The sequence below is a fragment of the Talpa europaea genome (assembly GCF_964194135.1).
Source record: "Talpa europaea genome assembly, chromosome: 12".
Classification (NCBI taxonomy): Eukaryota; Metazoa; Chordata; class Mammalia; order Eulipotyphla; family Talpidae; genus Talpa; species Talpa europaea.
In genome coordinates this window covers 28,528,996-28,646,022 of record NC_140079.1, presented here as the reverse complement: position 1 = coordinate 28,646,022, position 117,027 = coordinate 28,528,996, and the positions used below count along the sequence as shown (strand labels likewise).

General features: G+C 42.1%; 1 protein-coding gene across 26 annotated transcripts; it reads right to left on the bottom strand.

Moving 5' to 3' along the window:
• Nucleotides 1-14,240: 14,240 nt before the first annotated feature.
• On the bottom strand, nucleotides 14,241-82,431 carry APLP2 (amyloid beta precursor like protein 2; the record flags this gene model as incomplete). 26 transcript variants are annotated; one of them, XM_084249277.1, is made up of 18 exons in its annotated part: nucleotides 14,241-14,342; nucleotides 15,649-15,804; nucleotides 16,157-16,231; nucleotides 16,916-17,001; nucleotides 19,991-20,026; nucleotides 21,386-21,538; nucleotides 22,939-23,038; nucleotides 25,404-25,532; nucleotides 27,291-27,449; nucleotides 28,481-28,555; nucleotides 29,433-29,563; nucleotides 32,489-32,656; nucleotides 33,807-34,024; nucleotides 34,392-34,597; nucleotides 35,772-35,884; nucleotides 43,345-43,468; nucleotides 44,272-44,445; nucleotides 82,327-82,431. In XM_084249277.1, 18 exons carry the CDS (start codon nucleotides 82,429-82,431, stop codon nucleotides 14,241-14,243), a joined length of 2,310 nt encoding a protein of 769 aa, XP_084105403.1. The 26 variants fall into 26 exon arrangements, with proteins under 26 accessions (XP_084105403.1, XP_084105414.1, XP_084105422.1 ...); XM_084249288.1 differs by having other exon boundaries at nucleotides 15,655-15,804; XM_084249296.1 differs by having other exon boundaries at nucleotides 28,481-28,549.
• Nucleotides 82,432-117,027: the final 34,596 nt, after the last annotated feature.

Here is a 117,027-nt window from a genome sequence, read left to right as displayed (position 1 = left end):
TCTCCTGCACATGCAATTGTGTGAATCTCTCCTAAGCATAATTTCTTTTTTTTAAAGATTTATTTATTTATGCATAAAAGAGCTGGGGTGCAGGCTGGTGGGGGGAGGTGAGTGTATCCACCAGAGACAGAGTGGGGAGCAGAACAAGCGGATCTACTGAAATACACTGCTGAGGGAAGCAGTGTGTGAGACAGGAGAGGTCTGCTGCGCCATGTGAGTCAGCTCCCTGGCTGGGGATCGAACTCATGCTGCAGTGGCTGCAGATAGCTTCATAGTGCTGTGACTTAACCCCTAAAGCACAGTTTCTTTAAAGCCTCTCCTGGCTCAAATCCAACCTCCTTAGCCAGGTTTTCACAATGGGATCTGTCTTCCTTTGCCATTATTCCTCCAGCATCCCTATCTGGTCCTCTTCAGCCAGACCTACTGATCTTTGCACTTTTCCTGATGCTTCTATGCACTGGGAAGCCCTTCTTCACACTTATCTCTGCTTATTGGAACAGACTGGGTCTACAGTGTTTGGTTGGCAACTCCACTGAGTGCTGCTAGCTTGCTGCCTTATGGGGGCAGGCTGAGATTGTGTTCCCTTTGAAGGTAGGTGTGGCCACATGGCTAGCTGAGGCCACGGAAATGTCACATGAGGGGGATGTATGGCACTTCCAGTAGGAGCACAAGGAGGTAGTGCATAACTCCTGCACCTTGCCTTCTTCCCCAGCAAGGTGATTCTGGAATCACCTTGGGACTTGTTAGGATAAAACCTCTGTCACACTGTGACCCAAGAGGTTACAGTGAGGGGAGACCTGCTGCTGTGTGTTGGAGGTAAAGTATGACTGAAAAGGAAACTTTGGGTGTCAAGCTGCTGAAAGAGGAATGTTGATTACTGCAGCAGACCTATCTCATCCTAATTGATGTATTCCCTTGTTCATAACATTTTCCCTTCCCCCCAAACCAGAACTAGGTATGTTTGTACCTCTCCCATGGAATTTATCACCTTTTCTTTGCATTTGTCTTACTCATTTGGAGTCTTCAGTCTGGCACAACAAATTGTGTCAATTTAATAAATGGAAAAGAAACCAGACTAAAGCATTCCAAAATTCAAAAGAAGGTACTGAAAATAATTTTCTGCATATTAGGACAAAGTGGCCTCTGGCAGTTGGTAGGTACCACATTGGTTTACAATTACCAGTGGCATGATACACTTTGATTAGGGTAGAGGATTAAGAGTAACATACATGGGATGGTGCCAAAGGCATTGGAGCCCGCTGTTCTATTATAAAGAGTGTCATAGTGTCACCCAGGTTCCTAGAGCATCATCTTTGTCTCATGGAGCTAATAGAAGCTCATAGAAGCTATGCAGTTCCATCATTTGAATGCAATACATATTCGGTGCATTTATTGCAAATCCAGATTAAGAGAAAGAGATGTAGCTATAGCCCTTCCACCCAGGATCTTTGTGTCATGTCAACTTACCAAGTGCATCTATGTGCACAGCAGAAAAATATACAATCTTAGAGCATTCCATTAAATCCAGTTGGTTTAGTCCTCATAAAATTATGATATGTGAGGCTAGTGCTTTATTCCTAAATTGTAAATGAAACCCAAGAAGCCCCAGAAGCCCCAGGCTCAAGATTCAGATATGCTGGTCATCTTACTCATTTTTGCAACAACATTTAGAGCACTCTTATGTAATCCAGGAAAACTGAAATATCCTTAACATAATCTCTAGTTTCTGGGAGATTGAGGAAGAAGAGATTAAACCTTGAGAAAGTTCCATAGCTGTGATATTTTAACTGAATTTGGATTTCACTGGGAGAAGGAGACAGAGGGTGGAATAAAGTGGAAAGGGCTGAGGCTGATGGAGCAGCACCTGAGGCCAGGCCAGGCATGGAGGGCACTGTGCTGTGTAAGGGTGGGCACTGGTGGTGGGGGTGGGGGGTGCTGCCTTTCCATGTGGCTGCTGAACAACTGGTCTTTAGAAAGTGTATTTTTACCTGCCAAAGGAAGTAAGTGCTAGAGCTGCACCAGCATCAGAGCAGATGTGGCACTAGGTGCCAATATGTGAACTTTGTTCTAGAATTAGCTACATTCTCAGATGACGGCTCCATAACTGGCTCACTGGGCTTTATGCTGTTCCTCCAAACCTCTCCCTCTCTTGTTTGCAGACTTGTCTTCCCGGAATAGGATTTGCCTGCAGCCTGGCACCATCTGTTCTGACTGGGTTTGTCCCCTGCTCTCATGTCTTGGGCAGTAGCAGAGCTCTGTGATTCCCAATCTAGTCTGAGTCTACCTGTCATGGCCCAAGTTCAGAACTCTCCCAAGTTCTCTAGTGTCTAAGTCTTTGGGCAGGTCACACTTGTATACTCTCCAGGTAGCTCTGGCCATGTAAGGTAGAGAGGCCTCCTGTGACCTCCCCAGCAGCCAGAGGCCTGAGGTCAGGAAGAGGAAGACTAGAGACCAGAGAAGAGACAAATGGGACCGGGAGTGTTTGGGGGTAGGAAGGGCCTGGTAACCGGGCTGTGCTGCAGGTAAATGACATGGACCTCAGGCTGAATCTGGTCTGGAACCTGGATTTATCCCTCTATGTCTGAGAACCTGGCTCCAGCCTTTAGGCTTCTGTTCTTGGGTCTCTTTATTTAGGATTTAGGATTAAAAGCACTTTCCTCCCATAACTTTATGAGGATGAAGCCAAACAAGTTTACTATAATTACCTTCGGCTCTCCTTCTCCCACTGTCTCAGTACGCTGACATAGCTCAGTGATGTCAGTGATGCTGGGGGTCTTTTTTTTTTTTTTTTTTTTTTTTTGTGGGATCCTTGCCGGTGGCCTGGGATTGAACTGGCGCTGCAGAGGCTGCGGGCAGCCTCACAACCCAGCGCTCAACAGCTGCACCACCAGGGGAGGCCCGATGCTGGGGGTCTTAATCTAGATTCGCAGTAAGGGGCCTCTCTGGTGTCACAGAGGGTGTAGTGTCAACACTATGAAGGTAGCTGCAGCCACTACAGTAAGAGTTCGATCCCGGCAGGCCAGGGAGCAACCCACATGGCACAGCAGACCTCTCCTGACTCGCCCGCTGCTCCCCCAGCAGTGTATTTCAGTCAATCGTCTGTTCTGTTCCTCACTCTGTCTCTGGTGAATCCTCTCAACACCACCCCCACACCTCTGGCCTGTACCCCAGTTACTATATGCATAAATAAATCTTTAAAACAAATCATTTCACAGTAAATCTATATGACATACTAACATCTTCCTAGGGACCAGTGGTATTTGTTTGCTTGTTTATGTATTATATATCTTGACTTTGTATTAATTTTGTATTAATACAAAATTATTTGATACAAAATTGTTAATTCCCTGGCCTGGATCGAACTCATGCTGCAGTGGTTGCAGATTGCTTCACAGTGCTGCGCTTAACCCCTTGCACCGCCAGGGAGGCCCCTATTGCTTTATTTTTTTTAAAAGATTTATTTATTTATGCTTACAAGAACTGGGGTACGGTCAGAGGCACAGGAGGGTGAAAAGATTCACCAGAGACAGAGTGGGGAACAGAACAGGCAGATCGACGGAAATACACTGCTGAGGGGAGCAGCAGGCGAGTCAGGAGAGGTCTGCTGCACCATGTGGGTTGCTCCCTGGCCGGGGATTGAACTTGTGCTGCAGAGGCTGCCGATAGCTTCATAGATTGAGTCTTAACCCCTTGCGCCACCAGGGAGGCCCTCCTATTCCTTTATTTTTAATTAATATTTTGTATTATTATTATGAGCTCTTGGATTTAAGCAGATTTGATATGTTTTGATTCATTGCCATTTTCACTCTTATTGACGTTCCTGTTGTCCTCTCTTGGACCAGTAAGAACCTCTTCAAGTTGACTCCTTTCGGTCCTGTCTAACTCATCTTCGATCTTTCCCTTACTCCCTGGTAAGATGTTCCCAGTTCCTCCTGTCCAGTTCCTACACAGACATGCAATTCACCATTGCTCCTAGATAGCCTAGTGTTTTTTTTTTTTTTTTTCAAAAGATTTATTTATTTATTTATTTGTTTGTTTGTTTATTTATTTATTTATTTATACAAGCACTGGGTACAGTCAGAAGCGCGGGAGGGTGAGAGAATTCACCAGAGCCAGAGCAGGGAGCAGAGCAGGCAGAAGGACCGAAGTACACTGCTGAGGGGAGCAGCGGGCGGCAGGAGAGGTCTGCGCACCATGTGGGACCCTCCTCTGGTGGCCGGGGAGCAGCCGGGGATTGAACCGGCGCCGCAGAGGCCGCCGGCAGCTTCGCAACCCAGCACTCAAACGCTGCGCCACCAGGGAGGCCCTAGCCTAGTGTTTTTTTAGTGAGAAATTATATTTTAAGATAATCATTTGGGTACAAAGGATGTTTATGACAATGATTTTTAGACATTGGTTCTGGGACTTTGGGTGAATAAAGCTAAGTCTTTTTTTTTAAAGAGAGAAAAATACCCAACAAGCTCATAGTAATTCTTCTAGCTTAAGTGTAGGACCACAGGGTATAGGCTGAACTGATTCTGTCTGTGTCTGCATTTCCTTTCCCCCACACTGAGTCCATGTTCTCCTGTCACTTTTTTTTAGTCCAATCTCCTTTATTAAATGGAGGGAACTGGTACAATTTTTTCATTAGAGTTCAGTGAATTTGCTCTTTATGGGGCCTTTGTCAACTTGCCAGCTCACAAACAACAGAATACTCTGACTAGTTTAAGTAAAAAAAAGAGAAAGAAAAATAAGAAATTATTAAAAGATTCTAAGGAAGCACACAGAATCATTACGAGGAGCAGAGAGGAAAGAAGAGAAGACACACAGCCTGGAAGAAGACTCCTTGCAGCACAAGGCCCCTGGGGAAGCCGCGGCCACCCCTGCCCCAGGGAGGGACCACTGCAGGCATCTCAGCAAGACCCACCCTGGGGGCCTCCCTGGGTGTGCAAGGGGTTACGAGGCAGCACTATGAAGCTATTCTTGGCCTCTGCAGCACGAGTTCAATCCCGGGCCAGAGAGCTACCCACATGGCACAGCAGACCTCTCCTGACTCGCCCGCTGCTCCCCTCAGCAGTGTATTTCAGTCAGTCTGCCTGTTCTGCTCCCCACTGTCTCTGGTGAACCCTCTCACCCCCCACACCTCTGGCCTGTACCCCAGTTCTTTCCAGTTCTTTCTTGTATATATAAATAAATAAATCTTTTAAAAAAAAAAAAAAGACCTACCCTGGATGTCAGTAATGCCACCTGGAGCTGCTGCTCCAGGCTGTGTCCCTCCAGTGGCTCCCCAGCCTTTCTTTGTTCCTCTCTTTTTTTTTTTTTTTAATTTTTAACAGATTTATTGAAATGTCTCTGTTCCCTTTTTTTAAGATTTATTTTTATTTATGTATACATACAAGAACTGGGGTGTAGGCCATAGAGGTGGGGTGTGGGCGAAAGGATTCACCAGAGACAGAGTGGGGGACAGAACAGGCAGACTGATGAAATACACTGCTGAGGGGAGCAGCAGGCGAGACAGAAGAGGTCTGCTGCACCATATGTGGGTCAACTCCCTGTCTGGGGATTGAACTCATGCCACAATGGCTGGCGATAGGTTGATAGAGCTGAGACTTTAACCCCTGCGCCACCAGGGAGGCCCACATTGAAAGCTTCTTGAGTGCATGTCAATGATTGCTGTTCCATCTGCACCTACCTACAAGGCAGCTGAGAAGAGGCGTTCTGGCTCCCATCTTGGGAGACAGGCCTCAGAATGTGCAGATCCTTAAATATAGGGGGGCTGACTGCTCAGGATATGCCGGGATCTGTAAGTTGGGCAAATGCAAGTAGGCTGAGCTGGCAGTTTGGGAGTATGTCCTTAGAATCTTTCTGGAAATACATTCAATTATCCTGGGCTATTTACTTGACGCTGCCATTACTGAGAGTTTCCCTCTCTCTGACTTCCCCTGCTGTGTGCACATCATCAGCACATCTGAGTTCATCCCTTCTTCCATCTGACATGGGGGGGCTATGCCTCAATCTCATAGAGGGGCAGCATTGCATGGGCTCTACATGGGCTTTTTTTTTTTTTAAAGATTTATTTTTATTTATTTATACAAGCACTGGGTACAGTCAGAAGCGCGGGAGGGTGACAGAATTCACCAGAGCCAGAGCGGGGAGCAGAGCAGGCAGAAGGACCGAAGTACACTGCTGAGGGGAGCAGCGGGCGGCAGGAGAGGTCTGCGCGCCATGTGGGACCCTCCTCTGGTGGCCGGGGAGCAGCCAGGGATCGAACCGGCGCTGCAGAGGCTGTGGGCAGCTTCGCAACCCATAGCTCAACCTCTGCGCCACCGGGGAGGCCCTACATGGGCTTTTTAAAAGTCAAAGTAGGGGGCCTCCCTGGTGGCGCAGCGGTTGAGCGCTGGGTTGTTCGATCCCCGGCTGCTCTCCGGCCACCGGAGGAGAATCCCACATGGCGCGCAGACCTCTCCTGCCGCCCGCTGCTCCCCTCAGCAGTGTACTTCGGTCCTTCTGCCTGCTCTGCTCCCCGCTCTGGCTCTGGTGAATTCTCTCACCCTCCCGCGCTTCTGACTGTACCCAGTGCATGTATAAACAAAAACAAACAAATTAATTAATTAATTAAAAAAAAAAACATGCCTCTAGGGGGGAAAAAAATAAATAAATAAAAGTCAAAGTAGGGCCTTCCTGGTGGTGCAGGGGTAAAAAACAGCGATATCAAGCTATTGGCAGCCACTGCAGCAAGAGTTTGATTCCCCAGCCAGCCACGGAGGTCACCCACATGGCGCAGCAGACCTCTCCTATCTCTCCGCTGCTCCCCTCAGCAGTGTATTTTGGTAGATCTGCCTGTTCTGCTACCCACTCTCTCTGGTGAATCCTCTTACCCTCCACACCTCTGGCCTGTACCCAAGTTCTTATATGCATAAATAAAAAAAAAAATCTTTAAAAAAAATAAATAAGTCAAAATACCCTGACTCATTTGCTTATATTCTGAGTTCAGTGCTCATCTGCCTAGCTAACTAATGAAAGGAACTTAAGTTTTGATCAAATAATGTAAAGATGTGTGTGTGTGTGGCTTTAAAAGATTCTTGCAGGCCTCCCCTGGTGGCGCAGCGGTTGAGCACTGGGCTGCGAGGCTGCCCGCAGCCTCTGCAGCGCCAGTTCAATACCCGGCCACCGGCAAGGGTCCCACAAAAAATAAAAAAATAAAAAAAAGATTCTTGCCAATTATTATTTTCATTATAATCGAACATAATATGAACACTGCAGGCACAGAATGAGAAGATGGCACATCTGACTCTTCCACTCCTAGTACAAGCTCTCCTGCAGGCACCTTATCAGGTTAAAACAATTATCATCTGATAAGAAGCTGGCAAAAGAACTTTAAGCTAACAAGACATTTATTATTAATAATGATGTTCCTTCTAAATGTATGTTGGGTCCTGAGCTATTAACAAATAAGACCAACATGATTAATGGGACTTAAAAATGAATGGTCTGGTACATGAAGAACAGCCACTACAACATTTTCAGTGCTCAAAATCGTGCAATACTCAATTTAGTAATTTGCAAAATTTCATTAAGGAATGATAAATGTACAGCCTGAGGATCTTAATTAAATGCCAAAGACGAGAAGCCATAAACCATTACAGAATCCCTTTCCTGCCACGGTAGAAATGACTGAGGTAATACACAGAAAGCCAGGCAACTCTATTATCTGTTCTTCCATCAGCAAATGCTTCTGGAAGACAAACATTTGAAGAGGCAAGCACAAAGCAATGTTAGACTAGGGAAGTTTTGGATAAAGGTATAGACATTTATTAAAGTCCAATTTATGGTAGAATATTTGCCAGTTGTTTTAATCACTAAATACTTTTTTTTTTAGTGAGATTTATGTACTGAAGAAGATATTTCCAACAGCTAAAAGGTAAGTGCAATCAGCACCCCCATTTTTCCAGATGGAGAAACAAAGGTAGAGTGCAGTTAGAGAACTTATTCAAGGTCTTACAACCTAGGTTGTAAGGAGCCAAATTAAGAACCAACCAATTTAGCTTCAGAATCCCCACAGATCACAAGATCTTAAATTTTATTTTCATTTCTTGAGGAATCTTCAGTTTTCTGGCCAAGTTAACCCAGGACTAGCTGAATTTAAAATAGGAGGTGGCCAAGTTAACCCAGGACTAGCTGAATTTAAAAAAGAGCTTCCCCAGGGACCTTGTGCTGCAAGGAGTCTTCTTCTGGGCTGTGTGTCTTCTCTTCTTTCCTCTCTGCTCCTCAAGATTTATGAACATCTGGGGAAAGGGAAGACTGACAGGTAGGTTGCTCTGATTAAAGAACTATCCTGAGAAACTTTGGGGCTAGCCCACTTAGAACACTAAGTGCACAATGTACTACAGCATGTCTTCAATGTGGTTATTTTGATCAGAAGCAAGAACTTTTAAAATATGGTAGAAACTTTGTGATTTTTTTAATCAAATTGGTGTTTGACAGATGCATACCCCCCTGAAATCATCGCCACATTAAGAACTGTTTTGATGGCCATTAAATACCACGGTGGATCAAACAGACCTTAGAACCAGTCTATTTGCTCTATTTCAGTGTGAAAGCACTATTGGAAAATAATAAATGGATGGGCACAGCTCTCCAGTCCTATGTGTTAGTGACACATAATGACATCCTTCCTCAATGAGACACCGCCCGGCTAGAGGATCAAGTCAGCATCGACAGTGACAAGTCACGGTGACACTCTGTCCCCTTAGTGTGGAGTGGTGAGTGAGTATGACACATCATCTCTGTGGTCTCCCCCCAAAGCACATCTTCCCAGATCTCACCAGCAAACATCAGGCAAGTTCAAATAGAGCAGCGTCCTTCAAAATACCTGACCATTACTTTTCAAAACTGCCCAAATCATCAAAACAAGTATGAGAAACGTCCAGAGTCAAGAGGCCAAAGCTTAAAGATACACTAAGAACATGGTACCCTGCAACAGAATAAGGACATCTGAGAAAAGATTTGGGAAACATGAATGAACTGTAGCCTTTCATTGAAAGAGAGAAAGAATGAAAACAGTTTCTCTGCTTGAACTAAAACTAGTTTTATTTTACTGGACCCAAAAGGCTCTGGGCTGCTATTTTTAAAAATTTAGAAAAAGTGTTCATTTTTTTAATGCTTTCCAAGTTTCTGTTCATGATGGAACATGTATGTCATTGTAAATAACTATATGGACAGGGCACACACCGAAAATGTTTATTTTATTTTATTTCATTTATTTTATTTTTTAATTTATACAAGAGCCAGGGTACAGGCCAGATGCACGGGAGGGTGAGCGGATTCACCAGAGACAGAGTGGGGAACAGAACAGGCAAACTGACGAAATACACTGCTGAGGGGAGCAGCGGGAGAGACAGGAGAGGTCTGCTGCGCCAAGTGGGTTTCTCCCCAGCCAGCTGTGATCAAACCTGTGTTGCAGAGACTGTGGACAGCTTCGCAGCGCTGAGCTTAAACTCCTGCGCCACCAGGTGCACCCCGAAAATGTTTTTTGTTTTTGTTTTTTGATGGCAGCTGCTACTCTAACCAGAAAGGACTATTGGCCAATTATTTTAAATTCAGCTAGTACTGGGTTAACTTGGCCAGAAAACTGAAGATACCTGAGGAAATTATGCCCCATCCATATCAAGGAGTCTAGAAAAAGTTTTTAATTGTGTCTCCTGTGTATTTCTCTGGATACCTGGGTTACTCCACAGCGTCACGCACTAACAGTCTACAATTGTTAACATCTGCTGGACATTAAGCACCCCCAGGACAGAACAGAGGTGATTTCCCCTTCTCCTTTTTTGCCTAAAGCCCACTTTATCCTTTGTCTGAGAAAAAAAGAACCGGTTGCACATCACACAGACTTTGGCTCTGTTCAGAAGAGCATGTGACCTTGTGGCCATGTCAGCAGTGAAATGAGGGGAAGCCATTAGGCCCCTTATAGTTCCTCCTTTCTCCTCTGTCCACGTTCCCCACTTCTGATGAGTAATGTGACATACTATGTCCCTTTAGAGCAGACTTCTGGGCTTCCCCAAATCTTAGGGACTCACCACATTCCAATCTGGTCTCCTAAGAGCATTAATGTTACAGCAATGCAAACCAGAGATTGCCAGGGCACCTGGGCTGTTCAGCCTCAGCCACTGGGCTCCAGCTGGTAACTGACAGCAGTCAGGGAGGTAGGAGGCCCTCAGTCAGCTGGGAGTTGTGGACACCTGAGGCTGAGAGCAAGGTGGGCAGGGCCACATTCCTCAGAGGGCAAAGCTGAGTCACCAAAGCAGAAACCAGGCAGTAAGTTTCTCTACCTCACATGAGGGGATGGTGCCATCAGGGAGCACAGCAGAGCTGACCTAGGGTGAGGCCTGCGGGGCAGTCCCTGCCTTAGACATTCCCAAGGGTGTTTCCTCTCGAAAGAAAAAGCTTTATATAGATACCATATCTACAGATCTGTCATTCCAGGGGGAGGGAGAGATGTGAGCCTAGTGGCCAGGGCAGTCGAATCAAACTCCAGTCACCTCTGAACTGACCCGATTTGGGTAATGACTGTAAATAGAAACTACTGTCATTCTCCAGTCCTGAGCTTTCCAAGGCCCACCTACCATCCACAGGAGTGTTGCTAATGGATGAAAGTCCCATAGCTGACCAGATGGACAGGTCCTGGTTGACAGGCAGGAGCTCGTGGTGTGACCCCCCCCAGGGCTGCCTTCTGGAAATAACTGTGCCAGAGCTGGGTTTGGGTGTTTGCTCCACCCTTTACCAGTCAAAAGACCTCAGCTTTCGGTAAGGGGGTAATACCCATGCGATAAGGCTTAAGACAATTAAATGAGACACTACATGGAAAGCAGTTACACTACATGGAAAGCAGGTCCTAAAATAAATGAAGTCGGTCTGCCAGATTTGGAGCCCGCTAGTGAAGGCTTACAGCCACTTTCCAGTGGATTCTGCAGAGGGTCAGGTGATAGTAGCTTCAGAGCACACTGGTAGAAACTGGCTTCAAGAAATGAAAACGTTCATCTTTTTCATAACCTTCCTGGCAGCAAGGTGATTGGCCAGAAAGGGCGTGGCAAGACAGAGAAGTGCTGATGTTACAAAGGTCCAGCGAGTTCAACTGGTTTTTATCCCAAGGCATTTCCTGGCCAGAGGCTCATAAAACACACTCTCCCTCCCTTTCCAGTACCTTCCCAGGGAAGATACTGCCTTTGTGGACACATGGCCATTACACAGTTACAGGCAGTGTTACCTTAGCTGCAGAGCTGTGTCAACAACATCATGCTGTTGACATCAAGTATGAGGACTGAGAAGTTAGCTCTGAATTTATGGTAGTACCTGTAGCCAAAAACGTGGATGGTTGGTGTTGTAAATGCAGTTACCAGGTAAACAAACCTCCCTCAATGACAAATACCGCCTACTAGTGGCAGATTATTGAAGAAATTCAAGAAAAGAGGCTGCAAGCATTGCTCTGAAAATTTAGCTCAAATTCCACACTCACTGCTTCTAGTATCAAGAAGAAACATCTCAATACTAAAAATAATTGGTAGCTTAGAGTAAATTTTGCTGGATAAAACTCTTGTCTAATATTTTTCCCTCTTTTTTTAAAGCAAACTGGTACTTTATTCTTAAATTTGATCAAACAGTATATTTACAGGAAATCAGTAGTTCAAAAGAAACAAGTTAGAGAATGGAAGCTCTAAAAGTTCTCCCTTGTAAATTTCCATGGTTTTATTATCATGAAAAGCAGGCATGCTAAAAACTACAGTATGACAAAGGAGCAGCTCTTACGAAATTTAAAAGCATAATCACAAAACTCACTAGGAAGGCTGGAAGGTAAAGACAAAGCAATCATTCGGGAATATGGAATGAAACTTCATAAAAATAGAAAACTTTTTAAAGAAAAAGAAGCAATCCGAGCAGTCCAGGGTTCAGAATTTTAGAAACAAAGTACAATAATGCTGAATATCATTGAAGGAAATAATGAAAGAATATTTTTCTGAGTTCAAGACACTGTATTCAAGGGGAAGGTAATTTCTCTCTTTTTTTTTTTAACTTATATTTTTAAAATTTATTTTCTTACATTGTAAATTTTTGGACAGTATTTGCCAGCTCTCCTCAAGCGTAGTCACCACAGTCCTCCCACCGCCACAGCACCTGTGACTCATCACCATAGTCCCTTGTGCTCTCCCCTCCTCTGCTTTATGTCTAAGATCTATGGTCAGCTCAAAAGTTTTTTTTTTTTTAAGATTTATTTTTGTTTCATTTATGCATACAAGAAATGAGGTGTAGGCCAGAGGTGTGGGGGGCGAGACGACTCACTGGAGACAGAGTGGGGAACAGAACAGGAGCTACTGAAATACACTGATGGAAGCAGTGAGTGAGACAGGAGAGGCCTGCTGCGCCCTGTGGGTCAGCTCCCTGTCTGGGGATTGATCTTATGCTGCAGTGGCTGCAGATAGCTTGATAGTGCTGAGACTTTAACCCCTGAGCCACCAGGTAGGCCCAAGTTTTGTCTTTTTCCTGATCCTTTGTTGGGTTTGTCTATATTCCACATGTATGTGAACCCACCCAATACTTACCTTTTTTTCCTTCTGACTTACTTCAGCATAATCCCATCCAGCTCCATTTACGTTGCCACAAATGACAAGTTTATCTTTGATTGCTGAGTATTGTGCATATAGACCATACAGAAAGGACCCAAAAACACTAATCTGAAAGGAACCCTGCACTCCAATGTTTATCGCAGCACTATTTACAATATCTTCTTATTTTTTATATGAGAAATGAAATTCAGGCCCAAGAGTCCAGCTTGCACAATTAGACCATCCCTGCCTCTACCACTCAGCTCTCCACGGAAGGTACCAGAAGAGTCTCATGGTAGGAGGGTTAAAGTCACCCCACCCTCCTCCCAATTCCCGCCAGGGCAATAAAACACAGATTCTTGGTGGAAGTTAAAGTATTTATTGATGTGTTTAAACTGTACATTCTCCACAGATCAAGTTAAGAAGTTTGTAGGTGAAGTTTATCTGTGCATAGTAGGAAGAGACATGGGTAAGGGTTTGGGGAGGAAGGGAAAAAAAAAAAAACAGTCACAGGGAAATAGAAAAAAAATACACCACAGTTACGGGAACCTTCAGAGTAAAAAAAAAAAAAAGAATAGGCTGTGAGCATCAACATCAACTATACAGGCATTACAAAGACGTGTGTAGGAAACAATCTTCACAGCTTTCCACATGTTCACAGACACACAGTGTGGAACAGCCTCTTCCACAAGAAAGCAAACCCCACCTGCCACTGTTGTCTTTCTGAGGGACACCAAGGAGGGTGGTGGCAGGAGGGGACAGCAGAGAGGTCAGGGTGCGGTGGGGCAAGGTGGGGTCAGTGCCTTCAGAGGGAAGTGTCCACGGAGGAAAAAGCAAGTCAGGACATTCCTGGGGAAGGAGTGAGTGGTAAATGGCGGGCGGTGGAAGAACATCATATACAAACTACCAGCTAATTTCTGTGGAAGAACTGGATTTAAAAGGAAAGCAGTACTGGCGGCCCTAGTCTCTATACATTAGGCTCACTAAGAGGTGCTGGGACTCAAATGCTGTGAACCTCCTTGTTGATGGGGCTCGTGTGGACACCGAGCAGTGGGAACACCAGCCTTCCAAGGAACTGGTCCTCGACAACGATGATTCGGAGAGGCTATCACGACGTGCTTCCCCGGACATCACAGTTCCGTTTCATTCCATTCCTCAGCAACTTCCTGAAAGCGCATTAAAAAGGGAATACTGCCTTCTTCTCTTTTCTTTTTTTATAAAAACCAGGACAGTGAAATAGCCTTATAGAGTTGATTTATACAACGCAACTGGAACAAACAGCCTGCATATATATAGTCTATCACTGAAAATCAACATTTTCCATTTGTATAGATAGCATGTATGAGACAATACGATAGAAGTGGGATTTCTGATTAATTTTAAAAAAAGTAAACTACATCAGTCAAATATCTGCAATAGATCATTTTTTCATTTCATTTAAGGTTTATATATCATATATTGTTATATTAACATTTTTTCACCCATTTAAAAGAATGGAAATTGTGATTCTACAGTAGTACTTTATAGTCTTAATGATCCAGGAGGTCTGAATGTAAGATGAAATCCTCTGGAAGTAGCTGGTCAGTAGTCGATCCAAGATGCTGGACCTCTCCTGCCCACCTGCACCGCCCCACTCCAACTGGGGGTGCTTGAGCTTCTTCTCCCTTAAATCTGCATCTGCTCCAGGTATTTATAGGTTGGGTTTTCGTAACCATGGTTCTGCATCTTGTTCAGGTGACGCTCTTCTGGGGTGAGCATTGGGTCAACCTGGAGAAAGAGACTGCACATTATTGGGGAGCACTGTGAGACAGCCACATGGTCACAGCTGTAAGCTGCGAGGGTCCCCAGAAACCAAAGTCAGTCCAGTGTCCTGCTCCACCAGGCAGACAGACAAGAGCTAGAGGCCAGGGTGTAGAAGAGAGAAAAGCTGAGGTCCTAAAAGCATCATCCAAATTGGAGAAAACAGCAACTTAAACTTCTCTGCCCAATCAGTCTCCGTTCTGCCACTTTCTACTTGGGACAAGCTGAACAAGCTCTTTTTATTTTATTTAATTTATTTTTTAAAGATTTATTTATTTACTTATACAAGAACCGGGGTACAGGCCAGATGCGCAGCAGGGTGAGAGGATTCACCAGAGACAGAGCAGGGAACAGAATAGCCAGACCGACGAAGTACACTGCTGAGTAGAGCAGCGGGCGAGACAGGAGAGGTCTGCCATGGCATGTGTGACCCTCGCCGGCTGGCCGGCTGGGATAGAACCAACGCTGCAGAGGCTGCGGACAGCTTCGCAGCGCTGTGTTCAACTGCCTGTGCCACCAGGGGAGACCCAGCTCTTTTCACAAGTTGCAGCACCAGCTGATTTCTAGGGGCTTCTCCAACCCTGAAATTCTACAATTACATCAGTGTCCAGCAGGAAAGGAAGCCGAGTAACTAAGACATGCAACTGAACTTATCTTCCAGAACATATTGTGGCATTTTTGTTTTTTAAAGATTTAACCCCTGCGCCACCGGGGAGATCAGCACATTGTATTCTTTACTGTAGTTATTTTCTAGAATCAGGAGTTTGGACATTGCCACTACCCAAAAAACAAGTGGCAAGAAGTTCCAATTACAAATCAGTAGATGGAACAGAAACTGCCCATTCTGGCTCTTTTTAAATTTCTTGTTGTTTTTTCTCCCTTAAGAGAGAAAAGCAAAAATAAAATAAAAAAATGCAGAATGTTTAAAAAAAAAAACAAAAAACCATTTGCCATCCTTTATTCTCAAATCTCTAACATATCTGGAAAAAGGAAATACGAAGGAAATAATCTGAGAAAACCATTTCACCCTCTGCAGCCTGACATGCACTTACGACTCCCTCACATTCACAAAACCCAAACGAATGTTAACAGTGGGCAGTAGCCCTTCGTGACAAGGCCAGCATGGTTCGGCTGGGGCCGACTTCCAAACCATGACCTAATAATCCAGTGGGAGACTGAATGGTACCCAAGTCTGGTTTCCATAAATCTCCCCACAGTGCAGAGCAATGTTCTTCAGCTCAGGGCCAATTCAGAAGGAAGCTCAGCCACTCACCTCCACGATCCCGTGGCTGATGGTTCCATACTGTCTCTTCCTCAGCATCACCAGGCTGATGACAATGACTGTGGCGATGGCCACAGCAATGACCAGCAGACCAATGAGGGCACTGCTGCTCAGACTGAAGTCCTCCCGAAGTGGCCTCGCTGATTCCTAAAATAACCAAGCAGATGTGCAACTAAGCCCCATGGAACATGTGTCCAGAACGAAGTCTGCAGCCCCAACAAAAGCAGCCCTGTGGGCGCAGCCGCCTCAGTGTTGTCTCTAAACCCAAGGAGCACCCAGGTCCTGCTTCCCAGGAAGCCATGCATATGGGAGAACTTCCACTTTTTTCCAATCTCCAATGAGAGTCTAAGTTCAGTTGTTATCCTAAACTATGGGCAAATGGGGATGAGGGACCTTTGACAACTTAAGACTCTGGGCACCTCTTCCATTTGAAATGAGAAGACGGGAAAGCGAAAGAGCTGACACACGTGCAACCCGGGACAGGTTCGCAGCCACTCACCGGCTCCTCCTCAAGGCCTCCCACTCTCTCAGCATTGAAGATCATTTCTTTAACATCCAGAGTCTCATCAATGACCTGAAAGAGCATGAAAATGTCAGCAAGGGGGCGGAAGGAAAACTTACTATAAACAGAGTTGGTGCTTCCCTATTGCGTTTACTGTGTGGTGAAGGAAGCAGGAGCCTGACGGACACCCAGTTGCCAGCCAGCTACCTCCGCTCACCAAACCCCGACACCCAAGGGAGCAAATGTTGAGTCAACATGACTCAAGAACAGCTGGTCCTTTAAGGGCTTCCACCTGCATTTTCCTTTCGCTAACTACTGCAAGAGCCATCCCAGGACAGACTACGAGGGAGCCATGCTTAAGTATCAAAAGCAGTCAAGGACAACCCAGAAATACAAACAATAGAAAATCCTAGCAGGATAATTAACAGGAGGTATAAGCCTAAGACAATATAAAAATCAAAATGAATTCTATTCCATTTTCAAGTTTTTCTCTACTCACTATAAATGGCCCCTCGGGTCTTATTCATATCTCTAGTTGCAAATACTTTTCCTACTAGTTAACGAGAGTTATTGCTGAAAATAGCTCTTCATTCCATCGCACCCCCAGAAAGTAAACAATACAGCAAAACCTCCAGAGGACCTGGGCCCACCCAGCTGCTCCCACATGGGAAACGAACGCATGAAGTTCGCATCTGAAACGAGGCCACTCGCTCAATTACTCTCTCTAAATTAAAATGGAAGAGAAAAATGGCTCACCATATTTTCATCCACTTTATTCTTACTGTTAATCACTTTCTCCTCGGCACCTATCAGTTCTCCATCCTGTTCTCCCGCTCCAGAGCCTGTGTGGAGAGAGCACAGCTGAGTGTCCCAGGTTGGGCTGGCCTCACAATCTCACAGAAGCTGCAAACTCCCTCCTGAGAGCCAGGGAGCTTTTAGCAAACACTGTCCACTATCCACCACCCCTGGGCCCCTTCCCCCCCACACACACATTCGATGTGCTACTTTATTTGCATTTTTGAGTATGCACCTTGTTCTACAAGGATGAATGACACAGGCATTTCTCAGAGACCAATGGGTATAATGGAGGACAACAGAGGGCTTAACTTGTATCCAACTGAGAAAAGTGGAATGTAAGCCTTCAGAAGACAATGCTTATTGTTAAGGTAAGTAGAGCTGTGCCCAAAGGTGTTTGAACATGGAAGCACAGGGCGCACCTTTTGGGACATCACCCAGCACCTATTACCCCACTACTTGCCCCTCCCACACCGTGGGCTCCCTCTGAATGAAAGAGCTGTCACAGGCAGTTCTGCACACGCAGTGAATCTGCTTGTCTACCTAGAGCACCATCCACCAGGTGCTTCTTATGCCTGAGCTACCTTCCCTGACCTCGAGCCCTTGCTATTTGTCCTTCAAGTTGCAGCTCAGCTTGGGAGACACCCCAGGTTATAATCACTGCTTTATAATTACATCTTCTGTCTCCTGGACTGTAATCCTCTCAGGACCTGCATCAGATGATCACAACCTTAATGTTTATTAGAGAATGAACAGGAAAGAAGCATTCCATAAACAGGGAGACTTATAATAACAGCAGGCTGGAAGGAAACTTTCTATCAAGTGAGCAAGAAAAAAATAGCAATATACCTCTAATCAAGGTCAGGTATCACCTGAGCCAACGTCACTTGTGCGTGGAACTCCAGTGTGTTCAAGACAGTGTAACTGAACTCAGCACAAACCCAAGAAGAGGAAGGAAAATGCAATCCTCCTTATTTTTAGCTCCAAAGCATGTGATATCTAACAGTCCTAAGAATTCCTCATGGATAATATTATATACCACTCTATATAAACACCCATGATCTGGACCTCCTGGTGTGCTGAGGTGACTACCTGAAATGGAGTTTGGCTCCCACAAGAGTCTCTGCATAGCACTGCTGTCACTGGGCTTGCCAAAGGCAAGCAGACAGTAGGCCCAGTCACAGCAAGGCCTCCCAGCTAGACTTGCTCTTGACACCGAGCAATTACTAACAGCCAATGCAGCTGTGGATGCACTAGCTCATTAGCATGCAGCCCCAAATGGCACTTTTTCTCCCAAAGCTTTCACTATAAAGAATTTCACAATTTCACAACTTGTTTCTAGGGTAAGTCAGGGCTGGCTTTTGTAGTTTCAAAATGCCAAACAGCAAATCTTGCACATCAACTCTTTGAGAGAGAAGAATCTGGAGAACAGCTGCTCGGCGATGCTCAGGTTCATGCCTAATAAACCCTAGCTCCTATCTCTCTCCTCAGAACTTTTAATCCTAGAGGCAAGACCCTATTTGAAAAATAATGTGGCGGGCTTCCCTGGTGGCGCAAGGGGTTAATTACCGCACTATGAAGTGATCCCCAGCTGGCCAGCGAGCAACCCACATGGGGTAGCAGACCTCTCCTGACTTGCCCACTGCTCCCCTAAGCAGTGTACTTTCGTCAACCTGCCTGTTCTGTTCCCCACTCTGTCTCTGGTGAATCCTCTCACCCCCCACACCTCTGGCCTGTACCCCAGCTCTTCTAGGCATAAATAAATCTTTTTTAAAAAAGAAAAGGAATGTGGCATCAACTAATTTAAAGTCTTACTAGTACATGGCAGAATATTTATTAACATTGACTAAAACCACTTTGGTTTTATGGAAAGCATAAACAAGTGACATGGTGAGACCAAAATTAATGTTCAAATTATCTCTATTAATTATAGGTGAAGTAGGAAGGCACAAATCAGTTAAGCTTCTAAAAAAATTCATCGTTCTGCATAAATATGTGTGCTGTTCAGAGGAATGCTCACAGATCTCTCCAAGAAGAGGCCTATGCAAATAAAACAAAATAAAGCATTTATGTGTAAGTGGTGTCTGGGAGATGCAAATGACACACATATATCCTGAGAGAAAGCTGTGGCATAAAACAGACACGAAACTCTTAGCCAGGGAACACCACTTGATCCATCCACATTCAGTCTGGCAAAATCAAGAGAGCAGGCTCACAAAACACGCTGAGGACACGGCACCTCTGAATTGAGGATGACACTAGGGGTTGTGACCTACCAACAAGCCAGGAACACTCAGTAGCCAACACTGGCATTTTATCTAACAGAAATCACTTGGGCTTTGAACACAGAGGAAGCTGGGGTCAATTTCTGGTTCCTCCACTTCTTAAATTCATGACTTTGAGCAAACCCTAATCCAGGAAAGAGAACTAAAAATCCCCCAACAAGTATGGATTCAGTGAGAACAAGCACGCAATGCACCAGGCACAGTGCTTACGTAATGGTACCTTCTTCTGAAACCTAGAGACTCACTACAGCAAGAGTTCACTTGCCCCAACCTGGTTCACCCATCAGCAGAGGAATGCTAAAATTTGGGGAGACAGACAGTTGAACACAGAAGAAGGACAGCTGAAAAGGAAAAAGATATAAGTGGGAGCAGCAGAAAAAAGAAAAGGACTCTCCACCTGACTCCTGCAACTGCATATACACTGAATAGTCTACTTAGATTTAAAAGGCTTTATGAAAAGATCTATTTTAGAAGGCAGCTATGCTCACCACTATACCACCAACGCAACAGACCTATTTTGGTTACTCTGTATTCTCTGGCCATCCAGAAGGAAAGTTTAGATGGTCACCTTATCACCAATACCACTGACACTGGGTTCTAGGTGCTGGAGACGCTGGCTCTGCTCGCAGCCACGTCTGAAGAAATGAGGTGGAAAAAGCCAGGTGATGTGAGACAGAAAATGTGACAGCTGACACACTGGGGAGGTGAAAAGGAATGAAGGTCTTAAGGGGAACATCTTTGACAAACCAACCTTTTTTCATTGGGTGGTACAACTCCGGCTGAGTGTCTAGCAGAAAGGAAAACAATAAAAACAAAATAGCACAGAAGGAGATTAAGAAAGAAAACAGCTTCTTTCAAAATTCCTGTCTTAGAATTTCTCTGTAATGTGAATAAAAGGCATTCTTCCTTAAAAACCATGGCTGAAACATCTCATAAACAAACCAGCAAATGACTAGAATGTTGGAAAGAAGGGGCTTTTATCCTGGGTCTTTAAGGGGAAATTGTGGGAGATTCCCAAATTACTTAGCTTAATGTGCAAAGCTATTTTCCTTCAAAAATAGAAGTCAGCATTGATTGTGGTTTTCTGATGAGACCAGGTCGCAGTTCAGATGTATCCGAGATGCCCCTCCCCAACAAACTATGTAAGCATGGCAACCCTGCAGGCCCATGGAGGTTTGGGATTTGTCTGAGTAGGTTTTAGGAATGCAGTGGTACCTCTATTTACCCAACTCCTTCAGATTTGGTCTTGTGACTGGAGGGTCAGCTGTACTGAGTTGGTAGGCCTGACATAACTAGTTTAGAAGACATTTCTGTTAAGGTCTGTCCTTCCCATTTGGTGCGCTTGGGTTCAAATCCTGACTTTCCACCTACAAGTTGCGTGACCCAGGGCACTTAACCTCTTTAAATCTTGGAATCCCCACATGGGGACAGCCCCAGTACCTACCCCTTAGAGAGAGCTTTTGAGATGAAACAAGTGTCCGCGTTTAGTGCTTAGCTGAAGCTGCCATCTAATAATGACTCTAGCTCTGACCACTATTTTTATCATCACCACCATCAGCAGTGGACAAATAAATAGAATCTGATTCCACACCCTGGTCTCAGGGCACCAGTCTCAGGAGCTGTTTATTTCTGGTGCAGAGTCACAGCTTTCAGAGATTCTTTTAGACATCAAGAACCAGCAAGGGAATAGAAGCAGCATGCCCCATTGGGAGTCAGGGGCACAACATCTCAGCACCACCTAATACCACCAGGGCGGTCACCCTGACAGGTTCCGCCCCCAAAGCCTCTTCATCGCCCACCTCCCAAGATTATTATGGAAAGAAAACGGCAACAGATAACATGAAAGTGCAATTTAAACTGCCAAGTGATTTCCATATGTAAGCATCACAAACACAGCTGATGGGACCAGGGAAACAGTGGGCTTTAAACAAGTTGCCTATAAAATGGGAGAAGCATCACTAACCTCTGGAGACACTGACTCTGTAAGTGCCTGCATGGAGCAGGTGCCCAGTAAATCCAGACTTCCTTTGTGTGCCCGATGGTCATCCGGAGCACAGCCTTCCCAACACAAGTCAGGCTCACAAATCTGACTTCTACCTTAATTGTGCCCCCACCCCCAAGAAACTGTGTGGTCCATCATACACACCTTCGTTTTCAGGTAAGGATGGGAAGGGATGGAAGGGGTGGAATGGTGGGATCTCATCACTCTCCTCCGAGCTCACCCGGACGTCCACGGGGGTCTCTGAGATGGAGGCAGTGAATTGGTCCACGTCGGCACGCTGTTCTTGGAGCAGTTCATCTGACAAAGAGATACAGGAGGGATCAGGTTTTCAGATAGACCAAGTTTCCAAGCTCAGGACCAACAGCCTCTTCCACACACTCCTTCCTACCCAAAATACCTGCTCCCCAATTCTAAGGAATCTGTAGAACCCAAGACTGGGAACCCCAAGGTGCCTTCCTGGCTACCCCTCTCTTCTCAGCAACACCCTCTAGGTTAAGTGACTTCATCCAATGAAGGCACAGTTTTAAATACCACCCATATGTCATGCCTCCCAAAGCTGTATCTCACACCTACTGCTCTGGCTCATCTAATAGCCTACCTTACACTTCTACTTCAAGTCCAACAACTTCCACTTTAACAAGGACAGAGAGAATTCTTTATCAGTTAACTTTATCAGTTAACTTACGCAGCACCGTCCACTGAGGTCTCACAATGACCCCTGCATGCTGGATATCCTTGATGCTTTTCTTTCCCTCACCTCCCTTACCCAGCCGTCAGCATATACTGTGCCCCCTTCCTAAGGACCACCCACGTCTCCTGTATCACCATCTCAGTGCCCATGACCATCAATCCGATCTCTTCTGGTTTTTTACAATCACTTCTGGTTTTTCACAATCACTTGATTTAAATTTTAATTATTTCTCTACACAGTGGTCAAGTAATTTTTTAATTCACATCTTTTTTAAGGCATAATCTAGAGGCAGTGACTCCCCAGTTTTAAACCTTCTAATGGCTTTCCACTCTCCTGGAATAAAATCCAGACCTTGAAAAATTGGTTAACATTGGCTTCTGCCTATTTCTTGGGCCTATTCCACCCTCACTATGGTCTAGCCATACTGATCTACTCAAATGTGCCCATTTGATATAAACTTTGGGCCTCTGCCATAGTCACTCGCCCTGCTAACAATGTCTTTCCCCATGTGCTCTGTGCAAGGACAGCTTCTTCTTACTAATCGGACCCCAGGTTATAGCCCCCAAGACAGCCTCCCCTTACCCAAGTCATCTCTCCACACAGCACTCTTCACTATCGTGACTTGTTTGCTTGTTTTATTGCCTTTCTCCTACTACGATGTGCTTCAGGAGATATTACTGCCTACCATTTTAGTTGCTGACACACACGGCAGACAGAAGATCACAGGAAATTCCCCCAAGTCCCTTGCAATTTCACACCCTAGATTTTATTTCCGGTAACAGAGTGAAGGTCAATGAAACTCAAGGCTCAGTGGCTCAGAGCCAGTACATCTGTCCTCAGTTACTCCTTGACACTGCCAAGCAAACACCAGTGAATTCCGGACTTCTGAACCATGGCAGACTAGTGCCAGCTTTATGGCCTTGCTTGCCCCCAATTCTCACTCCCATCCCTCCTGGGCCTCAGGGAGAAGTCCCACATGACCTCCACACAAACAGTCAGCACCCACCAATTTCCTCCTGGATTTCTTGGGCTACGTAAGGTACTTTGTAGAGCAGAGAGAGGCTCTGGTTCCTCCTTTCCTCAATCACAAGGAGGTGAGTCATCACCTGAAAGTACAGTATGGTGGAAAGGTTGTCATCAAAGGCAGATTACTACAGGCGGAGACACTCACACACTCTTCAACAAAGACCACTGAGTCTTTGTCTGTAGTCCAGTGAAGCAGCGGGTCAGAGGGCACAGATTAATCCCCGCACCGTTTTTACAGGCATTGAAGTATAAGCATGTGTTTAGGTGAAGTGTAATACCCCGCAGTGACCTGAATATTTATCCACAAGGAAAGCTCCAAGTGAAAAGCAAGTTTAAAAACCTTCACTAGCCAATTTTACCACATATTAGATGGGATAAAAAAAGGAGAATGAAATCACTGGCTAAAACGTTGATTCAGAGGAAAAGGGATTCATGGATTTTGTTCGGTGAAGTAACTGCTGAAGATGATAATCATGGCGAGTAACAGAACTAGTTTATTCCTATTTAAATTAGCTACTCTTTGAAAGATTTACACTGAGATATAAAGAAACTTGATACTAAGGGATGATAAAGAAAGATTTATCTGTAGTTTTCAGTAACTCACTACTTAATGTAAAAGTTCCAAGGTTGTTTGTAAAAGAAAGAAGGAACAGGTAGCCATTAAAATTGATCATTTACTCTTAAAGCTTTCTGGGGAGGAAATGAAAGGTGATTTGGGCTACCACTCATCCCAGTGGAGTATTGTGCTGTGTACTTCATCCACACAAGCAACTTGGATGGTAAGCCTAGCTATTTACACCTGCAGTTACCGAGCTCTTCCTAAAGAGGGCTCTCTAAGGCAACAGATTAATTATGTGGGCTTGAAGCCATTAACATGAAGGGTCAAAATGGAGAAATAAGTTCAAGATGATTTGATTATAGACTGATGTCTCTTGACCTTTTATTTAAAAGCAAAGATGAAAGCCATTTAATTTTATATTTGCCATTCTTTCAATCAAGTAAGTTGATGGGAAAGCACAAAACCAAGCTGCCTTAGAGGAAAAAATACAAATGGAATATTGAAGTGTAGCATCTGCAATCTTGGCAGGGGTTGGTCACTATTCTACTTCTTAGGACAAATTAAGGAGGCATTTGAGAGAGGACAGCTCATCTACCCAGAGGGTGAAATACTGGTACTGGTGTCCTTGTAGTAAATCCTTGTGCTTCCATACGAGTGAGGGAATGCACCATATGAGTGAGGAAATGCACCAGTTCACTCATACCCAAAATCAAGTATGCACATACTATGATAGGCTCAACACATTCAAGCTTTGCTAGAGTTTAGTAACAGAAAAAGACCAGGCAAAAGGTTTGTGTATTTCAACAGCAAAGGTTCATGAGAATGGAAGGCTTAGAACAGACAACTGGTACCACACAGGAGACCTAGTCCTGAGATTTTTAAGATTCGAAGTTTCTACTTCCCGTGTTAGATGGGGTGACACTTTGATCTTGCTTACAGGTGACATTTCTGAGTTGTTAACTTAATATACTGATCAAGGTTTTTCCGTTCCTTATAGTCTCACCACACACACACAAAAGGCTAATTTTCTGTGTCCATTTGATATAAACTTTGGGCCTCTGCCATAGTCATAGGCTAATTTTCTTCACAATGTCAGTCCTTCCTTACAGGGGAGGAAAAAAACCCAAAAAACTGAAAAAAGATTAAAAAAAAAAAAAATCACGTTGACTGGAAAAATCGCCAGCCACTGCAACATGAGCTCGATCTCTGGCCAGGGAGCTAACCCATACAGCGCAGCAGACCAATCCTGGCTCACCTGCTGCTTCCCTCAGCAGTGCATTTCAGTAGATCCACCTATTCTGCTCCCCACTATCTGGTGAATCCTCTCACTCCCCGCATCTCTGGCCTACATCCCAGTTCTTCTATGCACAAATAAATAAAAATAAACCTTTACTCAAATTAAAAACAGCACCCAAAACAAACCTCTACCGGTAAAGGTGGAACCAGCCTGGGGCAAAACCCCAGAATGTGAAGTGTCTGCCTAAACAGAGGTCATAATACATGAAATGAGATTTTTAAGATCTGCTTGATGCACCTACCTGAAAAAGCTTTCACCATGCCTCTGCCTGGTGGTACCCTCAATTAGAAATAAACTGATATAAAAAAATGATTTTAAAATTGACCTTTCAATATAATCATGCAGTTCTAAACTTTCAAAAACTATGTAAAAAGTACTTAATAAGAAAAAAACCTGGAAAGATATTTTAAAAATAGTACCTTTGCAAAAACTAACTCTTGTACCTAATGTCTCTAAAAACCAAAAAGCATTTCTTCTGGTTAAGAACAAGCACAACCGTCAGTGCTGTGCAATCGTGGGCCTGAGCAGCCTCTCCCGGCTAGAATCTAGAAACATTGTGCCAGAGCCACCTCTGCTCTGTCTTGTGTACCTGAGGTTTCATCTGGGCCGCCTTTTCTGGGTCAACAGCTAACACGTGCTGGTAGTGACGAATGGTATGCAGGCGGTCTTTGTTCTCAGCACGGACATAACGCCGAAAGGCCTGGAGGATGCGATGAGGCTGCAAGAGAGAACAGTTGTTTCACCATCCAGAGACAAGAGAATGGAAATAAAAATGCAAAATTCAGTGAGGCAGAAGAATGAAAGCTGTACTTTTAAAAGCTTTTCGCTTACTGCATAGCTTAGAAGTTACCTAAGTACCAAAAGCCAAGTCCAAAGTTATAATGGCTCCTTCACAAACAGTATTTTCCAGAATCTCTAAGCCACTGTCCTCCTCTGAACTATTCTTCCCAAATTCAGCCTGACAACTTAATTACATGCTGGCTAGTCAGTGTCAATCGGAAAAGACTACTTAAGAAGGGTATACCCTCCCTCCCAACACTTTCCATGTTCCCACAGCAAGGTGGGTTAAGAGTTAAGGGATAATTCACAGCAACATGAATGGCGCTAGAAGGAATTATGCACAGTGAAATAAGCCAGAAGGAAAAAGTAAAATAATGCATGGTTTCACTTATAGCAGGAATACAGGGGAACCAAATTAGACATCAGTGTAAAAAAATAATAACGGGGGGTCTCCCCGGTGGCGCAGTGGGTTGAGCACAGCACTGCAAAGCTGTCCGCAGCCTCCGCAGCACAGGTTCGATTTCCGGCTGGCCAGGGAGATTCCCACATGGTGTGGCAGACCTCTCCTGTCTCGCCCGCTGCTCCCCTCAGCAGTGTCTTCGGTCCGTCTGCCTGTTCTGCTCCCTGCTCTGTCTCTGGTGAATTCTCTCACCCTACCCTGCCTCTGACCTGTACTCCAGTTCTTGTATAAAAATAAATTTTAAAAAAACCTAAAAAAAAAAAAATAACAGTACAAAACACAGCAAAGCAGAAACAGACAATTATAAAACAGAGACATAACTGCAGGGGAGGAGGAGGGAGAGCGATTAGAGGGAGGGAGGGAGGAGCACAGGGGACTGAAGTGATGCTGCACAGGTGCAATGGGGAAGGAAACTCCATGGGGACTACACCTGAGGAGGTGGGGGGAAGCAAATATTGTTTACAAATGAACAATGATGTAAAAAATAAAACAAAATTATTAAAATAAATAAATGCTGGAAAAAAAAAAGAGCTAAGGGATAAAAAAAGTTTGGGATCATTAGCACAAATGAATCTCAGTGTAAATTTCCCAACCTTTTCTAACAATCTTATTTAGACTAGAGCTGGTTCAAAAGACTTTGACCATGGAAGGCCTATCTTTTTCTTTGACAGTAAGGCTACTATAGAAAATTCGATAATTGGTTAATCGCCAACCAACAAGCCAAGGTTATGCTATGTTTTTGTTTTTTTTTTTTTAAGATTTATTTATTTATACAAGCACTGAGTACAGTCAGAAGCGCAGGAGGATGAGAGAATTCACCAGACCCAGAGCGGGGAACAGAACAGGCAGACTGATGAAACACACTGCTGAGGGGAGCAGTGGGCGCAGCAGGAGAGGTCTGTGCGCCATGTGGGACCCTCACCAGCGGCGGGGATCGAACCGGCGCTGCAGAGGCTGCAGGCAGCTTCGCAGCCCAGCGCTCAACCGCTGCGCCACGGGGGAGGCCCAAGGTCATGTTTTTCTAGTGTAAAATACTTTGGCTTCACAAGTGGCACCAGCAGGCTTGCAGTGCAAGGCTAAGCTTACTAAAGCAGATACCAGACAGAACACCTGTTTCTACCTAATCTTGTTTCCTTCTTTTCTTGTCATAAAAAGGTAAGTTATACTGACCTGTGTGTCATACGTCAGTCCTGTACACAACTAAGGATACAGCCCCTGTAGACTCTGCACACTCACCCGTGGAGGGTCAGACTGCAAAGCAGCCAGGTAGTTCTCCAGGGCCACACGGCGACGGTCACTCAGCATTGTTTCAACTCGAACCAGGTGGGTTTCTACCAGCTGCTGCTTCTCGCTGGCTGCCTCCTTCTCTAAAGCTTTAACCATAGCCTGGAAGTGCTATACCAAGGAGGAGGAAAGACATGTAACTCACAGCACCTGGAGGAGGTCTAAGCTAACAGCTTAAGACCCCAATGTTGCATTTCTCCTTGCCTGGTGCAAACCCAGAGGCGATTCAGAGTGGAGCATCTAGATAAACTTTTTTGCTTCCTTATCTAGAGAACACAGTGAATCCAAGTGTCAGGAGTTCTTGACAATACTTCCCTAACTGAAATAACTAACGTCGCAAGCCCAATATCTGCTTTCTTAATATGTACTGCAAGAAAAGGATCACTGTCCTTTATGCATCATAGCAAGGTGCAGACTACCAAATACTGGAACTGCAGACCAAGAGGAGAGATATATTTTGAAAGATATTCTAGTGATGAGGTGGGTTGTGCTGAGGCATTCAGAGTAAAGCACTATGTTGGAATTCATACTCTAGATTTTTAGGTAATTGATTTTTAAAAAAAAAAAAAAGTGCTCCAAGGAGAGATTTCAGCTAAACATGAGCACAAAGTAATTTAAAATGTATATAAAACCCAAATCAGTCTTGTAAAACTTGCTATCACTATTCCCATCAATACTCTTCTATTCCAAGGGAAAAACAGTGACAGCTAGGATTCCAAGGTTACATTCTTACAAGGTTAGAGATGAACTGGCTTCAGAGAGGTTTATTTTCTGTCTTTTGATGTTTATTAAGTCTGCCCAAAAAAAAAAAAAAAATTCTACTATTGCTGAAAAACAAGTCACAGCCTAAGAATGAAGAGGACCAAGGACTTTTGCCAATAGAACAGAATTAACAAATGTGGCTGAGCTAAGGTTACTTCTTGGCATGAATTACAAGCACTCTGGTTGGGGGTCTGTTTTTTTTCTTCTACTGCATGTGACCAATTCTATGGGGGTGGGGAATAAAAGCAGTCCAGTTACAATGTCTTTGTAACAAGCTCTCAACTAAAAAAGAGGTGTCAAACTCTAATTTCCTGGGAGCTTGGCACGGACCACATTTTGGACAGTCAGGCTCAGAGCTCTGTCCCTGAAGCATGCCATACCTGAATGAGTGTCTGCCTCTCCGCTTTGGGGAGGTTTTTTGCTTGAAGCTCAGCCTCTTCCCATTCCTTCTTTACCTACAACAAAGGTCAAAACCACTCTAGTTGGAATAATCTCTGAAACAACTTCCCCATTTTCTAACAATACTGCCAGGCCCTGAATTGATGTAGGAAACTGCAAAGGATATAGCACCACAACCCCTCAGGAATTCAGGGCAGTTTTGTCTTAGCAAAACTATTGCTGCAGAAGGTTGTAGGCCTCAACCATCCCCAGAGAGAGTCTCCACTCCTCAAGTGTCACAGTCTCCTCACACCCCTCCTTCTCAGAACCGATAAATACAACCATGAGCTTTTCCCCAAAGTGGAAGCCCAATAAAGGTAATGTGTGGGAATTAGGTGGCTCTCAGATGAGCAAGAGATTCCCTTTTCCATTTTCTTTTGCTCCTCTGAGTAAGTCTAGGAGGAAGGTGCATCCTGGTGCTCACACTGTTCTAACACTTATGATCCTTTTAAGAAGAAGAAAACATCCCTGGGAATCTGACCCTTCATGATTTCATACAGGTTTTTTTTAATCTACTTTATTTTACCTTGTTCCAATGGCCAATGACACCAGCTTTCTACTCATAACAGTGATATGTAGTTTCCTTCCTTAAATAAAATTAAAAGCTAATGGTAAAAAAAAAAAAAAAAAAAACAAACCCAAAAACCATGATTACAAGAAGTACTCAGTATCTGGAATTTGATAAGCACTCAGAGGGTATTACAAGATCATGGAGATGGAGGGCAAAGGAGGAAGGCCTATTTACACCCAGAAGGCCTCTCTTGCCCACACTCTCTCAGCTCACCCATCCTAACGGCATGGCAGTCTAGGGAGATGATGTTCCTTTTCTTCAACTATGAAGGCAGGCTACCCAGGGCCAAACGTCATGGAGTGAAAGTGAGCCCCGAGGCTTACCCTGTCCATCCGGTTGCGGTGCCGAATCTCCAGCTGCTCCTTAGCCTTCTGAAAGCGAGCATGCTCGTTATCATCTGCAGAGGTCTCGAAGTATACATCCACATCATTGGTTGGCAGAGGAGTCGGGGGAACTGAAAGAAAGTGACAGAGGGCGTTCCTTGTAGGTCAGGCCCAATGCTGAGGCTGCACTGTGCTCTAGGAAGAGACCTGGGCTCAGGACCTGCAGAATGGACCAGATTGCTTATTCCATGCTAACAGTACTGGGTGTCCCTGTCTGCCAACACTGCGCTCCGTAAGCTCCCACTGTCCACACAACATTCACCCACCAGCCCAGTCCAGGCCCTTGGTATCTGCGGCGGAGAAGCATCTACGTAGGACTGAAGGGAAGAAAAGGAAGTCACTTCTGCTAGACCTTCCCTCTCATCTTAAAACCTAAAAAACAAAACAAAAAAAAAAAACCACAACCACTGGATGCTGTCACTGATGACATATGAGCAGAGATGAGGGGTTAAGTCAGACCGCAGAGGCAATTGCAGAGTCTCCATTTTGAAAGAAATTTTAGTGTTCAGGTCTCCTTCCCGGTTATTTATAGGTTCTACCAAATGCTCTTTTCACATAGACTGGGCGAGAAAGCCCAAACCACTCCAGCTACATTATTCTAGTTTTCAGTACCATCGATGGACTCTCACCCTCAACAACAATGGTGAGACTAAGTCGCTGTGTGTGACAAGGACAAAGCTGCTGTATTCAACAAGGACTAAGTACTGAGTGTGAAGATACTCTGGGCTTTTCAATCCATGACATTCATTGGCCTCACAGGTCATCACCCAGAGAATCACCCATTGGAATAGACACGCCTCACTGCCAGCTGAGCAGATGTCTTTACTGGCCTGAGGAAAGAGAATTTCATCTGTTCCATGGAGTGTAACTTTGCACAGCAAAGGATGGAGGTGACAAGTTTACTTAGTCAGCTTCTCAAGGAACACTTACGGAAACTTTAATTCAGCCAATTCCCTTGAGATTTCCTGGGATCAGGTAAAATGATACTGTGACTCACTTGTACAACTTGCTATCTCAAGATGTAACGCTAGCACTGTGTGGACAACAAATGCCGAAATTCACCAACTTTAATTCATAGGCAAATTCACCCAATTTCCAGAATTGTATAAATTTAATACAATACTAGAACAACTGTGTAATTGAGAATATAAATTAGTGAGCTACAAAGTTTTTTGGGCAGGGCATCTTTTACTTATTCCCTTTTATTTAATAAACCCCTAAGCTACATCTAAACTCTTGTGAAGAGTATCTGGCTCCGACATAAGTTTAAACAGGACAGCAACAGCAAATTTTCAAACACAAACCACATTCAGAAGTTCAGTTAGGGAGAATTTCAAAGCATTGCCAGCTATGCCAAATAGCATGTCGCCACCAGCAACACACGTCTGCAGCTTAAAGGCTTATGTGCTGGAGACGGTCTTTGGTTCATAGCACTGTGCTGGATAAAGATAACACAAAGCACTAGCTGTCTCCAGGAGTGGCAGGCCTGGAAGATTGGGGCTAAAGACCCTTTGGGCTCAGACCAACTCCTTCTGTCCTATGTGAAAATCACAGGTTCACAAAGCCAACACATTCAGCCACTTCAGTCCCCTTCAAAGAGAGCCACACACTTGGCTGTGAAGCAGTGATACCTCTAGGCTTTCATAGCCCTCCGGCCCGGGATATACAGCACACGACATGGTGCTGCTCCTTGGCCCATCTTCCCTGCCACAAGGAAAGGAAACAACGATCCTGTAGCCTTTGCTAATGCTCTGAAGAACCGCTACTCCAGAGTCTCACTGAACTACCTTCTGACCCTAAGGGTGGAGATCACTACCTGAAGAGTCAGAGAGGCTGTCGAGGACCCCTGATTCTTCAGGTCTCACCCTGAAATAGGATTTTGTTGCTCTTTAAGTAGTTTTCCAAGCAGGAAATGCCACAATAATTCCCAGCTCTACCACCTTTCCTGAAGAAGAAGAAAAAAAAAAAAAGTTTCTACCACCAAAGTTCCCCAAGGGCTCATTTTTCACCCTTTCAATCCTATCAAATAAAAATAGCCTTTCCATAGAGCAGTGGGACAGGGGAAGCACTGAAGGTACACCACATTGTGTTAAGATTTCACAAATCTGTTGGTCATAGGAGGAAAGAGGGAAGTGGAAGGTAGATGAATGAAAAAACATCAGAAACTACAACCAAATATCAGGAACGTGTGCAGCAATTCATTATTCTAACGAATTCCAGAATCAAAACCTAGGAAGATGCCTGGCCTGAGGATTTTCCAAACATGGGTGAGAACTGCCAAGAGAAGAGAAGCAGGGACAGGGGTAACCATGGAGAATAGCAAAACCTTTCCTAACTAAGTACAACTGTCCAACTCAACTGAACCACTGATTTCCTTTGTGACCAAAGAACACACAAACTAAAATTCCTTCACTTCCTTAAGTCCTATCCAGTCCAGGGTTGCCAGAATATTGGAGAAACAGAGTGGCTGCCAAGCCCTCTCCCTAGAGTGCGGAGAGCAAGATACTGCAATATTCTAGTGTCCAGGAAGCATCCTTCCTGTCACTTCTCTGGAGAGTGGGTTGTCCCCATTAGTTGGCATGCATCATGGGGGTAGTGGGGGTCCAGGGTACGTCAAGGACAAGGTAGTTCAGAGACAAGAACAAGGACAGACCCTGGAAACAAACACGTGCAGAACGCATGTCTAATCTGATCACCTTTGCACATGAAACATAGCCAAGGGCAGAGCTGCAGTCCTGACCACACTTGGGCCCAGGAGGGGACACACCACCACCAGACACCCACAGCGAATGCGGGAGAGAAAACTGAGCTCACTACTGCCAACAGGAAAGCACAGCCTGAATCTAGAAAGCACAAAGATGGGGGAGGAGAATGACCAACAGCAAACAGCTGAGGCGGCGGGGAGCACTACACAGACGCGGTCACGAGGACAGCTGGGAAAGACAGGACGCCGGACAGAACGGTGCTCCGCACAGAGCCAGTATGGCGGGACTTACTCATCGTTTTACACACAGCCATACAATAATCCTCAGACTCAAAATTGTTCCTGTTGCCTCCGCAGCCGCCATATACAAAGCGCATGCACTTTCCCTTGGAGAGGTCGAAGTACCAACGAGGCATCACAGCCCGGCAGGGCCCCGTCATCGCCTCCTGGGAGCAGACAGCTGTGTGAAAATGGTCAGAATGTCAGCAGGACAGAGTCAGCAGCTTCCAACGCTTCCTGATGTGACACTCCGGCAGGGGTGGGTGGGGTGAGGAGGAAGGACCAGGTGATGCTGGATGTGAGTGAAGGCCGACACTGAAAATACCCGACTGACCTGGCACTAACTCACCCATGTAAGCCAGCCATCTCTCAGGATGTAGCCATTTTCCTGGCTGATGTAATGAAGACATTTAGAAGCTAAAAATGTTTTCTGCACTATCTTGAGTTTGGATTGATGTACGAGTTGGAGAAATTCCATATCCCATAGCTCAGAGAGCCCCACTCACTTTCTATTTGTCAAGTGGAGCTCAATGCCTGATTGGTCCCCCTTAATGGTGTGGCAGGGACCGAGGGCAGTAAGGCAGGTGAAAGGGCTGATTCAGTGGTGATTCTGCAGTAGGTCAGTAAGGAACACCTGTGACCTTACTACACGAAGGTACATATTGATGTTTCCCAAGGTGAGTCATAAATTTCTAGACGCACTAAGTAATTTTCACTGGTTCCTAAATTATTCTTTGGATCTTAATTGGCCTCAAATATATAATCAGCTGGAGGCTGTTTTTAAATGGCTCCAGAACTGTCACAACCTGTTTTAAAAAATGACAAGATGAAAAAACTGCTGTCCCTGATCCCTTACCAGCAAGCCATTAAATTCCACCCTCTCAGCTACAAGCATCTTCCTAATGGACAAACTGGGCAGCCCAGAGATTAGAACACACTCAGGAAAAGAAGGAAGTTATTTCCATTCTAGAAGATCAGCGCTTTCACAATATTGAGCAGGGGGCTTTCCTTGGGGAGAGAACATTTTAGGGCGAATGTGGAATAATCCTGCCCAAGGGCAGAACGTATTGTTTCTTTCTAATGCCTGTTCATCAATTAAGTCCTTGCTTACAATGCAAAGGGGAGCTTTCTCATTCAATCTGGCATCCCTGCCCTCAGTGACCAGCTGCCTGCCGCTGGGAAGCCACCAGGGGTGCCCCGCGGGCCCAACTTCTGCAGCGCACAGCACAGCACCTCTTCCTTTGGTGACTGACCTGTGCTGAATGTAGTCCAACAATCTAAGTAAATAACCACCAAATGGAGTTCAACACCATGGCTTTACACAGAGTTACCTTTAACATCGTGAGTGATCTCCTTCTCTGCATCAGTCCCATCACTGCTGGGTTCGGTTGGGTTCTCTTCGTTGTAGTCGTCTCCTTTAAAGCTGTCGTAGTAGTAATCACGATCTTCCACCACTTCCTCCCCATCTTCCCCATCTTCCCCATCTTCCTCATCCTCATCTACAGCTGCTTCTGTGAAGTCTTCCAAATCTGCTTCAGTAGGAAACTCACTAAACGTTACAGGGAAAAAGGAAGGTTAGTACCAATGCCTGTGCACGGAGCACAACACTCACTTCCCTAGTCTGAAACACAAAAACACAGATGGGAAAGAAGTGCACTCAGTTAACTCTAAAGCCTCTAAAGCCCTGAGTCCAGCTACATCAGCGAGAGGGAAGAGTTAGGGGCCAGGGAGGATGCTGACCGGCAGAAACCAATGTGGCCCAGAACAAGACAGAGCTGAGCGCCAGGCACTCCTGCGACCAGCTACTGCCAGAACAGAAACACAGGCTGCCTCGACTCCAGCATGGCCCCCAATTTAGCCAGAAGTCAGAGGCAGGCAGGCCACAGGACTTTCACAAGTTCAGGGCAAGTGCACACCTTTTATAAATATCATAGTCTTCCTCCTCCTCCTCCTCTTCCTCCTCTTCATCGTCCTCCTCTTCCTCCTCCTCTTCTTTTGACACAGCAGATTCAATGATCTTTGTCTGAGGGCAGCACACATACTCAGTGCCGTGGAACTGGTCGACCCCGCAGGGCAGCAGCATGCCATAGCTGTACAAGGTCATCCCCTGAGTCAGACAGGCCTAGAAGAGACAGACCAGCATCAGAACACGGCCCGTCAGAAGCATGTTCACATACTCCCTGGCTCCTAAATGAAATCCGTATGAAATCACCATGGAATGCCTTCTCTTGTAGACACATATCTTCTGTCCAAAGTTCTGACGATATTAAATTTTAAGAAAATTTACAGGTTCTGCTGAACTTGCAATGGCAATCATCACCTGAGTCAAAAACAATGAAAGGCAAAAACTGGAAAAAATTAAGGAAAAGGGTATGTCTTCTAGTAACTATCAACATGGTTAAATGTGTTCTGTGATACAATGGAATACTATTCAGCAATAAAAAAGATTAACTCATGCCATTCGCAGCAACATGGATGGAGCTCAAAGGGATCATGCTCAGTGAAATAAGTCAGAGGGAAAAAGAAAAATATGAGATGGTTTCACTTATAGGAGGAATACAGGGGAACCAAATAAGACATCAGGGGAAAATAATAACAACAATACAAAACACAACACAACAAAACAAAGCAAACAGACAATTATAAACCAGAAACATCTGCAGGCAAGGATGAGGGAGAGGGTTCACAGGGAGGGAGGGAGGTGCACAGGGGACTGAGGTGGTGCACAAGTGCATTGGTGAAGGAAATTCTGTGGGGACTACACCTGAGGGAGGTGAGAGGGAAAGCAAACATTGTTTAAAAATGAACAATGATATAAAATACATATAAATTTAAAAAATAAATAAAAATAATTGTGGAAAAAAATAAAAGGTGTCCTGTGATAATTTACATTCCTCAATGGTGAGGGCACTGCTTCAGACTCTGACCAAAGAAAGACAAGTGACTAAAGAACCAACTTAATTACCTACAGGTAACAAGATTATGAAATAAAGCGTGTTTCTAGTAGAAGAATGAATGACACCTAATTCTGTCAGTATCTGTCCAGACACAGCTTTTTGTGGCTGTTTTGTGGCTGTTTCCACACAGCTTCAGGGGTTAGGATGACCTTCTTGGGAGCCCCGCTGACAGCAGCCTTCAGCAACAGTCTAATGTCCTAAACTTTAGGGGATGGACTGCCAAAATTGCAAGTCCCACAAAAATATTATTTCTCTCCTAGACATTTTTAATTTAGAAGATACAAGTAACTGCAAACGGAAGAAAAGACAACACTAGACTTTTCCCACCCATTCCCATACCTCTTTGACCACAGTGTGCCAATGCTGGTGATTCTCACACACATCCATCCGCTCTTTGTGGAAAAACTGGCACTTTTCCGGAACTAGCAGAACATCGCTTACAAATTCACCCACTGGAAAAGAAAAGCTTGGTCAGAAGTCTGATCATGGATCAGGTAAGAATGACCCTCAGTGCAGATTATTATGATAGTGACACAGTCAGGTGTAGACAGGGCAGTCTCTAATGTATACAAGCTGAGGCCCATCTTTCATCTTCGAAGGTCACGGGACATACCGCCCAAGACACGCAGCCACTAGAGCCCATCGTCCCATCAGAGCTGCAATGCTTGGATTTCCCTTCCTCTTCCCTGACTCAATGCCTTAAGGTCCAGCTGCAGGGCTACAGCAACACAGCACAGGGGCAGAGGTATAGGATCCCTTCTCCACCATCAAACACACACCATCAAACACACATCTCTGATTTAAAATAATGTTCCTAGGGCCTCCCTGGTGGCGGCAAGGGGTTAAGCACGGCACTATGAAGCAATCTGCAGCCTCTGCAGCACAAGTTCAATCCCCAGCCAGCCAGGGGGAAACCCACATGGCACAGCAGACCTCTCCTATCTTGCCCTCTGCTCCCCTCAGCAGTGTATTTCAGTAGATCTACTTGTTCTGCTCCCCACTCTGCCTCTAGTGAACCTCTCTCCACCACCACCTCCCACCCCCGCACCTCTGGTCTACATCCCAGTTCTTTTATGCATTAATAAAAATAAATCTTAAAAAAAAATACAATCAAAACTTTTAAAAACAACTCCAGGTTAAACTATAAAATGAAATGTCACCAATATTCAGCTACTCCATGATTGATCCAACTGTCTAAACATCTGCAAACCAGAAAAGACTTAAAACCATGAATCTGAAAGTAAACTAAAAAATAAAATTTTTTTAAAATCCCAAAAGCTTAACTCTTTGATTTGACAATTCTGATTGGAATACACTCTAAGAAAATCATTGAACAAGTAGATAAAGATATTCACTACAGTACTAAAAATAAAAGCAATGAACTGGAGAGTACATGTAGTATGAGCCCAGTTGGGGGGGTGGGGAACACATTTAAAAGCATATACATTGCCATGTGTAGTCAAAGAAAAAGGCTTACATCTATCTATACACCAAAATGCTCAAGCACAAAAACTCGAAGTGAATTCTGATCACTTGTCCCAACTAAATTTTTTTTAAAAGTGAACTAAAAGAGGAACACATTTCAATCTCAGTTCTGTCATTTCCTTCACTACATTTTGCTTTTGCTACAATTATTTTCCAGCAACTTCCAGGAAAAAACTGACATGGACAGGCAGATCACCATTACTCTGTTTTATAGAAGAACACTGGAAATGATTTGGTCTCACTTTAGAAATTGATCCCAGCTATAATGGTCCTCAGTTTAATCAGTTGGAGTACAACAGATGATGGTGATGGTTTCCCAACTCAATGGACAAATAGAAACGGATACTTTTTTGCTATTTGATTTAATAAACTGATCAATGAATATGGCAATTTAGCAAAACCTAACCTTCAGGAATTCATTTAGCTGAATTTATGATTTATCTGCATTGCCCACCCATTCTTTATGGCTGTTTTTCTTTCATACTAGCTTTACCCTAAACAAGGCCATGTTCACCATCACATTTTTAGAGATTTTTCATTCAGAGTAACTAAAATTCCTTACAAATAACAAAATCTATTTACCTACTTGGAGAAGTCCCAATACTACATTCATGTATAAAGAGACCTAGTGCAGAAGTACTTCTCTAGGAAGACTGTACCATTTATGGGCTTTTGGAAGCCAAGCTCAGGTTTGTCTAGTTTCTTCTGGCACGAGAAAGCATTCCGTAAAAACAGTAAAACGAGAAGCACCCTGACCACCCAATGTAAATTTTTGTAAGGTCTAGGGCCTCCCCGTGGCACAGCGGTTGAGCGCTGGGTTGCGAAGCTGCCCGCAGCCTCTGCAGCGCCGGTTCGATCCCCAGCTGATCCCCGGCTGCTCCCCGGCCACCAGAGGAGGGTCCCACATGGCGCGCAGACCTCTCCTGCCGCCCGCTGCTCCCCTCAGCAGTGTACTTCGGTCCTTCCGCCTGCTCTGCTCCCCACTCTGGCTCTGGTGAATTCTCTCACCCTCCCATGCTCTGACTGTACCCAGTGCTTATATAAATAAATAAATCTTAAAAAAAAAAAATTTTGTAAGGTCTAATAGCCACCCCTAGCAGACGTCTTTATCAACAGGGCTCTGAGAAATTAAAGATGCAGAATAAATATCAGGAGCATAAACAGGCACTGCCCAAGGGTTCATACTGGGATTACGGTGCTCAATAACTGCTGATAGGCTATCAAGAATTGAAAGGTAGAAGGCACATATGCAAATGGACACTTGTATGGATGAATGAGTTGCTCCAAGATACCAGCTGACTTTGGTGTGGTAGCCGAAGACCATGCCTCAGAGCTTCTAAGGACCAACAACTTTCTCTGCTAGTTCCACACCACAGTAACATCTCTGTCCAAATCTTCATCCCAAAATAGCCAAAACCGGCCATGGGCTTACAACGCTCTCTTCTTTTAGTGCAGGAGCTCGTCTATATATAAATGTCAGAGATGACTAATTCTTTCCCTCAAAATACCAACGGTTTTGCTGCTTCACACAGCACCAACTCTGTCCTACTAGGATCATCCTACCAACCTAAAGTTTTATAAACAGGGGGGCAATCAGTGTTAAGTTAAAATATAAGGTTCATTTTGAGGGGGATGAAAGATTGAACTGTACCTTTTCACCAAATTGCAAAATACCAGGTAAGAGTCATATAGCTAGTTAAGCCTGGTCTGAGGACACGGCAGAGCTGAGTGAACACAGACAACAAACAATTCAAGAGCAGGCTTGATGCAAACCCCACTAGCAACCTAAACTCATTCTCAAACTGCTGTCAAGTATGCTCATCGAGCGAGACATACCATGCCCTCAACCTCAACAAAAATAGTGGCTAAAGTTAAAGTCTTAGCACTACCGAGCTATTGGCAGCCATGTGGTCTGAGTTCGATCCCTGGCCGGGGAGCTAACCCATATGGCACAGCAGACTTTCCTGTCTTGCCTGCTGTTCCCTTTAGCAGTGTTTTTCAGTAGCTCTGCCTGTTCTGCTTCCCACTCTGTCTCTGGTGAATCCTCTCACCCCCCACATCTCTGGCCTACACCCCAGTTTTGGTATGCATAAATAAATAAAAATAAATCTTTAAAAAACAGTGGCCAAAGGACACATCCAAACAAATGAGTAGCAGCACCAACCTGTTCTCCCCAGTTCCGATCTCCTCACCCTTCTGACCATGCTTTGGGCTTGGTGGGCAGTGACAGCTTAAAGGCAGATCAGGGTGGAAGCTAACCATATCACCACCATCTCTTTCCTGCAACATGTGGTGATAAACATAACAATAACAACAAAAAAACACAGCCACCCAGAGTATGGTTAACAACCAAAGAGAGCCAGGAGGCTATTGAGGGTGAGGTCCCAGTCATGGCCAAATGTCTATGCATGCTGGGGCAGGCAGAGCCACCTCTACAGCCAAGAAATGAAACCACACTGGCAAGCTATGGATTAAAATTCAACCAAATCACTACTTGACACAGCTACAACCAAAAAGAAATGCACTCACTAAAAACCTCTTTTGCTTAGAGTACACCTAGTCCTGCCTGTTTTGCCTGCATAAGCCCACTCTCCACAGGCTCCTTAGGTATTCACAGCCAAGGCATTCCAGTAACACTGGTTGCTGTAACTCGACCAGTTGGTATCACAGATGATAAAGTATATAGGACTCACACTTCTAAACTATCCATTTTTAGTACAATTTGTATATTAAAAGAATTGTATATGGTCACATAACTCCATGAATATATACTATAATCCATTAAACTGTATATTTTTAAATGGGTAAATTATGTGAATTAAAAAAAATAAGCCTTTTAAGAACCAGAGAAACGGATCATTTACAGGGAATACTGTGCAAATATACTAAGGATTATGGAATTGGAGAGTGTCAATATGAGTTCACTGTTTTTTATATACAAGAATGTTTATATGTATATCTATATCCATCTGCTGGGTGGGTTTAGAAGGCCTAACACTGTAATAGAAGTAAGTAAAACTTAATGCCCAGGATCTTGGCTTCTAAATACCATTCCCCACTAAAATCTGGGCTTCTTGGAGAAATGCCTGACTCCATAAAGGAGTCTGAGGAGATGAGAAAGCTGGCCGATATCTTTCAGAGTGCAAAGTGATTCTGGAATGTAAACAATTTCTTCCGTGGAAGTTTGTCACTGACCTGTGTGTTCTGGAACTACAAAACATGAGTATTTGGGCTAAAGAAGAGTTTTTTCTTGGGAAATAAACAATCAACTCCGTGTGTGTGTGTGTGTTTTCATCATATATATATGACATCTTTGTTGTACCAAAAAAGCAGTTTTCAAAAAATTATAGGGTCATGAACCAGCATGAAGGAGTTCCCACTGGACAAGCCTAGTTCATTAATGTGTCCTTAATGAAATAGGTGGAGGCAGATACCATCTTAGCCAGGAGGTAACAGTTATCATTGGTAATGAAACAAAGTGATATCCTTTAACTTCTAATATGATGCAGCAAGAACACTTTGGTGATGGCCCCCTCAAAAATGCAGAAATCAAAAGGATCATAAGACAAACCCAAACTGCAAGACACCCTACAAAGTACCCAGTCTATACTCTTTAGAAAGATTAAGGTCATAAAAGATAGGAAAAGGCTATAGAGAGAACCAAATGCAAATAAGATCTTGAATTAGATCCTGATGTAATGGGAACAGGCTAACCTAAAAATAGATCTGTAGCTGAGATAGTAGATTAGTAATAATTTTCTGATTTTGATGATACTACAGTTATATAGGAGAATGTCCTTATTCTTTGAAAATATTCACTGAAAAATTAATAGATAAAAGGACACCATGCCTGCAACTTAAATAACTCTCAAAAGCAGGTAGTGGAGATTAGGACACTTGGGGGGGAGGGGGTCACAGACAGATGATGGGTTTATTTTATGATCTTAATCAAATATATTAATGGGAAATCTGAGGAAAGGGTGTATAGAAGTCCTTTGAACTATTTTTTGCAACCATTTATAAACCTCATATTAATTTTAAAAGGCAAGAGTAATTCTAAAAGATTATAACCAAAGAATTTTCTAAGGATCCTATGAAAGTACAGGTGGTGCTGTCCTGCAAAGACATTAAAGTCTTGTTTCTGAAAATATGACAAGGAAGAATTGCCAGTTTTTCTTTCCTACAATCTCCCTTAACTTCAATCACCAGGAACGTTATCAGCTTAGACTCAAGCAACTGTATTTATTTTAAAATACCAATGGATTGCTCTACTCACTGTCAAGAAGCTGTTGAAGTGGTTATTAGTGTAAACACAAATAACTGTCTGAATTATGTAACACCGAAGACTGAATAGTGTTTTATTCAGTAACCAAAACGCAAAGAAGATACTGAAGAGCTTATGGTCAAATTGTCTTGTAGCCATTTAATTAATGACAGTAGTATTTTGCTGTTATGTTCCATAACACACTGAAACACTCCAACTACAGTATTTGGGGGAAGGGGAAAGCAGTACAATGAAGTGTTTATTGTGTACCAGCTATGGTAGCAGTCTTGATTTGTAGTTATCATTAAGCCTGTACCCTCCACCTAGGCACAGCGCATGTGCTGAGGAGATAAAAGAGTGAAACAGGGTGCCTGCTGTCAAGATGTTTACAACTGGAGAAAAGATACATAAACAGACCATCACCGTGCACTGTGAAAGCTGCAATGGAAACAACATAGCACCCTGAGTGTCTCTTAATTTTTTCACAATATCCCCATGCCAAAAGAAACTTAAGAAGTTAGTCACGTGCAACAACTTAACGAGGACTGTCTCCTAACACCTCACTGCATAACTCCTTCAACTTTCAATCCACTGAACACATCTCCCTTGTTTCCTCTGCTACAGCAATTTTGGTGTGATGCTGGCCTTATATCACAGGAAATGTGAAAGCACAGCTCCACAAAGATATGAGGTCACTAAAAGGAAAGGAATGATCTAATGTTGAAACTGAGTACCTCCAGCTAGTAGTTCACAGGATGTCTGACAGATGTTTCCCTTGAAAATCAAAAATATCCTGCAATGTCCCTATGAGTTTGTTGAAACACCCTCAGTGCAGTTTGGGAATTATGAATATAAACATATTTAAGAAAGAAAAATTAGGCTGGCTTGTAAACTGAGCACATGTGGGAAGATAAGGGTCTCTAAGATCTCATGCTCCGAGTTTTGGGAGGGTAACAGCAAGTGACATAGAAGATAGGGCAGGAGGACCAGGCTGCAATCTTCAGAGGTAAAGATTCTGCAAAAGGAAACTATTGCCAAGTATTATTTCTCTATTGTCTACAAATATTCAAGAACATTCTTGTCCACACGCACACTACTGCATGATGCTCAGTTTTAAAGTAAATGGTATTAAGCCCAGGCAATGTCCCTCCTTTCACCTTCTGAATACTTGAAAACAAAGTAATTGCTATGTATTTTAAATATTGTCAGGTGCTTACTCTTCCTGTTATTTTGCTACATGTATTCCATTTTAGAAAGATTTTAATGAAGGCAGGGAGGGGAATAAATTACTTCAACAGCAAAAATTAAATACATCTTCAGAACTACCATGCATATCCATGTTACTGCTGTATCCGTGCTAATCCTACATGGATCATCTAAAATCAATTGTTTTAAGCTTCTGTGATCAGATCTGTTTCTGAATCACCCAGAAACATGAGTATGATTCAGATTATCAGTGATGAATAGTTAAGATGAATACATTAAGCAAATAAAATATGCATCTGAAGCGACAACTGTTTCTGGGCAACAAGATGTTACAATTTTACTGAAGGCAGCTCTGACTGCTAACACCAACCACACAGAGATAAAAGCATCCTTACCAGACCTGAGCCCTTCATGATGGCTGGTGGCACGGGACCTGGCCCCAGTATCCCTGACTCTCCCCTTGGCAGCTAGGAGTCAGTCACTTTTCCTGAAAAATACTACAGTGTCTGACTAACAACAGAAAGTCAGGACCCTGCCATGTGTGGGATGAAGTAGGGGGAATAGAAGACTGTGCTGTGGCTGTGGTTTTTTTTTTTTTTTTTTTTGGGGGGGGTGGCTGTTTTAATACCACTTACTATTCTGACTGTAAGCCAGTCACTCTGGTGGCCTGCTCTGCTAGCAGCATTCTTATTCAGTGCCGGAGGAAAAGACTCCTCCTTAAAAGACAGAAGGATGCTCACAATGACAAGGAGAGCTAGTGACCCTCAAGACAAAGTCAACTCCTGACACCAGAAAAAGGTAATTATTCAATTCAGAAAGTCCCCCGATAAATTCCTAGAGCTTTCAGATTCTTAACAGATGTAGCTACTTCACATGAGCCAAGGGAAGAGTAAATTTGAAAACGAGGGACACCTGCACTTCCCTAGCAGTAACCAAGAACTCCTAAAGGGCACTCACCAAGACACTTGAAAGGTATCACAATATGGCTCTTGCACTCTTTTTTGTCCCTCCGGCACCAATTGTCAACATTAACTGCCTGGTTTGCTTCCATCACGTTTGTGATCTGTAGTTCTGGATACATCTGCAAGGGAAAAGAACACACCAAATATATTGACTCTGTACCTAATAAGTAACAACCACTTACACATAAAGAGGAGTGTCTGTGTTTACTCAGCTTCACCATTACCCTCTAGAAATCCAAGGTTCTGTTCTGCTGCCCTGAAGTCAACTGAACTCACCCTATAAACAGACATGGGGACTGTCTTTCGACAGGTAGATTTCAGACCTCTTCTAATGTGTTCTCTTCTTAAATAGGAGTCTGTATTTAAGGACATGCAAAAGGATGTTTGCAGCCCCAAACAAATGTTATCAAGCCCGGTTGGGGGTGCTGGTAAATAGTTGAGTCTGGAACTATAACATTTCAGAGGCAAGTCTATGGAAATTTTATTAATAAAAGTACAGAATACATCAACCCTGGCCATATATACTAGTTTTGATAAGAAGTTAAAATATCTCATATCCTTTTCAAAGCTAGGTTTTGACACCAAGTTGAATCAGTTCTGAGACGATCATTTACAATATTGGTGGCTTTCCATGAGCAGATAGAAAGCACAAGCATACACATGGCCTGTTTTGCTTCACATCTTCCCATAGTAAACCAGGCAGTACTTCTCTGGTCCTTGCCAATCTTCTGCAGCACTCCTCCCTGAGAGAACAGTGGCGCCTCAGTCACTTCATACACTTACAAAGAAGGCCGGTGCACCAGTCACTAGCCACTTGGTCTCAGGCCAAAAGAGACAACTGAGAGTATCTATTTCTAAGGTAAGTAGGTTCAAACTTGACACAGAAAAAAACACGGTTTTAACTTTCTGGCAACACTCTTACCTCCTGACAGTACTGAAGAACTTCTTCTTTTGTTCCAAAGCAGCTCTTAGTGCCTGTTGGGTCAGGTTCCCACTTCCCAGTCTGAATGTTCACATGCATATTTAACTTCCCACAAAGCATTGCAATTTGAGGCTCGGCAACAGCAAATCCTGTTCCAGCATTGGCTGCAAGAGCCTACACCAAAGGGGGAAAAGAAGAGCAGGTCAAAGGCACAGGTCAAAGGCACAGTCATTCACTCTTTTGTGACAGTGAGAATCTTTATTACTTACCATAGCTTAACAAATCCTATTCCCAGGAGCTATTAAATCAAAAATGAACAAAAACCAAACAAACAAACAAAATGTCTGAAAGTATGAGATCAAAAGAAAGGTCGATGGAAAATCTAACCCTGGATTCCCAACTGGATACTCTGACTATAAACCTATAAACCGGGTACCGTCCATTTTAATACAAGCCAATCGGTCTACTATCCATTCCTTAATTCACCAAATGACAAAAGTGCAGAACAGTAATTTTACTGGATTCACTCACACAACAAAATTTCACTGAGCAAGTACTACATTGCAAAGCAATGTGCTCAATGCTTAGGACAAAGCGTCAGCCCAACCCGCTCTCATAGGGCTTCCAGTCTAGTGCAAGAGTCACCCCTCATACAGAAAGCATGCATGCTCACCTCCCAGATGTGTGAAGAAGGGAAAACCCACGGTGCTGAAGCAATATATCAAAAGGGACTCCTGGGCCTCCCCGGCAGCACAGCGGTTGAGCGCCGGGTTGCAAAGCTGCCTGCAGCCTCTGCAGCACCAGTTCGATCCCCAGCTACTGGAGAAGGGTCCCACATGGCGCGCAGACCTCTCCTGCCGCTCGCTGCTCCCCTCAGCAGTGTGCTTCGGTCCTTCTGCCTGCTCTGCTCCCCGCTCTGGCTCTGGTGAATTCTCTTACCCTCCGGCGCTTCTGACTGTACCCAGTGCTTGCATAAAGCAAACAATCAATCAATCTCAAAAGGGACTCCAACTTACGACTGGGTAGGGAGGTGGCTAGGGAAGCTTCCTAAAGAGAGTGACTCTTGCACAGAGCTTTGACATCAGAAGTAGTCTGTGAGGTAGATGTGGTTCGAGAAGGGTGAAGAGGCTGCCAGGGACAGGACTAGACAGTCCAGAAAATCAGAAAGGATTTTGTCCTTGTCCCTGGAAGTGCTGAGAGATTTTATGCACAAAGTTAATGTTTCAAAAGGCAGCACTGATGCGTCCTCTGGCTGCAGGGTGAGAAACAGACCGAAAGGAAACAAGAGTGTAGAGTGTACGAAGTGGGAGGGCTTGGGAAGATGAAGCTGCAGAGGCCAAGAATGAGGTAATGGCGGCTTGGGCCAAGGCAGTGTGGTTGGGAGACAGTCAAGAGAGCACAGAGCAAAATGGGCAAGACTTGGAGATGGATTACACAGAGGGATGAGGAAGAGGAAGGTGTCAAATCTGGCTGCATTACTCAATGAGCGTCATTCTTGGTAACAATTCTAAAAGGGATTTCATCCTGTTAGGTAAAAAGAATCAACTACCCCATAAAATTCTTTGGTTAGTGTCCTTTTCTTTAGGAAAAGATTAGGTAGCGGTTAACAGTTCACAAATCACAGGTGAAAAACAAGAGAGGTATTATGACAGGAAGGGTCCTGCAAAGCATTGTGACCTAGAAAACACAGCCATCTCTGCATCTAGAAATACGGCAATGTGGAAAGTTATTGCCACTGTGGAATTCTGTAGTGTAAAAATGCTTCAAGATAAAAATTAAAGTTTTTTTAACTGTTAAAACTTAGGGAGTAGTATTAAATTGCATGTTCTTTATAAGAAGAGCATTAATTGTGAAAGCCTTTTCCTATTAAGAAAGGGCAGGGCCTCCCTGGTGGCGCAGGGGTTAAAGTCTCGGCCCTATCAAGCTATTGCCTGCCACTTCGGCATGAGTTAGATCCCCAGCCAGGGAGTTAACCCACATGGTGCAGCAGACCTCTCCTGTCTTGCCCACTGCTCCCTTCAGCAGTATTTCTCAGTGGATCCGCCTGTTCTATTCCCCACTCTGTGAATCACCAGAGGATTCTGGTGAATCCTCTCACACACACACACCCGCACCTCCAGCTTACACCCCAGTTCTCGTAGGCTTAAATAATTAAATCTTTTAAAAGGGGGGAGGTGATCTGAGTTTTAAAATAATGGGAAAATATGTACTTTCTAGCATCTCTCACTTCTGTATGATGGACTACACAGATGGGAACAGTCCTCCAATCATGAGACTACATTTGATTTTAAATGCATTATCTTTTCTCAGCACAAATTTACCATCCTACACATGTTTTGCTTAGGAGCTTATTCCAACTAGTCTGCCTTTTACTAGTGGAAGAGAAGAAAGTTCAAACACTTGTTGGATAACTGGGGGAAAGCTAATTTGGGATTTAAATGTTGCCAAGATCAATCAGGGTTGAAGAACACAATTAAATCCAATGAGAACAATTAGCACCTTTATTAACAGGTGTTGATTGTAGACCTACTGTGATAATTATTTATTAACATCGAAGGCAGATCCTATGCCTTCAGTATAACTGCAGATAAGCTACAGACTGATACAAAGTCCTTTCTCCCCCAAAGAAAGAAAAAATATTTAAGGGAATCTGCTGCAAGGAACACACACCTATTACATATACTCTGATGTTGTTTGATTCAAACAAGTCATTAAAAGGTAAAGGATGCACAAGACAAATGTGTTTAATTCTTACACTGAGTTCAAGATGTAAAAACAAAATGCCACTCACTGGCCATTCTTCTGTTGTGAGCCATATCTAAAGAATATGGCTAGAGGGCCTCTCTGGTGGCTCAAGGGGTTAAGCACAGCACTGTGAAGCTAGTAGCCACAGCCTCTGCAGCACAAGTTCCATGGTTCAATCCCCGGCTGGCCAGGGAGCTACCCACATGGCGCAGCAGACCTCTCCTGTGTCACCCGCTGCCCTCTCAGCAGTGTTTTTCAGTCAATCTGCCTGTTCTGTTCCCCACTCTGTCCCTGGTGAATCCTCTCAAACCACCCCCCCTCCCAGCTCCTCTGGCCGATACCCTAGTTCTTGTATGCATAAATAAATATTTAAAAAAAAAAGTAAAGAATATGGCTAGAAAGGAAAATGGGTACATGTAAATGAGTCCAGACAAAGGCAAGGGCAAAGGAACCTCAGGGACACGTTTGTGAGCTGAAACCAGTGTTCTCTCCTTGCACAATATCGTTCCTACTTCCAAAGTCCAGACAGGAATGAAGAAAATCCAGGAAGACATAATATGTGAGAAAGCCAAATCAACAGGTCACAAGGAAAGCATTTCCTAAGCCTGTAATAAAGAACGACCACCGATTACAGCTGAAAATTGTTGAGCACTATTTCCTCAATTCTCTCTAGGGCCGTGTATATATGTATTTTTTTTGTGGGACCCTCGCCAGCGGCCGGGGAACAAACCAGCGCTGAGGAAGCTGCGTGCAGCCTCGCAGCCCAGCGCTCAACCGCTGCGCCACCAGGGGAGGCCCTATGGCCGTGTATATTTTAACATGAAAGGCAGCTAATAAGCAAACAGGATTTTGGGCGTGATATCTAGTTTTTCACAGGGGGAGGGGAGGAGAAGAAAACCATTTACCTGCTAAATTCCAAAAGTGAATATAGGTAAGAAACAGTATCAATTACTTGTATAAGCTTCCCTGAGCCACAGCCATGGAGTGGTCAAAATCGTGCAGGAGGCCATTTATCAGCACCAAAGATTATCTTCCACATGTTACTCATTATGGTTGTTGGCTAAAAGACCACAAGAGTTCCAACTGGATAAATGTTCAGTTTATGGGTCAACCACGGAGGGCAATACATCAGTGGTAAGTGCATTTGATCTTTGTGCTGAGATGGTCAGCGTTACCTTCCCTGAAGAGAATCTGAAATACCAGAGGTTAAAGCAACAGGAAGAGGCAGCTCGGCAGCAACAGCTCCTCACATCAGTTACCACCAAGAGAAAGGAAAGTAACTGGAATCATTCCAGACAGCTAATATGCTGTAGTGATTCACTTTTGAGTTCAGAAAGATTAATCCTTGTGGTCATAAGAGACTCTCAAGAAGGTATCATCTGAAATATAAAAAGCCTCAGTGGGCCATGACTAGGAATCAACTAATCAAACATACCCCAACCTTACCTAGAATATAACAGGATCATTTCTTCTGTAATGTTTGTACTTCTTTACTTTGAAAACGCTCTTATTTAATGTGCTCTCCATTTTCTTAAGCACACACCATGCTTTGATCCATTACATCAACATATAAATCAATCTGTTTCCTAATCTAACATGTTACAAATGGGATTTCACTGCCAAGTCAGCACTTTTGATATCCTGTGAACCTAGAATCCTCTATGAAAGAAAATTAATGCCCCATGCTTTGGCACTTAAGCCAGTTCTTGTGATCTATGCACATTGCAGCACTTTTAAGGCTTTGAAAACAAATTGCATCAATTGCTTTCCTAGTCTAGTGCTTCCATTTTACTTAATAATTCATTCTTAATAAGAAATTCCATTTTATTAATTTGGCTTGGGGAAAGAGTTTAGCTATCCAAGCACAGAAAATTCAACTTGGTAAAAAAGTGCTTTTAGTAACTTAGTTGAAAACCTGAAATGGCTATAAGCAATAAATAAATAAAATCTGAACGGAACTTAAATCAGGGCCTTTCATTAGCATCTCCAGAGAGGCAACTCCTGGGCCCACCCAAGTGTCACACAGCCACTCAGGACCAGCACAGTGCTCCTAACCCAAGCACAGATGTAGCTTGGATATTTCCTTCCTCCTTAAAGCCCCAGGATATAATGTGGCTCCTAGGTGTGAAAGTGACTGCATTTGGAGGGAGCATCTCCTAAAGAGGGTTTTTAATCTTGTAACTGAGTGAACCATGTTTTCTTGGATAAGAAGTTGCTGCATTTTAGCCACTCAAGTGTTCAAGCATTATCCTGGGAAGACAAGTTAACCCAGTTCCAGGTCTAATAAATACTGAAGGCAGCAAGCTTTGGCAGCATCTAGTTACCACCTGCATGCTAGCGATAGCAAAATACAGCACTTGTACTCTAAGACCTTCGTTTATTTTAAAGAGTCAGTAAAATGGCCATTTACTAATAGACAAGAAGATCCTATACTCATTCCTCTTTGTTCAAGTGGTATTTCATGATTCATAACTTACAAATACTTAAACCTATGCCCATAAACATTCGCCAGAGACTTATTGAACAATTATTAAAATCCTGTTCTTCGCTTAAGTTTTACGATATCTCCCCAATATGTTTATGAACTACAAAGGGGAAAAATACCTTCACAGTAGAGGCCATGAAGTCAACCTCACCAGCAATAGGTGAAATTTAAGAGAACCAATGAAGAAGAGGAAAACAATGACTGACTGTTACAGATTAGGAAAATCTAAGGAGTAAGGACAAGCGCAAAGTGGGAGAGTCTGGTGAGGATCCTGGGCCAGGAGGAGGGCAGTGGCCTGGATGGGAGCAATTATCTGAGTCAGGCTGGTGAGTCAGCTCATAGCTCTGGACCAGTTAATCTTCCAAATTTGATAAAGGGGCTGATTATGGCAGGTGTAACATTAACTGAGGGAAACGAATAGGGGAAATTTCTGTAGCATTTTTGCAACTTTTTTTTAAACTGAAAAACTACTTCAGAGTCAAGCGGTTTTGGCTTTTTAAAATCCTGTTCATTAGCTGCCTGATTCTAATCACAAGTGCATCGTTTCAATCTGTCTAAAAGAGAAGATACATTCTGGGAGGATACTAGAAAGTATAATCAGGAAATCCAATACTTGAAAATCTTACCATTTATTCAGAACACTTGGGCACATGTCTGTCCTACACACACACATATAACCTCAGCATTCATACATTAATTCTGCCCCTGAACGTACCAAAGTCCACTGTTACTGTCAAATGGCTGACTAGTTCGGAGGTTCTAAAGTATCTTCATCAGCAGTACAGAAATGAAGTCCCCCCCAAAAAAATAAACCACAACCAAACTTCAAAAGTTTCAACCTACTATTCAATAAAATTAGAGAAGTCTTGCTAAGCATTTTCCAGTTTTAGCAGCAATGTGACAAAACCTGTTCTTAAAAAGTGACAGTTTACATTACACCAACTGAAAATCCTTGGCCTTTTTACATTTGAACTTAATTGTAATTAGAAACTGTTAAATGAGGGTTAGAGGAAAACCTCCCACCATAAAACGTCTTTCTTCCAGTTGTTAAGTATTATTTTCATAGGCAGTATAATTTATAGAAATCCCTGCTTTCATTAGACCTCTAAACATTAAAAAATAAGTGAGGCATCATTCTCAAGATTGAAAACGGTTTAGATTGTCTCGAAAACTTATTATAGGAACATGATAATTGGTCCATCTGGATTACACAGATAAGGATCCAAGCAGCAAGATTTCAGAGGTCTTTTTATATGTCTCTGAGATGAAAGCTAAGCGTATAATACAAAGGAAGTGATTGAAAATACAAATGTAAAATGCATTTATGTTAAAAAAAATTATACTAAAATTCTCAAGCGGACAGGTTCTTTATTGGTTCTTGTGTTTCCTTCCAATTGCCCATAGTAAAATAGAAATTTTTTTTTTTTTTTTTGGTGGGACCCTTGCCGGTGGCCGAGGGTCAAACTGGCGCCGCAGAGGTTGACGGGCAGCCTCGCAACCCAGCGCTCAACCGCTGTGCCACCAGGGGAGGCCCAGTAAAATAGAAATTTTAAGAAATTGGATTCCAGGGCGGTGGAGACACCAGGAACACGCTCATTCTGCTCCTCTACTCAGAGGAAATGCAGGATGATGGCTAAGAGCCTGGGCTTCAAGAGACAAACCCCCACCACTGACTACCTGTGCCACCTCTGGCAGGCCCAAAGCCAGGCCAGGCCTGTCTGGGCCGGTTCCTAATGTAGAAAATGATAATACAACTATATACCACAGTATTATTCTGAGGTCTAAATAAGTTAATACATGAAACATGCTTCAAATGCTGCTTGTTACATAAGACGTCTTTCAGTGTGGGTGGCCATTATTATCAGGTTTTAGATTTCTTTATCTCTGTAAATGACTGACAAATTAATTTAAAAAAAAATTCTTTACCTGTAAAGCATGGCTACTAACATACCTCTTCCTCCCAGGCCTGCTGTGGGAATTCAATTAAGATAAGGCACCTAAGCACTAAGCCCAGTGACTGCTGCAGGGCCCACTCAATATTAGCACAATTATCATGGGCCGGCTCCTGTAGGTCTCATTCTCTGCCTACGATCACACAGACCGGGGCTCAAATCATGGGTGCAGAGGGAGGAGCGCATGGAGTCCCAAAGTAACTAATGACCCTCATCAAATCCAGGATGGAATGAGATAGGCTGAGAAATGGCACAGTCCTTTACCTACTAGATGTGGACATGTCTAAAGTAGGCACACAAACACTCCACATCTTATTTTGTGGGAAATTCAATTCCAAGAGTTTACATGAACAATTTAATACGGCCCTACTATACAGAAGAAAATCACCGGGATTTTGTGGCTTCCTGGCTCTGCTTCAGTTTCCGGCAGGCACGGAAGTGAGGTCAAGATGAATCTGCAGTTACTGTTGAGACACTGCTACAATCAAAAGAGCGCTATGCAAGTTATTTCTCCGAATTGGTTGTCTTGAGGGATTACTCCCACTCCTTACTATGTAACCTTCTAGAAGTTATTTCATCTCTCTCAGCCTCAGTTTTTACTTTTGTGCAACATATATATGACATTACCCTAACCTGGGTATAACAGTAAGTGACAACTCCAATATTAACTTTGGTTTGTCTAGCATATATAGAATTTCTATTTTCCTAAAACTCCTGATGCATTAAAAAACACAGCTTAGAATCAAAAACAGCTCTAAGTGAGAAGCAGAGGCATGATTCCAAAGCAAAGCATTAATCTGGCATATTTTGAAGCCATGCTAAGTGTAGAGCTCAGAAAACCAAGAGGCTTGTGTAATTAAGATGATCTAAATGGTATGAACTTGGACTTGCCCTTTGACTCACTGGTCAGTGTTACCAAGGCAACCAGTTATTCATCAAGAGCATGAGTATTTGACATTGATGGCATATGCAGGTTTAGGGGAATGTATAAAGATGTCTTTTGAACCTTAAAAGGGTGAAATGAATTCAAGTAACAAACACCCAAAAGCATTACTGATTAGTATTAATAATTAAATATTTTCATTCTAAATCGCTTGATTCACAGACAGATATAAAACAAAGGATGGGGGAGGCAGGGTGGAATTTCTATGGCATATCTAAGCACAAATCCACCAATAGTCTCAGAAATTATAAGCATCCTTCTGCGTAATCTGATGCTCTGTTATTTTGTTTAAATGCAGTAAGTCAGTCATTAAAAATTAGTTTTCAGCATATTTTAAGTATTTCATATACTTGAAAAATATAATTATATACCTCTTAAAAATACCCCATTTTTCAGGTTGACCTAGCTCACTAAAATAAAGACCCAACTTAGTACTTTTAATAAAGTTAAGTTGGCAGACTAACCTAGCAATGTCCACTTTGGCTAAACCAAACTACAAACACGAAATTGTCATTGCCAAAGATTTGAAATTGATTTACTGACTCTTTTCCTTTAATATATGTGGGAAAAGTTAAGAAAACAAATCCATGCAGCTGAAAACACTCAGGTTTTTAGTATCCAGGATGGCCTTTTAGAAGCAGTTCCTTAATACTCATTAGGTCAACAGGTTTGCAGGGGCATCCTGAAAAAATGAGAAAAAATAAGCAAGATCTGGAGTGCATGTGAGTACATGACTGCACAAAGGCACAGAAGTGCTAACTAGTCTATCTTCTTCCTACCTTTTGTTTTAAAATGTTTTTCATAAAATTATGGCAGCAGGAGAGAGGTAGATTTTTAAAGAAATACTCTTTCTGTAAAACTAAGAACTGACAACCTTACAAATCTAAATTTTTCCCTTAGTTTTACTATTACATGAAAATCAAAGGCTCAACTATTTCCTAACATTCTGATAGACATGAAAATGTAGCCATTCTTGGGTGAATAACCTGTATCTATATTTATAACTGGAAAATAAAACACTATGCTCCAATCCTTTCATAGGGCAGGAAGAGAAGAAATTCACATTTTTAAATACAAAGAGCAATTTCCATAAGCTAGTGTGCTAAAACATTTTACTATGTTTACTAAGTGCAAGCAATAACCAGATACCAATCCTGATGTAACAAACCACTTTAATGTCTAATGTCCATTAAAACAACTGTGAAAATAAGAAAAATATAAAAGAACCCCACCCTTTCCAAGTTCAAAGCAAGTCAAAAAAAGGCATCTTTCTGATGATTTATGTACCATTTAAATTTCAAAGTAAATACACACTGTATTATCAGCTCACACCAGATTAGCTTGCAGACAATAATTCTTCCTGTCTGGGACCCATGCCCGTGTGCATTATTGTAATTATCAGCAATTTAAAAAAATAAAGTAAAAAGGCTAGCATGAGCCGCTAGTCAGTATGTTTACTGCTGGCTGCCTCAGCCATTAATTCCTGGGTTCAAGCCACCTAACTACAAAATAAATGCATAAAGGGGAGCAGGAAAGGCTATACTCCAGTAAAAAGAATTAATAGGAAGGATGTAAACGTGTGTGTGAACACACATGAACACCCTGCAGTGGAAGGTTCAACAGCACTTCCCTTCTACTTGTCAGCGGGACCTCCAGGGCGCTGGGTCCACTCTTGATCCCCACAATGCATTCTGAACCATGTCAAGTCAGATCACTTCTGTTCCAAAGGCCACCACCCCCATGCAGTCTGTTCACAAGGCGGGATCTTTCCTGCCTCAAATTTCCATCGAAAACTCCTCCCTTTACTCTTCCTTGAGCAGTCACAGCTTTACCTTTCAAGATTCAGCTCAAGTGTGTGTCCTCTGAGGGCTCTTGCAGAAGATGGTATCCGCCCTCATCCCCTCACAGTGGTATTTATTTCTCTCCATTTGAAACTACATCACTCTTTGCTCTGTCCACTTCCCTTCATTAGAATGTAAGATCTTGTTTTTCTAACCACTGGATCTGGAAACAGCACTTAGAATATGGTTGACAATCACTGACACCCAAGTAATTGACAGTGTGACTCCTAAAGCTGGTGCTCTTGCTTTCTTCCCCACCACATTGAAACTAGTACTAATTAGCAGATACTACTCAGCAGAAATTTCTTAATTAATATTGTATTAGTCTTCACATAAGTAGATCCATAACCAATGACAAGTTAAAAAAAAACATATGGAACATGGTGTATTTCAAATTTTCTCATTTTTACTTTTGTCAAGTGAATTTATGTATGGTCTGAAAAGCCCCCATCAGATAAGCTCAGACCAGTGAGTTCTCCATGCCAACGCTAGCACGTGACACTAAGCAGTCCACACTAAGCAAGACTTCCATTGATTTACTTCTACATTTCTAGACAACATGCTGTATGGAGATGTCTAAACACTTCCTATCTTTTTCAGTGTAGACATTACCTATCAACTTCCTGTTTATTTATTTGTTTATTTTTAAAGATTTATTTATTTATACAAGCACTGGGTACAGTCAGAAGGGAGGGTGAGAGAATTCACCAGAGCCAAAGCGGGGAGCAGAGCAGGCAGAAGGATGGAAGTACACTGCTGAGGGGAGCAGTGGGCGCCATGTGGGACCCTCCTCCAGTGGCCGGGGAGCAGCCGGTGATCGAACCGGCGCTGCAGAGGCTGCAGGCAGCTTTGCAACCCAGTGCTCAACCGCTGCGCCACAGGGGAGGCCCTCACTTCCTTTTTAAAAGGATAGTTTTTATACCACCCTATGTTCATCTACACACCCCCCCTTGGTCGAATCAGTATTTCTATTTACATTATTGTAACATAAAAAGTGAGTTGTAACAATCACCACCTATTTCTCCCTTAAGAGAGCAACTTGGGCTTTCACCCGCTTGGTTTCACAGGTGCTGATCTCCAACATGTTGAGGCTGCAAAGCTTCCTTTGGGATCGGCAGAAGCTCTGGGTTATCTAAGGTTTCTAGTCCTTTGTTCGTGAAGACTACCCTCCATTTTCCTGCTTCATCTGCACTAACATTATCCAGGCCAGAGCATGGCCACCACCCTGAGATTTTAATCATCCTCATCCTGAACATCCCTTCCACCTTTCTCCTTTTTCCTGACCCAGTTCTGTCTTCTCTGACTTACTGCCTGTTACAGTGGCTCACATTTTCCCACAGCTCTGAGGGAGGGTTTGAGAAAGGGTGGATGGTAAGTTTCAAACATGACAGGTCTCAAAAACAGTTTTTACTTTATGCATATACTTTATCAGTAATTTGGACAGGCACTTAAGTTGTAAGCTGGACACAATTTTCCCTGTGAATTTAAAGTACAGAGCTAACGTTTTCTAGTGTCCAGCACTGCTGCTTATAAATCTAAGGCCAATCTGATTCCTAACCCTTTGTGCAGGTCTATTTTTCTCCATATAGAAGCAAATTCTGGAATCTTTCCAATAGCCAAATTCTGAAATTTTAACAGAACAAGGCTTGGGTCTGGGTTGTCATTTGCTGGCCTGAGCTTTCACTGGGCCATGTAAACCTGGACACAGTTCTGTTGCCTCTGTGCTTTTTGAACTTCTTTTTAGTTGGATCCTGGACCTCCTATATTGACCCTCTACTTATCTTTTTCTCTCTAGTCTCTTTTAAGTTGCCTCTTTCTGAAAGATTTCTACTAGATTGTCAAATTTCTGTTATCTGGTTTTGAAATTCCAAAAACTCATCCTTGTCCTCTGAATGCTGATTCTTACTGCAAATTATTATTTCATAAGTGTAACATCCTCTCCTCTTTGAGGTATCAAAAACTTACCTAAAATTACTGTCTATTCCCTGCACCGTCTTCAGTCACCCCCGCCCCATTTGTTTTGGTTCACACAGGAGGAATTCCTGAAAGGTGTGGCCATCCCAAGTCACTAAAAAGCTCCTCAAGAGCTGTGTGTACATCGACAGGGCTAGTCAACAACTGACCTTCCTTCACCTCTCCAGAGAGTAACCCTACAGCTCCCGGCCTGGGGCCCACAAGTGTGTGGGTCTAGGTAGGGAGACTCAATTCTCAGCCCCATCCCAGTCTTCAGCGGGGTCTGCTGCATAAGTCTTGTCTTTTGCCGGAGTGTAGAGTATTCAGGGGCTAATTACCTATATTTAGTTTCAACCCCTAGCTGTTGGCCTCAACCTGAGGCTTCCAGTTCGGCTCTGCAAAGCAGTCTGCTTTTAGTTGGCTTCTGCCCCTGCATTCAGGTTTCAGTTTTCTGCTAGTTCAGTGGGGCCCATCTGTTTTCCATCCATGAGATTTGGTGGCATCTCCCTCCTGCTGTCTTTGTTGCCTATTCCTACATTCAGTGTGTTGAAAATTCGGCAGCATTCTCTCATGAGGACAGAGCTAGACAACTGGACTCCTCCATGTGCATCACTGAATTCAAAAGATATATTTTTGAAGACCAGAGATGGGAAAGTATTGACAAGACCACAAACTTGTATTTTTGATTATTTAAAACATAATGCCTGCTAAGAAAATAAAATTCTGACCCTTTACTCGGATTATTTCATTTGATCACTTTGCAATTTGTTATAGTAGATGTTAGGGGCTTACTTGTGTCTCCCCACCCTCCCAAATTAATATGGTGATGTCCTAATCCCTACTACCTCCAAATATGACCTTAACTGGAAATAAAGATCACTACAGATGTAATTAACTGAGATGAGGCCATACTGGAACAGAGTGAGCCCCAAACCAATATGAGAGCTCTCGTATAAAAAGTCTCTCTCTCTCTCTCTCTCTCTCTCTCTCTCTCTCACACACACACACACACACACACACACACACGAACGCCATGTGACAACTGAAGTTATGCTGCAAACAGAAGCTAAAAGGGATACCTGGAACAGATCTTTCTTGAGCAATGTCAGAGGAAGGATCTGGAATTTTTGCCTCCAGAAAATTAATTTCTGTTATTTAAGTCACTTGATTTGTGGTACTTTGTAACAGCAGCCCAAACAAACGAATACACTGAGTGTACTAGAGTAAGACTCAAGATATGTATGTGGGGAGTACACAGCCTCAGAAAGAGAACCAGACAGAGACTCCAGGGCAAAGCCTACATTATGAATGAGAGGTGAGCAGTGGAGACAGCAGAGAGTGGACAGAAGAACAGCTATGGTAGTGAGCAAGACAATGTGTTCGAGGAAACTGCTTTGGCTCCCTGACATTGCTAGGCATGTTTCAGGTGGGAGGATGTGATCTGGAAAGATCAGCTGGAGGAGGCAAGCCATCAGGAAGTCAGCAAATTCATCCAGGGGAAAGGTGATGAACAAAGGCTGCAGCCCCGTCAGCAGGAAAGGAACAGACTGGAGAAACACTAAGAGGACCTGGTCAGGGACATGAAATAAGAGTCAAAAATGATTCCTACTTTCAAATTCTAACTACTAGAGGAACAAAGGGGCCAATAACCGAAGAAGCTGAGCAGGCCTGGGAGGGAGGGGACTGGGGATTGGAAATGGACAGACTCCAGGTGTAGACATTATATACTGTGCTTGAAGTCCTCAAAAGGAAAGTGGCAACCCGTGGACATTTCCCAGCCCAAAAACACAGACCAGGAACTCCAGAGAATAATCTGGCCTGAAATTAGGAATTTGTAAACTCAGTTTAACAGGCTGAAATACTCTAAGCCCAGAGAACAGGTGGAATCATCCCGGGCGACTGTGCAGGGGGAGAAGCAGGACAGGACTGTAATACCAACAGAAGGAAAGCTCATGCCTGACGTGGTGAACCAGGAGGGCAGGCCAAAGAAACCACACACACAGAAATTAAAGTATGGTACTGGATTTCAGGGGCTATGAAACCACTAGTCTCCTCAATGTGGTGGAAGTGACAAGACACAAACCACAATGAACTCAGGTGACAAACAAGAAGTGGGGAAATAATCTGAGCACAGATTAGTCATCTCCAAAGGGGGAGTATGCTAGGTGACTCCAAACACTACAGCTTGAGTGGCTACGACACAGTCCTCACTTGCCAGCCAGGTCACTCATACTGGCAAACAAGTGCTGCTTATATGATGAAGAATCTTACTGTGATGTGGTTAATTTTATGACAACTCCTCAAGAAGGTAAAATCTACAATGCTTTACAATGAGAGGAGGCCTAACCTTAGTAACTATTACAGCACACAGAAGTTTTCTCATGGTGAAGTACTTATGAGTCATCGCACTGAAAAATAAGGTAATAAAATCTACTAAAAAAAAAAGTTCTGAACTTTTTTAGGTGGCAAATCTATGCCAGTATCAGACACTTAGGAGGCATTTTTGAAGAATTATTGTAGTCTTTCTCTTGTCCAAAGTAAAACTGACATTTTAAAACTAGAGATAAAGAACTGCTTTTTAAAAAGAAAATCATGGCCATGGAGAGGGCATTTTGAAAATCAGTATTTGGAAGAAATTCCCTTGCTATTTTATGGTCAAAATAGTAAATATGTCACTATAGACCTACAGTACACCTGAATTTAAAGCAATTTTATAAAATGATTTAAAACCCTCTAACAAAGAATTTTTTCAAAGATTTATTTTTATTTACTTATGCATACAAGAACTGGGGTACAGGCCAGAGGTGCAGGGGGTGAGAGGATTCACCAGAGACAGAGACAGTGGGGAGCAGAACAGGTGGATCTTCTGTAATATACTGCTGAGGGGAGCAGCAGGTGAGACAGGGGAGGTCTGCTATGGCATGTGGGTTAGCTCCCTGGCTGGGGATCGAACTCATGATGCAGTTGTGACAGCTTGATAGTGCTGCGACTTTAACCCCTGTGCCACCAGAGAGGGCCTAATATAGAGAATTTTACTACATTTGTTAAACTTAGTACCCACTTGTTAAAAATAAAAAAGCGCAACATTTTTGCCTGAACTATCAGGACAACAGATAAACAATGAGCAGGCAGTTAACTAGTTAAAATTCAACAAAATGTTTCCATAATTAATGGTAAAATTGAAATGAATATGGTGACTCATAAGTACAACAAAGTACATCCTTTAATCTCAGATGTGTCTGTGCCTAGGGACTGTTTTTCAACTTGGACAATCACTAACACTAAGCAAAACAAACTTAAAGTGGACTTTAAATAGCTATTTCATACAATTTAAGGTTCAGGTCTTCCAAAAATAATGAATGATGTGTTTCATGACTGCTGGGGACCACATTATCAATATCACCATGACTCCCAATGCCTATGTTGAAGCACCCAAATGAAGCACCCCACCCCCCCAGTGCAACTGTACTTGAAGACAGGGCCTTCAGAAAGTGATCCAGGTTAAATAAATGAGGTCACAAGGGTGGGGCCCTAAGTCAACAGGACTGGTATCCTTTTAAGGGGAGGGAGAACAAGAGATGAATCTCTCCACAGTGAGCACACACAGGGAGACCACGTGATGGACAAGGAGGAGGCCATCTCCAAGAACTTGCCAGAAACCAACCTACTAGCACCTCAATCTTGGAATTTCCAGGCTCTTGAAATGTAAGGAAATAAATTTCTGATGTTGCAGCCTCCCCATCTGCACTGCTTTTTGATGGTAGCCCTGGCCAACTACTAAAATCATGTGAACAGCAAAATGCAAAATTTCAAGGAATGTAGGGTTTGCCTCTAACTTGGCTATCCAGATAGTAATTTTTTTGTGTTTTGAAGCTTGTAATGATACAAATGAATAATTTACACATTTTCTAACATATCAAAATTTTTAATTAAAAGCACAAACCTATAAATTGTCTCTAAAATCCTCAAGAAAATTTTAAAAAATGCTTTGTTAATATTGATAAATTTAGGCTTGCTTTTCAATTTATGCAATGTTCCTTTGACTTTAATGTTAATACTGAGTTGATAGTAAGAATGGGCTTACTTAATGAGTTTTGAATATGCTTTGCTTCAAGATGAAATTGATTCTAAAGAACATGAAGCAATTTTGTCAATGTAGATGCTAATAAAACAGCACTTCAACTCTTCAGTTATTGAAATACTATTGTTTGTTTGAAACAATTTGAGAATTTTTTTTTTTTATAGAGGCATGCTTTTTTTATTTATTTATTTGTTTGCTGGTTTGTTTTGTTTTTTGTTTTTTGTTTATACATGCACTGGGTACAGTCAGAAGCGCGGGAGGGTGAGAGAATTCACCAGAGCCAGAGCGGGGAGCAGAGCAGGCAGAAGGACCGAAGTACACTGCTGAGGGGAGCAGCGGGCGGCAGGAGAGGTCTGCGCGCCATGTGGGACCCTCCTCCGGTGGCCGGGGAGCAGCCGGGGATCGAACCGGCGCCACAGAGGCCGCGGGCAGCTTCGCAACCCAGCGCTCAACCACTGCGCCACCCGGGAGGCCCAATTTGAGAATTTAAGTCTGCTTTTCTAGCTGTAAGCTTTATGAACTCTAAAGATCAACTGAACATTAGCATACAAATTGAAATGCGTAAATGTAAAATACCTGCAGAACTTCAAAGACTTAGTAGATAAATTTGTAAATGTATGTCAATTATACTTTAATAAAAATGTAAAAATCTCTTATTTTTATTACATGATGGTTTATTACATGATGACCTGGTTATACATGTTAAAGTGATATCTCAGATATACTGATTACATAAAAATAGTGTTCAAACTAATGTGACCTGCTTGGTTTTTTTTTTTAAAGTCAACTAGAACAACTTGAATTATGTATGTGGTTTGCATTTACTTTTATTAGTGTTGTATTGAGTATTTACTTAACACTGTACTAAGGACTTGAATAATTTTTATTTATTCACCAGTAAATTTCATTTAAATACATTTTCCTTTCTCCCATTATAACGGGTAGCAAGAGTTTCTAGTGATGGGAAGAATGGGGTACTCAGGTGTTTCCCTGTGAAATCCTTAAGTTGCCAAGAGTAAAATAGGTAAGAACTATAAAGCTTTTCTGAAGAGGCCAAGCTAATACAAGAGGTTACAAGTAAAATAAGGAATAGGACGTGGGCAGGGGAAAAAGCACTGATATATTTCTTCTTAAAGGGATTCATCATGGGCTATTAAAGTGGGGTAAGTACCAAGAACCAAAGTTCTCGTTTTATTCATTTGTTGGAGGGGGAAGATAGAGACATTCATCCCCAACTTTTTAGGTCCACAGATATTGAAGGAACTCTGACTGAGATGGCAAATGAAAAAACCCTCTCCCAGACTTCTGACAATCACAGAACAAAATCCAAAGGTCTTCCAAATACAATAAAAATAACCAGAAAAGATAGAGCATATATGATATGATAGTCTTGTCACACAGAACTGCTGATTCCACTATTTTTGCTTTGTATCAGTAAGCACTCATAAGGCCCTAAAAGAAGAGGCTGCAGAGACAACGTAACGAATGAGTCACAAGTCCTCACCCAAGCTGAGGTTTGCCCTAGTAGGGAAGACATCATATAAACAAATTTAAAAAAAGGACAGATTCTCAAACGCTGTCATACAGAGATCCCCAACTCACTGCCCGACTGGTTCCTACGTGACAGCACACAGGCCACAACAAAAGGTACAGTGATGATACCCTTATTTTCTACAGATATAACAACTTGGGAGTCCATTCCTAAACAAATATGAAAACAGAGAAAAAAGAACAGACACATAAGTTATCTGGAGTGTTTCCTTCATAGGCTAGAGTGGCTGAAGCTTCTTAAAATATTTAAACCTAGTGAAGTACAAAGACAAGATGGAGGACACCTTTTCCTTCTCCTTGTTGCTCTAAGAACCTTATTATTTCCTTCAAGTTAATACACCTGGATGATTCTCACTGCCAATTCACTGTGAAATGAATGCCTTAATCATGTCAAGGAGAGTCAGGCATTTTTCCAAAGATGCATCTTCATTGATTTCTTATTCCCAATTTCAGACAATTTTTCTCGAAAACTGCAATATCGCCATACCAATGTTTATACCCTTTCCCTGAACACTTTTCCCCCCTTTTAAAAAGATTTATTTATTTATATAAGAACTGGGGTACAGGTCAGAGGCGCAGGAAGGTAAGAGAATTCACCAGAGACAGAGTGGGGAGCAGAACAGGCAGGCAAACTAAAAACACTGCTGAGGGGAGCAGCAGGCGAGGCAAGAGAGGTCGGGAATCGAACTCGCGCTGCAGAGGCTGAGAACAGCTTCACCGTGCGGCGCTTAACCCACTGTGCCACCAGGGAGTCCCTGAACACTAGTATTCTTAAAACTCCATCTGCTCACTTTTTTCTTTCCTGCAGCAATCAAACCATCCATCCTATTCTTGTGCTAAAACTGCCTCCCTTTGATGACTTACACAGACATTGCCCAGATCAAGTTTATGCAATTACTCTGTGTAATAACAAGTTATTTCAATTTGAATCCAGACATTCCATAAGCAAATCAATAAAAGGCAGAGGAGAGATGGCAACCATCAATAAATTGCAAACTATTACATTTTGGATGAAAAAATGACATCTTATTAAATTGATTTCATATAGTCCAAAAAATAATAGTAACAGTTAAAAAGTCCCAGAGAGTATTTCTTTACTTTAATATAGCATTATAACCCACAACTACACACACACATATCTACACAGTTGTAGATTTTAATGACATATTAAAATATTTTCTATACATACATATTTTCTGTACATACCTACAGTAATTTTATCATTCTTAAAAATTCACCAATGTGAACCAAATGTAGTTTGAGAACTCCAACAATCAAATCAGGTTATAAAAAACTAAGTGTTTATATCCTTAATATTTAGATCAAGCTCTAAATATGTCAATCCAAACATTTCAAGGAAAGAATTATTTCTGCCAATATACACAGTCAGCTCTTCACCTCCAAAAAAGTCACTTTTTTTTTTAAAGATTTACTTATTCATACATACAAGAACCGGGATACAGGTCAGACGTGCAGGAGGGTGAGAGGATTCACCAGAGACATAGCGGGGAACAGAACAGGCAGAATGACGAAATACACTACTGAGGGGAGCAGCAGGTGAGACAGGAAAGGTATGCCACAGCATGTGGGATTCTCGCCAGCCGGCCAGGATCGAACCTGTGCTGCAGAAGCTGCAGACAGCCTCACAGCGCTGCGCTCAACCACCTGCACCACCAGGGGAGACCCAAAAGTCACTATTTAAGCATAAACACTGAGGTAATTTTCAGCAGATATGATAAACTGTGTAGCATACATATTTTGTCTACAAAAGTCCCTCATTTTTCTTCTAAACAGTCTTACAAAGTCATCAAAACTATTCACCTTGAACCCTTCAGAGACTGGCAGGTCAGTAGCTGTTTAGGTATAATAACATTGGGTAATTTAGTATCCAAGCCAAATTAGGCAATCCAGGTTGACTGGTATTAGGACGATTCTCTATTACCTTCTTGTACCTCTTGGGAACAACCATGAGGTGACTCATTTCTAATACTTAAAGCCAGAATGAAAACAAGAGTTCACATTAGGTTAAAGTGACTTCTTTGGCCCTATGAAAAGACTGGTTTCAAACATTTCCAAATGCATGTTAAGATCAACTTAGCCTCAGTAATATGTAACATGAGAATATTTTACTTAACCAACAATGAATCTACCTATGCTGGTATAGGATTATATCAACTTAAATTTGTATGGGACATTCTTTGTATTTCTGACAACTTGTCTCTTTCTGCCAAATATTTTCTCCCATAAAAATCCAAAATGTTCCAAATATTGATGATGCACTGATGACATCCAAAAGAAATTAATCTTTGCAAATTACCAAGTAGAGAGAATGCTAAAAGTGGTGAACCTATACTAACTATTATCTTAATTTTTACTGAAGCAACAATTACTTGAAACACAATTCACAGTTAGTTCTAGTCTGTCTTATTTTTGACAGCTTAATAAGGCAACCACTCATCTACTACAGGCTGGCACTACATCTATAACAAGTTTAGTTTCGCCAGTCACCACATAACGCACACATAAAACCATGTGTAACAGCTCAGCTTGACTGGGAGCATATGAGGTTTGAGTGCATGTTTTGTACTTAATCTTTTAAAAATCAATACTTAAAACATTTTAATCCAATTTTCATCTGTCCTGATTACTATTTCCATTGTTCAAAGACAAGAACCAACATTTAGTCTCAATGATTTGTACCAATTCACAAGATTAATCTTTCAAAAGGATAGCCCAGCAGGATATTTTATTAATGTGGATCCTGAGGAAGCGAATCAAGCCTGAAGTAATCATTTTTCTGAAGAGTTGCTGAGAAAGATGCTATAAGGAGGGAAAACACACACATACACACACAGAGATTCATAAAGCATTAAGCTGAAATTCTCTTCAAAAGAGAATGGGGTTAGGGCAGAATCCAACCAGCCAATCAAAGACTCTGTTATGAAATGTGGCTTTCAGTTCATTTGAAATGTGCCTTGAGTGATAAATATTTATTGCAAGAGATAATTCCTCTTGCAATATTTTCAAGCCAACTTTCTCTTTCTCCTCATTTCAACAGAGCCTGAAAACTCTGCCTACAGATAACTGAGGTAACAGGAGCAGATGGGGGTATGAGCCAAAAATGGCAACAACCCTCACAGTCAGGGAGACCAAATTCCTTGCTAACTAAAGGGGGCTTGCTTCTACTTTAGCACTGCTTTCTGATCTTCCAGTTTCTTGAAAAGTTGAAAAAGAATTTTAAAATGAAAATTTGGAAATGGTGATATTTAGCTGGAAATGAAAATACAGTGAAGACCAATATGATGAGAGCCAACCAAAACATAATGTCCAAAAGTCGTAATATAACTGAAATTAATTGCACTATGTCAATTATGAGAAATTTGATTGGAAGAATTTAATGATCTATGGCATTTTAAGATTGGAAGAATTACCATTGTTAGGACAACAATACCACTCATGGCAATCTAATTCAATGCAATTTCCCCCCTTAAAATCGCAAAAATATTTTGCAGAAATTAAAAAAAAAACCCAAATTTATATGGAATCTCACAATCTTGAAAAAGTACAATGTTGAAAGACTCATACTTTCTGATTTCAAAACTCAACACAAAGCTACAGTAATACAATTGATGGTGCTGGTAAAAGATATATACAGAAATTAGAAACAAACTTTTGTATATATGGCCAAATGCTTCTTGACAAGAATGTCAAGACAATTCAACTGGGAAAGGACAGTCTTTCAATAAATATTGCTGGGAAAACTGGACAGGTTACCTGCAAAAGAATGACACTGACTTTAAATCATATAAAAAAATTAACTCAAAATAGATCAAAGATCTAAACATAAGAGTTACAAAGATAAAACTCTTAGAAGAAAACATAAGGGAAAATTCATTACATTTGATTTGGCAATGATTTAGCTATCATAGCAAAAAGAACAGTCAACAAAAGCAAAAATAGCTAAGTTGGACTCCATCCAAATTAAAAATGCCCGCTGCTCCTCTCAGCAGTGTATGTCAGTAGATTTGCCTGTTCTGTACCCCACTCTGACTCTAGTGAATTGTCTCACCCCACCCCCAAAGCACCTCTGGCCTGCACCCCAGCTCTTGCATGCATAAATGAATAAAATCTTAAAAAAAAAAAAATGAAGACAACCCACAGGAGAAAATATTTGCTAATCACTTATCTGATAAGGGACTGAAATATCAACAACAAAACAACAAAAGCCTATCAATAACAAAAAAGCCATTCAAAAAAAGGGTAAAAGAACCGTATAGACATTACTCCAAAGCAGATATACGAATGATCAACATGATGCTCAATATCACTTGTCATTGGGAAATGCAAATTAAAACCACTTGTGATGCCATTTCACACCCATTAGGATAATTATTACTAAAAAAATGGAAACAAGTGTTAGTAAGGATGTGGAGAAATTGTTACCTTTATGCCCTGATGGTGAGAATGTGAAATAGTGTGACCGCTGTGATAAAGAGTTCGGCAGTTCTCAAAAAGTTAAATGGCACCTCACTGGTGATACAGGGGTGGAAGACTTAAAGCTATCAAGCTGTCACCAGCCACTGAGGCATGGGTTCCATTCCCAGCCTACGAGCTAACCCACATGGCGCAGACCGCTCCTGTCTTACCAGCTGGTCCCCTTAAGCGGTGCATTTCAGTAAATCTGCCTGTTCTGCTCCCCATTCTGTCTCTAGTGAATCCTCTCACCCCCACAACCTCTGGTCTACACCCTGGTTTATGTATACATAAATAAAAATAAATCTTTAAAAAAAAGGTAAATGTAAAATTACCTTATGATGTAGCAATTCCACTTTTCAATACATACCCAAAAGAACTGAAAGCAAATCAGATACAAGTACATAGCAGCATTATTCACAAAAGTAAAAAGGTGGAAACATCTCAAATATCCATTAACAGATGAATGGGTTAACAAAATGGGGTGTACATATACACACAATAGAACATTATTCAGTTTCAAAAAGGAGTGACATTTTGAAAAGAATATTCAACATGCCACAATGTTCAACATTGCAGGTCACTACAGAAATACCACTGCACACTCAGTAGGATGGTTATCATCAAAAAACAGAAAGGAAGTGCTAGCATGTTATGGAGAAATCAGAATCCTTATTCTTTTCAAGTGGGAATGTAATATGGTGTATCACTGAGAACAATATGGGAGTTCCTCAAGAAAGTAACCTAGAACTGCCACATTCCAGCAATTCCACCTGTGTGGAAAAGAATGGAAAGCAAGAACACAAAGAGATTACCTCTACACCAATATTCATAGCAACATTAATCACAAGAGCCAAAAAGTAGAAACAATGCAAGTGTAGGGTTGAACAGATAAGTGTCTGCTAACCAGAATCTAGACTATACAAACAATGGGCTATTGTAAAGTAAGAAAATTCTTACACAAACTACAACATGAACTTTGCAGACATTATGCTAAGTGAAATAAACCAGATACAAAAGGATAAATATTGTATCATTTCACTTATATGAGGCCACCAACACTGGTAAATTCATAGAGGTTTCTAGGAGCTGGGAAAAGAGTAGGGAGTTACTATTTAATAGTTTCTGTTTGAGATGAGAAGTTCTAGAGATGGACAGTGCTGATGGTTGCATGACACTATCACTGAACTGTACACAAAAAAATGGATAAAACAGCCAATTTTATGATATATATATATTTTACCACCACCACCACCACACCCCAAAAAAAATTTATGGCATTTGAGTTATACAATTATGGGCAACTTTCATATGTCGTGACTGGTAAAAATGTAAAATAGCTAAATGGAAACTCTATAAATAGGCTTTAAAAAGATACACTAGATTAAAATAATATAAAGTCTAGAGAAGTTCTGACTATCATTTTTCCAACAATTCAAAAGACTTTCTTCACATATCATCCCAAGAACTATATGATGCTTTCGGCTGTGTTGGTATTTGTTCTTTCACAGTACCCCGCACAGGTAATTTCACCAATGTGGGCCAATAATGATGACCCAATTACCAAGGAAAATCAACTTTTAAGCAAGTTATAGTCAAAGATTCTTTTAAATATTAATCTGAGACACAGTTAAAAGAATAAAGAGATCCATGGCACATTGTTTACATTAGAGAAAAATTAGAAATGCAAATATCCAATTACAATGGAAATAAATTATAGACCAGAAAGACTCTTGTTTTTCAAATACTATGATATATTCCTAAAAACATGGGCAAGTTCAAAAACATGCATATTATTTGGGGGTCCTGCTGCTAGAAAGCTAACAATTTACATAAATTTCATTTACTCTAGGTGTTCTAAGAAAAAGATCTCCAAAACTTAATTCTAGCATTTTATAAACACTTCTTAATTTTTCAACATAACTGCATCCACTGAGTGCTCACTGAAGTTCAAAGACTCTTGAACAGGAAAGCACCAAATAGGCACAAACCCCATCAAACAATTTGCTTCTTATCAATAAGAGAAGTACTTTTCTCTTTTTTTCACCCATTCTTTTAAGGGCAAAATGCAACCAAATATTCAGATTAGTTTCAAAACTGCTGCAAATACCCACCCAATGCTTGGTAAACAGCATTCTTGTGCATTGATGTTTGCTTATCACATTAAATACTCTAAATTTAGGACACAGAAAACAACTTAGAGGATTAGATATTGGACATTTGGGGTTAGAGCCCCAAAACCATGGAGGATGATTCAATTTAAAGCAATGTTACAAAGTTTTCAATATTTGAGTTAATATTTAATTTAGTAAATATCTACCTTTGTGGAAATTAACTATTAGTTACTGCCAACTAGGTAATACAGATCAACCTTGCTAATGAAGACAACCAGAAAAGAAATATAAAATATTTCCAAAGTATTTACTTTTTAAAGCTTCAGGGATGTAACTTTTTTTTTTCTTTTTTTTTTTTTTTGCGTAGATCTGGGGTGAAGGTCAGAGGTGCAGGGGGTGAGAGGATTCACTAGAATGGGGAGCAGAACAGGTAGATTTACTGAAATGCACTAAGGGGAGCAGCAGGCGAGACAGGAAAGGTCTACTGCACCATATGTGGTTAGTTCCCTGGGCTAGGATTGAACTCAGGCCATAGCAGTGATAGTGCTAAGACTTAACCCCTAAGCCACCAGGGAGACCCACTAAGGGATATAAAAAGAGAAGATTTACTAGGTCACCATTCAAGGGAGGAGAAAGGATTGTAGGACTTTTTTTTCACTGGGGACACTAGAAGATTCTGGAGAGTAGCTGTTGTACCTTTGACAGCATGAATGCACAAGAATCCAGGGGTTATAGGGAGAAGGGAAAGAATGTATACCTGGAGAACTTAAAGGGTTACAGTTGATACCTTGAAGCAGGCTGAACCCAGAAGAGTAATCCAGAACTTGACAGAATTTCACCAAGTTGGCAATTCAGCATCCAATTATCTTAATCCATGAAATGAGAGAGATCCTTGTGTCTCTGAGCTTCAGGGAAAAGCAAATGAAAAGCTCCCTTGAGGATAACATTATGCTAGGCCTCAAATTAATCCATAAACATTGGTGTAAATAAAATGCCTGGCACATAATAAAAAATAACTTGACAAATGAAACAAAATAACATGAATGAAAACCAGCAAAAACAGACAACAGGAACACATGCACAGGGACTTAAGTTACTGGAATTATCCCTCCCAAATTCCAGGTATACTTATCATGTTCAAAGATACAAAAAAATAAACATGAGAATTTCAGCTACAATCTAGAAACTATTTTAAAAACCATTTAAAATTATAAAACTAAGAACTACAACACTGAAACTAAGAACTCAATAGGTAAGCCTCAGAGCGATTCAATACAAATGAAGAAATTATTAGTTAAGTAGAAACATCAGAAGAAAACTATCAAATAAGGCATAAAGAGACACAGAGGATATAGTGACAATGCCTGAGATATTTCTGGAGTTCACTTAATTATTAAAATACCTACAGACACAACAGCTAAAAATTTTTGAAAATTGATAAAAGATATCAAAACAGATTCAAGGTACTTTAAAGCAGAAGACGCTTATTTTAAATCCAGTTCTAGTTATGAAATAGTAAAACTGCTGAAAACCATATTCAAAGAGTAAAGGTTTAAAATATGTAGGCAGAGATCTAAAGGACACATTGCCTTCAAAGGAGCAACAATTACAGCAAATTCCAATAAATAATTGACAATATTCAACACCAGGATATTGATAATATTAAATATCAGGAATAGTGTTAGATCTTTAAAATGATGAAAGAAATTCTATTCCTAATGAAACTATCTAATAACAAAGATAATGAAACAGATATTTGGTGAAAGACTATCACAAGCCACCCTATACATAAGAAAATTCAAAAGCGTGTTTTGGAAAACAAAAAATTATCCCAGAAAGATACAAGAAGGCAAAGGTACAAGAGGCATAAATAACAAGTGAATATGCAAATCAGTAAATCTAAATTAGAGGCTATTGGTATCACTGCAAATTTGAACTACCTCAGGAGTTTTTAAGAAATACTAATGCCTGCATCCCATCCCTCAAGAGACTATGAGGTAATCTGTCTGAATTGGAAACCAGGTATCTGATGGTTTGCAGAAGTTCCCAAGGTGATAACACTCCAGAGTTGATAACCACTAATTTGAATTCACTTGACTATATAATACATGGTAAAGCTGTAGAGAGGGGGTTAAATGGAATTAAAGTGTCCTATTGTTCAGGAAGAGGGTAAAGGTAGCAATATAAGACATTGATAAGTGAAAGATATTGAAATTTCTAATCACTAAAGTATAATAAAAGACTATATAAATATGTTCCAAGAGAAATAAAATATTCTGATGTACTTAAGTAAGGTGAAAAGAAACATAAAACTGGCAGAAAATAAAAAAATACTAAATAAGAAAGTAAATAAAAACCCAACTACATTAACATTACATTACATTAAATGTAATGCATTAAATGTAAATGGACTAAATACTAGCTAAAAGACTACTATGGCTACTAGTTAACAAAAGAAAAACCAATCATAAACACATCCAAACACATCTAAGCATAAAAGATGAAAATATCAAAGTATTGTTAAGGAAAAAGCTTCACTAGAGATAAAGAATGAAACTATAACCATGATAGGTTCAATTACTTCAGAAAGAGATAAGAATTCTAAAGTTCTATGCACCTAGTAAAATAGCCTCAAAATAAGCACAGGAAAATCTGTCAAAACTACAAAGACAGGGCCTCCCCAGTGGCGCAGCGGTTGAGCACTGGGTTGCGAAGCTGCCCGCGGCCTCTGCAGCACGGGTTCGATTCCCGGCTATTCCCCGGCCACTGGAGGAGGGTTCCACATGGCGCGCAGACCTCTCCTGCTGCCTGCTGCTCCCCTCAACAGTGTACTTCAGTCCTTCTGCCTGCTCTGCTCCCCGCTCTGGCTCTGGTGAATTCTCTCACCCTCCCGCGCTTCTGACTATACCCAGTGCTTGTATAAATAAATAAATCTTAAAAAAAAAAAAAAGGCTATAAAAAAAACTACAAAGACAAAAAGAAACTTATACAAAAATCACAATGGGAGATTGTTAGCATACCTTTCTCAGTAACTAGTAGAAAGAGATGAGAAAAATCATTAAGGATGCAGAACTGAATATGATTACAACACAAATAATACACCAGACGTAACAACTGCAAAATATACATTGTCTTCACACACAGAAAATTTTATCTTAAACAGGATCATAGGGCAAAACTCAACAAATTTTTAAAAGACTGAAAGCACAATTAAGTCTATCCACAATGCAGTGAAGCTAGAAATAACAAGATGATCTGAAAATCTACACATATTTAGATATTAAACAATGTACTTCTAAATAGCCTATAGAAGAAAAAAATTACAGCAGAGAGCAATTTTTTTAGTGAATGATAATGAAAGTATTGGACATCAAAACTTACATGCTATTTAAGGATACGTAACAGGGTGGTGCCCAGGAAAAGGGAAGTTTCAGGTTCCCTGCCTCACCCAAGGGAGGGTGGAGCTGAGCAGAGAGGAGAAGCTGAAGACTGAAGAAGGAAGCAGGATGCCGAGCAAGAAGACCTGAAGGAGGCACTTGGTGCAGAGAGACATGTGAAGAAACTGCACTTGCTTCTTGGTCCTGGCTGGGTGACACAGATGTGGGTGATAGACCCATGGGGAGGTTAACAATGGCAGCTTTTATCTTGATTTTGATTTCGCTCTTTCCCTCCCAGACTTGTCTGGTTGTTTCTGATCCTTTTCTGTGGGTCCCCATTGAAAGGTGCTTTAGATTTGAGGCAGGCTTTGGGGGCCTTGTTCTGGGCCAATCCCGCAAGGTGGACTTTTATCCATGAGGGGATGGGTAACTTTGGGAGCTTGATTTATGAACTATATTCTTTGTTATACATTACTAATTGTATTAAGTTCCTTCCCACTGAAGGTCTTACGTGTTTTGTCTTGATGCGGGGATGGCAGAACCTATTTAAAGGAGGCAGGTTTGGGGGTTCTAGGGTGCCCCTCTTCCTTCCCTGTAACAGATACAAACTTGCAACCATTAAATAAGTTCTGGAGAGCTAATGCACAGCATAGTAATTCACAACAGTCACAATACTGTATTAAAAACTTCAAAAGAGATAGAACAAATCTCAATCTTACCAGGCACACACAAAAATAATTATGTGACAAGACAGAGGTATTAGCTAATGCTACTGTGATAATCATATTGTACTATATAAATATCAACTCAACACAAACTTAACACAATGATATATGCTAACTGCACCTCAAATTTTCCAGAAGTTAAGTAGAAAACTGAAAAAAAAAAACCTGTAAACTGTGGCTAGAGTCCTATTCAGAGGAAAACTTACAGCTTTATTGAATACATTAGAAGAGAAAGGATATTTATCTAAATACTGGATAAAGCAGTCATCTCAAATTTTAGAAAAAGAACAAATTAAACCCATGGAAAGCAGGAAGGATAAAATAATAATGAGCAAAAATAATGAAATGGAAAATAAAAACACAATAAAGACAACCAACAAGACCCAAAATTGTTTTTTATTTAAAAAGACTACGAAGACCTGGGAAGACAGACTTTTTTTAAAAAGACAAAAATAATCAAAACCCGGAATGTAAAAAGGGAACGTTGCCACAGATTTTACTTCAAACAATGGCAATTTAAACAGTCAGGTGAAATAAATTTAACCAAGTTTAGACAAGATATGAATAATCCTACAACTAGTAAATAAACTAAATCCCTAACTGCAAACATGACCATCAAGAAATACCACATGGTTTCACTGGGAAATTTTTTCCAAACACTTAAATCATCTCAATCTTTTAGAAAATATAACACAGAATAGAAAGAGAAGCAATATTCCTGTCCCCTCTCTCCCCTTATGAGGCCAACAACTTTGAAACTAAAGCCTAGTAAGCATAACATTAAAGAAAAATTGCAGGTCAAACCCAGTCTCAAGTATGGAGGTAAAGATCCTGAACAAAATTTTAGCTAACTAAACCCAGAAAATAAAGTATTTCTTGCTCAACAAAGCTGCTTACATATTTAAAAAATCAATATATTTCACACTATCAAAATTAAAGAGAAAAATCATGATCATCTTCATAGTTGGAAAGAAAAGTGTTTGAAAAAAATACATTCATTCATGACAAGGAATCTTTGGCAAACTTAGACTAAAAGAGCTCAATGTGATAAAGTGTATGATATCTACTGAAAAAACCTACAAATATCACATAAATGGTAAAATATAGTTTCCCACTGAGACCAGGAGTTCAATGAAGATAGCAGCTATTTTCACTCCTCTAGAACCTTTTATAAGCTCTAGCCACCAGTGCAGCAAAGCAGAAAAATAGACCGAAAGGGGGAGGGGAAGGAGAGAAAGCAGAGAGAAAGGAGGCAAGAATTTTAATAAAATTGTTATGATTCACAGAATATATTCAAATTGTAAATTATTAGGACTTGTAGACAAGCTTATTAGCAAGACTATGGGATACAAGGTCAATGCGAAAATATCAACTGCATTTCTACAATCAAAAAAAGGCAAAATGATGCTATTTACAATAGCATTTAAAAAAAACCAAATACCTGTGAATAAATCTAACACCAGATGTGACGTACAAGACTGCTGCAGAAAACTGTAGAACACTGGGGGTAATTTAGAGAGTACCTGAATAAAGGTATATGCCATGTTTCTGCAGTGGAACACTCCACATTAGAAAAATGTCAATTTTCTCCAATTGAACTATACTCAATGCAATTCCAAGCACAATTCCAACAGCTGGCTGTTTTGGGTTCAATGTGGCAGATGTATATGGAAAGAACAGGGCCACAGCATAGCCAAGACACTACTGCAGAAAACGAAGGTGAAAGGGTTTGCTCTAGTAGATATAAAATCTAATTAAGAAAGTAGTTACAGGCTCCCTGATGGCACAGCAGTTAAAGACACAGTGTTATCGGACCTCCCCTGGTGGCGCAGCGGTTGAGCTCTGGGTTGCGAGGCTGCCCGCAGCCTCTGCAGCGCCAGTTCAATCCCCGGCCACCAGTGAGGGTCCCACAAAAAAGACACAGTGTTATCAAACTATCGCCAGACACTTCCAACATGAGTTCGATCCCCAGCCAGGGAGCTAACCCACATGGCACCACAGACCTCTCCTGTCTTGCTCACTGCTCCCCTCAGCAGTGCATATTTCAGTACATCTGCCTGTTCTGCACCCCACTGTCTCTGATGAATCCTCTCACCCCCACACACACCTCTGACCTACACCCCAGTTCTTGTATGCATAAATAAATAAATCTTAAAAAAAAAAGTAGCTACTAAGAGAAATGGACTAGATACAAGGATAGAAATGAAACTAAAAGGATGAAGAAAGTCCAAAATCAGCCTCACCTATACAGAGATATTAATATGGAAGGTGGTATAGTGGCAGAAGGGAAAGGATGACCTTGACGGTAAATGGTGCAAGCTGGATAGCCATATGGTATAAGCTAGATATCCACATGGAAAACATAAAAATAATAATTAAAAAAAACAGTATTTCACTTCTACACAAAAATCAGTTTCAGACAAACTGCAACTCCAAATGTGACAGGCTAAACAAAAAGCTCTAACAGAAAATAACTTCAACCCCTTACGGTAAGAAAAGAAATTGTCGTATAGGACACAAAAAGCACATACCGTAATTTTCTTAATGGATATTAGACATCAAAATTAAGAACTTATTCAAAAAACATTGAGAATGAAAGGACAAATCAGAGAGAAAACAGCATTTTCTCAATAACCACACGCTGGTTAACATCCCAGGTATTTGTCAACAGCAGAACCAACTGTGATTTCTTCAAGGAATACTATTCAGCAATGGAAATGAAAGAACCACAGCTGCATTCAACAATACAGGACTCAGAAACAGTGCAGTGAAAGAGGCCAGGTAAGAATACATAATGAGAGAGCCATTTCCAGAAAGCTACAAAGCAGAAAAAATTTAGAGTTTAGGAATGCCTGGATGGTAAAAGAAAAGCAAAAGTAATGACCATAAAAGTCAGGGAAATAGTTACTGGGAGGTAGGAATGAGGGGGATGGGAACTTTCTGGTTTTTGACCTTGGCAGCGGTTATACAAGTATCTGTTTTATGAAAATACACTGAGCTACAAGTCTTTTTCTTTTGTGCATTTGGCACGTACCTTTTGTGTATTTTTAAATTTAAAAAAGCACAAACACTAAGGGTTGTCAGTGCAGGGCAGTGGGGGGGGGGCTGTAAGCATGCTCAGGATGTTTGGCAGTTTCCTGAGTATGGGGCTATCTTTACTTTCAGCTCAAGTATGTCAGCATTCTTACCTTCTTAAATCATTGTCAGATGCTCAAACAATGAACACTGCCCGGATGAACAAATATTTATTGTAACTCTAAGAGCCTGAGCAAGTTTCTTCGGAATCCAAAGAGATAGAGGGTCTCTCTCAGCATGACAACATGAATGGGAATGCTGAAATTCCCAACTCAAAAGATTAAGAGTTACTTCTGCAAAGGAAAGTTAATGGCATGGGGGAAAAGTTCAAATGAAGTCCTTAATCGTCAGGTTTTATTTCTGCATCTGTGATTTAGTTCTTTAAAAAAAAAAAAAAAAGACTAAAGTATAGAAGAGTTAAAATTCAACAAAACTGGATGGTGAATATATGAGTATCTCTATTTACTATATTATGTTAGAAATATAACTAAAGGGAGTAAAGAGAATGCTACTGTTTCAGTCAAGGCACGTCAGTCTAGACAAACTGTAAAATATTCAAATACTTTTGTTTTTCACCACCACCACTAAATCCCACATTTTCTTCTCCACTAGGCTAAATATCTTCCTTAAAGCTCATCCATATTCAAGTCAAATATTTCATATTCTCCACCACTGCAGCGATTCTGTTCCGGATGGTAATATCCCTCAACATGAAGTGCCAAGACCCTAATAAATGTGCTGTGTGAGAGGTTCTCTGATGTCTCAATTTCGCCAGCAAGCTTGTAACACAGAGATAGTTTAAGTAAAACTGAATGAGTTCTCTCTCTTTCCAACCAGTCCCCAAAGTGGACCTTGGGTTGTTATCTAAGGTCCACAGTCCTCTTTAACAATCCACTCTAAAATCTTGGCCAACACCACTCCACTGGTCCCTTCTGGGTGTATGGTCTGGCTAGAAGTATCTGAAACAGTTCTGTCCACTAAGATTTGAGGGTTCTTTTGTGTGTGGACTTTGAGAACGATTTCTCTAGCCTTAAAAGTGATACGCAAGAGTTCATTTCTTCTTCCTCTGGACCTTATCATACTATATCATGACCTCTGGGGCCAGAGCAGCCATTGCGCAATCACAGAGGTGCTCAGCTGAGGGAGAGGAGAAAGGGCTTGATGATGCTCAATGAGCCATTCTCACAGGTGTCTGCTCCGAATGCTGAATAACCTTTCTCTGGCCAACAATCTTAACCCAGTCGTATTTATTTCTATGTCAACTTCTCCCTAATATTTTGCCCACCCATTCCATCAGTGACTGTAATCCAATGCTGGTACGTGTTTCTCTTCCAAATAATCCTATACCCTGATTTTGATAAGACTCCTTGTTCTCCCTCACTCCCCTACATAGGATCTCTATGGAGGCCATTTTCTTAAAGTTGTCAAAATTCAAAGATAAAACACAAGCTCACTATTTCTTTTTTTAAATCTTGCATATTATATTAAAGGGCCTCCCTGGTGGCACAGGGTTTAAGTCTCAGTGCTATCAAGCTATTGCTAGTCACTGCAGCATGAGTTCAATCCCCTCAGCAGTGTATTTCAGTAGATCTACCTGTTCTGCTCCCCAATTTGTCTCTGGTGAATCCTTTCACCCCCCCCCCCCAACACTTCTGGCCTACACCCCAGTTCTTGTATGCGTAAATAAAAGTAAATCTTAAAAAAATATCTTGCATATTATATTAAAAAGCAATACAAGTTTTTTTTTTTTTTAAATCCATGGGGAAGGTAAAAGGCCAAGTCCCCTCCCTGTAATCATATCCCGGAAAGATAACCACTGTACACAATTTGGTATATACTGGTTCATAATCTATTGTAATGTCTACGAAATTTGCTTCTTTCAAAGAAAATATTCACGGCATGTGGTTTCCAGTGGGAAAGAGAGGTAGACAAGAGTAAAAAGAAATATGCAACCAAAAGACAAACATTATGAAACACCTTGGAAAGCAAAATCAACCTAGGACATGAGGGATGGCTCCATGGCCTGGCTCTGCTGCATGATCTGACAACTAAGGCCTCTCCCCCTTTTAGGTGGATGAGAATCCACTAGGCTGTTCGGGAGTTACATGATACACCTAAATGATTTCTGTTTGCTGGAGTTCTGTTTTGTTTTTCTCCACTCACACATAAGAAATCATCTGGGGAGCATTTGAAAATGAGAATCCCAGATGTACTCAATGAAAATCTCTGGGGGTGGGACCTAGAAATCACAATCAAGTACATCTTGTAGAATTAAAAAGCATTATGCATATTTGTGTTTACTATCGCACTGTTTAGCATTAACCTCCTCCTAGCAGTGGCTCAGTAAACAACGGTAGGATGAGTAACAAATGAACTCATATTTTAAAAATAGATTAGCTATTTTAAAAAGATTTCATTAAAAAAAATTCATGATTCTTACTTAACAAAAATTTTCTTAGTAAAAATAATTACTAGTTGTACTTGACAAAAGACTGGAACCCACTTCTATCTAATGTACCTACATGGTTCACTTTTCATCTTAGGTCATAAATCAGGCACATACACTGCACTAAATTTAACTGCCAAGGAATCTAGTTTATTTCACTAAAAATCAACTCATGAAAATTAGGTATTAGGCAATCTTGAATTCTCTCTAATAGAGCCCTCCAAAGAAAAAATTACTATACAAAGATTTACTCCAACACTTTATCACACAGAAAATTATTTTCTTTCAGTAGTTCATTTTAAGACAATTCAAAATAATTTTTAGGAGTCAGCTTCAATATGAAATATATGCCACTTTTAGAAAATAGTATGTATCTGATCAATTTGAAGAATATATACCACCAAAATGTTTACAGTGCAAATTTCCTTAGAAAATGACTTCAGGGCCTCCATAATGGCGCAAGGGGTTAAGAAGCCAACTATGAAACTATCCACAGCTACTGCAGCACAAGTTCGATCCCTGGCCAGGGAGCTACCCACATGGCACAGTAGACCTCTCCTGACCTCTCCTTCTCCCCTCAGCAGTGTATTTCAGTAGATCTGCCTGTTCTGCTCCCCACTCTGTCTCTGGTGAATCCTCTCAACCCCCAACACCTCTGGCCTGTACCCCAGTTCTTGTATGTATAAATATATAAATCTTTAAAAAAGAAAATGATTTCAGATTTCCCATTTTACCATTTAATCTGTATTTTTTATTTTTACAGTGAATATGTAGTACATACATAATTTTTTGTCTTTTTTTTTTGGTTTATTTTGCATGCTGTAAAATTTTTTTTCTTCCATTTAAAAAAAAAAAAAGCGCAAAAGCCTGAGAATTCAGCAAGGGAGAAAAAAGAATCACAAACGATTTTTAAGTTTTGATTTTCCCAAAGTCAAACAGTATTAAGTTAAAAATATGATTTTTATATTTGGGAAAAATTAATAACCCTTCACAACTACTGTCAAAAATTCTAAAGCTCTTTGGCTCTAAAAATGACTGGTTTTGAATGCTAGAGAGGATGGTATTGAATCAAATGACAAAATGGAATACAGACAGTAGATCTGATCAAAGTATTGCATCAATGTTAAATTTTCTTAAGTTGATAACTACCAAAGTTACATAAGACAGTGCCGTTGGTGCCTAGCATATATACAGTGAAATTTTCAGAAGTTAATGGTATGATGTAGGCAACTTACTCTCAAAGCTTAGCAAAAAATACATTATAATTGATGATAAAGGATTGACTGGGGGAAATGTGAACAATTGGCAAATCTGAGTAAAGGCTAAGAGTTTGTACAATTTTTGCATAAACTTGAAATTATTTCTAAATAAAAATTTTAACTGAAAAAACAGGAAAAAATATTCATAATTTTCCTAAAAAACACTGAAGATCATATTAAACCACCTCCACGCAAGACTATTTTGAGGGGAAAAACAGCAATAAAATTGTGCTAATAAAACCACCCATGCAGTGTGAATCATAATGTAGTACTTTTTAGCAGCCACATTAAAAATTAAGACAGGTTAAATTAATATAAGATTTTTTGCTTATCCAATGTCTGAGATGTTTTCATTTCAATATATTTCAACATAAAGTTGATGATATATTTTACAATTTTTTCCCTAGAAATCTCCAAAACCTGGTGTGCATTTTACACATCTCAATTCAGATGCTAAATTTTCATAGGAAATAGTTGATCTGTATGTAGATTTCATAAACTGTACAGCTGAAGTGGTAGATTCACATAATCAAGTTGTTTCATAGTTAAGTTTCCAATCACTGAAGTATCAGTTTTTAATTAATTAAAATTAAATAAAATGGGAAATTTATTCCTCACTCAAACTAGCCACACTGCAAGCTCAGAAGTCACATGTGGTAACTCTATGAGAGGGTTCGGCTTTAAGATGAAACAAATTCCCTCTAGGAAAGAAAGACCTGATTGATAAAGCTTATATTTATCAAAAGACCTTTAGTAGTTCCGACAAAATGATGATATTCCCATCCTATAAATACCCTGTAAAATCACAATATTCCTACCAAAAGCCTTAGTAGCTCAACAAGTCAAAACCAGTTGGAAATGCTAACGCAAAGCAGGCTTTAGCCTCAGTCTCGGTTGTCACACTTTGAGTTTCCTGAAAATTGGCTATCAAATGGCCCAGTTACTTTTAAAGTGGCGGAATAAACTGCAATCCTGGCTCTCAGAAGCCTCCATGTCCATTGTACAGCATGCAGAGTTTCCACATAATACTGTCTGAGAATCCCAAATGGGAGCATGCACCCAAAAGAACTTGTCTCATATATAAAAGAGGAAGTGGCTCTAAGAACAGAGGTGTTTTTTCTTTTTAAACAGGTGTAAGAGATTAACTCAGTCAACACCAAGGAACACTAAAGATTCGCCAATCAATAATTCTGTGCCAAGCAACGTGATCAGGGATTTGGCTAGAATCCCTTTGGCTCATCTCAATGGGGACCTTCCCAAAGACATCCTGATTTAGGCCATTCTCTGAATTAAGGTTTAAGGTGTCATTTTCCTGACAAATAAAACCAAATTATATACACATGAATAAAATTCTGCCTAATTGGCAAAAGGAAAAACCATTTGAAAGATAATTTAGTTGAGCATGGCAAAAATATAGTTCCAAAAATCAGAAGTAACCAGAAAATGCTATTTTAGAGAATTAAAATTCTCTGGTCTAGCCATTCTGATCTAGCTTGCTTTCACCCCACATCCTATCTGGGATCAGAGAGACAAATCTAACCATTGTGTACAGACTACAATTACCATAATCTGAAAGCACGTATATGTAAACATTAACTATCTCTATTTAAGACTTCTCTTCTCTTCCCCTAAAGAATCCTACAGCTTTAAGCAGAATGAATACAAACATTTTAAGCCATTCCACCGGGCTTTCGTCCTAGATTTATTTTACCCGTGGAAGTATCTAAACATTCTGTAGAACACATTCTAACTTGGGGTTTTTCTTAGAAAGTGCTCAGTCAACGCCTATGTAATCAAATCCAGATTCACTTCTCCCTGAAATTAACTAAATACGCAGAAATCAATTGTCGTTTCAAAAACAGTGAAGCGGGAAAAGAAAGAAACTACACCGGCAAATACATTCCTGCTCCTACAATTCAAGCACTATGTCCAGAATGCCAGTCAACAGAAAACCCCAAGTCTGCCTCGGGAACAGAGAAGTGTCGGTGCAGGGGCGGCTTCCAGGGCACACTGCACAACCCACAGGGACCCCAGCACGCCTGCCTGCTCCCCCAACCTGAACTCCAGCCAACCACCCAGGAATCCAGGCCACTTAACCGCCTCGCAGCACAAAGATGTTTACGGGGTGATCAGGTGCAGCACAACTACTTAATCCTGACACCAAAAAAGTACGATCAAACAAGAGTTTTCACTACGTATTCACGCGTACCTTCCCTCGCAGAAATCCCCCACCAAAGGCAGCAAACACAAGCGTGGGGCGGGGTCGGGGGTCGGGGGGAGTTCCCCCTTGTTTACTAGACTTGGGCAAACAGCTCCATGTAGCAATTCCTCCGCAGGGCTTGGTGCCAGGGCTGTGGATCCACTGGAGAGGGAGGCACAGAGGGAGGAGGCTGCAGGCACACCCGCTGCTGGTGCCGGAGCTGCCTCGCCGCGCAGCCCGAGCGTCGCTCGCCCCAGAAGCGCAGCTCTCCGCCAAGGGCCGAGCCGGGAAGCCTGCGCGCCCACAGCCAGAACCTCCTCGCCAACAAAGGCTGCGTCTACCGCTCCAGGTGGGGAGCGCACCCCCCGTGTGCGGGGAGCGCGCTGCCCCCCTCAGCCCCGGGGTTGGGGTCTGCGTGGGGCCGCCCCAGGGTCCGGAGCCGCGGAGAGCCCGCGGGGCCGCAGGGCGCAGTGGCAGAGTCTCGCTTTGTCCCGGGGGAGGGCGGGGTGGGCGTCGGAGGCGCGCGGGGTCCCCAGGGGGATGTGGCGGCGCCGCGGGTGGGATGGGGGCTGGGGCGCCCCCCGATGCCTTTCATTTGGCCTCTGCGGCGGCGGAGGCAGCCCGACCTCCAGCGCTAAGCACTGCGCCAAGCAGGGCGCGCGGGAGGGCGGGCGGGGGAGGGCGCGCCGGACCCGCCGCAGCGCCGGACCCCCTGCCCCTCCACCCCCGCGCCGCGCCCCCAGTCCGGTCCGCCCGGGCCCCGCCGGCCGGCCCGCAGGCCGCGCTCCCACGGCCGGCGACACAGCCCCCGCTCCGGCGCGCTCCCGGTCCCCACCTCGATGTAGCCGGCCAGCGCCGCGGCGGGCGCGGTGAGCCCGAGCAGCAGCAGGATGAGGAGCTTGCCCGTGGCCGCGGCGGCCGCAGTCCCAATGGCCGCCATGTCTCGCCGGGTCGCGCTGGCGCTCGGCTCTCACGCTCACCCGCACGGTCCGGAGCGTCCACCACCGCGACCCAGAAGCGTCTGAAGCCCGTTCGCCGCCGCCCCGGGGGGGGTTTACACCAACCGGAACTGACTTCACAGAACCACGCCCTCCTTCTCCGGCCTCCAATGCCGGCCCGCGGAGCCGCCCCGAGACACCGCCCCCTGTTCCACCAAGAGCCAATCAGGATGCAGAAGAGCCGGCTCCTCGCGCCCGCCCAGTCCCGCGCCCCCTCCAGGCCCCGCCTCCGGCGCTGGCGGCCCCGCCCCCTGTGGAGACCCTGCGGCCGGGAGGCGCGGGGTGTGCGCGGCGGGGCGCCCGAGCCGCGGTTCGGCCCGGTGGCTGGAGCTCGCGGCGGCCCCCGGCTCCCGGCGCCGCTCGGTGTGCGCGCTGCGCTAGTCTGTCCGCCTGCAGCCTCCAGATACAGCCACGCCCCGCTCCCTCCACCCTGCGGCTATTTTTCAGATTCCTTTGGGTGCCGCCCTCTTTTTTGGTTCTGAAAATGGTTTTATTAAAAAACAAGATGAATGGTTCCGAGCCCGGGCAGGTTTGCAGAAGGTTTCCCCGAGGCTGGGAAAGTTCTAAGCGAGACAGTCTTCTCTCTCTCCCGACCCCTGTGCACGGCGCGCCCCTTGCCAGGGAGCGCGGCTAGCCCTGTCCTCGCCTGTGCCGCGCGGGGTTTGCACACTTGACCCCGACTTTCCAGGCCTCGACCTTCCCCTTCTCGCCTGTGGCCACTCTAACCAGAGAGCGTTGCTTCCCGCTGGAGACCTATAAAGACCACGTTACCTTAAAGCCCAGGTTTCCTTCCTCGTGTGTTTTAGGAAAAGATCATTTTTCTTTCTTCTTCAGTTTCTGATCACTAGCAGGAGACCTGCTTCGCTCTGCCTTCTTGCTCCACCACGGCGTTAACACTTGCACCGAGGAAATGTTCTCCTGCCCCATTTCACAACTGATCCGGCCTCCCCGGGCAGGGGCTAAACTGGCTTTGTTTCCTTTGAACAGCTGGCTGATTTATGTACCACCCTTTGCAGAGCACTGGCTAGACCCTTTAGGTTTAACCAAATAAAGAGAGGACAGGAACTCTACCGTGCAAAAAGGAGGAGATGGTGTACATAGAAAATGAAATTTTACTCAGTGGCATGTCCAGTTCCCGTCTTTAAACTGACCCAGCCCCATTCCCTAAAGACAACTTGGGCATTCCCATTACAGAGCTCTTTCTATGTCTGCAACGTCCTTTCTCCAAAATCTACCTGTTGGAAACATTTTCTTTCTTCCTCTGCTCAACCAGATGTAAGGTCATCGTGTCTGTATCCCTAGGGTGCTGTTTCCTGTCATGTCACTTGCCCCTTCAGTCATCTCCATACCTCTCTCACGCTGCTGCCCAGCCTGGTATTTCATACTGCAGAGCCCCTCCCAGTGGAGACCCCACACATGGTCCTGCAGTGTTACCTAACCCAGTTATGTTGGGTTCTGGCGTAGTTCTGGAACTGTTGCTGCTGATTGCATTGTGTCCTCCCCAAAGTTCCCGTATGTTGATCCCCACGGTGTGATGGCGTTTGGAGAAGGGGCCCTAGGGAGGTAATTAGGACTAGATGAGGTCACAAGGCAGGAAGAGACCAAAGAGCTTGCACTCCACCCAGCACCCCACCCAGCACTGTGTGGACACTGTGAGGAGGCCAGGAAGACAGCCCTCTTCCCCTTGACCAAATCAGCCAGTCCTATGATCTTGGACTTCGCAGCCTCCAAAATTGTGGGAAATAAATTCTGTCGCCCCAGCCACCGAGTCTGTGGTAGTTTGTTATGGCAGCCTTAGCTCGCTAAGGCAGCTGGGTGAGTCCCTTTGTCATGTGGACTCTTTCCTTCTGTGTCAAGTGTGAATATTAAAAACCTGTCTCACTTCACCAATTTGTGTGAACCAATGAAAAGTGAATACACAGTAGTGAGAAGCACACGCTGACTCAGATAGAAGGGGTAAAAGAAGATGCAGGGACATGTCACAGGTGCCTGTTCCTCCTAGGAAAGTGTGTATGGAAACTAGCAGTGAGCACAAGTCCCAGTTCTGTTGGGGAGTTTTGTGTGAGTCATGTAGTCCCTCTGCCACAAAATCAGGGCCTTGAACTCAGGTAGTTCTAATTTTAAGTGAATCTAAATGCTGAGAGAAAAGCAAATGAGATTTATCTGACTTCAGAGCAGCAGCCCAAGCAGCCAGGGTGAGGTAGTTGGCTTGCTAATTGCTCCCAAGTCAGGGTGTTTTCTAAAGCAAATAAGTTGTATAAAAAGGCAAATTCCTAAACTCTACCTCAGAAATTCTGATTTACTTAAGTAAAGGTAACATAAGAGAGTCAGGTTTCTTTTTTAGGACTTTCCAGAGGGTTCTAATCCCCTAGCACTTTGGAGAGCTTGATTCTTAAATATCATGGACCAGTTTAAAAAGAAAAAACGTATAAAAATTGGAATAGTTCATGAAAAATGACCCATTTTTTCCAAATTAAACATTAAAGGAAGACACAACTGTGTAGTATCACCATCATTTCATTTTTAAAAAGAACATTTAACAAAAACAAAAAGTAAGACTGTTTGTAATTGTAAAATTTTAAAATTAGGTACAATGTCAGTTTCTGACAACCCCGTTGCCTTTGTTTTTCTCATTACAGGTCAGAATGATGAACACTTTATAATGGAATAGGCCTGATCTAACACAGATCTTGAAATATTGCAGTATAGGAATAAATGTCTGAGCTTTGGGTTATTTTACCAGTAGCCTTTAAATATACCAGCCCCAGAGTGTATTCTTCCACTACCACCCTAGCCCCTTTCATGGCTGACTCAATATTTAACACCTGGTTCAAGCAGCACCTACTCAAGGTTTTCCGCTCTTGGGCCTCCCTGGTGGCGCAAGGGGTTAAGATGTAATCTTTGAAGGTGTCCGCAGCCTCTGCAGCAAGAGTTTGATACCCCAGGGGCTAGCTACCCATTTGGCGCAACAGACCTCTCCTGACTCACTTGCTGCTCCCCTCAGCAGTGTACTTCAGTCAATCAGCCTGTTCTGTTCCCCACTCTGTCTCTGGTGAGTCCTCTCACCACCACCCCCCACCTCTGGCCTATACCCCAGTTCTTGTATGTATAAATAAATAAATCTTTTTTAAAAAAGTTTTCTGCTCTTCCCCTTCTCTGTGGCTGAGTTAATACACATCCTTTGTGCCCCCATATATGTTCTGTACACACCTCTCAGTCTATTTGTAAATTAAATACTAATCATTTAGTTTCTTTACTGTCTTCTTAATTACACCAGAGTCCCTTAAGGAGAGGGGAACATGTTTTGTTCATCTCTGTACCTCCAAAATCTAGCATAGTGGTTGTACTTAACAGGCGTTCAAAAAACATTTGTTGAGTGAAACCATAACTAAGAGCTTGACAATATAGCAGAGAGGATGAAACTTGTACATGTGTAAGTATAGCACTAAATAGAAAGTCATAAATAGCCTAAGAGGAGAATTACCTAAATATTTTAGGGAATTAAGAGGAGGAAGTTAGTTACATCTGGTGAGGACATCCGGTAAGGATCAGAGAGATTACATCTGAGATTTCCTGGGAATATACACAGGATGTGCATGTATGGTGTTCAGGAAGATGAGACGTATGGGGGAATACTGTGAGCAAAGGAATAGTGCTGAAAAACCACGAGGCATGTAAAAGAAAAGGGAAGTAGTCAATTGAAGCAGAGGGTTTGTAATAAAAAGTAAAGGTGTGCTGTTTGCTGGGTTTATCTAAAAATTTTGAGGTGCTATCGAAATCTTTGGACAAAGAGAATTAGATTGGCTTTTAGGCAAATGAGTGTGATTACCATCTGATGAATGAACTATAATCTAGGAGTCTAGTTGGTCTAGTGTGATATTGGGGGAACAGTGAAGATGAGCAAAACTGAGATGCAATGGAATTGGAAAGGAAACAGTGCAAAAGGTAAGTCATTGACCCCAAGAGTAGTGAAGGAGGAGAAGAAGCATGAAAAGAACCTTGTGCCCGAACATGGCACCTGGGAGAATGTGAAATGTTTGATGTCATTGCCAGAAATGCAGAAAAAATGAGAAGACTATGGAGATGGAAGGAGAGTGGGAGATAATGAAATGTCATCAAAATCTCCAGCATGACATGCATAGCAATTACATGGGGGAAAGCTCATAGATTGGAATTAGAATTAGTTTAGGGGTTAGCAACCCAAAAGTTATCTATTAAATCCATAAGCTAGCCAAAGGGGACAGCAATGAAAGAAGTAGAAACTCAGTATATACAATTTTTCTATTTAACCAGTATATCTGTTTTCATAACTTAAGTCAAAAGCTAGAGAAGGCCAAATAGGATCAGGTTTAAGGAAGAAAAACTGAACTTGGAGACTTGGGTTTGGTTGTTGGTCATTTCGTAGTAAGGATAAAAGTACTTGCAGGAAATAAAGGCCTTGTGAGGGACAGTTAACATTCTTTTTTTTAAAGATTTATTTATTTATGGGCCTCCCCTGGTGGCGCAGCGGTTAAGTGCTGGGCTGCGAAGCTGCTCACAGTCTCTGCAGCGCCGATTTGATCCCCGGCCCCCAGGCAAAGGTCCCACATGGCGTACAGACCTCTCCTGCCGCCCGCTGCTCCCCTCAGCAGTGTACTTCGTCACTCTGCCTGCTCTGTTCCCTACTCTGGCTCTGGTGAATTCTCTCACCCTCCCGCACTTCTGACTGTACCCAGTGCTTGTACAAATAAATAAATAAATCTTAAAAAATTATTTATTTATGCATACAAAAACTGGGGTGTAGGCCAGAGGTGGAGGGGGGAGAGGATTCACCAGAGAGAGAGAGTGAGGAGCAGAACAGGCAGATCTACTGAAATACACTGCTGAGGGCAGCAGTGGGCTACATTGGAGCGGTCTGCTGCACCATGTGAGTAGCTCCCTGGCCAGCGGGGGATAGATCTGGATCATGCTGCAGAGGCTGTGGATAGCTTCAGAGTGCAGTGCTTAACCCCTTGCGCCACCAGGGAGGCCCAGTTAACATTCTTATCCAAGATGTTTCCTATTGAAAACTGAACTAGTAGAGCAGCTGATGTAGGTGGAGGGTTTTATTGTTGCTGCTGCATGTCATTAATAAGGAGGGGTTGGAGAAGGAGAGAAACTGAAAATGTAAGAGACCCTTGAGACCTGTAAGATGAGTATTAGCCTCACTTTACAAATAAGGGAACTAAGGCTCATAGAGGTTAAATAACTTGTCCACAGCCCAAAACCAATAACTAACAGAGAAGAAAGTTGAATCTTGGTTTGTGTGATTCAAAGACAAGTTCTCCTGTTTACATCATGTAAACCAACTCCCTACCAGATATTAGAAAATATTAGTTTATGGGCCTCCCTGGTGGTGCAAGGGGTTAAGTCTCAGCATTATGAAGCTATCTGCAGCCACTAAAGCATGAGTTCGATCCTTGGCCAGGGAGCTACCCACATGGTGCAGCAGACTTCTCCTGTCTTGCCCTCTGCTCTCCTCAGCAGTGTATTTCAATCCACCTGTTCTGCGGCCTACTCTGTCTCTGTTGAATCCTCTCACCCCCATCACACCCCCACCTCTGGGCTTTGCCCCAGCTCTAGTATACATAAATAAATAAATCTTTACAAAATATATTAGTTTAAGAAACCCCTCAACAGATACACAGATAATGAATGTATTAATGGCTGAGCTTTCTTTTTGCTTGCAATTTAATGTGGCTTTGTGATATTCTGTAATTATTAAGACACAGACAAGTCACTTCTTAAAAAAATGTGTCACCAGAGGAGTTAAAAAGTTACCTGCTGCCCCATTTTTTTCTTTTCTGCTTAGAAAGCCTTCCTGTTCCCTCTGCCACTGAGGTTGAACAAATGTGGTCATTTCCTGGAGGGATGTTCTGCTCAAAACAGGTTTAGCTTTACGTGATTTACACCTTTACCACATGACAGATAATTATGATTTAGATATTTTAATGCATAAAGTTTTTTTTTCTATGTCCTACTGAGCTAGACTAAAATCCACAGGTAATTTTCAACAGTAGAAAAAATATCAAATACTTAAAATCAATTCAGAATACTCAACTTCAGTAATGCAGAGTTGGGTCTAGACAGTGAGAAGAATCTGGCCCTGGAGTGCAAAGGTAAATATCTTTTGTTTTCAAAAATAATATTGATTTAGCTGATCACAATCTGGTTATGTAGGTGTGTCTGAAATATAAAGCTTGAAAAACAATTTTAAACATACCACACATAGACTAATTTTGTTTTGCTGGTTAACTGGTTTATGGGCTTGAAGCAAACACAGATTGTAAGGCTGAACACTTAACCTATACAATCTTGGCCATTCTGGTAAAGACAATGTCAGATTGTTAGGGCCCCTGCCCTTGAAGGAGACTGGGGCAAAAGACTGGGCCTGAAACATAATCTTCGTAAGGTCTACAGAAAAGCTGCCACTGGCTGCAAATTCCTTTTGGAGGAGTTGTTAATAGAAGAGTTAATAGACTTTCCTTCCTTTGCTATTGTCCCCAAGTCTTGATTTGAAAGCACCCATGCCATTCAGTGTATTTAAATTGCCCTGTTCTGTGTCCATGCTGTGCCTATTTTCTCAGCACCCCATAATGGCACATTTTTCAATGCACTTGTTTGGCACTTTTTTGAATGATTTCTTCTGCCTTCAGTGCAGAAAATATAAAACGAAGATAAAAACTTCAGTGTTGGGAACTGCTTGTACTAATACTTCTTATTGTTGGTGATTTCTACATAGGACTTGCTTTTCAGAAAAGCTGATATGAAATCACTCAGCTTAAGAAGTCCCAAATCAAAGAGTCTGAAGATATTTGGGTCATCTTTCTACCTGTTTGAAAGTCCTTTCTGCTATATCCATAATGGAAAGAGGGAGTAATACACAGCTCTATGTGCAGAGATTTTCTTTTTTTATTGAACGAGTCATTATCACACATTTGAAGATGGCGGTCATATCTTATTCTTCCCTCCCCAATCTCCAAGTCTTTAATTTATTTTTATTTTTTTAAAGACGTATTTAATTTATGCATACAAGAACTGGGGTGTAAGCCAGTGATGCAAGGGGTGAGAGGATTCACCAGAGACAGAGTGGGGAGCAGAACAGGCAGATCTAGCGAAATACACCACTGAAGGGAGCAGTGGGCAAGTCAGGAGAGGTCTCCTGTGCCACATGGGTTGCTCTCTGACTGGCTGGTTGTGGATCTAACTAATGCTGCAGTGGCTGGCAATAGCTTGATACATTGTCTTTAACACCTGTGCCTCCAGGGAGGCCCTCAGTCTTTAATTTAACCTCATTTCTACAAGCATTATATTTGCTACTGGAAACATTTAAATTCTTTCCACACCTTCTTCTACCTTTATACCTCTGTATACATTCCAATCAGCCTCTGAAAGTGTGGACTCCAAAACCAAGTGTAATAGCTCACACGCTGTGTGAGGCAAAATGGCCATTATCTGGACAGTGTATATTTTATGAATATAACCCAACATTTCCCAATGAGACATTAACACCAAAGTCACATAATAATTCATTCAATATAACTTTATTTAGCACCTACAAAGTACATGTACTGTACTTGGAATGTAAAGTGAAATAAGTTATGCTTCTTGTTATCAATTTATTTAGTAAATACTCTATCAATGTTTAAAAAGTGTTATAACAAGGAAAACATCCCAAAGGAGAAGCTACTTTAACTGAGTTTGAAAAGATCAGCATCCACTGGACAAAGGAGACAGCATCTAGCAGGTGTCAGCCAAGTCAAGGCATGGTCTTGGTATGGGCAGAGAAGCATAAAGAAGCATGCAGGAATTAAACAGAAGATAGGGATTGTGGGAAATAAGGTGCTCAGCTGTTAATATCAAGATTTTGAACTTGATATTAATATTAACAGCTATGGGAAACCACTAACTGATGGTCAAATTTGCATTTTAGGAAGATTGCTCTGTCTGTGGGAGAATAGATTGGTGATGGGTCACACCAGGAGACAGTTGACATAATCCAGGGGGTCCACAAAGGAGACCCTGAACCAGGCCAGAAGAAGTAGGAATGCAGAGGACAGTGTCATCGGGCTAGAAACTGCCCCATTGGATGACTTGAGGAATACACAAGAAATACACACTGGGGGGCCTCCCTGGTGGCCCAAGGGGTTAAAGCGCAACCTATGAAGCTGTTTGGAGCCTCTGCAGCGCGAGTTCGATCCCCCCGGCCAGCCAGGGAGAATCCACATGGTGCAGCAGACCACTCCTGACTCTCCCGCTGCTCCCCTCAGCCGTGTACTTTGGTCAGTCTGCCTGTTCTGTTCCCCGCTCTGTCTCTGGTGAACTCTCTCACTCCCCACACCTGTAGCCTGTACCCCAGCTCTTGTATACATAAATAAATAAAATCTTAAAAAAAAAAAAAAAAGGAAATACACACTGGGAAGAAGGCAGAGCCCTGTAGCTGACAACTCAGTGACTAAAGCAGGGGCATTAGATGCAGATGAATTTCAGGGGTTCTGATCTCTGCTGTACAACTTCTGATTGTGTGACTCAATGATTTCATTTTATCAAAATTCAGTGTTCTTTTGGCAAAACAGGATAATACCACCTTTTTAGTGGGGATCATGCACAGACTAATGGGTAAAGTGCTTACATGTTTAACCCAGGGCCCAGAGCACATTCTAAGTGCTCAGTACAAGACAGTAGGTAATTGTGGTTGGTTGTTTGTGGTGGTGATGATCAGCAAACCAGCATTCAGGAGGAACAAGTTCAGGGGAAGAGATAATGATAGCTCGTATTTGTATAGTGCTTTTCAATTTTCAAATTTCCTTTGTGTTCATTATCTCATTTCATGTTCAAGAGAACCTTGTAAACCTCACTCATTTCTTTTCTAAGACTCATTCTAGGAAAATAATCCAAAATGAGAATAAATGATGGAAAATACTTACGAGATATGAGAAAATTTTAAAAAGCAGAATTCAAAATTGCCTAAGTAGAATAATTTCAATCACTCATTCAAAATAGACAAGAAGAAAATAAACAAACTGATATTTTTCTGAATCATAGGATTGTTTTATTCTTAATGTATCTTTGTGCTTTTAAATTTTTCTGTAATGGATATGTGTTTCTGTTATGACAGAGAGAGGAAAGGTGCGCTTCTTTATTTTTCTTTGTCTTATTAAAATTGCCTAGTTAGGGCCTCCCTGGTGGTGCAAGGGGTTAGGTCTCAGTACTTTGAAGCTATTGGCAGCCACCATAGCATGAGTTTGATCCCTGGCCAGGGAGCAACCCACATGGCCCAGCAGACCTCTCCTGTCTCACCGGCTGTTCCCCTCAGCAGTGTATTTCAGTCAATCAGCCTGTTCTGTTCCCCACTCTGTCTCTGGTGAATTCTCTCACTCCCCTGTGCCTCTGGCCTACACCCCAGAGTGTATGCATAAATAAATAATATAAAATAAATCTTTTTTTAAAAATGCCTAGTTAGGTAGATAGGCTCATCATTATTATCTCCATTTCATAATAGTAACACTATTATAATAACTAACACTTTTGCAGCACTTACAATAAGCCAGGAATTGTCCTAAGCATTTTAATAGGTACATGGTTTAGAATTCATTAGGATTATCTCATTTTGATGTGTTTGGATATAAGTAATAGAAATGTCAACTCAAACTGCCTTAAGCATAAATTATATTTATTGATTTACGTAACTGTAAAGAGCCTAGAGGTGAAACGATAGAAGTCAGGCATGGTTCCAACCAGGACTTCAGTTCACAACTCTGTGATTTTCCTGACCTTCCTCAGGTGGCAGCTTCATCCACAGGCTGACTGTGAACAGAGAGGTCGAAGACCTACCTAATCCTGCATCTGCACTTAGGACAACCGAACAACTGTCCAGAAATGATAGCTTCTGCTTCAGTCTTCCAAACAAGAGCCCTGAGATTCTCTGGGCAACTTATGTCTCATACCCATTTCTGCATCAATAATTATGACATGGGGTGGGAGGGAGGGCAAGATTAAACTGCTGAGTGTTTTAAGTGAACCAGGACCTCTCAAGGAACTAGAAACAGGTGCAGCATGGGATAGTGGTGGTGAATGAGTGAAAATCAAATAGGAAGGGAGAACTGGGGAAAGGATATTTGTAGGCAAGATGATGCCAAGGACTGTATTTCTCAATATTCAGTTTTATTTGGATCTTATTGCCAGGTTAGCCACAAATTTCATCTTGCCTCCTTCCCAAATGTCCTTCCTGGAATCCTTAATTTGGTTCTGTGTCGTTGTGTGCATCATTGAATACACGTTGTTTTCTATGAAACCCCTTACTCTAAATCACTTGAGATTTATTGGAGGGGCGGAGCAACATGGCAGCGAGGAGACGCTGCGAGTAAGATCTCCTATTAAAAAAAAGTTAATAGGGAGGAAAAGCGGCAGGTCCCAGTGAGAACTGGGACACGGAAGATAAACGGACGACTCCAGCAAACTGCCCGAAGAAGAAAGTTGCCATAAAAGAGGACCAGAAGGGAGGGAAGCGCAGAACCCTGCTCCCCTCCCCCACCCACAAAGTCGGCACTCTCCGACCGGCAGAGAGGAGGAAAACAACAAACCAAAACGGCCAACAAGAAAAACGGATGCAGCAAGTGGGACTGTGAGCGGAAAGGAACTATTTCAGCCACCACACCCCGTGAACGGGAGCTGTGGAGAACCCTGCAGGATCCGCCGCGGAGGTGAGCTCCAGGCGCCATTAAAGAGAGCCCCGCCCCCCAGGAGGAGACCAGCACCAGCACACAGCCCCGGCTGCCCGGTAAGCTTGCGCAGAAAGCGGCGCGCTGATCCGGATCGGATCACAGCTGCCCAGGTCCCCACGCCTGTGACCTAGGCTTGCGGGGAGACCGCGGAGGCCCTCCCTGAGTGAGCAGGAACAAGGCGCCCAGGCAGGGAAGCGGGATTCAAAAGGCGCCATTCCCGCGCCACTGATCTGGGCTACAGCCCGCGTCCTAGAACTGAGGGCTTTGGAACTGAGACCCAGGGCACGAAATTAGGGGCGTGGGTTCCCCACGACGGTGGGGCACAAGGCAGACACAGCACCCCAAAGCCGTTGAGGTGTACCCTACCATCCCCGCTCTGCTGCCTGTCCCACGGGGTGGAAAATCAGCTCCCCAAGGGCTCTAGGAGAGATCTCTGGCGCCACCTAGCGACTTGAAGCCAGCAGAGGCTCCTGAAGGAGCTAGTGGCCAGCTGGGGAGTTAGCCCACACTGGGCCCCTTCCGAACAAGTAGTCTGAGCCCACAGGGAGAGCGAGCACCCACAACCGGGGCAGACCAGGCGCGCAGAAGAGTGTGCCTGAGACCAGACGCGCAGGGAGTGTGTCCCACATCACCATTTTAGAACAGGGACATTTCTTCAGTAAAGACTACCTGCAGAAGTCTCCCTCAGGAGCCAGAGGTGAGCGGGGGAAGTTCGCCCACAACAGACCCCCTCTGTCCTGCAGTCCAAGCCCAAAGGGGGAGCAGGAACCCACCGCCGGGGCAGACCAGGCGCACAGGGGAGTGTGTCCCCACATCGGCATTTTAGAACAGGGACCTTTCTCCAGTAAAGACTGCTTGAAACTGACAGATGACTCCTGGAGGAACCAGAGGGGAGCAGAGAAGCCCACCCAAGATGCCGGCCAATCCCAACAACACAGTGTCCCAACGCATACGGCAAATTAGAAAACAGACAGTAGGGAGAAGAAGAACCACACGCAACCTAGCAACTCTCCAGAGAAAAAGCACACCACAAAAAGAAAACCAGCCCCCAGATTGCAACGACAATAACTTGGAAGAATTTCTGAGCCTTCCAGAAAGAGAATTTAAAATTGCCGTGATTAAAAAACTGACAGAAGTCATAAAGGAAAACAATGATAAGGGAAAAATAATCAACGATCAGAAGAATGCAATTGAGTCCCTAGAGAGGGAAAACAATGGTCAGAAGAAAGAAATTGAGTCCCTAAAGAGGGAAGTAAAAGAAATGCAGGAGATCAAAGAATTAATGGAAGAACTAAAGAATTCTGGGAAAAGCAATGAAAGCAGAATAGATGAAATGGAAGAACGAATAAGTAATCTTGAAGACACAGAAATAAAAAGAACCAAAACAGAAAAGGAAAGAGAAGTACGAAGGAAAAAGAACGAGGAAAGACTTCGGGAACTATCTGACTCCATGAGGAAAGGAAATATAAGAGTTATAGGAATACCAGAAGGAGAGGAGAGAGATGTAGGAACAGAGAAAATATTCAAAGAGATAATTGAAGAGAACTTCCCAAATGTGAAGAAGGAGCTGAAAATTGATATACAAGAAGCAAGAAGAACACCAAACTTCCACGACGAAAGGAAAAATACAGCAAGACACATAATAGTAAAGCTCCCAAGAATCCAGGACAAGGAAAAAATAATGAAGCTGGCAAGAGGGAAGAAACAGATAACATTCAAAGGAAAACCAATCGGGCTGACATCAGACTTCTCCGAAGAAACACTACGGGCAAGGAGAGAGTGGAGGGACATAGTCAACAGACTCCAAGAAAACAGATGCCAACCAAGAATACTCTATCCCGCAAAGCTCTCCTTCCTCTTTGAAGAAAGAATATGGACCTTCCCAGACAAACAGAAACTCCGGAATTTCATTGCAACTAAACCCCCACTCCAAAAAATACTACAAGGAGTCCTAAAGCCAGAACCTCAGAGGGACGAATAACAATGAAAGAAGGCCAAAAAAAAAAAAAGTTATTAAAAGAATAAATAAAATCAAAGGAAAGACAAACACAATGGCAAATACAGATGTTAACATATCAATATTAACTCTAAATGTAAATGGACTAAACTCTTCAATAAAAAGACACAGAGTTGCAGCCTGGATTAAGAAACAAAACCCAACCTTTTGCTGTCTCCAGGAAACACATTTAGCTACAAAAGATAAAAATAGGCTCAAAGTTAAAGGATGGAAAACAATCCTACAAGCAAATGGACCAAAAAAGAAAGCAGGAACAGCTATACCTATATCAGATAAAACAGATTTCAAACTCAAAAAGATAAAAAGAGATCCCAATGGTCACTACATTATGATCAAGGGGACAATACTTCAAGAAGAAATAACACTCATTAACATATACTCACCAAACGAAGGAGCACCAAAATATATCAGACAACTGTTGTCCTCTCTGAAAACAGACATCAGAGAAAACACATATGTAGTGGGAGACTTCAACACACCACTATCAACAATGGATCGATCAACAAGACAAAAAATAAGTAAAGAAACCAAAGCTCTAAATAAGGACCTAGAGCAATTGGGCTTAAAGACATCTATAGAACACTAAACCCCAAAAAAACGGAGTACACATTTTTCTCAAGCGCACACGGATCATTCTCCAGGATCGATCACATACTGGGGCACAAGACAAACATCAACAGATACACCAAGATTGAAATCATATCAACCATCTTTTCTGACCATGAAGGCATCAAACTAGAAATAAACCATAAAAAGAAGGCAAGGAGGGCCTTCCCGGTGAGCGCTGGGTTGCGACGCTGCCTGCGGCCTCTGCGGCGCCGGTTCGATCCCCGGCTGCTCCCCGGCCACCGGAGGAGGGTCCCACATGGCGCAGACCTCTCCTGCCGCCCGCTGCTCCCCTCAGCAGTGTACTTTGGTCCTTCTGCCTGCTCTGCTCCCCGCTCTGGCTCTGGTGAATTCTCTCACCCTCCCGCGCTTCTGACTGTACCCAGTGCATGTATAAACAAAAACAAACAAACAAATAAATAAATAAAACATGCCTCTATAAAAAAAAAAAAAAAAAGAAGGCAAGGAACTTTCCTACCTCATGGAGATTAAAAGCCACACTACTGGAAGACCATTGGACTAATGAGGAGATCAAAGAAGAAATTAAAAAATTCTTTGAATTGAATGACAAGGAGGACACCAATATCCTAAATGTATGGGATGCAGCAAAAGCAGTAATAAGAGGAAAATATATAGCAATAGAAGCTCACATCAAGAAACAAGAAAGAACGCAAAGAAACAACCTAATCTCGAAGCTCAAAGATCTAGAAAAAGAACAACAAAAAAACCCCAAAACCAGTAGAAGAAAAGAAATAATAAAAACCAAAAGCAGAAATAAATGAAATTGAAACTAAAAAAAAATCCAAAAGATCAATGAAACAAAGAGCTGGTTCTTTGAAAAAAATCAATAAAATAGACAAACCCCTAGCCAGGCTCACAAAGGAAAAAAGGGAGAAAGCACAAATAAACAGGATCATCAATGAAAGAGGAGAAATCACAACTGACACAGCAGAAATCAAAAGAATAATCAGTAACTACTATGAACAGTTATATGGAAACAAGTTTAACAATCTAGAGGAGATGGACAAATTCCTACAACTCTACAATCACCCAAAGCTAGATAAAGAAGAAATAGAACACCTAAACAGACCAATTACAAGCAGCGAAATTGAAATGGTAATCAAAAACCTCCCCAAAAACAAAAGCCCAGGACCTGATGGATTTACAAATGAATTCTACCAAACATTCAGAGACGAATTAGTGCTATCCTTCACAAACTCTTCCAAAAAATTGAGAAGGAAGGGACAATACCAAGCACGTTTTATGAAGCCAACATTACACTAATACCAAAACTGAACAAGGACAACACAAAAAAGGAAAACTACAGGCCAATCTCCTTAATGAACACTGATGCAAAAATCCTCAATAAAATTTTAGCTATCAGAATCCAACAATGTATCCATAAGATAATTCACCACGACCAAGTAGGATTCATTCCAGGGACACAAGGATGGTTTAACATCCGAAAATCAATCAACGTTATCCAACACATCAACAAAAAGAAATATAAAAACCATATGATAATATCAATAGATGCTGAGAAAGCTTTCGACAAAGTGCAACACCCATTCATGATAAAAGCCCTTGAAATTCTTGGGATACAAGGAACATACCTCAACATCATAAAGGCCATCTATGACAAGCCAACATCCAGTATCATTCTCAATGGTGAAAAGCTGAAAGCAATTCCATTAAGATCTGGAACAAGACAAGGATGTCCACTCTCACCACTGCTTTTCAATATAATACTGGAAGTCCTGGCCAGGGCAATAAGACAAGAGAAAGACATCCAAGGAATCCAAATAGGAAAAGAAGAAGTCAAACTATCACTATTTGCAGACGATATGATATTATACATAGAGAACCCCAAAAACTCCACAGAAAAGCTAATTCAACTCATCAATCAGTTCAGTAAAGTGGCAGGATACAAAATCAACACGCAAAAGTCAGTAGCCTTCCTATACACAAACAATAAATCTGAAGAAGAAGAAATCAAAAAAACCATCCCTTTTGTTATTGAAACAAAAAAAATCAAATATTTGGGAATAAATCTAACAAAAGAGGTAAAGGACCTATACAAAGAAATCTATAAAACACTGTTAAAAGAAATAGAAGAAGACACAAAGAAATGGAGAGACATCCCCAGCTCATGGATTGGAAAAATAAACATTATTAAAATGGCCATCCTTCCAAAAGCAATATACAGATTCAATGCTATTCCAATCAAAATTTCAATGTCATTCTTCAAAGAAATAGAACAATTATTGATGAAATTCATATGGAATCACAAAAAACCCCGAATAGCCAAAGCTCTCCTGAAAAAAAAAGAAGGGAATGGAGGCATCACACTCCCAGACTTCAAACTATACTACAAAGCCATAATCATCAAAACTGCATGGTATTGGAACAAGAACAGACATACAGACCAATGGAATTGAATAGAAAATCCAGAAATAAACCCACAGATTTATGGTCAACTAATCTTTGACAAAGGAGCAAAGAATATGCATTGGAGCAAAGAAAGTTTGTTCAATAAATGGTGCTGGGAAAACTGGGTTGCTACATGCAAAAGAATGAAGCTTGACCACTACCTCACACCATACACAAAAATCAACTCAAAATGGATTAAAGAACTAGACATAAGACCTGAAACCATAAAATATATAGAAGGAAATATAGGCAAAACACCACGTGATTTGCACATCAAAGACATCTTTACAGACACATCACCCAAAGCAGTGATAGTGAAGGCAAAGATAAACAGCTGGGACTACATCAAATTAAAGAGCTTTTGCACAGCAAAAGAGACAATAACAAAAACAAAGAGAAACCCCACCGACTGGGAGAACATTTTTGCACCCAACACTAATGATAAAGGACTGATCACAAAAATCTGCCAAGAGCTGATGAGACTCAACAACAACAAAGAAAATAATCCAGTCAAAAAATGGGCAGAAGAGCTAAAAAGAAACTTCTCTGAAGAGGAAATGCAAATGGCCAACAGGCATATGAAAAAATGTTCAACATCACTTGTCATCAGGGAAATGCAAATCAAAACTACCATGAGATACCATCTTACACCAGGGAGAATGGCACATATTAAAAAAACTAGCAACAACAAATGTTGGCGAGGGTGTGGAGAAAAAGGAACTCTTCTGCACTGTTGGTGGGAGTGCAAACTGGTCCAACCACTGTGGAAAGCTGTGTGGAGATTTCTGGACCTACTAAACATAGAGCTTCCATATGATCCAGCAATTCCACTCCTAGGTATTTACCCAAAGGACACAGAAACATCAATTCCAAAGAACACCTGCACCCCTATGTTTATAGCAGCACTGTTTACAATAGCTAAGCTTTGGAAACAACCCAAATGCCCAAAAATAGATGACTGGATCAAGAAGATGTGGTACATATATACCATGGAATATTACTCAGCATTCAAAAAAGATAAACACATGCAATTTGCAGCAACATGGATGGCGCTGGAAGGGATCATGCTCAGCGAAATAAGCCAAAAAGAAAAAGAAAAATACCGGATGGTCTCACTCATAGCAGGAATCTAGAAAACTTAAGTAAGGGACCAGGAAAATGAATATAAGAAAGTGAAAATCAAAATCAACAAAAAACTATGAACCAGAGACACTTTTAGGGGGGCGGGGGCGGGAGGGGAGGGATTGGGGTCAGAATGGGGGGGCTGCAATTGTATGGGGAATATAACAATAAAATTTATAAAAAAATATAAAAATAAATAAATAAACCAACAAATAAATAAATAAATAAATAAATCACTTGAAAACCTTTGAGTTGAAGGTAAGATGTAGAACAAGTTAATATGCTGTAGTTTTCTTCTTTGACTTACAGTGACAGTGTTTGTTTGTTGTTTCCATTAAGAAAAGTCAAGAGAGGGCCTCCCCGGTGGCGCAGAGGTTGAGCGCTGGGTTGCGAAGCTGCCTGCAGCCTCTGCAATGCCGGTTCGATCCCAGGCCGCTCCCCGACCACCGGAGGAGAGTCCCACGTGGCGCGCAGACCTCTCCTGCCGTGCCCGCTGCTCCCCTCAGTGTATTTCATCGGTCTGCCTGTTCTGTTCCCCGCTCTGGCTCTGGTGAATTCTCTCACCCTCCCGCGCTTCTGACTGTTCCCAGTGCTTGTATAAATAAATAAAAATAAATCTTTAAAAAAAAAAAAAAAGAAAAGAAAAGTCAAGAGAATGAGCCCAGCTAGCTTCTCAACAGAGTCTCACAGAAAAAGGGGTTAAAGATTTTACAAGAGCAGAACTCATACTAGCTATTTGGGGAACATCTATTGCAATATCAAGATATCTGAGAAACTGAAAATTACCTTATTTAATTTTTAATTTAATGCTCACAACACCTCTCCAAGACTTAAACTAAATCATTGGTTCAGACTTACATAGAAAAGTGGTGGAAATGAGGCCTGTCTCTTTTCAGAATTGTCTTTGTTAAGTACTAGACTAGATATAGCCTGCTTAACTGCCACTAGGTATTTTACTGTCTATTTGTTGGAAATGAGTCTCTCCTACATTTTCACCCACAATACCATCCCTTCTACAGGTGACTACTTGAAATAACTATATACTAGTTTTCAGTTTCTTTAATAGGTGAACTGGTATCCAAATTCTGGAGGTCCCTCAATGTGGTACTCTGTCATGAGCTGTCCCTGATCACATATTCTGGCACATATCCTTAAAAGCGCAGTCAGCAGCATTCAAAGCAGCTCCTGGATCTCGGCCCTACAGGGACTTTTGATGATGTCTGTACTATTTTGAGATAAAAAGGGTTCTGCATCCAGCAGTCCAGAAACATATTCTAAATCAGCTTTTAAATCACTTGCTACATTTTACATGATGATGGTGGCTGAAGACTTGAGTGGCTTCCAAATCTACTTGGGTAAATGGAACTCACTCCCTTTTGGAATGGTTTATAGCATTGTGGTAATTAACCCACTGGCATGCCTTCAGATGTTGCTAGTCTCCAGAATTATCAGATTTGCTTTAGATCTTTTCAGAAAACCAGAGCCATCTCACCTGCACTTTGCTGGCATTCCCACAGTAAATTTTATAGCCATGATAAAATATAATGGAAAGATAACTTACCTTGAGAGGTTTTGTTCAATTATTTTAGATGTGACAATAGTATTGGCATCATGTGATAAAAGTAAAAGGATTTTTTCCCTTTGAAATGCATACTAAAAATAGTATTTAGAAGTGAAAGTGAACAGAAAGAGGTGGCCCCTAAATAAAGAGTCTATGAAAGGTAGACAGATACTTGATAGAAGTAATTAAATGCATTAACGGTTACTTGAATCAAAATTTGACTATGCAACCTCTCAGATCTGATAGCAATTATTTACACTGAATTACACAGAGACAACAAAGATAAACTGTTTAAGGCCAATGTTTCAACTGACATATTTGGTGAAACTATTTGATACTTTAATATCACAAGATTAAGTTAACATCCCTAAATAAAAAGTCATAAAGACTGATATATGGGAAAATAACTCATTCTTGCAAGAGAAGTTATTCTTGGAGTGGTTGCTTTTAATCTTTTGCTCTTGGATGCTGCCCGAGACAGATACAGGTTAAAGCTTCCAGAATCTATAAGGTTGAACTTATAGTGACAAAGGGCAAAGCTAGATAGCTCTAAGGATTCTTGCCTTCAGGAATAGGTGAAGAATTGGTTTCTGTATAATTCTTCGGATGCCATTTTGCTTAGTTCTTTTCTTTTCTTTTTTTTTTTTAAGATTTATTTATTTATTTATACAAGCATTGGGTACAGTCAGAAGCGCGGGAGGGTGAGAGAATTCACCAAAACCAGAGCAGGGAGCAAAGCAGGCAGAAGGACCAAAGTACACTGCTGAAGGGAGCACCGGGTGGCAGGAGAGGTCTACGCGCCATGTGGGACCCTCCTCCGGTGGCCGGGGAGCAGCCGGGGAATCGAACCAGTGCTGCAGAGGCTGCGGGCAGCTTTGCAACCCAGTGCTCAACCGCTGCGCCACCGGGGAGGCCCTTGCTTAGTTCTATATTTAAAAAACTCTAGGCATTCAATTCTGAGTGCCATTGCTTCCTGTCATCCAGCTATGTTGCGATGAATATGATTTAAGTTTAGACATATCTGATAAAAATCAAAGCCACGTGACACAGCAGACCTCTCCTGTCTCGCCCGCTGTTCCCCTAAGCAGTGTATTTCAGTCAGTCTGCCTGTTCTGTTCCCCGCTCTGTCTCTGGTGAATCCTCTCACACCTCCCCACCCCCCCTCCCCACCCCCACACCTCTGGCCTGTACCCTATTTCTTGTACGCATAAATAAATAAATAAATCTTAAAAAAAAAAGAACAACCAAAGTCAGCTTTATTTATAACCTCCATTTCAGTTGCTCAAACTACTAACTACATTTTTAATCATTCCCTGGAGGAAATATAAGAATAGATTTCTTGGGCCTCCCTGGTGGCGCAGCGGTTGAGCGCTAGGTTGCGAAGCTGCCCGCAGCCTCTGCAGCACCGGTTCGATCCCAGGCTGCTCCCCGGCCACAGGAGGAGGGTCCCGCATGGCGCGCAGACCTCTCCTGCCGCCCGCTGCTCCCCTCAGCAGTGTACTTCGGTCCTTCTGCCTGCTCTGCTCCCCGCTCTGGTTCTGGTGATTCTCTCACCCTCCAGCGCTTCTGACTGTACCCAGTGCTTGTATAAATAAATTAAAATAAATCTAAAAAAATAATAAAATAAAATAAAATAAAAAGAATAGATTTCTTAAAGTCAGTTTTACTCCTGTGTAAGAAATTCTGGCAAAAGAAGACTTGGTCGTGAGGAAATGGAAGCATGACATAGATAAGACTGAGCTCTCAGAATCATGATGAGACAATTAGTTAAACTGAACTTCCGGGATTAGTTGTGACTTTGCATTATTTAAGCCCCAATTGTTATCAGAAACAAACGCAGTGTCATTTGCTTGTGTATGCTTAGTAAATACCTTGAAATCTCCTTCAGATTAGTAGCTATTTCTGTCTGCCACTTAGTCACTTTGAATCATTGAGCATTAATCAACATCAGGGAAAATGGGAAATTCTCAAGCAATTGCCGACACCTTAAACACTAACAGACTTTACCTACCAAATTTCTGGGCCAAAGATTCTCTATATATTTGTGTGCTGATCATGTTTTCTGAAGCTAAAACTGAGACACATGATCAGATAATAAGGTAAAATAGTTTAAATCAGAACATTTAGCCACTCTACATGTTTGACAGTTAAAATAATCTTTTCCCATTCTACCCCCTGTTCAGAGTTCCTATCATTGTTGTGTTCTGGTATCATAATCAAACCCTTCCACTAAGATAGAAACCAAAAAAGGGCCTCCCTGGTGGCGCAGGGTTTAAAGACAGCACTATCAAGCTATTGCCAGCCACTGCAACATGAGACATGAGTTGGATCCCTTGCAAGGGATAAAAATCAAAGCCACATGACACAGCAGACCTCTCCTGTCTCGCCCACTGCTCCCCTCAGCAGTGTATTTCAGTCAATCTGCCTGTTCTGCTCCCTACTCTCTCTGGTGAATCCTCTCACCACCAACCCCGCCCCCCACACCTCTGGCCTGCACCCCAGTTCTTGTATCCATAAATAAATAAATCTTCAAAAAAAAGAAAGAAACCAAAACAAAGAACGTATGTTAAAGAGGGGGGAGTGTTTAAAGATGTTCCTGAGATGTATGTCTTATAGTGTTTTACCTATATTTTCTTCTATATATTTTAAGGGTTCAGGTCTTATGTCCAGATCTTTTATCCATTTTGAGTTGCTTTTTGTGCATGGTGAGAGGTAGTGGTCTAGTTTCATTCTTTTGCATGTGGTGGTCCAGTTTTCCCAGCACCATTTATTGAACAAACTGTCCTTCTATTGCAAATTCTTTGCTCCATTGTCAAAAATTAGTTGTCCTTATATGTGTGGCTTTATTTCTGGGCTTTCTATTTGGTTCCATTGGTCTATGTGTCTGTTTTTTTTCCAGTAGCACACTGTTTTAATTATTATGGCATTGTAGTGGAAATTCTATTGGGACTACACCTAAGAAAAGAAAGCAGACATTGTAAAAAAATGAAAAATGATGTAAAATATATATAAATAAATATATATATATATATAAAAAGAAAGGGAGGTGTATAAAGATAAATACCAGCAAGATAACTGGAAATTATGATGCTTAAATATTTCATATTCTTTAACAAAGTTAGGTGAATATTTTTAATAGACTTTGTTTTATTATTAGTTATTAGGCCATTAAAAAAACTGATTTACAATACTGGCAGATCTGGTTTACAAAAACAAAAGCAATCCTGCTATGTATATTCAGCATTGGGAAGATTATTTTTAGAGAATTGTGTATAACAATTTTGGTTTTGCTAATTGAAGAAAGATGTGCACAACTTGGGAACAGACCCAAAAAATTCAACCAAAACATTCAGAGGCTAGAAAATAAGCCATATGGAATTTATCTTCCAGATATACTCACACAAATGGGAAATAATGAATGTTCAATTTTATTTATTACAATACTTATAAAGACAAAATATTGGAAACTACCTAAAAGTTCGTCAATAGGAGACTGGTTAGATGAATTTAGTGTTATGCATAGAATTTTTTGATGCTATAAGAAGAGATTAAGGAAACTTTATATTATGTTAAGGAAATAACTTCAGGATATACTGTTACATGAAACAAGCAAGTAAGTGTGTGGAGTGTGCTGCCATCACGTTCAAAAGTAAAAAAAGAGTTGATATTATTTATATCTGCTTGTGTTTGCACAAAAATAATCTCTGGAAATAGGTACAAGAAGTCAATGATAGTGGTTGCTTAAAACCAGTAGGTAAGAATTTGATGGATGGGAGGTGGGGGGGCGAGGCTAAAGAGTATGTTTATATGATAGTTTTAAAAATATTTTTTTTAATTTTTGATTCTTATAAATGCATTTCTTTTTTTTTAAATTTTTTTAAAGATACATTTATTCATGCATATAACAACCCAGGTACAGGCCAGATGTGCGGGAGGGTGAGAGGATACACCAGAGACAGAGTGGGGAACAGAACAGGCAGACCGACTGAAAGCACTGCTGAGGGGAGCATTGGGCGAGACAGGAGAGGTCTGCCATGCCATGTGGGACCCTCGCTGGCCCCAGGATTGAACTGGCGCTGCAGAGGCTGCAGACAGTTCCATAGCGCTGCGCTCAACTGCCTGCGCCACCAGGGGAGGCCCTAAATGTACTTCTTAAAAAAAATAGGGCCCCCCTGGTAGTGCAAGGGGTTAAGATGAAACCTATGAAGATTTCCACAGCCTCTGCAGCATGAGTTCGATCTCCATCCAGGGAGCTACCCACATGGAGCATGATGCTGACTTGCTCTCCTGACCTGCCCGCTGCTCCCCTCAGCAGTGTATTTCAGTAGATCTGCCTGTTCTGCTCCCCACTCTGTCTCTGGTGAATCCTCTCAGCCCCTACATCTCTGGCCTGTACCCCAGTTCTTGTATGCATAAATAAATAAACCTTTAAAAAACAAACAAACAAACAAAAACCCAATAGATAATATTACAGACAACCAGAAAATAGTGAAAGGGATGAGGATTTAAATTTTGTCCATGGACCTCCCCGGTGGCACAGCGGTTGAGTGCTGGGTTGCAAAGCTGCCCGCGGCCTCTGCAGCACCGGTTTGATCCCCGGCTGCTCCCCTGCCACCGTAGGAGGGTCCCACCTGGCGTGCAGACCTCTCCTGCCGCCCACTGCTCCCCTCAGCAGTGTGCTTCGGTCCTTCTGCCTGCTCTGCTCCCTGCTCTGGCTCTGGTGAATTCTCTCACCCTCCCGTGCTTGTGTAAAAAAATAAAAAATAAATAAACACAGACCTTATAAAAATAAATAAATAAAAAAAATAAATTTTGTCCAGCACATCTTCCCAGTATCTACATAATCAGTGTAAATTTGGAGAGAGATGCCAGGCTAACTCAAGGATAAACAATGAATGAATCGTTTGTGCCATAATATAGTTCATTCATGATTCAAAGACATGACACTCATAGAAAAGAAGATTGAATTAGTAAATGGTTTTTCCAAAATAATAAGGAATTAGTCAATAACAGAATAGTATAATTCACTATTCCCTGCCACTGGTAATGTTTGTAAAGCACTTCATAGTCTACAAAATGCTTTCACAATATATTATCTCATTTGATGCACCTCTACAAGTACAATATGGTTTATAGTACAGAATTTTTTATTGCATATTTTATAAATGAGAAGTGGGAATAAAGAGGAGAAAAATATATGCTAATGTTCTCAACCAATAGGATAGGATATTTGAAAACTGCAACTCACTTTTAAAAAGAGGGGCATGTGATTACTAAGGACTTGCCAAGTCACTGGAATTTTTATAAATATTTACAGCTTTTTTTTTTTAGATTTTTTTGTTTTGTTTTATTTAATTATTTCTTTTTTAAACATCATTGTTCATCTTTAAACAACATTTGCTTCCCCCTATCCCCTCAGGTGTAGTCCCCATAGAGTTTCCTTCCCCAATGCACCTGTGCACCATCACCTCAGTCCCCTGTGCTACTCCTTCAGTCCCTCTGATCTCTCTCCCGCCTCCTCCCCTGCAGTATGTCTCTGATTTATAATTGTCTGTTTTTGCTTTGCTGTCTTTTGTACTGTCATCATTTTTTTACACTGATGTCTTATTTGGTTCCCGTATATTCCTGCTATAAGTGAAACCATCGATATTTTTCTTTTTCCTTCTGGCTTATTTCACTGAGCATAATTCCTTGTAGCTCCATCCACGTTGTTGCAAATGGCATGAGTTTATCTTTTTGATTGCTGAATAATATTCCATTGTGTATATATACCACATCTTCTTGATCTAGTCATCTATTTTTTGGCATTTGGGTTGTTTCTAGGTTTTACCTATTGTAAATAGTGCTGCGATAAACATAGGGTTACAGGTGTTCTTTTGAATCAATGTTTTTGTGTTCTTTGGGTAGACCCCTAGTAGTGGAATTGCCAGGTCATATGGCAGCTCCATTTTTAGTAGACTGAGGAATCTCCAGACAGCTTTCCATAGTGGTTGGACCAGTTCGCACTCCCATCAGCAATGTAGGAGAGTTCCTTTTTCACCACATCCTCACCAACATTTGTTGTTGCTTGGTTTTTTTTTTTGATATGTGCCTTCCTTACTGGTGTAAGGTGGTATCTCAATGTGGTTTTGATTTGCATTTCCCTGATTATAAGGGATGTTGAACATTTTTTCATATGTCTGTTGGCCATTTGCATTTCCTCTTTGGAGAAATGTCTTTTAAGTTCTTCTACCCATTTCTTGACTGGATTGTTTATTTTGTTTTTGATGAGTCATGTGAGTTCTTTGTATATCTTTGTGATCAGTCCCTTATCAGTTGAATGGTAATTATTTACAGCTTTAAAAATTTTCTACTTCTGCTGTTTTTTGCCCAGAGTTATTTCTCAGTCACGAATTTTTCTTTATTCTGATTCAGAATTAAATTTCTGACTGACTTCTTCATAGTGAAAAACTCTATCTTCCATCCATCTGATCATAATTTTTAATGCAATTAAATTACAAGGAAGAGAAATTACTAGAATGCAGATTCCTGGCACCTCTTTCCAAATGTTGAGTCATTGAGTCTTAGGTGGAGTCTAAGTATATGCTTTTTTTTGTAAGCAGGTAGCTATCTTTCTAAGGTGGTTTGAGCATTGTTCTAAACAACATGTTCAACAAGAAGTGAAATTGTTTGTAACTAGAAACTCTGCATGGCTGATTAAAATCAAAGAGGCTTTTCAGATCCTCTTTCCAAGCTCATTATTGTTATAGCAAAGAGGCAAAGATGAGGAGCTGGGAGTGGTGATTAGCCTCCAGTGAATTGAGAAGAAGTCAGTGGTGACAACACACGGTGCTAATATGTGCCTAGCATTCAGGGGTACATGAGCAAAATCAAACTAAAACTTAGCAGATTTAGCCCCTTCATCTTTGAACTCTGAAAGCATGAGAGTGTCTCATCTTGGGGGTCTGAACCAGATGCCCATTTGCTTCTAAGGAGAATTTTCACTGGTGTCCATGCCTATTAAAGACCTAAGTGGTTTGAGATTTGGTTACCTCAGTGACTGTCTCTCCTGGGGCAGCTCTACTGCAATTTGAGATCTGGTAAGACACATCTATTTACAGGTCCCAACCCATCTAGGGAAGAGGGAGCTGAAAACGACAGACCACATCATGGAGGACACTTGTTTACATCACTTGGTCCCCGTTCCAACCCTGGCGATGCCTTTCATTTAACTTCCTAGTGTGTTTCCTCATCTGAACTTACATTTATCATTCTTCAGCTAACCTCTCCTTAAGAGAATATTTTGTGAAAGCTTCTTTAAAATGATTAAAAGTGGTTTCATGCTGACAGCACATATCTGTCATCCACTGAAGGTTTTTATAGTTTTACATAACTTTCTGAGTGTTTTTGACTTTGTACTCATGCCCCCAGGCAATTATTGCAAAAGACACACTTTTATTAATTGAAATAATAAATACTTTATAGGTGTGCTAATAAAATGTGGTGATTTAAAGTTTAAATGGTGTGTCATTCTAGAACAGCCATAGCGCACACTTTTGTAAAAGCCAAATGGAAAGATACAGAGGGAGAATAAAACCATTGAAAAACTTCGTGGTGCATGAGGTGAGATCACAGAAACTATGGAAAGGATTGTAAGAGAAATCGTCTCATGAGATTTGGAAAGACATATTCATCAAAAATTTCATAGGCTAGTTGTTTTTCCTTGATTCTAAGATTAGCAGATCCTAACTTACCTCATTGCCTTGTCTGTCAATAAAGCATATCTCCTACAAAAATGAGAATTATGGGCCTCCCTGGTGGCCTAGGGGTTAAGTCTCAGTACTATCACCACTGCAGCCTGAGTTTGATCCCTGGCCATGGAGCTATCCCACATGGCAGAGCCCGCTGCTATCTTGCCCACTGCTCCCCTCAGCAGTGTATTTCAGTAGATCTGCCTGTTCTTCTCCCCACTGTCTCTGGTGAATCCTCTTACCCCCTGCACCTTTGACCTATATCCCAGTTCTATGCAAAAATAAATCATTTTTTTTAAAAATAAGAATTATTCTGAGCTGTGACCACAAATTGACCTTGTGGAGTCACTGAATATGTGTTAACCAATTCCTTCCTTTCCAATTTCCTTCCTACTCTGCATCTATTGACTATTAATCTGCTTTCTAAGAAGGAAATGATAGATGCAATGACTAATAGTTTGTCAAAGGATGAAACTGGATTACCTACCCTATTTGCTTCAAACCCTTAAACTCTCACAAAGAGGACAGATGGCCTTAAATGGGTGGCTCGACTGTCTCTAGTAAGATCTATATCTGGAGATCTTATAACAACTTAAAGATGTAGACCAAGAGTGAAGCCTGAGTGACTTGCCAGAAATAGCAAGCTGTAGGGAAGGGTGAAGAGGCTCTAACTCGCTAGCTGTGTCTTCGTCATTCCTGTATTGCCCACAGTTTCCTCATCCTGAGTCATACCTGCTGAAGTTTTTTAAAACAGGGACAATGAATGTATGAAATGTGGAAAGTGAAAGAAACGGCCACAGGGGTTGTCATGTAGTTCCAGATCATTGCTACCGACTCTGACATATGGACATCTTCTAAACTGAGCTGTTCAGCATGGGAGTCATTGGTAACACATGATTCTTGAGCACTGGGAAATGTGTGTGATTAAACAACTGAAATTGAAATTTTATTTAGTTTTAATAAATTTAAATTTTAATAGCCACATGTGGTTAGTGGCTACTACATCACATGATGTGGCTCTAGACTTTCAGGTGGCTTTGCCAGTTATTTTAGATCAAATTCAGATTTCTTGACTGGCAGTGTATTGAAACCTTAACCACCTCTTCAGTTTGAAACCAAACAAAAAGAAGTAGGTGGTTGAAAATGAAAGGGTGCAGAAAAAAATAACTTTATCTTTTATTGAGATAGAAGGAGAGACACATTAGTACAATACTAAACCGAGTAAATACAAAAGAAAAATTGATTAAGTGAACATTTGGTAACTGTACAACACCAAAAAACTATTTTTCTTTTTCTCCACTAAACCAAATGGAGTGAATTGGCAGATGAATTTGGTGTTATGTAACACAGTGAAATATAAATGAAAAACAAACACCAGGCAAGCCTAGGTGGATGTGGATTAAATTAAATATTTACACTCTACACAGCAGATCTTTTGTTAAGGACAATTTTATGAACCAGAAACTTCAATAATAAAAGGATGGTGAGAGCTTTTATTTGTATAAAACCTGCTGTTTGACACCTAGGGCAAAGGCAATCCAACCCAGCTGCCAGCAGGTGACTTAAGTATCACAAAATAAAACTGCCCAGTTATGTTTAAACTATATCTGAATGTATAAATAAAAAAAAGATGAGAGGTGGGAGGTACTTATGCCAATAAATGTTGCTAGCAATCGTATTAGTTAGGTTTTTGTTGTTGTCTTTATCCTTTTCTGATTTATCCAGATTTTCAGCATTGAGTTAAAACATTTTTTAAGAAAAAGTTTTCAATAGAGAACACGGAGACCTATATAGTAAGTGTTCATGTGACTAATACCCCAATTAAACAGTGGTTCATAATTTATTATATTTTTCTTTCTTTTTTTTTAAGATTTATTTATTTATACAAGCACTAGGTACAGTCTGAGGCGCAGGAGGGTGAGAGAACTCACCAGAACCAGAGCAGGGAGCAGAACAGGCAGAAGGACCGAAGTACACTGCTGATGGTAGCAGCAGGTGGCAGGAATGGTCTGCGCGCCATGTGGGACCCTCGCCCAGCTGCCAGGGATCGAACCGGTGCTGCAGAGGTTGCAGGCAGCTTTGCAATCCAGCACTCAACCGCTGAGCCACCAGGGAGGCCCTATAGTTTTCTTTTTTTAAGGCCATAGCTTCAGTTGAAGTCTCCTGCATACACCTCCAGCTTCAGTGTTCCTCTTTGCCCACCAGCAACAGTTACCAGGAGTTTCGTGTTTTTCCCCCACACATTTGAAGTAATTTTCCTGTACATGTCTATATTCATTAAAAATATATAGTAGGGCCTCCCTGGTGGCACAGGGATTAAAAACACAATGCTATCAAGCTATTGCCAGTCACTGTAACATGATTTGGATCCCTGGCCAAGGAAGTGACCCACATGGCGCAGCAGATCTCTCCTGACTCACCCACTGCTCCCCTCAGCAGTGTCTTTCAGTCAGTCTGCCTGTTTTGCTCCCCACTCTGTCTCTGGTGAATCCTCTCACCCCCCACATCTCTGGCCTGTACCCCAGCTCTTGTATGCATAAATAAATAAATCTTTAAAAAAAAGAAAGAAATGAGTAGATAGGGCCCTCCCTGGTGGTGCAAGGGGTTAAGACACAGCACTATGAAGCTATCCGCAGCCATTGCAGCATGAGTTTGATCCCCAGCCGGGGAGGTGACCCACATGGCGCAGCAGACCTCTCCTGTCTTGCCCGCTGCTTCCCTCAGCAGTGAATTTCAGTACATCTGCCTGTTCTGCTTCCTATTCTGTCTCTGGTGAATCTTCTAGCCCCCGCCCTCAGCCTACACCCCATTTCTTGTATGCATAAATAAATCTTAAAGAAGAAAGAAATTAATAGATCAATAAGACGTGATACACACACACACTATTCAACAACAAAAAAAGCAAACCTTGTGACAATGTGGATGAACATTGAGGATATTATGCTAAGTGAAACAGAAACAAACAACTGCTGTGTGATCTCACTTATATATGGTATATAAAAAAGCAAAACTGATGGTAACACCGGAATGGGGGTTGCCAGAGGCTGGGTAGTGGGAGAAATGGGAAAATTTTGGTCAAAGGATACAAACTTCCAGTTCTAAAATCATAAGTTCTAGAGCTCTAATATATACCATGGTGCCTGTAGGTAACAATACGCTTGTTTTATTTTATTTTATTTAAAATTTTATTTATTTATGCATACAAGAGCTGGGGTACAGGCCAGAGATGCAGGGGGAGGGGCGGAGTAAGAGGATTCACCAGAGACGTCTTAACCCCTTGCACCACCAGGGAGGGCCCTATCTACTTATTTCTTTTTTTTTTTTTAAGATTTATTTATGCATACAAAAGAGCTGGGGTACAGGCCAGAGATGTGGGGGGTGAGAGGATTCACCAGAGACAGAGTGGGGAGCAGAACAGGCAGATTGACTGAAATACACTGCTGAGGGAGCAGTGGGCGAGACAGGAGAGGTCTGCTGCGCCATGTGGGTTGCTCCCTGGCCGGCTGGGGATCGAACTCATGCTGCAGAGACTGCGGATTGCTTCATAGTGCGGTGCTTAACCCCTTGCTCCACCAGGTGGGCCTGATACTGTTATTTTATACTTGAAATATACTCTTGCTAAGAGAGAAGATCTTAAGTGTTTTCACCAAAAAAGGAAATGATAATTGTGAAGGGATGGAGGTGTTACCTAACTTCACTGTGGTTCACCAGGCATAAGTGTATCTAATCATTATGCTACACAATTTAAACTTATACAATGTTATATGTTGAAATCTCAGTGAAGCTGGAAGAATGCACAATGAATTACATTGCACAAACTTCTACACAGTATGCTTTTCTTTTTTTTTTTAAGATTTATTTATGCATATAAGAATTGGGGTACAGGCCAGAGGTGTGGGGGTGAGAGGAGTCACCAGAGACAGAGTGGGGAACAGAACAGGCAGATTGACTGAAATACACTGCTGAGGGGAGCAGCAGGCGAGTCAGGAAAGGTCTGCTGCGCCATGTGGGTCATCTCCCTGGCTGAGATCAAACTCGTGCTCAGTGGCTGCCGATAGCTTTCTAGGTTGTGTCTTAATCCCTTACGCCACCAGGGAGGCCCTACACAGTGTGCTTGTCATTCAATTTTGTGTAGAGAAATGTTGAAACATACATATCTGAATTAGGCTATTTTTTATAGGTGCTCCATTAAAACCCATCACCACAATAATAAAAAGTAACATTTTTGTACAATTATATGGTATGTATATTCATTTTACTTCATGTAAGCTTCTGAACAACATGAGAAGCAGATATAATTATTTTTTTAATCCCCTTTAACAAAGTTCAGGGACTTGCCCAAGCCTCGCCAGTAATAAGAGGCAAAACCTGAATTCAAACCCTGGCCATTGCCGGCAGGGGTTTTTGGACCACATTTTGCCTCCCACTGAGTCCTGGTTTTTATTTAGCTCATCACCAGTGGAGAGTAAAAAATGCTGGCAGAATTCTCCCTGCTGACCAAGGCAAGGCAAGTGCTTCAAAATCAATAAGGGGGAATAAAAATAGGGCAAGTGAGAAAAATAAAAAGGGGTGGAGGAAATGGAGAGAAAAATGGTCATTTCGGTTAGGCAGGTATAGAGTATTACTAAGTCTTGCCCTGGATGTTGATCACCTGGTTGATAAAGATTGGGAGGAGAAGCAGCTTGGATATTATCCTGCCACATTTTCAGTGCCTGAGTTGGCATCCCCAGGCCTGCAGGGCCGGAGTAAAGCAGTGTTCCTTGAAATATAGGTGGTAGCTAAGATAATTTTTGATGTTGCAGTATAGACATGGCAGAATGTGAAAGTGAGATCTTTTTATGCTGTTTTGATCTTCCTCTGCGAGGTTATTTGAACAGCTGGAATCAAGCGCAGCCAACACATGCAAAGCTGTGCTTGTCCCGTTCCACCAGACTCAATTCAATCTCCTTTCCCCATTATTTTCAGAAGAAAGGAAACCCAAGGCTCCTCCCTACATGATGTTGTCTCATCCTCTCCAGGCTGTGATCCTCTGTAGCCAAAACTTTCCGGCTCCAGATGCCCCCTTGTTCCTGGCACCCAAAATCTAGTTCTCAGGTTAGCCTTCCGGCAAGTCTTTTGGCAGGCCCCGTGCAGTTCCCTCATCTCAGAGGGTCACTCTGGCTTGACTGCTTCGACTCCCACTCAGCTCCCATTTCCAGGGCTTGAGACTAGGAACAGGTACACATCCAAACTCAGGAGCAAACATACACAGTTTCCTCCAAGGCCTTTGTCTCTCTGCCTCAGGCTGGGGGTGCAGCTCCAGACTGGGAGACTAACTCCAACCTTCCTTTTTGCAATTCCCTGGTCTCCGGGCACTGCTCTGGGGCCTGGTGCTGACTCACTGGAGGCAGCTGCGTGAGCAGTCAAGTCTACTACTCCACCCCTGGCCAGGCTTGAGGAGGTGGGACTGATAACCATCCCCTCTTCCCAGCCCTTCTCTCTAGGCTTCTGCTTTATGAGATGTAAGGGGAGAGTGATAAAGTAGCAGGACAGGCCCAGCTGCCTGCTGATAAGCCTTAAGAAGGTATCTGACCTCAGCTGTTCTCAGCTCTGCGTACATGGCCGCCAGAAAAAAACCTGCTTTGTTCTCAGCCTGGGATCCCAGTGGCCAGTTCTTATTACATCAAATCTCCACTAGCGTGAGCACATCAAGTCACCACTCTAACATTTTCAGTCTGTGTTCCAGCAGAGAGAGCAGGCCTTCCATAGGCAACAACCATCGACAAACTAAGATCATTTAGCTTGCCTTGTGTTTATTTTCACAGCATATTTTATTTATGAGAAATGATACAGTTTTCCATTTCTCATAGTGACGTCATAGTCTTTTAAACTAACTTAAATAAGTAACTTGGTCCTCTTTCCCAGGACCTGCCAACATGGGCAGGTTAGCTCCAAAACCAGGTAGAAGGTGGTCCAAATCCATATGGGAAAGCACTACAAAGGGCAACTACTTCCTTGCTAGTGTGTATATATGTGTGCATGGGTGTGTGCATGTACACAAAGAGATCACGCTTATCTCCAGCAAGAAGTTCCATGACAAGATAGAAGGTTATGTCACATGTTTGATGCAGCTGACTCAGAGAGGGAGCCCCCCAGAGGCATCTCCATCAAATGTCATGAGGAGGTGGGAGAGACAGAGGATCAGCAATGATGTGGCCGAGGTCTCATCTGGATCAGGAGATCGCTGCAGTAGATCCTGGCTTTCAGGCACACTGAGGCTCCTGCCCTTGGCTGTCTGTCCAAGCTTCAGGCCACTCAGCCTTCAGGTGGGATGAATTTCCAAACACCACATGGAGCCTTGTGAGTTTTTCTGCTGTGTGGTAATGTTTCCTTTTTAAAAAAAAAAACGTTTATTTATGCATACAAGACCTGGAGTGCAGGTCAGAGATGTGGGGGCATGAGAAGATTCACCAGAGACAGAGTGGAGGGCAGAACAGGCAGATCTACTGAATCAATACACTGCTGAGGAGAGCAGTGGGTGAGACAGGAGAGGTTTTCTGTGCCATGTGGGTCACTTCCCTGGCTGGGGATATAACTGTAGTAGCTATGGATTGCTTCACCAGAGAGGCCTGTGGTAATATTTCAATAAACCTCAGACAACAACCAAAAACAAACAAATAAAAAGCAGTTTGGTATAAAGAAAAATATTCAGCTGATAATTACATAGCTGGTAAGTGGAAATTGTGAAAGTGGTATTGGAAAGACTGAAGTTGTGAAACTTAGAAATGTGCCTTAGAATTAAGCATTGAATAGCCCTAGGACATGTAATGTGTTTAGCATGGCTTATCAATAAATTTTTATTAAATGTTAGTGATTTGCCATAGTATTGAGCATTTACTACATGCCCAGTAGGTTTTCAAAATAGCTTTCTTGAGGTATAATTTATATAACAGAAAATCGTACCATTTTAAGCATATAGTCAATGACTTTTTGTAAGTTTATACAGTTGTGCATCCATCACCACAATTCAATTTTAGAGCATTTCTAACACCCCCCTCAAGATTCCTGGGGCCCATGTATAATCAACCTCCTTTCCCCAGCTCCAGGCAGCTCCAATCAACTTTTTAAGTCTCTGTAGATTTGTTTGTTCTCATGCAAATCGACAGATATGTGATCTTTTTATTTTTTTTAAAGATTTATTTTATTTATTTATACACACAAGAGCTGGGGTATAGGCCAGGGGTGCGGGGGAGGAGGTGAGAGGATTCACAAGAGGCAGAGTGGGGAGCGAAACAGGTGGATTGACTGAAATACACTGCTGAGAGGAGCAGCGGGTGAAACGGGGGGTCTGCTGTGCCATGTGGGTAGCTCCTTGGCTGGGGATGGAACTTGTGCTGCAGTAGCTGCCAATAGTTTGATAGTTCTGAGACTCAATCCTTTGGGCCACCAGGGAGGACCTATGATCTTTTTAGCTGGCTTCTTAGCACACCGATTTTTTTTTTTTAAAGATTTATTTATTTATTCAAGAACCGGGGTACAGGTCAGATGCGCGGGAAGGTGAGAGGATTCACTAGAGACAGACCAGGGAACAGAACAGTAAGACTGATGAAATACACTGCTGAGGGGAGCAGCGGGCGAGACAGGAGAGATCTGCCACACCATGTGGGATTCTTGCCAGCCGGCCGAGATTGAACCCACGCTGCAGAGGCTGCAGACAGCTTCACAGTGAGGCACTCAACCGCCTGTGCCACCAGGGAGGCCCAGCACACCAATTTTGTGGCTCACTCATGAATAATACTGCAATGAACATTCACAAGTCATTGCGTCGACACTTGCTTCTTTCTCCAGGCGAGGTGCCCAGGAGTAGGCTCACTGGGTTGGACATTACATGTATGTTTAACTTTGTAAGCAACTGCCAAACTGTTTTTCCAATGTAATGTTTTTCCATGTTATTATATTCCTACCCACACGGGAGGAGCAGGCCAGGTGTACTTAAATTATTTTGCATAGGTTTGTATGATCATCTCATAATCACTTTTTTATGGCGAGAAATCTGAAAGTGGTTAACTGACTTGCAGGAGGCCAATATTCAACCACAACTGCTTCCAAATCCCATCCTTTTTCTCCTCCTGGGCTGGACTCTGTGCTGGGCATTAGTGTTCCTTAGCAGACATGGGGGTTGATGATGCAGTAGCTTTCCGTGTGGTTTAGTCTACACTGTTATAGGAGATATGGCTGAGTAATGAAGCCCCGGGCCAGAGAATCAGGGCCTGTCTCTTTTGCTACCTGGCCCTGCATACCAAGTCCTGGAAATGCTTTATATGACTCACTTCTTTCTTTATGTTTAGAAT